At 43.3% G+C, this 144,179-nt stretch overlaps 3 protein-coding genes and 1 long non-coding RNA gene across 6 annotated transcripts; 2 read left to right on the top strand and 2 right to left on the bottom strand.

Moving 5' to 3' along the window:
- Positions 1 to 37,266: 37,266 nt before the first annotated feature.
- Positions 37,267 to 44,766, top strand: LOC106590814 (uncharacterized). The gene is made up of 4 exons (XR_006762623.1): positions 37,267 to 37,319; positions 39,383 to 39,487; positions 41,857 to 41,905; positions 44,511 to 44,766. It is a non-coding gene; the product is annotated as an uncharacterized lncRNA (long non-coding RNA).
- A 2,178-nt stretch (positions 44,767 to 46,944) lies between these two features.
- Positions 46,945 to 65,895, top strand: LOC106589989 (myosin-7). Of its 2 annotated transcripts, none has more exons than XM_014180467.2 (40): positions 46,945 to 47,131; positions 47,282 to 47,329; positions 49,129 to 49,337; positions 49,485 to 49,628; positions 49,720 to 49,876; positions 49,982 to 50,009; positions 50,102 to 50,207; positions 50,300 to 50,392; positions 50,494 to 50,557; positions 50,648 to 50,746; positions 52,341 to 52,444; positions 52,543 to 52,681; positions 52,903 to 53,021; positions 53,235 to 53,384; positions 53,763 to 53,933; positions 54,100 to 54,409; positions 54,805 to 54,875; positions 55,058 to 55,263; positions 56,140 to 56,263; positions 56,770 to 56,906; positions 56,998 to 57,253; positions 58,653 to 58,895; positions 58,985 to 59,161; positions 59,273 to 59,418; positions 59,539 to 59,629; positions 59,723 to 60,112; positions 60,256 to 60,382; positions 60,483 to 60,601; positions 60,691 to 60,887; positions 61,063 to 61,246; positions 61,345 to 61,510; positions 61,615 to 61,739; positions 61,842 to 62,150; positions 62,313 to 62,516; positions 62,616 to 62,912; positions 63,039 to 63,143; positions 63,234 to 63,329; positions 63,423 to 63,557; positions 64,825 to 64,872; positions 65,767 to 65,895. In XM_014180467.2, exons 3-39 carry the CDS (start codon positions 49,137 to 49,139, stop codon positions 64,843 to 64,845), a joined length of 5,811 nt encoding a protein of 1,936 aa, XP_014035942.1. In that variant the 5' UTR covers positions 46,945 to 47,131; positions 47,282 to 47,329; positions 49,129 to 49,136; the 3' UTR covers positions 64,846 to 64,872; positions 65,767 to 65,895. The 2 variants fall into 2 exon arrangements, with proteins under 2 accessions (XP_014035942.1, XP_014035943.1); XM_014180468.2 differs by having other exon boundaries at positions 47,078 to 47,131; positions 47,285 to 47,329.
- Positions 65,896 to 73,150: 7,255 nt separating this feature from the next.
- On the bottom strand, positions 73,151 to 100,376 carry LOC106589988 (cofilin-2). Of its 2 annotated transcripts, none has more exons than XM_045710279.1 (6): positions 100,358 to 100,376; positions 90,722 to 90,902; positions 81,159 to 81,317; positions 79,989 to 80,128; positions 79,544 to 79,620; positions 73,151 to 73,990 (listed from the first exon to the last, which is right to left on the bottom strand). In XM_045710279.1, exons 2-6 carry the CDS (start codon positions 90,722 to 90,724, stop codon positions 73,875 to 73,877), a joined length of 495 nt encoding a protein of 164 aa, XP_045566235.1. In that variant the 5' UTR covers positions 90,725 to 90,902; positions 100,358 to 100,376; the 3' UTR covers positions 73,151 to 73,874. The 2 variants fall into 2 exon arrangements, with proteins under 2 accessions (XP_045566235.1, XP_045566236.1); XM_045710280.1 differs by lacking the exon at positions 100,358 to 100,376 and adding an exon at positions 93,382 to 93,400.
- Positions 100,377 to 105,912: 5,536 nt separating this feature from the next.
- Positions 105,913 to 138,046, bottom strand: LOC106589985 (calpain-2 catalytic subunit). The gene is made up of 21 exons (XM_045710388.1): positions 137,665 to 138,046; positions 137,364 to 137,433; positions 133,837 to 133,955; positions 126,684 to 126,817; positions 125,887 to 126,055; positions 124,312 to 124,395; positions 124,147 to 124,232; positions 119,065 to 119,139; positions 118,742 to 118,902; positions 117,183 to 117,352; positions 116,523 to 116,534; positions 115,577 to 115,788; positions 114,914 to 114,950; positions 114,719 to 114,784; positions 114,457 to 114,514; positions 112,279 to 112,343; positions 112,123 to 112,191; positions 111,886 to 111,964; positions 107,268 to 107,384; positions 107,045 to 107,103; positions 105,913 to 106,020 (listed from the first exon to the last, which is right to left on the bottom strand). The coding sequence occupies exons 1-21, from the start codon at positions 137,899 to 137,901 to the stop codon at positions 105,997 to 105,999; spliced, it is 2,103 nt and encodes a 700-aa protein (XP_045566344.1). The 5' UTR covers positions 137,902 to 138,046; the 3' UTR covers positions 105,913 to 105,996.
- Between the last annotated feature and the right edge of the window lie 6,133 nt (positions 138,047 to 144,179).

Raw genomic sequence — 144,179 nt, 5'->3', positions numbered from 1 at the left:
TAACAACACAGAGGACATTTAATTCATTCACTAACAACACAGAGGACATTTAATACATTCACTAACAACACAGAGGACATTAATACATTCACTAACAACACAAAGGACATTAATACATTCACTAACAACACAGAGGACATTTAATGCATTCACTAACAACACAGAGGACATTAATACATTCATTAACAACACAGAGGACATTAATACATTCACTAACACAGAGGACATTAACATATTCACTAACAACACAGAGGACATTTAATACATTCACTAACAACACAGAGGACATTAATACATTCACTAACAACACAGAGGACATTAATACATTCACTAACAACACAGAGGACATTAATACATTCACTAACAACACAGAGGACATTAATACATTCACTAACAACACAGAGGACATTAATACATTCACTAACAACACAGAGGACATTAATACATTCACTAACAACACAGAGGACATTAATACATTCACTAACAACACAGAGGACATTAATACATTCACTAACAACACAGAGGACATTAATACATGCACTAACAACACAGAGGACATTAATACATTCACTAACAACACAGAGGACATGAATACATTCACTAACAACACAGAGGACATTAATACATTCACTAACAACACAGAGGACATTAATACATTCACTAACAACACAGAGGACATTAATACATTCACTAACAACACAGAGGACATTAATACATTCACTAACAACACAGAGGACATTAATACATTCACTAACAACACAGAGGACATTAATACATTCACAAACAACACAGAGGACATTAATACATTCACTAACAACACAGAGGACATTAATACATTCACTAACAACACAGAGGACATTAATACATTCACTAACAACACAGAGGACATTTAATACATTCACTATCAACACAGAGGACATTTAATACATTCACTAACAACACAGATGACATTAATACATTCACTAACAACACAGAGGACATTTAATACATTCACTAACAACACAGAGGACATTTAATACATTCACTAACAACACAGAGGACATTTAATACATTCACTATCAACACAGAGGACATTAATACATTCACTAACAACACAGAGGACATTAATACATTCACTAACAACACAGAGGACATTAATACATTCACTAACAACACAGAGGACATTAATACATTCACTAACAACACAGAGGACATTAATACATTCACTAACAACACAGAGGACATTTAATACATTCACTAACAACACAGAGGACATTAATACATTCACTAACAACACAGAGGACATTAATACATTCACTAACAACACAGAGGACATTAATACATTCACTAACAACACAGAGGACATTACTACATTCACTATCAACACAGAGGACATTAATACATTCACTATCAACACAGAGGACATTAATACATTCACTAACAACACAGAGGACATTAATACATTCACTAACAACACAGAGGACATTAATACATTCACTAACAACACAGAGGACATTAATACATTCACTAACAACACAGAGGACATTAATACATTCACTAACAACACAGAGGACATTAATACATTCACTAACAACACAGAGGACATTTAATACATTCACTATCAACACAGAGGACATTTAATACATTCACTAACAACACAGATGACATTAATACATTCACTAACAACACAGAGGACATTTAATACATTCACTAACAACACAGAGGACATTTAATACATTCACTAACAACACAGAGGACATTTAATACATTCACTATCAACACAGAGGACATGAATACATTCACTAACAACACAGAGGACATTAATACATTCACTAACAACACAGAGGACATTAATACATTCACTAACAACACAGAGGACATTAATACATTCACTAACAACACAGAGGACATTAATACATTCACTAACAACGACCACAGTCCCAACTACACTAGATAGATGAGTACATATACTGATACAATGTACTTCTCATTTAGTAGTCCAACAGCACAAGGAACGAATGAATGTTTGAACACGTTCTTCTTGGCCATGGTCATTCTGAAGCGCCGGGCCAGAGGAAAGCCTCTAACTGAGGGTGTAGAGGGTGAGAGGGGTCGCCAACGACAGCCAGTGCCTTCCTTTTTGGTTGCCTTGTGGAACAAAATGCTCAAATGTGCCTGTGGTCGACCGATTACTTTGCTGGCTGTGTTTACTATTCTGGTCTTAAATGTAAATGGTCCGTTTGCTTTTGCTCCTCACGCTCAGATTACCATACCAGACTGTCATATTGAACGTGAGGATCCTCTCCACCAAGCTGCTGTTTGGGGTCAGCCAGAACATCCTGGCTGACCCCAAAAACCCCTTTAATGTTGTCACAACGTCCACGGAAGGTGGCGCCTCTCCCCGGTCGGGCGGGGCTCGGAGGTCGTCGTCGCCGGCCTACTAGCTGCCACCGATCTATGTTTCTGTGTCTTTTGGTTATGTCTGTTTAGTCTACACCTGTTTTGTGTTAGTCATTAGTGGGGTATTTAGTTTGTTTCGTTTGAGGATTTGTGCGGGACAGTGTCATGCCTTTTGGGCACGTAGGGGTTCATTGTATTTTCTATTTGACGCTGCGTGTTTTAGGCATTAGGGTTGCCGGACTGCGTCCCGTCCTTTTGGAGCTGTTCTCCTACCTTATTATTTGTGCACCCTGCCTTGTTGCGGCATTTTTTCCGATACTATTAAACGTGTGTTTTCACGAACCTGTCTCCTGCGTCTGACTTCACCCCTCCTGCTATCCAAGTGTACTGTGACAAATGTCCTGAATTAAGAACAGGCGTTGGTTTGCTTTTAAAAATAAATAAAAAAATACAGTCTGCATTCTCTGTAAAACTCAGCTTCTTATCAATTTGTGTCCCTAGGTATTTAAAACACTGGTTGGGAGTGTGGTTGGGACGTTGGTAAGTTGTTGCCATTGATGATCAGCTCCTTCGTCTTTTCCACGTTGATGTGGAGGCCACTTGACCGACACCATTCTTGAAGGTTGTTGGTCTGTTTTAAAACAGCTGTCCCCATCTGACGTAGCAGCTTTAATAGAAGAGTCCCATCAGAGCCATGCCGTCCGCGTACTGAAAAAGGATCACATTGTTTCTTTGGATTTTCATCTCGTTAGTGTAGATAGAGAACAACAACGGTGAAAGGACACACCCCTGGGGCGCTCCTGTGTTCAGGGTCAGTTCATCAGAGAGGGACCCATTCATGAGGACCCAGTTCATCAGAGAGGGCCCCATTCATGAGGACCCAGTTCACCAGAGAGGGCCCCATTCATGAGGACCCAGTTCATCAGAGAGGGCCCCATTCATGAGGACCCAGTTCATCAGAGAGGGCCCCATTCATGAGGACCCAGTTCATCAGAGAGGGCCCCATTCATAAGGACCCTCTGTGTTCAGGGTCAGTTCATCAGAGAGGCCCCCCTGTGTTCAGGGTCAGTTCATCAGAGAGGGCCCCATTCATGACGACCCTCTGTGTTCAGGGTCAGTTCATCAGAGAGGGCCCCATTCATGGCGACCCACTGTGTTCAGGGTCAGTTCATCAGAGAGGGCCCCATTCATGACGACCCTCTGTGTTCAGGGTCAGTTCATCAGAGAGGGCCCCATTCTTGACGACCCTCTGTGTTCAGGGTCAGTTCATCAGAGAGGGCCCCATTCATGACGACCCTCTGTGTTAAGGGTCAGTTCATCAGAGAGGGCCCCATTCATGGCGACCCTCTGTGTTCAGGGTCAGTTCATCAGAGGGGGCCCCATTCATGACGACCCTCTGTGTTCAGGGTCAGTTCATCAGAGAGGGCCCCATTCATGACGACCCTCTGTGTTCAGGGTCAGTTCATCAGAGAGGGCCCCATTCATGGCGACCCTCTGTGTTCAGGGTCAGTTCATCAGAGAGGGCCCCATTCATGACGACCCTCTGTGTTCAGGGTCAGTTCATCAGAGAGGGCCCCATTCATGACGACCCTCTGTGTTCAGGGTCAGTTCATCAGAGAGGGCCCCATTCATGACGACCCTCTGTGTTCAGGGTCAGTTCATCAGAGAGGGCCCCATTCATGGCGACCCTCTGTGTTCAGGGTCAGTTCATCAGAGAGGGCCCCATTCATGGCGACCCTCTGTGTTCAGGGTCAGTTCATCAGAGAGGGCCCCATTCATGGCGACCCTCTGTGTTCAGGGTCAGTTCATCAGAGAGGGCCCCATTCATGGCGACCCTCTGTGTTCAGGGTCAGTTCATCAGAGAGGGCCCCATTCATGGCGACCCTCTGTGTTCAGGGTCAGTTCATCAGAGAGGGCCCCATTCATGGCGACCCTCTGTGTTCAGGGTCAGTTCATCAGAGGGGGCCCCATTCATGACGACCCTCTGTGTTCAGGGTCAGTTCATCAGAGAGGGCCCCATTCATGGCGACCCTCTGTGTTCAGGGTCAGTTCATCAGAGGGGGCCCCATTCATGACGACCCTCTGTGTTCAGGGTCAGTTCATCAGAGAGGGCCCCATTCATGACGACCCACTGTGTTCAGGGTCAGTTCATCAGAGGGGGCCCCATTCATGACGGTCAATTAAAAAGTCCTTGATCCAACCTAGGAAGGACGCCTGTATCTTTGTAGTGACTGGTTGTATTGATACACCATCCAAAGTGTAATTAATAACTTCACTATGCTCAAAGGGAGAGGTAATGTCACTTGCGAGTCATTGGAAAACCTCCCTGGTCTTTGTGGTTGAATCTGTGTTTGAAATTCACTGCTTGACAGAGGGACCTTACAGATAATTGTGTATGTGTGGGTACAGAGATGAGGTAGTCACTCAAACATCATGTTAAACTGTTATTGCACCCGGAATGAGTTCATACAACTTATGTGATTTGTTAAGCACATTTTTACTCCTGAACTTATTTAAGCTTGTCATAACTTAAAAAGGGGTTGAATACTTATTGACTCAATACATTTCAGCTTTTCATTTTTTATGAATTTGTTAACCTTTTGAAAAACATAATTCCACTTTGATATTATGGGGTGTTGTGTGTAGGAAATGGCCTTTGGGTAGGGTGACCACATGTCCCCGGATTGTGCGGGACAGTCCCGCATTTTATCCCTTTGTCCCACAACGAAACAATTATGTCCCACATTTTATCAACAAACACAAGTCATTTAGATTTTTTTTGTTGTTGTTGATTTGTCCCGTATTTCAGTCAGACATTCCAAGCCGTCACTTGCAGTCTCATTGTGCTTATGTAAAGATATATAGATAGATACATATAGATATATATAGATACAGATAGATACATATAGATACATATAGATACATATAGATATATATAGATACATATAGATACATATAGATACATATAGATACATATAGATATATATAGATATATATAGATACAGATAGATACAGATAGATACAGATAGATACATATAGATATATATAGATACAGATAGATACATATAGATACATATAGATACATATAGATATATATAGATACAGATAGATACAGATAGATACATATAGATACATATAGATATATATAGATACAGATAGATACATATAGATACATATAGATACAGATAGATACATATAGATACAGATAGATACAGATAGATACAGATAGATACAGATAGATACATATAGATATATATAGATACAGATAGATACAGATAGATACAGATAGATATATATAGATACAGATAGATACATATAGATACATATAGATACAGATAGATACATATAGATATATATAGATACAGATAGATACAGATAGATACAGATAGATACATATAGATATAGATACATATAGATATATATAGATACAGAAAGATACATATAGATATATATAGATACAGATAGATACATATAGATACAGATAGATACAGATAGATACAGATAGATACAGATAGATACATATAGATATATATAGATACATATAGATACATATAGATACAGATAGATACAGATAGATACATATAGATACATATAGATATATATAGATACAGATAGATACATATAGATACATATAGATACAGATAGATACATATAGATACAGATGTGGTAGCGGTGATGTTAAACACTTCTCCAATCGTTGCTGAGATCTGATATTCTACGTAGCGCAAGAGGAGATGTAGGCCAATGTCATAGACCTCTCTCCATCCAATCACATTTCTCAAATCCTTTCGGGCTAAATTCCAGCTAAACTTTTGAGAGGACAGTTGCCTATAACTATTTACAAAAAAGCGTGCTTCTGACGAAGAGCTATAAAAGTTACTAAATAGCCATATTAGACTGAAAGATATAAGGTAATTATTATATTAGTTGCTCATGAAACATATTTGCTGCTACTTCACTCAATTCCATTTGAAAACGTAAATTTTTTCTCTCTGCCGTCAAGAGAAGGGCTACAAATGTTTAGTCTCACTTAGGGCCCCCAAATGTCTAGAGCTGGCCCTGCTCCTTCCAGCCTCTCTACACACAACAAAGAACCATTTTAAGTAGGTGACAGGTTAAAAACAATGTAATTGTTAGAGCTAGTATACTAACTGTAAATGTAATTGTTAGAGCTAGTATACTAACTGTAAATGTAATTGTTTACAGCTAGTATACTAACTGTAAATGTAATTGTTGGAGCTAGTATACTAACTGCAAATGTAATTGTTAGAGCTAGTATACTAACTGTAAATGTAATTGTTGGAGCTAGTATACTAACTGTAAATGTAATTGTTGGAGCTAGTATACTAACTGTAAATGTAATTGTTGGAGCTAGTATACTAACTGTAAATGTAATTGTTGGAGCTAGTATACTAACTGTAAATGTAATTGTTGGAGCTAGTATACTAACTGTAAATGTAATTGTTGGAGCTAGTATACTAACTGTAAATGTAATTGTTGGAGCTAGTATACTAACTGTAAATGTAATTGTTGGAGCTAGTATACTAACTGTAAATGTAATTGTTAGAGCTAGTATACTAACTGCAAATGTAATTGTTGGAGCTAGTATACTAACTGCAAATGTAATTGTTGGAGCTAGTATACTAACTGTAAATGTAATTGATTTGGACAAAACGTTTAGAAGTTTCTATTGTAAAAGTTTCCCAATAGAACACAAAGTGAGTACTATGGTTCCACTAGAACACCAAGTGCGTTCCACTAGAACACCAAGTGCGTTCCACTAGAACACCAAGTGCGTTCCACTAGAACACCAAGTGCGTTCCACTAGAACACCAAGCGCGTTCCACTAGAACACCAAATTCGCTCCACTAGAACACCAAATTCGTTCCACTAGAACACCAAGCGCGTTCCACTAGAACACCAAGCGCGTTCCACTAGAACACCAAGTGCATTCTAGTGTTCTATGGTTCCTCCCTCCAGCTGTGTTCCTTGAGGAGTGTAGCGGAGGCCCAGGCCCAGTGATTCACCAATCACAACTCTCCTCCTCTACAGGACACATACCTCAGCCTCTCTGTCATCCCTCCCAGCTGGCCTCGCTCGACCAATCAGGACTTGGGGGGAGGAAATCAACCCCAGATGAGCTTCACTCCTCTTGTATAACACGAGGAGAAGTCTAAGCCAATCAGAAATACATCTCTTCCACGTCGACTGGTTTGAATTAAAAGCACCCCGGAGGTTAAAAGAGCTGGGGCAACCAGACAAATTACATTGATTCTGTATCTTCTGATCAGTTGTCGTTACCTTTGTTGGAAAAATGGTGTTTGACCAAATACAATGCTATTTCTCTGTAAGCAAATTAACAACAGACATTCAGCACGCTTATAGAGAAGGGCACTCAACATGTACTGCACGGACACAAATGACCGATGATCGGTTTAAAGAAATTGATATTAAGAAGATTGTGGGAGCTGTACTGTTAGATTTCAGTGCAGCCTTTGATATTATTGACCATAACCTGTTGTTGAGAAAACATATGTGTTATGGATTTTCAACCTCTGCCATATCGTGGATTCAGAGCTATCTATCTAATAGAACTCAGAGGGTTTTCTTTAATGGAAGCGTCTCTAATGTCAAATATGTAAAGTGTGGTGTACCACAGGGCAGCTCTCTAGGCCCTCTGCTCTTTTCTATTTTTACCAATGACCTGCCACTGGCGTTAAACAAAGCATGTGTGTCCATGTATGCTGATGATTCGACCATATACGCATCAGCAACCACAGCTAATGAAGTCACTGAAACCCTTAACAAAGAGTTGCAGTCTGTTTTGAAATGGGTGGCCAGTAATAAACTGGTCCTTGAACATCTCTAAAACTAAGAGCATTGTATTTGGTACAAATCATTCCTTAAGTGCTAGACCTCAGCTGAATCTGGTAATGAATGGTGTGGCTGTTGAGCAAGTTGAGGAGACTAAATTACTTGCCGTTATTTTAGATTGTGAACTGTCATGGTCAAAACATATAGATCCAATGGTTGTAAAGATGGGGAGAGGTCTGGCCGTAATAAAGAGACGCTCTGCTTTTTTGACACCACACTCCAAAAAGCAAGTTCTGCAGGCTCTAGTTTTGTCTAATCTTGATTATTGTCCAGTCGTGTGGTTCAGTGCTGCAAGGAAACACCTAGTTAAGCTGCAGCTGGCCCAGAACAGAGCAACACGTCTTTCCCTTCATTGTAATCAGAAAGAATGGAGATCAATGTGGTGATTGTGATCATGAAGAAACCACGCTGTAGATGTGAATAAAAAGCATATTTTCATGGTGCTTACCGACTGCTTGGTTTTGAATGTGGAACAGCTTCAGAACCACTCCATCGTGCTGTCAACATGTCTGCTCTGATGTTTAAACAGATGAGCAGACAGGAAGCAACACACATGTCTAAACAGATGAGCAAACAGGAAGCAACACACATGTCTAAACAGATGAGCAGACAGGAAGCAACGCACATGTTTAAACAGATGAGCATACAGGAAGCAACACATATGTTTAAACAGATGAGCAAACAGGAAGCAACACACATGTTTAAACAGATGAGCAAACAGGAAGCAACACACATGTTTAAACAGATGAGCAAACAGGAAGCAACACACATGTTTAAACAGATGAGCAAACAGGAAGCAACACACATGTTTAAACAGATGAGCAAACAGGAAGCAACACACACCGAATGTACCAAACTGACTAGTCCTTCCAAACATACGCTTTTTTATTTCACCTTTTATTTAACCAGGTAGGCTAGTTAAGAACAAGTTCTCATTTGCAACTGCGACCTGGCCAAGATAAAGCGTAGCAATTCGACACATACAACAACACAGAGTTACACATGGAATAAACAAAATATATAGTCAATATTACAGTAGAAAACAAAAAAGTCTATATACAGTGAGTGCAAATGAGGTAAGATAAGGGAGTTAAGGCAATAAACAGGCCATGGTGGCGAAGTAATTACAATATAGCAATTAAACACTGGAATGGTATGGGGATGAGGAAGATAGATGGGCTGTTTACAGATGGGCTATGTACAGGTGCAGTGATCTATGAGCTACTCTGACAGCTGGTGCTTAAAGCTAGTGAGGGAGTTATGAGTCTCCAGCTTCAGTGATTTTTGCAGTTCATTCCAGTCATTGGCAGCAGAGAACTGGAAGGAAAGGCGACCAAAGGAGGAATTGGCTTTGGGGTGACCAGTGAGATATACAGTGAGGGAAAAAAGTATTTGATCCCCTGCTGATTTTGTACGTTTGCCCACTGACAAATAAATTATCAGTCTATAATTTTAATGGTAGGTTTATTTGAACAGTGAGAGACAGAATAACAACCAAAATATCCAGAAAAACGCATGTCAAAAATGTTATAAATTGATTTGCATTTTAATGAGGGAAATAAGTATCACAGAGAACAGACGTTTCTTGTAGTTGGCCACCATGTTTGCACACATCTCAGGAGGGATTTTGTCCCACTCCTCTTTGCAGATCTTCTCCAAGTCATTAAGGTTTCGAGGCTGACGTTTGGCAACTCGAACCTTCAGCTCCCTCCACAGATTTTCTATGGGATTAAGGTCTGGAGACTGGCTAGGCCACTCCAGGACCTGAATGTGCTTCTTCTTGAGCCACTCCTTTGTTGCCTTGGCCATGTGTTTTGGGTCATTGTCATGCTGGAATACCCATACACGACCCATTTTCAATGCCCTGACTGAGGGAAGGAGGTTCTCACCCAAGATTTGACGGTACATGGCCCCATCCATCGTCCCTTTGATGCGGTGAAGTTGTCCTGTCCCCTTAGCAGAAAAACACCCCCAAAGCATAATGTTTCCACCTCCATGTTTGACGGTGGGGATGGTGTTCTTGGGGTCATAGGCAGCATTCCTCCTCCTCCAAACACGTCGAGTTGAGTTGATGCCAAAGAGCTCCATTTTGGTCTCATCTGACCACAACACTTTCACCCAGTTGTCCTCTGAATCATTCAGATGTTCATTGGCAAACTTCAGACGGGCATGTATATGTATTCTTGAGCAGGGGGACCTTGCGGGCGCTGCAGGATTTCAGTCCTTCACGGCGTAGTGTGTTACCAATTGTTTTCTTGGTGAATATGGTCCCAGCTGCCTTGAGATCATTGACAAGATCCTCCCGTGTAGTTCTGGGCTGATTCCTCACCGTTCTCATGATCATTGCAACTCCACGATGTGAGATCTTGCATGGAGCCCCAGGCCGAGGGAGATTGACAGTTCTTTTGTGTTTCTTCCATTTGCGAATAATCGCACCAACTGTTGTCACCTCACCAAGCTGCTTGGCGATGGTCTTGTAGCCCATTCCAGCCTTGTGTAGGTCTACAATCTTGTCCCTGACATCCTTGGAGAGCTCTTTGGTTTTGGCCATGGTGGAGAGTTTGGAATCTGATTGATTGATTGCTTCTGTGGACAGGTGTCTTTTATACAGGTAACAAGGTGAGATTAGGAGCACTCCCTTTAAGAGTGTGCTCCTAATCTCAGCTCGTTACCTGTATAAAAGACACCTGGGAGCCAGAAATCTTTCTGGTTGAGAGGGGGTCAAATACTTATTTCCCTCATTAAAATGCAAATCAATTTATAACATTTTTGACATGCGTTTTTCTGGATTTTTTTGTTGTTATTCTGTCTCTCACTGTTCAAATAAACCTACCATTAAAATTATAGACTGATCATTTCTTTGTCAGTGGGCAAACGTACAAAATCAGCAGGGGATCAAATACTTTTTTCCCTCACTGTACCTGCTGGAGCGCGTGCTACGAGTGGGTGCTGCTATGGTGACCAGTGAGCTGAGAGGCGGGGCTTTACCTAGCAGAGACTTGTAGATGACCTGGAGCCAGTGGGTTTGGCGACGAGTATGAAGCGAGGGCCAACCAACGGGAGCGTACAGGTCGCAGGGGTGGGTAGTATATGGGGCTTTGGTGACAAAACGGATGGCACTGTGATAGACTACATCCAATTTGTTGAGTAGAGTATTGGAGGCTATTTTGTAAATGACATCACTGAAGTCGAGGATCGGTAGGATGGTCAGTTTTACGAGGGTATGTTTGGCAGCATAGAGTGAAGGAGGCTTTGTTGCGATATATAGGAAGCCGATTTTAGATTTAATTTTGTATTGGAGATGCTTAATGTGAGTCTGGGAGGAGAGTTTACAGTCTAAGTGATGCTGGCAAGAGCAGTGAGCTGGGTCCTTTCTTTAAAGCATTGCCATGCACATTCCAAACAGATCTCAACTACAATTCCAAACTCCTTACTTACATTAGGACCCGAGGCATTTTCTCTCATTCTACATTACTAACAAAGTAGAACCAGATTTGCTTTCTAGATTATTCCAAGAAGACGGCAACTCTTCCAGATAGGCCAGGGTTGTGTACATTAGGGCAACGGAAAATGTTTTTAAATGTTTTACAGCAAAACACGACAACGGAAAACAAAAATTCTAATTTTTTTTTATTGGACCCTACATTTTTCTGTCGTTTTCTGCGGTTTGGTGCCTAATGAACCCTGGTGCCTAATGTCTCTCTCTCCCTCGCTCGCTCGCTCTCTCTGTCTGTCAATTCAATTCAAGGGGCTTTATTGGCATGGGAAACATGTTTACATTGCCAAAGCAAGTGAAATAGATAATAAAGAAAACTGAGAAGAAACAAATGTAAAAACGTCAACAAAAAATTATTAGAAATTAACAGTAAACATTGCACTCAAAAATATATTTCAAGTGTTATATTATAATTTATGTGTTTTAGCACTGTCTATGTCTCTCCTGGATCTCTCTCTCTCTCTCCTTCCTGGATCTCTCTCTCTCTCCTTCCTGGATCTCTCTCTCTCTCTCCTTCCTGGATCTCTCTCTCTCTCTCATTGGATACCATGTGGTCAATTACTCTAATAATAAACCCAGAGACCCTCCCTTCCCTTGTCTGCTATGTCCCAAATGGCACCCTATTCCCTTTGTAGTGCACTACTTTTGACCAACATCTATGGGGCTCTGGTCAAAAGTAGTGCACGATGTAGGGAATAGGTTGCAATTTGGGACACATATTCTGTGCTTTGTTTTCACTGTTATACCCCCCAACCTTACCGTGGAGCCCAGCTGTTACCAAAGGAAAGCACCAGGGGCTCTATTTCCGGCTGTGTCACACTCTTTTGGCAACTTTCAACTCTGAAAAACCAGCGCTCTGCTATTTCCTGTCGCCAGGGATGGTAGTTTCCCTCTCTTATATCAGCTGGCACTGAGGTGGAAGGGATGGACATATTTGAGTTGTGTCCTTTAAAAACATTCGCCAATGTGCCAATTTCAAACCGCAAGTGGTGTTGGAGGGCCAGTAGGAGGCACTCTTTCCTCTGGTCTAAAATAAAAATATCCCAATGCCCCAGGGTAGTGATAGGGGACATTGCCCTGTGTAGGGTGATGTCTTTCAGATGGGACGTTAAACGGGTGTCCTGACTCTCTGAGGTCATTAAAGATCCCATGGTACTTATCATAAGAGTAGGGGTGTTAACCCCAGTGTCCTGGCTAAATTCTCAATCTGGCCCTCATACCATCATGGTTCACCTAATCATCCCCAGCTTACAATTGGCTCATTCATCCACCCTCCTCTCCCCTGTAACTATTCCCCAGGTTGTTGCTGTAAATGAGAATGTGTTCTCAGTCAACTTACCTGGTTAAATAAAATTTAAGGTTTAAGACGAACCTAAGCCTGGTCTTAAGGGTAACGCAATTGGATATGTCATCGGTTTGGACAGCGGACGCCTATAGTAGCCTATAAGCAAGGTTTAAATTATAATATTTATCAAAACTGTCAGACATTTCTGTTTTGTCTTTATATTGGATATTATTGTCCATGCAGTTTCTGTGAAAGGTTTGGACTCATTAGGGCCTCTGTGCGTTGCCCATTTAAGGAAAGGTAACTACAACCCCCAATCTCACCGTGAAGCCCAGCTGTCAGTGACAGTAGGAAGACACTTTGTTTACCTTTCACGCGTTACTAACAAGCCACATGGAGACGGAAGACTGATCTTGTAACGTTTGGGTAATGTCCTAGTTTTCCATAGCTCGAACACGCAATGCTTTTTTCGAAATGCGAATGCAATGTGTATAGATGATTATTTCCATGTTGAAGCCCCCCCCCTAAAACACTAGCTTGTTTGTTGTAACTAGGCCTATATTCTAGGGTTAGTCTATACTATTTAATAGACTATATTCATGCGTCCTGCCGAAGAGCCTTAGGCCCTACGTGTGTGTGTACCACAGGAAGTTGAGGAGTCCCTTGACTGGGGAGGACAGGCTGGAGGAGAAATAAACGTGGAACGGTTTCCATGGTTTCCATGCATTCCATGCCGTTCCATTCGCTCCGTTTCAGCCATTTATTACGAGCCACCCTCCCCTCACCAGCCTCCTCTGGTGTAGACATATCGCCTTATGCTCATGGAGCGAGATATGTCATGTATGATATCATGGTTCTGGGCCACAGTATAACGGTCAGTGGACATTCCCCCTTTCTCTTTCTATTGCATAGGTCTATTTATCCAGCTTCCGTGAACAGTTTGGATGTGTGTAAAACCCTCTTTAGTCTAAATCCGTGGCTACAGGAGGACCTGTTGCACCCGTCTACAACTACTGTGATTATTATTATCTGACCATGCTGGTCGTCTATGAACGTTTGAACATCTTGGCCACGTTCTGTTATAATCTCCACCCGGCACAGCCAGAAGAGGACTGGCCACCCCTCATAGCCTGGTTCCTCTCTAGGTTTCTAATCTCCACCCGGCACAGCCAGAAGAGGACTGGCCACCCCTCATAGCCTGGTTCCTCTCTAGGTTTCTAATCTCCACCCAGCACAGCCAGAAGAGGACTGGCCACCCCTCATAGCCTGGTTCCTCTCTAGGTTTCTTCCTAGGTTCTGGCCTTTCTAGGGAGTTTTTCCTAGCCACCGTGCTTCTACACCTGCATTGCTTGCTGTTTGGGGGTTTTAGGCTGGGTTTCTGTACAGCACTTTGTGACATCGGCTGATGTAAGAAGGGGCTTTATAAATACATTTGATTGATTGATTGATCTGATCGCTATCTGATCGAGATTTGTTGCGTCTACACATGCTAATAAAATGTACACTCTTATCTGCCCACTTCGTCTGTATTGTGACCACATTTCCTGGTTCCTCTTTGTATGCAAATGAATCCAACCTGCCTTGGACCTCCCGTTATGACACAAGCTGTATAAAATCGGGCAGAAAACAAGCGGACTTCTATAGTCAAACGGTTTTAAGACTGGGCGTAATAGGTTACTGTCCCGATAACCTCCGACCTGTCCACAGCCTTACAAAAATAAATATTCAGAGAATCTGTCCCATCCCCGAGTCACCGCACAAACCAGCTGAGTATCTGGATGTGTGTACAAAATACAATCACTCTTAGCTCCTAATGTACCGTAGAAACAAAAACAGGTTCAGGAGCAGAGTAGGCCACAGAGTGGCGCAACGCATTATCCAAACGGGTCTGGACAGGGTTGTTCTGAACACATGGGATGTTTACATAGGCCCTATGACGTCTTTATATTGTTGTAATCTTGTATTGTAAATCACTTAGTAGGTTTGGTCTAAACGTTACTAAGGGGGAAAAGTGACAAGCCTGGCCCTGACCCTGACCCTGACCCTGACCCTGAGCCTGACGCCCTGACCCTGAGCCTGACCCTGACCCTGAGCCTGACCCTGACCCTGACCCTGACCCTGACCCTGACCCTGAGCCTGACCCTGAGCCTGACCCTGACCCTGCCCCTCTGCCTGCCCTCGACCTGCCCCTTTGCCTGCCCTCGACCTGCCCCTTTGCCTGCCCTCGACCTGCCCCTTTGCCTGCCCTCGACCTGCCCCTCTGCCTGCCCTCGACCTGCCCCTTTGCCTGCCCTCGACCTGCCCCTTTGCCTGCCCTCGACCTGCCCCTTTGCCTGCCCCTCGACCTGCCCCTCTGCCTGCCCCTCGACCTGCCCCTTTGCCTGCCCTCGACCTGCCCCTTTGCCTGCCCCTCGACCTGCCCCTTTGCCTGCCCTCGACCTGCCCCTTTGCCTGCCCTCGACCTGCCCCTTTGCCTGCCCTCGACCTGCCCCCTTTGCCTGCCCTCGACCTGCCCCTTTGCCTGCCCTCGACCTGCCCCTTTGCCTGCCCTCGACCTGCCCCTTTGCCTGCCCTCGACCTGCCCCTTTGCCTGCCCTCGACCTGCCCCTTTGCCTGCCCTCGACCTGCCCCTTTGCTATAATAAATATTCTGAGAACCGAACCATGTGCCTCCTGTGCATCTGGGTCTCATCCTGTGTCGTTGTATAGCGCCCTCTAAGTTCTCCACAAAGCTCACAGCCCTGGGACTAAACTCCTCCCTATGCAACTGGGTCCTGGACTTCCTGACTGGCCGCCCCTCCAGGGGGTGAAGGTAGGCAACATTACCTCCTCGACACTGATTATCAACACCGGGGCCCCACAAGGGTGCGTCCTCAGTCCCCTCCTGAATTCCCTGTATACCCACGACTACGTTGCCTCACACGGTTTCAACTACATCATTTTTTATTTATTTATTTTATTTAACCTTTATTTACCTGGGCAAGTCAGTTAAGAACAATTTCTTATTTACAATGACGGCCTACCAAAAGGCAAAAGGCCTCCTGCGGGGACTGGGGCTGGGATTAAAAATAATAATATAGGACAAAACACACATCACGACAAGAGAGACAACACAACACTACATAAAGAGAGACACCACAACACTACATAGAGAGAGACACCACAACACTACATAAAGAGAGACACCACAACACTACATAAAGAGAGACAACACAACACTACATAGAGAGAGAGACAACACTACATAAAGAGAGACACCACAACACTACATAAAGAGAGACCTAAGACAACAACACAGCAGGGCAGCAACACAACATGGTAGCAGCACAAAACATGGTACAAACATTATTGGGCACAGACAACAACACAAAGGGCAAGAAGGTAGAGACAAGTATACATCACACAAAGCAGCCACAACTGTCAGTAGTTCGCTGACGACATGACAGTAATAGGCCTTTACCAACAACAATGAGACGGTTTACAGGGGAGGAGGTAGGCACTCTGACAGCGTGATGCCAGGTAAACAACCTCTCCCTCAACGTCAGCAAAACAAAGGAGCTGATTTTGGACTTCGGGCGGAAGACACCCCAGGCTGGGCGTGGCCCCATCCTCATCAATTGGGTCGCCGTGGAGACGGTCCAAAACTTCAAGATCATCGCGTACACATCTCCCCGAGGAGCTGAAATGGTCAAACCACACGGACACCGTGGTGAAGAAGGCACGACACCGACTCTCAGGAGGTTGAAGAAATTCGGCCTGTCTCCGAAGGCCCTCACAGTGTTCTACAGGAGCACCATCGAGAGCATACTGTCGGGCTACATCACAGCCTGATACGGCAACTCCACCGCCACTACAGAGGGTGGTACACTCAGCCCAGCGCACCATTGGGATCACACTACCTGCCCTCCAGGACACCTACAACACCAGGTGTCACAGGAAGGCCAAAGAGATCATCAGGGACCTCACAGCCTGTTCTCCCCGCTTTCATCACTCAGACGCGGGCATTATAGGAGCATCATGGCTAAAACTAACAGACTGGCCAATAACCTCTACCACCAGACCATCGGGGGCTGGTGAGTGGCGCAGCGGTCTAAGGCACTGCATCTCAGTGCTGGAGGCGTCACTACAGACCCTGGTTCAGCGGTCTGAGGCACTGCATCTCAGTGCTAGGGGCATCAATACAGACACCCTGGTTCAGTGGTCTGAGGCACTGCATCTCAGTGCTAGGGGCATCAATACAGACCCTGGTTCAGCGGTCTAAGGCACTGCATCTCAGTGCTAGAGGCGTCACTACAGACCCTGGTTGAAATCCAGGCTGTATCACAACCGGCCGTGATTGAGGGCGGCGCACAATTGGCCCAGTGTTGTCCGGGTTTGGCCGTCATTGTAAATAAGAATTTGTTCTTAACCGACTTGCCTAGTTAAATAAAGGTTAACCAAAAAAGGCACACCAGGGATTGACTGTTATGCTCCCTCCATTCCCTCACTTTAGCTCTAAATGTTACATGGTCTGCAAACCTCCAAGGATGAACCTGTCTCCTTTCATTATGAGTACGGCTGTGTCCCAAACGGCACCCTATTCCCTATGGGCCTGGTAAAAAGTATTGCACTATATAAGGAATAGGGTACGATTTGGTACACATCGTGATTATAACCAACAGTTGGGGATCGTAGACTAACAGATGATTGCTCTTCTGTTTGCCTACATAGCTCTACAGATGGTTTAATAAGGTTTTTTATTCAGGTTGTAAAATAAATGACCAGGTGTATTGCTTTTTCAATCAGAGTAGGTTGAGAAGCAGTTATGTTTATCTCGGCTCCTGAGTGGCGCTGTGGTCTAAGGCACTGCATCTCAGTGTTAAGAGGCGTCACCATAGACACCCTGGTTCGAATCCAGGCTGTATCATAACTGGCCGTGATTGGGAGTCCCATAGGGCGGCGCGCAATTGTCTGGGTTTGGCTGGTGTAGGCCCTCATTGTAAATAAGAATTTGGTCTTAGTTAAATATAATTTTAAATTGTGATGATGCAGCATGTCCCTTGTTTCCATGGATACTATACTTCCTTCCTGAAAACATGGGTACTAGGAAACACAAGCATGGATTACTGGGTCCATGAAGGCAGCACTATCACATAGAGCTGTCTTTATGGATAGTCTATCACATAGAGCTGTCTTTATGGATAGTCTATCACATAGAGCTGTCTTTATGGATAGTCTATCACATAGACCTGTCTTTATGGATAGTCTATCACATAGAGCTGTCTTTATGGATAGTCTATCACATAGAGCTGTCTTTATGGATAGTCTATCACATAGAGCTGTCTTTATGGATAGTCTATCACATAGAGCTGTCTTTATGGATAGTCTATCACATAGAGCTGTCTTCATGGACCCAGGATAGTCTATCAAAGTGAATCAATGATAGCTATATCACACATCGCCTAACACAGAACCCAAACCGGCTGCGCACGTGCGCCATCCTGCGCCATTGTGCACCCCCCCACACCAAGTGCGATCAGGACACACAGCTTAAAATATTAAAACAAACTCTGAACCAATTACATTCATTTGGGGACAGGTCGAAAAGTATTAAACATTTATGGCAATTTAGCTAGCTAGCTTGCACTTGCTAGCTAATTTGTCCTATTTAGCTAGCTTGCTGTTGCTAGCTAATTTGTCCTGGGTGTCACGTCCTGACCAGTAAAAGGGGTTGTTTGTTTTTGTAGTTTGGTCAGGGCGTGGCAGGGGGTGTTTGTTTAGTGTGTTTCGGGGTTTGTTGGGCAATGTTCTATGTTAGTCTATTTCTATGTCTGTGTCTAGTTATTCTATTTCTATGCTTAGTTTATTGGGTTGACCTTCAATTGGAGGCAGCTGTTCCTCGTTGCCTCTAATTGAAGGTCCTATTTATTAGGGGTGTTTTTCTATGGGATTTGTGGGTAGTTGTTTCTCCATATAGTCATTTGTCCTTACGGGACTGTTCTTCGTCGTTGTTTTGTTCAAGTGTTTTGTTCCGTTTCTTTAATAAATAAGAAGATGAGCATACACATTCCCGCTGCGTTTTGGTCCACTTTGTACGACGAACGTGACACTGGGATATAAGCATTGAGTTATTTTACCTGAAATGCACAAGGTCCTCTACTCCGACAATTAATCCACGCATACAACGGTCAACCGAATCATTTCTAGTCATCTCTCCTCCTTCCGGGCCTTTTCTTTTCTTGACTTTATATTGTGATTGGCAACTTTCATAAATTAGGTGCATTACCGCCACCGACCTCATTCGTCTTTCAGTCACCCACGTGGGTATAACCAATGAGGAGATGGCATGTGGATACCTGCTTCTATAAACCAATGAGGAGATGGGAGAGACAGGACTTGCAGCGCGATCTGCGTCACAAATAGAACTGACTTCTATTTTAGCCCTTGGCAAAATATCAATTTCTAATTTTATTTTGCGACGCGAGCGACGATCCTGACCATGGTCAAGTTGATAACTTTTACAGCTGTGGGTTAGCATTACATTTCAGACTCGGTGAATGACAGGGGCAGGTGGGCTGGTGGGCTGGCGAGCAACACAAACTATCCCCATCTTCTTCAAAACATGGGAGAGTGAGTGAGATTCAAGCCTTGTTGGGGAACATTACTTTTTATAACTCGTTAGGTTACAATGTTACTACCATTAAAAGTACCTCGCTACATTACACCGTTACTTACTGTGGAAAGTAACTCGTTAGTCAATACATTAATTTTGCATTACCAAAAAACAGAAAACTCTCTGAAAATGCCTTGAGCGTTTTGGTCATTGGTCATCGCCCCGTAGAGGGCGCACACTAACTTAGAATGGCTTTGGTCATTGGTCACGCCCCGTAGAGGGCGCACACTAACTTAGAATGGCTTTGGTCATTGGTTACGCCCCGTAGAGGGCGCACACTAACTTAGAATGGCTTTGGTCATTGGTCACGCCCCGTAGAGGGCTCACACTAACTTAGAATGGCTTGCCTACTTAGTATTTGCAGGAAATTCAAAGCGGAACGTACCAATAAGCATCTAACGAGCACTAGCGGTTCTGGAGGGGGAGGGGGGCAGGGGGGAGGGGGGCAGGGGCAGTGCCCCTGTGACAACAATTTTGGACCCCCTGATGTGGAATATGAAATAATTTTGACATAACTCATTTTTGCTATCGTTCTTTTTTTACATCCGTTATTAGACAGTGGCAACGATGATGATTATGAACATGGTCTTTTGCCTGCTAATGGCAGTGGAGAAAACGATATGACAACAATAACGTCTAATGTAACTGGCCCCTCTAACAGTACAACTGGCCCCAGCTTGGCCGCCCCTCTAACAGAACAACTGGCCCCAGCTTGCCCCCCCCCCTCTAACAGTACAACTGGCCCCAGCTTGCCCCCCCTCCAGTTGAAATGGTCTAGAACCGCCACTGCTAACGAGTTGTCAATGCGGCACTGATGGCATCGGACACCATCGGAGAGCTCGAGACCGAGATCAAGGGTCAGATTTCCAAATAGTTGGTTCAGTTGTTTCAGTAAATTGAATCGTGTATTTTACAATAAACAATGTTTTCTTTTTTTTTTTAAATCACGTTATTATTTGTCCTTTGTAGTTCAGCAGCATATATTGAAATGTAACTGTTCCACAAAAAAACGGGTGATGGAGGATAAATGTATGCAGATTATGATAATGAAGAACGATGTCCAGGTGTTCTAACGAACAACAGGTGTTCTAACGAACAACAGGTGTTCTAACGAAATTCCATATTTAAACTATCGAAAATGTCTGATGAATGCAAAGTGTTGCATCACAACTACATTTTATCTTGATAAAGCCAATGCCTCAAAGGAACATTGTCCATAAATCAAAATCAAAAAACAACATTTAGGCAGCTTTATGAAACTAAATATACACATCAAAGCCACTAAATACAGCCTATTAAGTTAAAACAAGACCGACTTGAAATATCGACATGGAAATTAAAATAACTTGCGAATTAGACTGTCAGATAAATCCTATACATAATGCATTGAAATAAATAGGATGCAATCAAAGTAATTACTGATTAATGATGCATACATGTTCATTTAGTTCTGGTGGGGTGACAGGTTTAACCGAACAGAAATCTAGATTTTGCTGTGTTGGAACATCATCCTCTGCATCAACGGCCATTTGGCTGGCGTTGGTCTTTCTCCACCGGTCTTGTGGATCTGTGCTCGGCCTGAAGGTACTTCTTGATTTTTTTGGAAGTTTACATTCTCGTATTATGTTTTTTCTCCTTTTCTTCTACCAAAATAATGTGAAGGTTGTTGTCTCTGCCACCTTGCTAGGTAGCTTCCCACTACAATGTTCTTGAAGAAACAGGAAGAGTGTAAACGTAGGGGAAGGGATTTAAAAAAAAAAAATGGGGGGGAGGGAATTAAAAAGGGAAATAATATTTAAAAGTAACTATTTGCTTATTTGAAATAGTAACTGATTACTTAAATTGAAAAACAAACGTGTTAAATTACTCGTTACCACAAAAAAAAAGTAATCCTACACTGGATTTAACACAGAGTTATTAAAACGTTATGGTTGAAGCAAACAACACAAAGAAATGAAACAGACAAAAGAATTTAATACAAATATTTCATAACATGATAGAGTGAGTCAGATTCAAGACAGAACACACTCTTGTGGACTGGAGGAATCCTGGAGATCCTCAACGAACCATTGCTAGTGAATGTTAGTTCGGGAGTTCTTGGAGCAACAGGTTACAGAAGGAAAAGGCTGGGCTTAGTAGGGACGTGGCTTTTTTACAGTTGAAGTCGAAAGTATACATACACCTTAGCCAAATACATTTAAACTCAGTTTTTCACAATTCCTGACATTTTAATCCTAGTAAAAATTCCCTGTTTTAGGTCAGTTAGGATCACCACTTTATTTTAAGAATGTGAAATGTCAGAATAATAGTAGAGAGAATGATTTATTTCAGCTTGTATTTCTTTCATCACATTCCCAGTGGGTCAGAAGTTCACATACACTCAATTAGTATTTGATAGCATTGCCTTTAAATTGTTTAACTTGGGTCAAACGTTTCGGGTAGCCTTCCACAAGCTTCCCACAATAAGTTGGGTGAATTTTGGCCCATTCCTCCTGACAGAGCTGGTGTAACTGAGTCAGGTTTGTTGGCCTCCTTGCTCTCACACGCTTTTTCAGTTCTGCCCACACATTTTCTATAGAATTGAGGTCAGGGCTTTGTGATGGCCACTCCAATTCCTTGACTTTGTTGTCCTTAAGCCATTTTGCCACAACTTTGGAAGTATGCTTGGGGTCATTGTCCATTTGGAAGACCCATTTGCGACCAAACTTTAACTTCCTGACTGATGTCTTCAGATGTTGCTTCAATATAAACACATCATTTTCCTCCCTCATGATGCCATCTATTTTATGAAGTGCACCAGTCCCTCCTGCAGCAAAGCACCTCCACAACATGATGCTGCCACCCCCGTGCTTCACGGTTGGGATGGTGTTCTTCGGCTTGCAAGCCTCCCCCTTTTTCCTCCAAACGTAACGATGGTCATTATGGCCAAACAGTTCTATTTAGGTTTCATCAGACCAGAGTGTCACAGCTGTCTTCATGGAGAGAAGTGGACCAAAATGCAGCAGAGTTAGTGTTTGTCATCTTGAATTTAATAGAAAGAACACTATAACAAAAACAAACTGAGAAAACTGACAGCCAACAGTCCTGTCAGGTGCAACCACACTAAACAAGAAACAATTACCCATAACCCCAAAGAAAAACACACACTCCTATATAGGACTCCCAATCAAAGGCAACTCAACACACCTGCCTTCAATTGAGAATCCTAATCACCAACACAACCATTCACACACACAAAAACCCTGCCACATCCTGACCAAAACTAATCCAATTGCTCCCTCTGCTGGTCAGGATGTGACACAGAGGACATTTCTCCAAAAAGTACGATCTTTGTCCCCATGTGCAGTTGCAAACCGTAGTATGGCTTTTTTATGGCGGTTTTGGAGCAGTAGCTTCTTCCTTGCTGAGCGGCCTTTCAGGTTATGTCGATATAGGACTCGTTTTACTGTGGATATAGATACTTTTGTACCTGCATCTTCACAAGATCCTTTGCTGTTCTTCTGGGATTGAGTTGCACTTTTCGCACCGAAGTACGTTCATATCTAGGAGACAGAACGCGTCTCCTTTCTGAGCGGTATGACGGCTGCGTGGTCCCATGGTGTTTATACTTGCGTACTATTGTTTGTACAGATGAACGTGGTACCTTCAGGCGTTTGGAAATTGCTCCCAAGGATGAACCAGACTTGTGGAGGTCAAGCAAAGAGGCACTGAGTTTGAAGGTAGGCCTCGAAATACATCCACAGGTACACCTCCAATTGACTCAAATGATGTCAATTAGCCTATCAGAAGCTTCTAAAGCCATGACATCATTCTATGGAATTTTCCAAGCTGTTTAAAGGCACAGTCAACTTAGTGTATGTAAACTTCTGACCCACTGGAACTGTGATACAGTGAATTATCAGTGAAATAATCTGTCTGTAAACAATTGTTGGAAAAATGACTTGACAAATGACAAAGTAGATGTCCTAACCGACTTGCCACAACTATAGTTTGTTAACAAGAAATTTGTGGAGCGGCTGAAAAACGAGTTTTAACGACTCCAACCTAAGTGTATGTAAACTTCCTACTTCAACCGTACATGTACAATTTTGACTGTATTTTGTTGTAAATAATTTTTTTGATTTTTTTGCCCTTTTTCTCCCTAATTTCGTGGTTTCCAATTGGTAGTTACAGTCTTGTCTCATCGCTGCAACTTCCGCATGGACTCGGGAGAGGTGAAGGTCGAGAGCCGTGTATCCTGCGAAACACAACCCAGCCAAGCCGCACTGCTTCTTGACACAATGCCCTCTTAACCAGGAAGCCAGCCGCACCAATGTGTCGGAGGAAACATCGTACACCTGGCGACCGTGTCAGCGTGCACTGCGCCCGGGCCCGCCACAGGAGTTGCTAGTGCATGATGGGACAAGGACATCCCTGCCGACCAAACACTCCCCTAACCCGGACGACACTGGACCAAGTAGAGACTACCACTGAGATGGGACAGGAGGACCAGCAGAGACTACCACTGAGATGGGACAGGAGGACCAGCAGAGACTACCACTGAGATGGGACAGGAGGACCAGCAGAGACTACCACTGGACAGGAGGACCAGTAGAGACCACCACTGGACAGGAGGACCAGTAGAGACTACCACTGGACAGGAGGACCAGTAGAGACTACCACTGAGATGGGACAGGAGGACCAGCAGAGACTACCACTGAGATGGGACAGGAGGACCAGCAGAGACTACCACTGGACAGGAGGACCAGTAGAGACTACCACTGGACAGGAGGACCAGTAGAGACTACCACTGGACAGGAGGACCAGTAGAGACTACCACTGAGATGGGGACAGGAGGACCAGTAGAGACTACCACTGAGATGGGACAGGAGGACCAAGTAGAGACTACCACTGGACAGGATAACCAGTAGAGACTACCACTGATATGGGACAGGAGGACCAAGCAGAGACTACCACTGAGATGGGACAGGAGGACCAGTAGAGACTACCACTGGACAGGAGGACCAAGCAGAGACTACCACTGAGATGGGACAGGAGGACCAGCAGAGACTACCACTGGACAGGAGGACCAGTAGAGACTACCACTGGACAGGAGGACCAGTAGAGACTACCACTGAGATGGGACAGGAGGACCAGCAGAGACTACCACTGGACAGGAGGACCAGTAGAGACCACCACTGGACAGGAGGACCAGTAGAGACTACCACTGGACAGGAGGACCAGTAGAGACCACCACTGGACAGGAGGACCAGTAGAGACTACCACTGGACAGGAGGACCAGTAGAGACTACCACTGGACAGGAGGACCAGTAGAGACTACCACTGAGATGGGGACAGGAGGACCAGTAGAGACTACCACTGAGATGGGACAGGAGGACCAAGTAGAGACTACCACTGGACAGGATAACCAGTAGAGACTACCACTGATATGGGACAGGAGGACCAAGCAGAGACTACCACTGGACAGGAGGACCAAGCAGAGACTACCACTGAGATGGGGACAGGAGGACCAGCAGAGACTACCACTGGACAGGAGGACCAGTAGAGACTACCACTGGACAGGAGGACCAGTAGAGACTACCACTGAGATGGGACAGGAGGACCAGCAGAGACTACCACTGGACAGGAGGACCAGTAGAGACCACCACTGGACAGGAGGACCAGTAGAGACTACCACTGGACAGGAGGACCAGTAGAGACCACCACTGGACAGGAGGACCAGTAGAGACTACCACTGGACAGGAGGACCAGTAGAGACTACCACTGGACAGGAGGACCAGTAGAGACTACCACTGAGATGGGGACAGGAGGACCATTAGAGACTACCACTGAGATGGGACAGGAGGACCAAGTAGAGACTACCACTGGACAGGATAACCAGTAGAGACTACCACTGATATGGGACAGGAGGACCAAGCAGAGACTACCACTGGACAGGAGGACCAAGCAGAGACTACCACTGAGATGGGGACAGGAGGACCAAGCAGAGACTACCACTGGACAGGAGGACCAAGCAGAGACTACCACTGGACAGGAGGACCAGTAGAGACCACCACTGGACAGGAGGACCAGTAGAGACTACCACTGGACAGGAGGACCAGTAGAGACTACCACTGGACAGGAGGACCAGTAGAGACTACCACTGAGATGGGGACAGGAGGACCAGTAGAGACTACCACTGGACAGGAGGACCAGTAGAGACCACCACTGGACAGGAGGACCAGTAGAGACTACCACTGGACAGGAGGACCAGTAGAGACTACCACTGGACAGGAGGACCAGTAGAGACTACCACTGAGATGGGGACAGGAGGACCAGTAGAGACTACCACTGGACAGGAGGACCAAGCAGAGACTACCACTGAGATGGGAGGACCAAGCAGAGACTACCACTGGACAGGAGGACCAAGCAGAGACTACCACTGGACAGGAGGACCAAGTAGAGTCATACATTCTGAAACTATAATCTTTGAACATTATACAGTGAACATTCTACCGTATGTATTCCATGTGTGTGTGTGTGTGTGTGTGTGTGTGTGTGTGTGTGTGTGTGTGTGTGTGTGGTGTGTGTGGTGTGTGTGTGTGGTATGTGTGCGTGCGTGCGTGCGTGCGTGTGTGGATCTCAGAGATGTCTTAATGAACCCCACATTCCAGTGTCTCCTCTGTCTCTCTCAGCCCCCAGCTCTTTAACAGTTTTCCCAGCCAACAGCACCAGAACCCATCAGAACCCCCTAGTTACCACATTCATCATCAGTAACAACAGAGCCAACAGCACCAGAACCAGACACAATCAGCCCCCAGTGTTGCTTGACAATCCCCAGCTGCACATTCAACTGGGAATCTGATTGTTCTGTTGAAAGAAACACAGTCCAAATGCTGTTCCCATAAATAGTACCAGACCTCCTCTCTAACCCCAGTACCAGACCTCCTCTCTAACCCCAGTACCAGACCTCCTCTCTAACCCCAGTACCAGACCTCCTCTCTAACCCCAGTACCAGACCTCCTCTCTAATCTCCTCTCTAACCCCAGTACCAGACCTCCTCTCTAACCTCCTCTCTAACCCCAGTACCAGACCTCCTCTCTAACCTCCTCTCTAACCCCAGTACCAGACCTCCTCTCTAACCCCAGTACCAGACCTCCTCTCTAACCCCAGTACCAGACCTCCTCTCTAACCCCAGTACCAGACCTCCTCTCTAACCCCAATACCAGACCTCCTCTCTAACCCCAGTACCAGACCTCCTCTCTAACCTCCTCTCTAACCCCAGTACCAGACCTCCTCTCTAACCCCAGTACCAGACCTCCTCTCTAACCCCAGTACCAGACCTCCTCTCTAACCCCAGTACCAGACCTCCTCTCTAACCCCAGTACCAGACCTCCTCTCTAACCCCAGTACCAGACCTCCTCTCTAACCCCAGTACCAGACCTCCTCTCTAACCCCAGTACCAGACCTCCTCTCTAATCTCCTCTCTAACCCCAGTACCAGACCTCCTCTCTAACCTCCTCTCTAACCCCAGTACCAGACCTCCTCTCTAACCCCAGTACCAGACCTCCTCTCTAACCTCCTCTCTAACCCCAGTACCAGACCTCCTCTCTAACCCCAGTACCAGACCTCCTCTCTAACCTCCTCTCTAACCCCAGTACCAGACCTCCTCTCTAACCCTAGTAATTGTTCATGGTTCCAATTAAGCCTTTACATTTTTACCCGTATAGGGGTTGATTGCATATTTGGGCAATGATAAGCGCCTATAATTGGAACACAGTGGCTGTAGAGTAACATGCTATACATGACGTCAGAGCTCAGTTTCTCCACTTCACAGCTCTGTATTTGACTGACAGCTGTTCTGAACTAGAGCACTGTGCTGTGACAAGAAGATGCCGCCTCATCCCTCCAGCTGACTGGGAAACTGTTAGAACATTATGTTGTTGTCCGAGTGAAGGGGAATCGCTGTGAATCCAGAGGAGTCGATGTATTTAGAAAAAAATCTGACATTGTAATAAATACATGCCGAGTGAAGGGGAATCGCTGTGAATCCAGAGGAGTCGATGTATTTAGAAAAAAATCTGACATTGTAATAAATACAGCTTCGATGTCATACAAACACTTCAAACCACATCATAAAACTGACGTCGTTTACAGCGTCGACGTTTATGATCACTATGTTAGATGTTACCAGATGACACGCCGTCGTTGTTCTTCTGAACAGAACGTGCCCGTGTTTGTTTATTGTGAAGAAAGTTTGGCGCGTCACACACACCTGAATGCACTCATGACTCCTTCCTGTAGTTGAAGACTATTCTTTGAGTTATAAAAGTGCTTTGAAATGACTAAGGAATTGTGAACACAGTTTGGAGAGGTGTGTGTCCACTTGGAGACACCAGTTAGTCCTCTCACTCAAACCCTTGTCATTTTTTTAATTTATTTTTTGTCTTATGTTGCACCTACCCCAACATTTTACAGGAATATTCCTATCATGTTACTGAATGTATACAGAGTTTTTTTCAGATTTCATTATTTTAAGAAATGTTGTGAAAAGTACAGTACATCAAATCAACAGTTGTAATGTTTGGATTCAGTCTTGTGTCAGGTGAACTGTTGTCAAATCAAATCAAATCAAATTTATTTTTATATAGCCCTTCTTACATCAGCTGATATTCTCAAAGTGCTGTACAGAAACCCAGCCTAAAACCCCAAACAGCAAGCAAAGCATGTGAAAGAAGCACGGTGGCTAGGAAAAACTCCCTAGGAAAAACTCCCTAGAAAGGCCAAAAACCTAGGAAGAAACCTAGAGAGGAACCAGGCTATGAGGGGTGGCCAGTCCTCTTCTGGCTGTGCAGGGTGGAGATTAGAAACCTAGAGAGGAACCAGGCTATGAGGGGTGGCCAGTCCTCTTCTGGCTGTGCAGGGTGGATATTATAACAGAACATGGTCAAAATGTTAAAATGTTAAAATGTTCATAAATGACCAGCATGGTCAAATAATAATAATCATAGTAGTTGTCGAGGGTGCAACAAGCACGTCCGGTGAACAGGTCAGGGTTCCATAGCCGCAGGCAGAACAGTTGAAACTGGAGCAGCAGCACGGCCAGGTGGACTGGGGACAGCAAGGAGTCATCATACCATGGAGTCCTGAGGAATGGTCCTAGGGCTCAGGTCCTACGAGAGAAAGACAGAAAGAGAGAAAGAGAGAATTAGAGAGAGCATATTTAAATACACACAGGACACCGGATAAGACAAGAGAAACCCTCCCATGGACGGCATGGAAGAACACCAGTAGGCCAGTGACTCAGCCCCTGTAAAAGGGTTAGAGGCAGAGAATCCCAGTGGAAAGAGGGGAACCGGCAAGGCAGAGACAGCAAGGGCGGTTCGTTGCTCCAGCCTTTCCGTTCACCTTCACACTCCCGGGCCAGACTATACTTAATCATAGCACCTACTGAAGAGATAAGTCTTCAGTAAAGACTTAAAGGTTGAGACTGAGTCTGCGTCTCTCACATTGTTAGGCAGACCATTCCATAAAAATTGAGCTCTATAGGAGAAAGCCCTACCTCCAGCCGTTTGCTTAGAAATTCTAGGGACAATTAGGAGGCCTGCGTCTTGTGACCGTAGCGTACGTGTAGGTATGTACGGCAGGACCAAATCGGAAAGATAGGTAGGAGCAAGCCCATGTAATGCTTTGTAGGTTAGCAGTAAAACCTTGAAATCAGCCCTTGCCTTAACAGGAAGCCAGTGTAGGGAGGCTAGCACTGGGGTAATATGATCAAATTTTTTGGTTCTAGTCAGGATTCTAGCAGCCGTATTTAGCACTAACTGAAGTTTATTTAGTGCTTTATCCGGGTAGCCGGAAAGTAGAGCATTGCAGTAGTCCAGCCTAGAAGTAACAAAAGCATGGATTAATTTTTCTGCGTCATTTTTGGACAGAAAATGTCTGATTTTTGCAATGTTACGTAGATGGAAAAAAGCTGTCCTTGAAACAGTCTTGATATGTTCTTCAAAAGAGAGATCAGGGTCCAGAGTAACGCCGAGGTCCTTCACAGTTTTATTTGAGACGACTGTACAACCATCCAGATTAATTGTCAGATTCAACAGAAGATCTCTTTGTTTCTTGGGACCTAGAACAAGCATCTCTGTTTTGTCCGAGTTTAAAAGTAGAAAGTTTGCAGCCATCCACTTCTTTATGTCTGAAACACAGGCTTCTAGCGAGGGCAATTTTGGGGCTTCACCATGTTTCATTGAAATGTACAGCTGTGTGTCGTCCGCATAGCAGTGAAATTTAACATTATGTTTTCGAATGACATCCCCAAGAGGTAAAATATATAGTGAAAACAATAGTGGTCCTAAAACGGAACCTTGAGGAACACCGAAATTTACAATTGATTTGTCAGAGGACAAACCATTCACAGAGACAAACTGATATCTTTCCGACAGATAAGATCTAAACCAGGCCAGAACTTGTCCATGTAGACCAATTTGGGTTTCCAATCTCTCCAAAAGAATGTGGTGATCGATGGTATCAAAAGCGGCACTAAGATCTAGGAGCACGAGGACAGATGCAGAGCCTCGGTCTGACGTCATTAAAAGGTCATTTACCACCTTCACAAGTGCAGTCTCAGTGCTATGATGGGGTCTAAAACCAGACTGAAGCGTTTCGTATACATTGTTTGTCTTCAGGAAGGCAGTGAGTTGCTGTGCAACAGCTTTTTCTAAAATTTTTGAGAGGAATGGAAGATTCGATATAGGCCGATAGTTTTTTATAATTTCTGGATCAAGATTCGGCTTTTTCAAGAGAGGCTTTATTACTGCCACTTTTAGTGAGCTTGGTACACATCCGGTGGATAGAGAGCCGTTTATTATGTTCAACATAGGAGGGCCAAGCACAGGAAGCAGCTCTTTCAGTAGTTTAGTTGGAATAGGGTCCAGTATGCAGCTTGAGGGTTTGGAGGCCATGATTATTTTCATCATTGCGTCAAGAGATATAGTACTAAAACACTTTAGTATCTCCCTTGATCCTAGGTCCTGGCAGGGTTGTGCAGACTCAGGACAATGGAGCTTTGGAGGAATACCCAGATTTAAAGAGGAGTCCGTAATTTGCTTTCTAATGATCATGATCTTTTCCTCAAAGAAGTTCATAAATGTATTACTGCTGAAGTGAAAGCCATCCTCCATTTGCGAAGGCTGCTTTTTAGTTAGCTTTGCGACAGTATCAAAAAGAAATTTCGGATTGTTCTTATTTTCCTCAATTAAGTTGGAAAAATAGGATGATCGAGCAGCAGTGAGGGCTCTTCGATACTGCACGGTACTGTCTTTCCAAGCTAGTCGGAAGACTTCCAGTTTGGTGTGGCGCCATTTCCGTTCCAATTTTCTGGAAGCTTGCTTCAGAGCTCGTGTATTTTCTGTATACCAGGGAGCTAGTTTCTTATGACAGATGTTTTTAGTTTTTAGGGGTGCAACTGCATCTAGGGTATTGCGCAAGGTTAAATTGAGTTCCTCGGTTAGGTGGTTAACTGATTTTTGTCCTCTGACGTCCTTGGGTAGGCAGAGGCAGTCTGGAAGGGCATCAAGGAATCTTTGGGTTGTCTGAGAATTTATAGCACTAAAGGTGTGTCCTCACCTTTAGTCTAATGATGTTCCCATCATCTCCAAAACTGTTCCCTTTTAACTACTACCAGGCCATTTCCATAGAGGCCAGTTCCATAGAGGCCAGTTCCATAGAGGCCAGTTCCATAGAGGCCAGTTCCATAGAGGCCATTTCCATAGAGGCCATTTCCATAGAGGCCAGTTCCATAGAGGCCACTTCCATAGAGGCCATTTCCATAGAGGCCAGTTCCATAGAGGCCAGTTCCATAGAGGCCATTTCCATAGAGGCCATTTCCATAGAGGCCAGTTCCATAGAGGCCAGTTCCATAGAGGCCAGTTCCATAGAGGCCATTTCCATAGAGGCCAGTTCCATAGAGGCCAGTTCCATAGAGGCCAGTTCCATAGAGGCCAGTTCCATAGAGGCCTGTTCCATAGAGGCCTGTTCCATAGAGACCATTTCCATAGAGGCCAGTTCCATAGAGGCCTGTTCCATAGAGGCCAGTTCCATAGAGGCCAGTTCCATAGAGGCCAGTTCCATAGAGGCCAGTTCCATAGAGGCCAGTTCCATAGAGGCCTGTTCCATAGAGGCCAATTCCATAGAGGCCAGTTCCATAGAGGCCAGTTCCATAGAGGCCTGTTCCATAGAGCCCATTACCACAGTGATGACTAAATATCAGTCATGTTTTGGACACTTGGTAATTTCTGACTAATCATAGGCTTCGAAAAGACGTACATATCTCTGGCTTTCTCACAGAACGATGAGCTGATTTCATGACTTGATGACTACAGCAGAACTATAGAGCTGCAGCACACACACACACACACACACACACACACACACACACACACACACACACACACACACACACACACACACACACACACACAGACAGCATAAAGTGTTTCCAGACTGCAGCACATTAAAAGGGGCATGGCTCTGCTAGAAGAGAAGCATAACTCTCAGTATTCCCTGACATCTATACAGTCTCATGGGACGTGGCTGATGTATGTCCTCAGCATGTTGATCTGGCATCTACCACTCCAATGCTCCCATGGGACGTGGCTGATGTATGGGACGGTAAAGATGCCAGGGGATACTGGCTGATGTATGTCCTCAGCATGTTGATCTGGCATCTACCACTCCAATGAATAGGGTAGCATGGATTATATTTATTTAAGTCGTTGTAAACATTTTGACTGGCTGTAAAATTGATTCTTAGAAGTCGTGGGGTTTTCTGACAAGAATTTTTCCCCCAGATAATGACATTAGATGACATTTACCCTAGACACAGTAATGTTTACTTCATTTATTTGTCCTTTGACAGGAATTTGTCGCTGAGGTTAAAGACAACATGAAACCATTGACATACGAACATGGCAGTGACTGAGGGAAGAAAGCCAAGCATCCACTGACTAAACTGTAAAATCACGTTGTCGTTACTCAGGCTAGAGATTTTCTAAATGAATCTTGGGTCCCGCTTTAAATGACAGCTTATAAAGCATTCATAAAGCCTTCATAAACACTACATAAATGTGTTACTAATAATCTATAACCGTATATCATGTTCTATTAAAGGGTTCATAAATGTGGCATAACTGTGTGACAGAATCACCCATGTCAAATTTGACATAACCCACTAGGTCAAATAGGACATAAACCTGTGCTTTATAAAGTGTGGCATAAGCACTACTTAATAAAGGCTTTATAAATCATATTAAATTGAGGCTTCACAGAGCATTGATAGCGTTGTCATGCTAAATTGTGTATGTTATATTATTCTAAAACATTTATAGGATGGCCCAACCTCTTTTCCTCTTGGATGCATAGCCAATATTGGACCTGACCTCAGCTTTACCCAAAATGCCGTGCTGCAGGATGACACACTCTAAAGTGCAGTCATGCAGAGCAAAATAGTTTGTTAGGACCTTGTAAAATCTGATTTTAAAAAAAAAAAATTCTAGGTTTTGTTTTCCAGATTTCGGATTTCACCCATTTTTCTGGTTTTTCCCCCCTGTTTTTTTTCACACTTTTTTTTATTAAATAGAAAAACAACAACATTGGATTTGATGTGGTTTAAGTATTGTTGTGAACACATCAAGGGGAAGACTTTTGAGATCTGGGAAAAATCGAAGAAGCTTTCAGTTTTGAGTGTAGTTGTCCTTTAATTCAGTGTGCATGTCCTGCACTGTTGTTTGGTTAGCGCCGTTTCTGTAGCGCAGTAAGAGCACATGTACCAAGTTCACAAATCAAATGCCCGCCGGACAGCGACAAACAAGTACATTAACCTTAATTTACTGTAATTTAAATGAGTTTGTAGCAGTGAAGTGTTGCGTTAGAAATACATAGCTACCTCCAAATCGTTATTTCAAATAATTTCGACGACTTCATCGTTATTGCTAGCTAGCTAGCAAGCTAACGAAATGTATCAAGTTAGCAGTCTCAGTTAAATACAAATCCGTCTAGAAACAGACACGTCTCATAGTCACGTCATGAGATTTGTAAACGGAAAAAAAGGAATATAATAATATAATATAATAATACGAAGCGAACCCCATCTACCCATTTAGAGTATTTCTGTCCTTATCCAGGTGACAAAACATTCCCTAACACACCTGCTAACTTTATTTGTAATTCCCGTAAGCGTTAATACATTTGTGTTACCATCATTTAGCCTTTACTTGTGTTCCGATCAAATGGGTCTGACTTTAAAGTAAGTACAGGGTCATGTGATAAGAGTCTTTAAGGATGTGGTGTTATGAATGACCGAAGGTGTGTCATTTCAAATGAAGTATTACAGGACTATACATAAAGTGTCAGTAAATAGGTCATTAACGATCTGCTGATTTATGAAGAACAGCCACAAAGTCATAATTATGGCTATTTCCACAATTTCTCTTCTTAATAAAATTCGATTTTACACCTAACGATAACTATTGAAAGCCAAGTTTGATGTGTTTGTCCAGCAGACCTTCCGCGCACCCTACTAACCTCTACCCTGTTCGTCTCTCAACCTCGCTGTTCAAGTCAGTTGGCTCTTGGCGTTTCATGCTTTAGAGCTTTAGAGCTTTTTTGATTTTGTTTTTCAATGGCTGTTTATATCCCTCGTTCCTCTCCTATCACGGACCAGCAAGCTACTTGCTTTCACAACATTTCCTGGGCGGGAGGAGTATCTCTCCAGGAACAGGGTTGGAGTTAAAACCCTACAGGAGGGTATCTCTCCAGGAACAGGGTTGGAGAGCCCTGGTGTAAACCTACAGGAGGGTATCTCTCCAGGAACAGGGTTGGAGTTAAAACCTACAGGAGGGGTATCTCTCCAGGAACAGGGATGGGGAGCCCTGGTGTAAACCTACAGGAGGGTATCTCTCCAGGAACAGGGTTGGAGTTAAAACCCTACAGGAGGGGTATCTCTCCAGGAACAGGGATGGAGAGCCCTGGTGTAAACCTACAGGATTGGGAAAAAGTATTTTTCAGCTGTCTGGAAGCATCTCTAAATAACTCAGCTGCCAGGACTAAATTCAACAAGTAATTGGCTAGTTCAGCTATCTGTCAAGAAATGGGCGGGTTGTAACTTGATCCTACTGCTACAATTGGATAGAGCGAGGCTGTAACTCTGCTCCCTTTCACATCTCTCTCCATCGTTCATATAACTTGATGTTTACTGCTTCGTCGTGGCTGAGCGACGTCACTCTCATTCTTACATCCGCTCTGACATCATCAACACACAAAATCCTCATCTTTCAGAACCTGCATTAACTCAGGCACAGTCATCCAGTCCCTGCCACATTTCACAGACCCCATCTACCTCCCACACCGAATCGTACCCAACCCGCCAAATACAGGATTAGATCAACAGCTGAGCCTGGTTCCTCAAGGTTCATCCGGTCCATTCTCATTCCCCTCCTGAATCCTTCATCTGCAGCCCTCGGCTTCATCCGGTCCATTCTCATTCCCCTCCTGAATCCTTCATCTGCAGCCCTCGGCTTCATCCGGTCCATTCTCATTCCCCTTCTGAATCCTTCATCTGCAGCCCTCGGCTTCATCCGGTCCATTCTCATTCCCCTCCTGAATCCTTCATCTGCAGCCCTCGGCTTCATCCGGTCCATTCTCATTCCCCTCCTGAATCCTTCATCTGCAGCCCTCGGCTTCATCCGGTCCATTCTCATTCCCCTCCTGAATCCTTCATCTGCAGCCCTCGGCTTCATCCGGTCCATTCTCATTTCCCTCCTGAATCCTTCATCTGCAGCCCTCGGCTTCATCCTTCATCTGCAGACCATGTCGATGTGCAGGGGTACGAGGTAATTGAGGGAGATATGTACATATGCAGGTACATAGGGATAAAGTGACTAGGCAACAGGTTAAATAATGAACAGTAGCAGCAGCGTATGTGATGAGTCAAAAAGGGTCAATGCAGATAGTTAAATAGTTGGACTAACTACCCGGACTAACTATTTATCAGTCGTTTGGCTTGGGGGTAGAAGCTGTTCAGGGTCCTGTTGGTTCCAGACTTGGTGCATCGGTACCGCTTGCCGTGAGGTAGCAGAGAGAACAGTCTACCGCCTGGTATAGAGGTCCTGGATGCCAGGGAGCTCGGCCCCAGTGATGTACTGTACCCTACATACTACCCTCTGTAGCGCCTTGTGGTCGGAGGCCGAGCAGTTGCCATACCAGGCGGTGATGCAGCCAGCCGTACCAGGCGGTGATGCAGACGGCCGTACCAGGCGGCGATGCAGCCAGCTGTACCAGGCAGTGATGCAGCTAGTCAAGATGATCTCAATGGTGCAGCTGTAGAACGTTTTGGGGATCTGAGGGCCCATGCTGAATCTTTTCGTGCTCCTGAGGGGGAAGAGGCATTGTCGTGCCTTCTACAAGACTTGTGTTGGTGTGTGTGGACCATGTAGACACTGAGGAACTTGAAGCTCTCGACCTGCTCGACCTGTCAACATGCCTGTTCAACCCTAGCCTTAACTCTCAAACACAGAAACAGTATGTAGCCTACTGTAAATCAAATGAAAAATGGGGAAACATGCCGGCAGTTGGGGAAAGGTGGTACCTACTCAGTTGACCAACAAAGGGGATACCTATTCAGTTGCACAACTGAATGCATTCAACTGAAATGTGTCTTCCGCATTTAACCCAACGGCTCTGAATCAGAGGGGTGCGGGTGGCTGCCTTAATCGACGTCATCAGCGCCCAGGGAGCAGTTGTTGTTGGAGGTTAACTGCCTTGCTCAAAGTACTGTACTATTGTACGAGGTAGGTATGATGCAGTACGATGTGGTTATAATGCATTATGATGTGGTTATGATGAATTATGATGTGGTTATAATGCATTATGATGAATTATGATGTGGTTATAATGCATTTTGATGTGGTTATGATGTGGTTATAATGCATTATGATGTGTTTATAATGCGTTATGATGTGGTTATGATGAATTATGATGTGTTTATAATGCGTTATGATGTGGTTATGATGAATTATGATGTGGTTATAATGCATTATGATGTGGTTATAAAGCATTGTATTTCTAGTCATTGTAAAATAGTATTTGTTTATTGTATTTCTTGTCATTGTAATATAGTATTTGTTTATATGGGAAACCAGCGAGTTGAGATATGGCAACAGCTAGGCCTACACCTCATTATATTTTACATCCTGCTTTCTACCTTTAGCATTTATGTATCAGGAATGGATACAATTCTTTCAATATAATTTCTTTATAACTCAGGTCATTGATGGTGAAAACTGTGAACGAGTGTGAACTGCAAAAGTGGCCTTGACAAATTAGGATATTATCTAACAGATTTCTGATGAATAACCTGCATTTTTGAAAAGCCTTAATTAACATAATGGTCAACAGATAAGATTGTAGCAGGTCCGGCGTGTATTTACCATATTATGAGGAACTGTGGACTGTCATGGGAGTGTGATTGATGTCTTTGCTGGCAGACAGGTACTATTATTAGCAGGCTCCTCTACAGCAGATAGAAATACTTCTCCACAGCAATGTAGGCTACTCAGAACAGCTAGACTGCTCGCCTGACTGGGTCCTGAGCCTCTGGAGGTAAGGTGCTCATATTATATATTCAATTGCCTTTTAATATTTTAAAGATTCTGGCAATCATATATGTATTTTTTTTTTTCTCTCGGGTTTGATAATGTTTCTAAAATGTAGATGTATGTAGCCACTATTTTTTAGGCATTTCATTGAAAATGCTCTGGTGCTCTGATACAATACTAGGACACTTTTAATCCACGTTCTGCGTTATATGCTATTATACAATGTGTGGGTCTAATCCTGAATGCTGATTAAAATGCCCATTTACTCTGTTTCATATGGCTGCGCAATCCGCTGTCTCATCAGCCCAGCCAGGCAATTTATACACTTGATCTCCACTATAAATCTCCACTAAGACATCATCTCAAATTTCATTTAGACTAACATTTAGTTTTCAACAGCGGAGATTTGTATAAACCTTGCTGTCTGTCTATCTGACATTTGCAACATTATTTCAATTTTCAAATTCGATCTCCAACTGTCCCATAGTAATGAACGTGTCGGGAGTCGGGATAAGACAGACAGGCAGGCAGCGTTTCTCAGCCAATCAAAATCATGAATCAGTTTTTCATGGATATATACAAAGAAATGTCAATTGAAAAAAAGGTCAAATGAAATGAAGTGCAGCTAGTCTTTCCAGCTTCAGTTTGAAGTGATTGTGTTATCTGTGTTTGTTGGCTAGCTCCTCGGAACAACAGTGTCCTGACGAGAGAACACATTTTCTACGCCAGGCGAAATCGCGCCTCATTAGCACATTTTTATGGATGTGTCCAAATAAATGTCACTAATAACTACTTTTGTTAGCCGTAGTTGGCTACCTAGCAGGCAAGGGATAAGAACGTTGCCAGCCAGTATGGCAATGGAACATTTAGAACGTTGCCAGCCAGTAAGGCAAAGGAACATTTAGAACGTTGCCAGCCAGTATGGCAATGGAACATTTAGAACGTGCCAGCCAGTATGCAATGGAACATTAGAACGTTGCCAGCCAGTATGGCAATGGAACATTTAGAACGTTGCCAGCCAGTATGGCAATGGAACATTTAGAACGTTGCCAGCCAGTATGGCAATGGAACATTTAGAACGTTGCCAGCCAGTATGGCAATGGAACATTTAGAACGTTGCCAGCCAGTGGACATTTAGAACAAACGACTGGGTCGCATCCATAGATACAGAACAAAAAGATTGAACGACTGGGTCGCATCTCTGGTAACCGAACCGATAGAACGTGGCTCTCCAGAAAGTGGAGAGCAACACTTATGCAGCTCCACTACACAATACATTAAAAAACAGGATTAACAACACAGAGTGACGAGCTTCTATGGCAGACCAATCCGAACTCCTCTCTCGGCATGTCCAGCCCACTCATTATCTCAGCCAATCATGGCTAGTGGGAAGGTTTACATGTTCAAGAAGGCATTTCTGCCCCCCCCCCCTTACGTTCAAACGGCTCTCCTGTGAAGTCGTGACTTGCGACATACGCCTAAGATTCCTGAATCGGGTCACATATGCTGTATCTTGCCCTAACATCAGAGGGGGTCCCAGAAGTGCCGGAGGAGCACTTTCAAACGACATCTATTTCAACATAAAGGACAACTGTTGTCCATTGGGAGGGTTTAAGCTTGTCATTAGGAGTTTGTTGTTGTCTTAATAAGTCATAAATGATGGACAACTAATCTAATCACTACATATCTTACGGCATAAAGATGATATCTATTTTATTTTGTGGGTCACAAAGCAATGCACAATATTAATGAGACATTTAGGAAACAGTTTTATGTTGTGATCAATTTATTAAATGAATTACATTACTATATTGATCAACAAAATGTATTAAACAAAACATGAACTACATTACTGTACTAGTATTAACAAAATATTTATTCAACTAAACATTAACAACATTTATTAAACAAAACATTAATTACATGACTGTCAACAACAGATGGTAAATATAGTAACATCTATTTCCCACTAAGGGGTAAGATGTTTTTCTTACCTGTAATTGAAAAAAAATATATATATTAAAAAGGCTACTAGGAAACGAGATAACACTTCTTTTGTTTCCCCAGCCTACAGTAAGGGTGAAACGACTGTGTCACATTGTCCACTACGGGTTAAGTAGAAAACGGCCTGTACCATTCCCACCTCTTGACTGGCTTCCAATGCCACTACTGGTAAGTTATGAGAAGCATATAACATAGTCCCTACACTATTTTGAATATTAAATTTAAAAAAAAAAATACCTACACCAAAATCAGATATAACATTGAAGTGAGGTCCTTTAAAATCAAGGCCATTTTCTCAGTCTTTGAGATACAGACCATGACACCCACCGATTTCCTATGAATCCCTGGGAGTTCAATCTTGGTGCTGGACAATAAAGTATATCATATATCATATCTCATCTCTTCCACTCATTCCATTCTATGGAGACAAAGGATGCCAGGAAAAAAAAGGTTAAGGTGAGTCCATGTGTTCAAGTACATCAAGTAAGACTCAAATAAACCCTTAAAGGGATAGTTCACCCAATTGTCAAAAATACATATTGGTTTCCTAATATCTGGATATTGACTTGCATTGGTTTTGGGCCACAAATGCTAAAAAGTGGCAGTGGCCAGGTAAGCAAAACCAAAGCATGGATTGCTGTCTTAGCTTTGTCCATAGACCGCTTACAGGGTAAGGAAACCAATATGTAATTATATAATTTGGGTGAACTGTCCCTTTAACCCCTTCAATAAATAACATTGGTTCATCGAGCAAGATTCGAATGCACCTCTCCCCCCTCCACCTCACACACACACACACGCAAGACAGCTGGGAATGGGACCCTTAACATGTCATTGAGGGACACGGTCTGGTGTGTTCAGATCTAGAAGCTAATTACAGAGGCTCAAGGTTGAAGCTAGGCACAGGTGTGAAGTTGTAAGAGTCAAAAGGGCTCCAAGAGTTTACAGAAGAAAATACAGGGCATTAACCCCCCTGCACACACAGGTCTAGAAGAAGGTAACTTTCCTTACAGCTATGTCAACCCCTACATTACAACCTCGTAGACAGCATCACACTTTCACTGTCTCGAAGGAGGTAACTTTCTTTTCAGCTATGTCAACCCCCCACATTACAACCTCGTAGACAGCTTCACACTTTCACTGTCTCGAAGGAGGTAACTTTCTTTTCAGCTATGTCAACCCCCCACATTACAACCTCGTAGACAGCTTCACACTTTCACTAGTGTCTTCCCACAGCCGCTGTGTCTGGGACAAAATGAGTACATTTACATGCACACTAATAATTCGATATTAAACTGATTATGGCAATATTATGACAATAGTCATGTAAACACCTTACTCTGCTTAAATCGGTGTTCGTGCGGCGTATTTGATCTGAGCATGTGCCAGCGAGCGAATTAGGAAAAACTTAAATTCTGCATCCTAGAAATAGATTTCACAATCAAACTTTATACGTCCAAACTCAGAATAAAATAGGCTTTTCAACAACAACAAAAATCTACTTGTATTTTGATTTAGCATTTATCCGAGTGCCATCATGACTTCAGATATGTCCATGTAAACAGGATTATTAGGGAAATCGTTCTTGCAAAGCATGTAAACGTTTAAAACAAACTATTATATTAATCTATCCACAATAATCACATTATTTTGTGCATATAAACAGTTGCATATCAGTTCAACCATTTTATTAAATTAACCTGGCTTTTTCTGACATTATCCAGTGTTATTACATTATAAAATACGTTATTACATTATTCAGTTACAGGATAATGTTGACATTCGCGCAATTAAAATTATCTTAATGTCCAGATTAATGAATGTCCTGTTTGCCTGTCTGTCTCCCTGCCCGTCTGTCTCCCTGCCCGTCTGTCTGTCTCCCTGCCTGTCTGTCTCCCTGCCTGTCTGTCTCCCTGCCTGTCTGTCTCCCTGCCTGTCTGTCTCCCTGCCTGTCTGTCTCCCTGCCCGTCTGTCTGTCTCCCTGCCCGTCTGTCTGTCTCCCTGCCCGTCTGTCTGTCTCCCTGCCTGTCTGTCTCCCTGCCTGTCTGTCTGTCTGCCTGCCTGTCTGCCTGCCTGCCTGTCTGTCTGCCTGCCTGTCTCCCTGCCTGTCTGTCTCCCTGCCTGTCTGTCTCCCTGCCTGCCTGCCTGTCTGTCTCCCTGCCTGCCTGCCTGTCTCCCTGCCTGTCTCCCTGCCTGCCTGCCTGTCTGCCTGCCTGCCTGTCTGTCTGCCTGCCTGTCTGTCTGCCTGCCTGTCTGTCTGCCTGTCTGTCTGCCTGCCTCCTGCTTTTCTCACACTCTTTACCCTTTGTACTGTGTGAAACTACACAATGTCTTGCAGGAACCTGCCCAATGTTATTACAATACATTATTACAATACATTATTTTGATACATTGTCCATCCCAGACACCATCCAGAAAATCATTCTGGACTGCACTAATTTGGAGGGAAGGTGTGTTTTTGGAGAGAGATGGAAGGAGATGGACCAAACTCATTTACATGCATATTTTGAGGTTCTTATCCTTGCTGGTGTTTTCAGATCCAATGGGGGAATCGACAGAATCCCTGTGTGATGCAGAAACTGGCAGGTAACTTTTCAGTACAACAACGTCTCTGGAAAACTTCCATATTATTTCCATTGATTATCAGCTTCGATAACCGAGACACCAGACCAGCTCGGCGGCAGAGAGAAGCTAGCTGCAATCAGGTCAGTGTGGGACAAGTGGGTGGACTGCCTTCCCCTGTTTTACAACCCTGGGCCCAACGTTACTGTGCAGCTTATGCCATTTAGGGGCCGCTGCCCCTTCAGGCAATACATACCGTCTAAACCCGACAAATGTGGAATCAAGATCTGGGCTGCCTGTGATGTTACGTCATCATATTCGTGGAAATTGCACGTGTATACGGGGAAGCCAGATGGAGGAGCCCCTGAGAAGAACCAAAGGAAGCAGGTTGTCCTGGACGTGACACAGGGACTCCATGGCCACAACATCACATGCGATAACCTTTTCACTTCGCACAAGCTGGGACAGGAGCTCCTCAAGAGGAAGCTAACGATGGTAGGAACAGTACGGAAAAACAAGCCAGAGCTTCCACCTCAAGCTGTTGAATACACGGAACAGGCCTATCAATTCCTCTAAGTTTGTGTTCACCGCCGACACGTCCCTAGCGTCCTACGTGCCAAAGAAAGGCAACAATGTGGTACTCATGAGTTTGCTGCATAGGGATGAGAGAATCTGTGGCCAGGAACATCAAAAACCAGAAATAATAATTGACTACAATGCCACAAAAGGAGGGGTGAACAATTTAGACAAGCTGGTGACTGGCTACAGCTGCAAAAGAAGAACCCTACGCTGGCCACTTGTGATATTATCCAACATCTTGGACATCTCGGCGTACAACACGTTTGTCATTTGGACGGCGTTGAATCCAGATTGGAACAGAGGGAAGCTCCAGAGGAGACGGCTCTTTCTCGAGGAGCTGGGCGAGGCGTTGGTAAGATCTCAAATCCAGAGGAGGCAACATATCCCAAGGACCCCAGCTTCTGCAGCCATCGTGAGGAGGATTCAGGAGGAGGATGCTGGTGCCCCATCCACCCGACCCACAGAACCAACAACTCCAATACGGGAAGTAACTAAACTCAGCAAAAAAAGAAACATCCCCTTTTCAGGACGCTGTCTTTCAAAGATAATTAGTAAAAATCCAAATAACTTCACAGATATTCATTGTAAAGGGTTTAAACACCGTTTCCCCATGCTTGTTCAATGAACCATAAACAATTCATGAACATGCACCTGTGGAACTGTCGTTAAGACACTAACAGCTTACAGACGGTAGGCAATTAAGGTCACAGTTATAAAAACTTAGGACACTAAAGAGGCCTTTCTACTGACTCTGAAAAACACCAAAGGAAAGATGCCCAGGGTCCCTGCTCATCTGCGTGAACGTGCCTTGGGCATGCTGCAAGGAGGCATGAGGACTGAAGATGTGGCCAGGGCAATAAATTGCAATGTCCGTACTGTGAGATGCCTAAGACAGTGTTACAGGGAAACAAGACGGACAGCTTATCGTCCTCGCAGTGGCAGACCCCATGTAACAACACCTGCACAGGATCAGTACATCCGAACATCACACCTGCGGGACAGGTACAGGATGGCAACAACAACTGCCCGAGTTACACCAGGAACGCACAATCCCTCCATCAGTGCTCAGACTGTGCGCAATAGGCTGAGAGAGGCTGGACTGAGGGCTTGTAGGCCTGTTGTAAGGCAGGTCCTCACCAGACATCACCGGCAACAACGTCGCCTATGGGCACAAACCCACCGTCGCTGGACCAGACAGGACTGGCAGAAAGTGCTCTTCACTGACGAGTCGCAGTTTTGTCTCACCAGGGGTGATGGTCGGATTCGCGTTTATCGTCGAAGGAATGAGCGTTACACCGAGGCCTGTACTCTGGAGCGGGATCGATTTGGGGGTGGAGGGTCCGTCATGGTCTGGGGCGGTATGTCACAGCATCATCGGACTGAGCTTGATGTCATTGCAGGCAATCTCAACGCTGTGCGTTACAGGGAAGACATCCTCCTCCCTCATGTGGTACCCTTCCTGCAGGCTCATCCTGACATGACTCTCCAGCATGACAATGCCACCAGCCATACTGCTCGTTCTGTGCGTGATTTCCTGCAAAACAGGAATGTCAGTGTTCTGCCATGGCCAGCGAAGAGCCCGGATCTCAATCCCATTGAGCACATCTGGGACCTGTTGGATCGGAGGGTGAGGTCCATTCCCCCCAGAAATGTCTGGGAACTTGCAGGTGGCTTGGTGGAGAGTGGGGTAACATCTCACAGCAAGAACTGGCAAATCTGTTGCAGTCCATTAGGAGGAGATGCACAGCAGTACTTAATGCAGCAGGTGGCCACACCAGATACTGACTGTTACTTTAGATTTTGACCCCCCCCTTTGTTGAGGGACACATTATTCCATTTCTGTTAGTCACATGTCTGTGGAGCTTGTTCAGTTTATGTCTCAGTTGTTGAATCTTGTTATGTTCAAACAAATATTTACACATGTTAAGTTTGCTGAAAATAAACACAGTTGACAGTGAGAGGATGTTTCTTTTTTTGCTGAGTTTATATATGTGAGTGAGTGAATGAGGTGTTAGTAAAATGCCTGAACTAAGTGTTTTCATCATTCTAGATTGCAGCCGGTAGCAACAAGAAGCACTGAGATGTGTGTGGGCCCAAGAAGGACAGGAAGACACAGTACACATGTATCAAGTACAAGAAATACATTTGCAATACACACACAGTAAAAAAACTCTGTCCCTTATGTGGGGTGTAGACCGGCATTAATTTGTGTTCAATTTGTGCTCATTTTTCACTTCCGTAAAATATTGTACGTAAAATTTGTCCTTCAAATTTGTTCAGTTCAAAGTAATAAACATCAGTAGTGATGAAAATCTTGTTTCATTTATATTTGTTGAAGATAAAAAATGATTTATTCCACCCGTCTTGAGTATAATTCATTTGTTTACAAAAAAATCTAATTTCATCAACAACAAAAAAAACTAATAGCGCTTTTATTGATGTGATCTAGCAGGTAAATGGCAAATATTAACCATGTATGCCGTCTATGTTGCTTGTAACTGATTTAAGTCAACATATAAGTATGTAGTATTTTTATGTAAATTGTTATGGCTGTATTGTTTTAAAAAACCCAATAATGTTGTGGGTCCATCAGACCCGTGAACATTAGGTGAATAACAAAAACGTGAACACCACACAAGGGTTAAGGAAGGTGACAAGTGTTCTTTCATGTATGGCCTAGATGTATTTATGTGAGACCTTTGCAAACAGCCCCACAGCTATTAACAAGGTCAGATGGTGAGGCCCAGACAGTCAAGCACATTGAAGTGCCTCAGTTGGAATCCAAGAACAATTTCACAGGTTTATCTTTGTCCTCAAGGATAAAGGGAAGGGACAAAGACACGTAAACAAGATGGGGCCCAGGGTTATATTTACAGTAGCTGTTACTCTGTGACAATGGATAGGACGGTGACCTTGAAATAATCTGAAATTGTCAACATGAAACCATCTCATAGTGACAGTGCAAATTTGGAGGGTCCTTCTTGAATTGTGGTGGTATAATGCTGTGCCTGGACTTTAGCACCATGTGAAAAAAAAAAATTCAAATGTAAAAAGAATGACAATACTGTTATTTAATAAGAAAACATACATGTAAGTAATTTATACTTGGGGCGGCTGGTAGCCTAGTGGTTAGAGCGTTAGGCCAATAACCGAAAGGTTGCTGGATTTGAATCCCCGAGCTGACAAGGTCTTCCCCTGAACAAGGTACTTAACCCACTATTCCCTGGTAGGCTGTCAATTTAAATAAGAATGTGTTCTTAACTGACTTGCCTGGTTAAATAAATAAATACAATTATACTGCAAAAACTGTGGGGGTAACAAATTGGCTTATCCCGACGCTGATGTGTAGATAAGTAGTGACGCGATTTGAGTAGATACTTATTTAATTAATTAAACTAAAGCATTATATTTACGGAAAATATATCGAGAAAAAAAATCAGCAATTCCTACAAAATAGTTAAAATAATTTGTGTCAAGTCATTGGTGTTACATTTGTGTCAGTGGTGTTACAGCACAGGTTATTGGTGTTTTGGAGGGGCCACATTCTATGTTGCACAATACAACTTTACACATACTGTACCTGATTAAAGCTAAAATACATTTCCTAGTGGCTAAAATTCTAATAGTTCACATAATTTCAGTTTGTGACAAAAGCAATAATAGTGTTGAGAATCATTGCACCATCGAAACCACTGTGAAATATATTTTCCATAACCAAAAATATTGTATTTTTCAGCTGTTTGAAGCTGGTGGACAAAACTGAAAGTAAAATATGCAAAAACAAAACTTAAAAACGGGAAACGTAGAAATAGCGGCAATAGAACAGATCTACAACTTCTTAGACTTTCTTTCAATGAGAATGACAGCTCTATAACAGATATTTCTATGTGAATTTGGTCGGGTCGCCCAAAAAAGTTACGTACTGCAGCTTTAAGCTAGAGATATCTGGCATACTGCATCTGAGGTGGAAGGTGGCCGAGCAACAGGGAGACATCCCGAAAACCGGTCTTCTCACAAAAGGTTTTGTGCCCCCCCCCCCAAAAAAGGGTGAAATGTGTCAAAAAAAATAAAAAATAAAAAATCCTAAGCATTTTTATATATCTCCTAGAATTAGCACAGAGACTTCAAAACCATATTCCTTATTATTTATGATTTGACTGTCTTTTTGCCATTTATGAATGTGCTATTCAATGCGTTTCTATGTGCTATAGTAGTAAAGGCAAAATTCAATATTTGATCAAATACATTTTTATTATTATACCTACAGGGGTCCTACAATTCTAAATCAAATAGCTAAATGATCCATGGTATGAACATTTTAAAACAATTCCATATGTCAGCTTTATGAATTGGACTCATTCTAAAAAGCTATCATCTGTGTTGATTTAATAATGTTAAGAAGTTCAGTAATATTGTACAATAAGTTTCGATAAAGAAAAAGTTGAAATGCAAAGGGTTACACACCCCGGGGGTTTTGTCCCCTCCTCTGCCCTCATTGATAGCCTGCCTTACACACACACCTCTACTTCCAAATACAGATCTTTTAAAAATAATCAGAGTAACTTTTGCATGTCCCATCTCCATATAGGGCTGAACAACAGCCTTTATAAAGAGAGATGCAGGTCTGGAGAGAAACAGAGCAGCACAAAGCACCGGACCGTCATCCTAAAGGTAAGCACATAGAGGCAGCCTGATGAGGAAGATAATGATTAAAGGACCTAACAACTATGATTCCTACAGCATCACAAGGCACCAATCAGCAAATACATAGCTGTTCAGGTGATTGATGCTGGTCTTTGGATTTGTCTATTTCATTCTCAGTAGAGATCCTTTCTACCAAACCAAGAGGTGACCACTGACCAACAACAGGTAAGGAACGTAAACTTCCACACTAAGGTTGTAGAGTGTAGATACACTCTCTTGACTAAGGCACAGGCCTACATATATATATATATATATATATTTTTTTTTTTAAGTCATGGCATGCATTTTCTTGGTTGTTTAAGTTGTTGTTGTGAAATAGTTTTTATAGTTGTTTACAGCAGTATATTTTGCCTTAACTGTCTCTGCAATGAATTGAATTTAGGCCATCAAAAGTCTGAGTGAAATGAAGGTGATTTAATGTGTAATTCATTACACAAGAGCACGTGTTGAGGTTGAAGACAGCAGTCTCTCTAGCTTGAGATCAACTTGTTATTCAGGCCAGGACATCAATTGAGAATCCTAGCTAAGAGTAACATTTTATTGAAGCCATACAAATATTATCATGACACGATCATTAAGCATTATAAGACTTGACATAAGTGACTATGAACTGCTTATAATATGTAAGTATTGTTGCGAACAGCGGGGCAGGGAAGCGAATCCGGGTCGCTGGGGAGAAAGTCAAACACATCGCACTGATAGGGTTAACTCACTTAGGGGGAATTGTAACATGGCTCACATTAGTGAGGATCGCTACACTTCCCTCTCCGAACAGGAAAGAAGCATCCCAGTGCTTCGACCACATGAGCCCCCCTCACACGTCTGTCTGTGCCTCATGGCCACCATCCCACTTCTAACACCAATGTTGACCTACTTGGTGAGAATTGTAACGTGGCTCATATTAGCAAGGATCGGATACAGTATCCTCTTACAAGAAGCTAGAGTTATTATCAGTCATTTATAACCTATTGTAAATGGTATATGTTGAGTTATGAAACATTGTAAGGACTCATACTTATAATAGTAATAACATTATAACTGTACACCACAACCCATTTAACACAAAATAAACCATGTGACCATCTGTCAGCATCTCATTCGAAATGGAATTTGCTCACACGGCAGGGTAGCCTAGTGGTTAGAGTGCCCCCGAACAAGGCAGTTAACCCCACTGTTCCTAGGCCGTCATTGAAAGTAAGTATTTGTTCTTAACTGACTTGCCCAGTTAAATAAAGGAAAAATAAATACAGTATTAACAATTACCTAAGACTGAAGGTCCGATCCCTGTGATGAAAATAAACTGTCTTCTTTAAGCATGAACTCAACAAAACCACGTATTCAGTGTGAAACAAAACGAAAGGAACATAAAACAGCTTTTCAATTCAGACTGCACAGAATAAATACTATTTGAAACTATCCTGGAAAGATTATATATTTTTATTTAACACTTATCTTACCAGGTAAGTTGACTAAGATAACATTGTCATTTACAGCAACGACCTGAGGAATAGTTACAGAGGAGAGGAGAGGGGGGGGATGAATGAGCCAACTGTAAACTGGGAATGATTAGGCGGCCATGATGGTCAGATTGGGAATTTAGCCAGGACACCCGGGATAACACCCCTACTCTTACCAGTGCCACGGGATCTTGCCATGGGATCTTTAGTGACCACTAAGAGTCAGGACATCTGTTTAACGTCCCATCCGAAAGACAGCACCGTCCCCAATCACTGCCCTGGGGCATTGGGAGAAAAAACATTTTAGACCAGAGGAAAGGGTGCCTCCTACTGGCCATCCAACACCACTTCCATCCAGGGACCAAAACCCTGTTTAGCTTCAGAAGCAAGCCAGCAGTGGGATGCAGGGTGGTATGCTGCTGGCATTACAACTGCTAATGTCAGAATGGGATATTTTGAATGACACTGTGGACGGATGTAGATATTCTCTGTTTCCTCCCTGTACAGATTTCAGGATGGGGGACATGGTCATGGAGGAGTTTGGGGCAGCAGCTCCCTTTCTGCGTAAACCAGACAAGGAGAGGATGGAATGCCAGACTAGACCCTTTGACATAAAGAGGGAGTGCTATGTGCCTGACCCTGAGGTTGAGTACGTCAAGGGCACAATCACCACCAGAGATGGGGACAAAATCACAGTTGACACGGAGTTTGGGAAGGTGAATGGTTTTAATAAAAAAAAGGTTTTAACGTGGATAGACAACAGGAACAATTCTTTTTCCTTTACTGATATTAAATAGAATACCGCTGAACCTTGAAAATGAAATGAAACGAAACGGTGGAAATGTACTTTACTCTTCTTTCAGACTGTTGTCGTGAAGGAGATTGACTGCCACCCCCAGAACCCGCCAAAGTTTGATAAAATTGAGGACATGGCGATGTTTACCTTCCTGCACGAACCCGCTGTGCTGTTTAACCTCAAAGAGCGTTACGCAGCCTGGATGATCTACGTAAGTAATGACCTGCTGATATCTCCAATAAATCAAAAACATGGATTCAAATGAATATAACTTAAATCTGCACCGCTCTCGTCTTCCACAGACCTACTCAGGGCTGTTCTGTGTCACTGTCAACCCATACAAGTGGCTGCCAGTGTACGATCAGTCTGTTGTCAATGCTTACAGAGGCAAGAAGAGGACTGAAGCTCCTCCTCATGTATTCTCCGTCTCTGACAATGCCTACCAGTACATGCTATCAGGTAAAAATGCAACTGTTGTTTTTCTAAGTACATTCAAAACATCAAACTATATTTTGTAAAAAAATGACCTGTGCTATTTACTGATAATTCCTGTTCTTTCAACAGATAGGGAAAACCAGTCTGTCCTCATCACGTAAGTACCTCAACCAAAGGTTTTATCGATTCGAGGCTATTTCCAATTAGGACAAATGTTGAAACATCAACATTTTGTATTTCCATTCCCAGTGGAGAATCCGGTGCTGGAAAGACTGTGAACACCAAGAGAGTCATTCAGTACTTTGCCAGCATTGCTGCTGTTGCTGGAAAGAAAAGTGCAGCAGAAGAAAAAAAGGTCCATCCTAAATGAAACACATGAGCATGTTGACAAATTCATTGAGATATTCATGACAGAAATGTAACACTGTATGGATGTTGGTTTGTAAGGGGACCCTGGAGGATCAAATCATCCAGGCCAATCCTGCCCTGGAGGCTTTTGGTAATGCAAAGACCATCAGGAATGACAACTCCTCCCGATTCGTACGTTTTTTTACCCCTCTTGTTTGAGAACACGTCTGTATTATCAAATCCTATCACCGTATTATCTGGTGTACATAATATGTTGGTTAAAAACCTTACAGGGTAAATTCATCCGAATTCATTTTGGAGTCACTGGGAAACTTTCGTCTGCTGACATTGAGACTTGTAAGTAAAAGTTCAATTTGATCAGCTTTGAACAAATCTCTTTGATAACAGATTCATAAAATACACATGTACTTTTTCCATGCGTATCAGATCTTCTGGAAAAGTCACGCGTCACTTTCCAGCTCAAGGCTGAGAGAGACTACCACATCTTCTACCAGATCCTGTCCCAAAAGAAACCTGAACTGCTAGGTGAGTAATAGAACACTGAACACTATATCTCTCAATTAGAGGTTGACCGATTATGATTTTTCAACACCGATACCAATTATTGGAGGGCCAAAAAAAGACGATACCGATTAATCGGCCGATTTATATATTTATATATATATATAATAATGACAACTACAACAATACTTAATGAACACTTTTATTTGAACTACTTTAACAAATAAATAATGAAACATGTTCAATTTGGTTTAAATAATGCAAAAACAAAGTGTTGGAGAAGAAAGTAAAAGTGCAATATGTGCCATGTAAGAAAGCTAATGTTTAAGTTCGGAACATATAAAAGCTGGTGGTTCCTTTTAACATGAGTCTTCAATGTACCCAGGTAAGAACTTTTAGGTTGTAGTTATTATAAGAATTATTGGACTATTTCTCTCTATATCATTTTTATTTCATATACCTTTGACTATTGGATGTTCTTATAGGCACTATAGTATTGCCAGCCTAATCTCGGGAGTTGATAGGCTTGAAGGCATAAACAGCGTAATGCTTGAGGCACAGCGAAGAGCTGCTGGCAAATGCAGGAAAGTGCTGTTTGAATGAATGCTTACGAGCCTGCTGCTGCCTACCACCGCTCAGTCAGACTGCTCTATCAAATATCAAATCATAGACTTAATTATAATATAATAACACACAGAAACACGAGCCTTAGGTCATTAATATGGTCAAATCCGGAAACTATCATTTCGAAAACAAATGTTTATTCTTTCAGTGAAATACGGATCCATTCTGTATTTTATCTAATGGGTGGCATCCCTAAGTCTAAATATTGTTGTTACATTGCACAATCTTCAATGTTATGTCATAATTATGTAAAATTCTGACAAATGAATTACGGTCTTTGTTGAGAAGAAATAGTCTTCACAGTTCGCAACGAGCCAGGCAGCCCAAACTGCTGCATATACCCTGACTCTGTTCCACAGAACGCAAGAGAAGTGACAATTTCCCTAGTTAAAATAAATTCATGTTAGCAGGCAATATTAACTAAATATGCAGGTTTAGAAATATATACTTGTGTATTGATTTTAAGAAAGGCATTGATGTTTATGGTTAGGTAGGATGTGATTCGATGATAAATTAACAGGCACCGCATCAATTATATGCAACGCAGGACAAACTAGATAAACTAGTAATATCCTCAACCATGTATAGTTAACTAGTGATTATGTTAAGATTGATTGTTTTTATAAGATGCGTTTAATGTTAGCTAGCACCTTACATTGGGTCCTTGCTGCACTCGCATAACAGGTAGTCAGCCTGCCACGCAGTCTCCTCGTGGAGTGCAATGTAATCGGCCATAATCGGTGTCCCAAAAAAAATGCCGATTACCGATTGTTATAAAAACTTGAAATCGGCCTTAATTAATCGGCCATTCCGATTAATCGGTCGACCTCTACTCTCAACCTCGGGTCTGTGGACCAGCACCAGTCCTTGGAATGTAACTGATCGTTGTCAGTAAATTAGCTGCTACAGTTACAAAAAAGATTGAGAAACACTGTATAATAAACAGTACCATAGACATACTACACATTCAACTGTGCTGTTCAAATCTTTTCAGAGATGCTCCTCATCACCAGCAATCCCTATGACTACGCCTTCATCTCCCAAGGAGAGATTAAAGTAACTTCCATTGATGATTCTGATGAGCTAATGGCTACTGATGTAAGTCAATTTTCATGTCAATTTCCATTCATCTCTCCTTGCTCATCTGTCCAACTTTCTATCCAATGCAAAAAAAATTGTATTTTATTCTGAACTAGGATGCCTTTAATGTGCTGGGCTTCTCTCAAGAAGAGATTAATGGCATTTACAAGCTGACTGGGGCCATAATGCACTACGGCAACATGAAGTTTAAGAACAAGCAGAGGGAGGAGCAAGCAGAATCTGATGGCACTGAGGGTGAGGATTTAAAACCTCTCACTTTAATATATAGTAATCTATATATATATATACTTAATGATAGTATAATAGGTACTTATGATAGATATATAGTAATCTATATATATATATACTTAATGATAGTATAATAGGTACTTATGATAGATATATAGTAATCTTTTGAAAAATCTGACGGTCAGAATGCCGCCGCCTACATCCATAAAACCATAAATCCTTTCCAGATGTTGACAAAGTCGCATATCTGATGTGCCTGAACTCTGCGGACCTAGTCAAGGGGCTGTGTCACCCGAGGGTCAAAGTAGGAAATGAATGGGTCACCAAAGGTCAGAGTGTCGACCAAGTGAGTCTAAAAAAAAAAAAGTTGTACATTTCCAGGAGCTAATAATTGTGAGTATAAAACTTCTGTTTAGAGTTGCTAATATTTTAATGAGTGATTCCCCCATTGAGCAGGATGTTTAGTCCAGGACTAGGCCTAATCTGTGTCTGGGAAATTGTCCCAATTCGTTCATGTTGAACCTATGTTTCAGTCATTTTTTCCCTCAATATTTTGTAGGTGTACTACTCTATCGGTGCACTGTCAAAGAAAATTTACGAGAACATGTTCCTGTGGATGGTGATAAGAATCAACCTTACTCTGGACACTAAGAACGCTCGGCAGCACTACATTGGTGTGCTGGACATTGCTGGCTTTGAGATCTTTGATGTGAGTGTTTCACGGTCTAACGCACTGCGACGCAGTGCTTGAGGTGTCACTACAGACACGGGTTCGATCCCAGGCATGTGTCACAACCGTCCATGAACGGGAGTCCCGGGTTACGGGAGGGTTTGGCCGGGGGGGGGGGGACTTTACTTGGCTCATTGCGCTGAAGCGACTCCTTTTGGAGAATGCATGACTCGACCTTCACCTCTCCCAAGCCCCTCGGGGAATTGCAGCGATGAGACAAGATCGCAATTGGATATCACAAAATTGGGGAGAAAATGGGGGTAAATTACAACAACAACAACAAAAAGGGGAAAAAAAGAACACACATAAAATAATTTATCTAAAACAAAATAAAGTAACTGTGAACTTCTATTCCAGTTCAACACCTTTGAGCAGCTGTGCATCAACTTCACTAATGAGAAGCTGCAGCAGTTCTTCAACCACCACATGTTTGTGCTGGAGCAGGAAGAGTATAAGAAAGAGGGCATCGTCTGGGAGTTCATTGACTTTGGCATGGACTTGGCTGCCTGCATTGACCTCATTGAAAGGGTTGGTGTCTTCAGTTTTGTAGTAGTTTATATAAAGTGTCCCGAGTTATCTTTGAGATTTCAAACAAAATGAGCATCACAAGGGAAATCTTCATAGACAAATGATTCTGATATTAATTCACTATGCTTTTCTCTTAGTACTAATTGATTTTCATTCCTTCCACCAGCCCATGGGTATCATGTCCATCCTTGAAGAGGAGTGCATGTTCCCCAAGGCCAGTGATTCTACATTCAAGGCCAAGCTGTATGACACCCATCTGGGTAAAAATGCATGCTTCCAGAAGCCCAAGATTGTTAAGGGAAGACCGGAAGCCCATTTCTCCCTGGTTCACTATGCTGGCACTGTTGACTACAACATTGGTAACTGGCTGGTGAAGAACAAGGACCCGCTGAATGAGACTGTGGTCGGACTGTTCCAGAAGTCAAGTCTTAAGTTCTTGTCCAATCTCTTTGCAAGCTACGCTGGTGCAGAAGGAGGTACTATATGTTTCTATCTGCAAAGACAACAAACCACTTAAAGTGTATAACATTTGACATGACAGAACAGAGGAGCGGCAAGTAGCCTTGCAGTTAGAGTGTTGGGGCAGTTAAAGAAAGGTTACATGTTCGAATACCTGAACCGACATGGAGCAAGGCACTTAAAACTAATTTACTCCAAAACATTTCACTGCACCTATCTGGTGTATGTGACAATAACATGTATATTTTAATTGTTATGTGGTTATCAGGTGAAGACAATAACAACATGTATAATCTAATTGTTATGTGGTTATCAGGTGAAGACAATAACAACATGTATAATCTAATTGTTATGTGGTTATCAGGTGAAGACAATAACAACATGTATAATCTAATTGTTATGTGGTTATCAGGTGAAGACAAAGCAGCAGGAGGTAAGAAGAAGAAAGGCTCTTCCTTCCAGACTGTGTCTGCACTGCACAGGGTAGATCTGACATGAAATCAATCTAGCTTTTTACACACACACAGCACACGATATTACATTACGTTTGAGATGTCAGTGTGCTGTGGATTGGATTGTTAGCATTCAATGCCGTTGTGACTCCGTGAGGTACTCGTGAGACTCAATTCGCCAACGGAGATTTTCTACATGTGTTGTACTCACAGGAGAACCTGGGTAAACTCATGACCAACTTGAGGTCTACTCACCCCCACTTTGTGCGTTGCCTCATCCCCAACGAGACCAAGACTCCTGGGGCCATGGAGAATCCTCTGGTCATGCACCAGCTGCGCTGCAACGGTGTGCTGGAAGGCATCAGGATCTGCAGAAAGGGCTTCCCCAATAGGATCCTGTATGCTGATTTCAAACAAAGGTAAAACATTTTTTTTTTTGAAATAATGTTATACATTTTCTTTCTAACAGGAAAGGAGGGTCTTTTGAGTCCCTTTGACAATTTAAGTAGAAATTGTTTTAATATAGGACCACATGGAAAATTTTATAAATCAGCTTTGTAAAACAATTTCTGAAGCTGTGCATCCTATGCGACCTCTCGGAAGATTTTTAACCCACTTGATAGCAAAATGAATCCAAATTTTCACAAATCATTGTAAAGCCCTAGCTATTTTTTGTTGCTTTGACAAAGTAATATCTGAAGATTATTATTTATTTAATGTGATTAGGGATTCATAACAAAATGTATTTAAATATATATCCCTAATTTTAAAGGTCAACCCTGTTACGTGAAATGAACTGAAACTATTCCTTAAAAATGAAAAAAACAAAACGCGATCAATCCAATAGTCAAATCATAGTGTAAAAGTAGACGAGCTCTATGAGCTCTATGTTCGACTCTTTTTGGTCATTTTCTGATGTTTCGTGGTGCAAAACTGAGTGGGTGGAGCACATCATGTCAACACTGTTAGCCATAGATAGACAGGCTAGAAATGCCACTCCCTGTTGCACACAATAAGCTTGTGCATTCCAGGTGACTACGTCATGAAGCTGGTTGAGAGAATGCCAAGAGTGTGCAAAGCTGTCATCAAGACAAAGGGTTGCTACTATCTCAAACATAAAATATATTTTGATTTGTTTAACACTTTTTTGGTTACTACATGATTCCATGTTTTATTTCATAGTTTTGATGTAGAAAATAGTAAAAATAAAGAAAAACCCTAGAATGAGTAGGTGTGTCCAAACTTTTTGACTTGTAATATATATTGAAGATAATTGTTTGGCGATTTTAATTCAGGTATCGCATCCTCAATCCAAATGCTATCCCTGAGGGTCAGTTCATTGACAACGTGAAGGCGGCAGAAAAACTGCTGGGCTCTCTGGACATTGACCACACCCAGTACAGGTTAGGACACACTAAGGTAAGTTCTCTAAATAGATGGGAGGCAATATGGCCTGTTGAATCAGGAGGGAAAGATAGGAGCAAATAAAGGGTCCTCCACTATCACCAAAACCAGGGCCAAACTGAGAATTGCCCATAGAGTTGATCTAGACAACTGTTGCAATGGCCACTTTTATGACAGAATGGCCAGCGGCATTGAGCATTGATCTATTTTAAAGAAGTCAATTAAGTTTTCTTATATTTCCATGAGTGTGTTATTGGAAGTTGGTAAATAAACTGAAAAAGGTTCACACTAGCACCTACTGAGCTAGAATGCATAATCTAGAAGTATAAAAACAACATGGTTGGTGATTTACTGCCACCTGCTGCTCAGGAGGATAATTAATTGGCTGACCCCTCCAGCTGATCTGAATGGAATTCTGTTATCCGTCCTTTACCATATACACAGTAAAATCATTGATGTGTACTGCATATATACACACATCCACCCACCCACCTTTATATGTCTCTGTATATCTATATTAGGTGTTCTTCAAGGCTGGCCTCCTGGGTACCCTTGAGGAGATGAGAGATGACCGTCTCGCTCTCATCATCACTGGCATGCAGGCCCGATCACGTGGTCTACTTGCCAGGATCGAGTTCCAGAAAATTGTTGACCGCAGGTTGGAAAAACAATAGATAAGAACTTCTTGCAGACAATATGGTGGAGGTGGAAAGGGTTGTATAACAAGCTAACTTCATAACAATTCACAGGGATGCCTTGCTTGTGATCCAATGGAACATTCGTGCATTCATGGGTGTCAAGAATTGGCCCTGGATGAAGATGTTCTTTAAGATCAAACCTCTGCTGGTTTCAGCAGAGACTGAGAAAGAGATGGCCAACATGAAGGAAGAATTCCTGAAGCTTAAAGAGCTTTTTGCTAAAACGGACGCTCGTAGAAAGGAGCTGGAAGAGAAGATGGTCTCCCTTCTCCAAGAGAAGAATGACCTGCAAATGGCAGTCCTATCTGTGAGTAAAAGCCACATTGTACGCTACTTTGATGTAACTTTAACTGCACTAGTCCCTTTGCTGCAGTCCCATCCTTTGTAAAAATGGCCTTTCGAGTTCTTAGCATGACTGAGGCCCAATCCCAAACCAGCCTTAACTCATTTGAAGGTTAATTTGCTGCCACACTTATTAAAGGCAAAACTCAAAGGGGTGAATTCCAGAGCGGCGTGGATATCAATAAACCCGATCAACTACAGGACACATTCGTGACTTCAATGATGCAATTTAAGGAAAAAAGTACAATAATGAAAATGTATTTTATAAATTCTTTGAAGATATAACAAGATACAAGATTAACAAAATCAAAAACTCAATAACAGTTAAAAATGAGGTCTTCAATCTGCTGAACGTTAGACTGCTAAAAGTTTAAAAAAATTCATTTTGTTACATGTTTCACACCTCAAAGAAAAAGACAAACAAATGCATGTGTCATATCATTAGGCAAGACTTACTTCATACTTCATATGAAATACTTCATATGAAATTGGGCCAAGTCCAAACATATTCCGATGCATGTTGGGATAGCACTTTTCCCTGGAGCCTACAGAGGTGCTGGTCTCTAATTAGCCCCTACCCCCTTTGATAATTTTCACTCCCTCAGCTTTGTGACACCAGTGAATATGGCAGAAGCAAACCGAGGGTTGAGGGGAAGGGACTGGTTTGGGATTCTATGTGAATATGGCGGAGACACTTGTGAACGTGCAAATCAAGGGCTTACGGGAAGGGATTGGTTTGGGATTCAGGAAGAGACATGGAAAAACAAAAGAGAGGGATGAGACATGATTTGATAAATCGATGTCATACAATTAATTAATACAGAATATTTTACAACCAACCAAATTTCAGAAATTTGAAGGACTTGATATATACTAAACTATAGTTTGTTAACAAGATATTTGTGGAGTGGTTAAAAAACGAGTTTTAATGACTCCAGCCTAAGTGTATGTAAACTTCCGACTTTAACTGCATATATTAAAACCACACCTAGTAAACCCTAAATACATAACACACTAGAAACTGAGGAGCCATACAAACATGCCAGACTATCATAGATCGGCATAAGATATCAACAATAACTACTTTCATAAGATAATGTAGTGACCTTCACCCAACACCTAGCAACCTCGTCAACCTCTTGCCATAATGGCTAAAATGTTGTGTTACTAGTTACTGGCATTGTTGCTGTAATCCCGTTACCTTGCGTTTGTTGTCTATGGAGGTGGTGAGGTCCTGTCTCTGACACTCTGCCTCGGGCCCAGCTCAGAGCTGCCTCGAACACCACCTCCTCCTTGGCGTTGAGGGTCTCTGTATGTAAACTTCCGACTTTAACTGCACTTGCAATATTTTGACACGTTGACAGTCAGAAGACACTCTAGGTGACGCTGAAGAGAGATGCGAGGGGCTGATCAAGAATAAGATCCAGCTTGAGGCCAAAGCCAAAGAGCTGACAGAGAGACTGGAGGATGAGGAGGAGATGAATTCAGAGCTGACCGCTAAGAAAAGGAAGCTGGAGGATGAGTGCTCAGAACTCAAGAAGGACATTGATGACCTGGAGCTCACTCTGGCTAAAGTGGAGAAGGAGAAGCACGCCACAGAGAACAAGGTCAAAGTTTATTTTCATTCTTGGGTTGTTTAAAAACTCCAAATAATTGGTGTGGATGAAAGTGTAATGACACAAGAGTGTTTCTTTAGGTTAAAAACCTGACTGAGGAGATGGCAGCTCTGGACGAAATCATTGCCAAGCTGACCAAAGAGAAGAAGGCGCTGCAGGAGGCTCATCAGCAAACGTTGGATGACCTGCAGAGTGAGGAGGACAAAGTCAACACGCTGACCAAGGCCAAAGCCAAACTGGAACAGCAAGTTGATGACGTGAGTATCGAATTAGTATCGATAGATATTACAACATAATTAGTCATATCCTAAAAAATAGGATACAGTAAATGGTTTACGCCTAAAATTGTTTGATATATCCTTTATCAGCTTGAAGGGTCTCTGGAGCAAGAGAAGAAGGTGAGGATGGACCTTGAGAGAGCAAAGAGAAAGCTGGAGGGAGATTTGAAGTTGACCCAGGAGAGCCTAATGGACCTGGAGAACGACAAGCAGCAGATGGAGGAGAGGATGAAGAAGTAAGATCACAAATAAATTGAACTGTTTACATACTAATATTATTGTATAGCCGAAAAGTTCACAACTCCCAAAAATCATACAAATATTTCAAATAAGCCATTGTTTTTTTAACTCATCAGGAAGGACTTTGAAATGAGCCAACTCAACAGCAAGATTGAGGATGAGCAGGCCATGAGTGCCCAGCTTCAGAAGAAACTGAAGGAGTTGCAGGTATTTCAATATTATCGTTGAAAATATAATCTTTCTGTTAAACTTAATTAATGAACTGCTTTTACCAGAAAAGTTCAATTCTGACCATTTCAGGCCCGCATTGAAGAGCTGGAGGAAGAGCTGGAGGCTGAGAGAGCTGCCCGTGCCAAGGTGGAGAAACAGAGGGCAGACTTGTCCAGAGAGCTGGAAGAGATCAGCGAGAGGCTGGAGGAGGCTGGTGGAGCCACTGCTTCCCAGATTGAGATGAACAAGAAGAGGGAGGCTGAGTTCCAGAAGGTGCGCAGAGACCTTGAAGAGGCTACTCTGCAGCACGAGGCTACTGCTGCCACTCTGAGGAAGAAAAATGCTGACAGTGTAGCTGACCTGGGAGAGCAGATTGACAACCTTCAGAGAGTGAAGCAGAAGCTGGAGAAAGAGAAGAGTGAGCTCAGGCTGGAGCTGGATGATGTGGTCTCCAACATGGAGCAGATTGTCAAGACTAAGGTCAGTGGATTAATCATTATGAAATACAAGCCTTTTCTGAGATCAGATAGATATCGCACATGGCACTGCACATGCTCTTAGTTTCAGAAATATGATCTATGAAGGTTGTGCTGCATTATATTTTAAAAAAAACATGTTTTCAGACAAACTTGGAGAAAATGTGCCGCACTCTAGAGGACCAGATGAGTGAATACAGGACGAAAGCTGAGGAAGGACAGCGATCCATCAATGATTTCACCATGCAGAAAGCAAAGCTTCAAACTGAGAATGGTATAACAACTTAACATTAACATTCACATAAACAGCTACAATGAATACCCACATCCACAATAAGAATCTAATTGAAATAATCAAAAATCGATGAAAACAGGTGAACTTGCCAGACAACTGGAGGAGAAGGACTCTCTGGTCTCCCAACTGACCAGGGGTAAGCAGTCTAACGTTCAGCAGATTGAAGACCTCAAAAGACAACTGGAGGAGGAAGTCAAGGTATTTATACAATAAATGCAGAATCTGTTATCCAACTACATTCATCCTCCTGCATAACTGCATATTATTTTTTTAAATTTATTTTCCAGGCAAAGAACGCACTTGCCCATGCAGTGCAGTCTGCTCGCCATGACTCAGACCTGCTGAGGGAGCAGTATGAGGAGGAGCAGGAGGCCAAGGCTGAGCTGCAGCGTGGCATGTCCAAGGCCAACGCTGAGGTGGCTCAGTGGAGAACCAAGTATGAAACTGATGCCATCCAGAAGACCGAGGAGCTTGAAGAGGCAAAGTAAGGATGTTCTCTTACTTTCAAGGCCATTCAACCATGGCTGAATGAGCGATACACAAAAGTATATGATGAAAGATACATGAATTACCTGATATACAACCATTATATATATATATATATATAGAAAAATAAAGTCAGCTGTTCTGAAACGAGTTTCCCATTTATGTCAATCTAGGAAAAAGCTGGCTCAGCGTCTGCAGGATGCAGAGGAAGCTGTGGAAGCTGTTAACGCTAAATGCTCCTCCTTGGAGAAGACTAAACACAGACTCCAGAATGAGATTGAAGATCTCATGGTGGATGTGGAGAGATCCAATGCAGCTGCTGCCGCTCTGGACAAGAAGCAGAGGAATTTCGACAAGGTATTATTATGGGACAGTCTCCTTAACTTTCATTATAATACATGATAATCATATGCTGTTTATTCAAACCATTTACAATACCTGTATGATTATACTAGGTCCTGGCTGAATGGAAGCAGAAGTTTGAGGAGTCTCAGACTGAGCTGGAGAGCTCCCAGAAAGAAGCTAGATCTCTCAGCACTGAGCTCTTTAAACTCAAGAACTCTTATGAGGAGTCTCTGGATCATCTGGAGACCATGAAGAGAGAGAACAAGAACCTACAAGGTCAGAGCATCAGTATTATTGGCCTGCATTTCAGGCAATCATTTAAATATTATTAAAGAGATTTGTCATCACAAGATACTGACGTGTAATTCTTTTCCCCACAGAGGAAATTTCTGATCTGACTGAGCAACTTGGTGAGGGAGGAAAGAGCGTCCATGAGCTGGAGAAGATCCGTAAACAGCTGGAGCAGGAGAAGGCTGAGATACAGACTGCCTTAGAGGAAGCTGAGGTGAGACTGGAAGATATTTACTGATAGACACAATTTAGACACAATTTACTGAGGGTAAAGTATTAGAAGACTTTACATACAATGTGTGTTGTGTTGCCATAGGGCTCCCTGGAGCATGAGGAGGGCAAGATCCTGAGAGCACAGCTGGAGTACAACCAGGTCAAAGCTGACATTGAGCGCAAACTGGTGGAGAAGGATGAGGAGATGGAGATGAATAAGAGGAACCAGCAGAGAGTGGTGGATACCCTGCAGAGCTCCCTGGAGTCAGAGACTCGCAGCAGGAATGAAGCTCTCAGGCTGAAGAAGAAGATGGAGGGAGATCTCAATGAGATGGAGATCCAGCTCAGCCAGGCCAATAGGCAGGCAGGAGAGGCCCAGAAGCAACTTAAGGGTCTCCATGCCCATCTGAAGGTAACACTTCCCCAGCATTTAATCCAGGGTTGGGGTCAATTCCAATTGAATTAGAAATACATTTTTACAATAATGACGAATGATAAAAAAAAAAAAAATTGTTAAACAGATCTGGGGTATTTCAGGTACCTCTTTCTAACAAAACAAAAATTCTCTCCACAGGATTCTCAACTGCAGCTGGATGATGCTCTACGTGGTGGTGATGACCTGAAGGAGAACATTGCCATTGTGGAGAGACGCAACAACCTGATGCAGGCTGAACTGGATGAGCTGAGGTCCCTGGTAGAACAGACTGAGAGAGCCCGCAAACTGGCCGAGCAGGAACTGATGGATGTCAGTGAGAGAGTTCAGCTACTGCACTCTCAGGTAAGGCATTGATAGACAACAATAGATAGCCTTATTAAATATACACAACTTGAAAATGTTGAAGATAATATGAAAGTAATTCCTCAAACATATGTGTAGAACACCAGCCTGCTGAGCCAGAAGAAGAAGCTAGAGGGTGACACATCCCAGCTTTCGACTGAAGTGGAAGAGGCTGTGCAGGAATGCAGAAATGCTGAGGAGAAGGCCAAGAAAGCCATTACTGATGCTGCCATGATGGCAGAGGAGCTGAAGAAGGAGCAAGACACCAGTTCTCACCTGGAGCGCATGAAGAAGAACATGGAGCAGACCATTAAGGACCTGCAGCACCGCCTGGATGAAGCTGAACAAATCGCCATGAAGGGGGGCAAGAAGCAGATCCAGAAGCTGGAGGCCAGAGTAAGTGTTTGAGACAAACCTACCTTCTCTTCTATAAATGAACATAAAACATTTCTAGCTTCAATGTTGAATGTAGTAGTAACAACATAACTGGAAATAGTGTTAACATCCGTCATATCTTTCCAGGTGAGGGAGCTAGAGACTGAAGTGGAAATGGAGCAAAGGAGGGGTGGCGATTCTGTGAAAGGAGTCCGTAAATATGAGAGACGAATCAAGGAACTCACCTACCAGGTACATCAAAGTTGCACTATGAACATGCTCAGAATAAAATGAAGGTTAATATATATGACCCTATTTTTTCCCCCTTGTTTTCTGGTGCAGACTGAGGAAGACCGTAAAAATTTGAGCCGTCTGCAGGACCTGGTGGACAAACTGCAGCTGAAGGTCAAATCCTTCAAGAGAACTGCAGAGGAGGCTGTAAGTACAAAACCTTCCATCATCCAACTGATGCATCTGTCATTTATGAATTGTTACGTTTGCTAGAGACTAAATCATCCATATTTTTCACAGGAGGAACAAGCCAATTCCAATTTGGGCAAATTCCGCAAGATTCAGCATGAACTGGATGAGGCAGAGGAGAGGGCTGATATTGCTGAGTCTCAGGTCAATAAGATGAGAGCCAAGAGTCGGGATGTTGGTTCCAAGGTCAGTAGTTGCTGTTTCAATCTTCAATGAATTATAATTGAATGACTCCCCCATGTAATGTATGGCTGAAGCCTTAACGTTGAATACTTTTAAGGCGTATGATATCCAATAGCCATAATATCATTAACATATGAATATCTACATTTATATTATTAATTTGCGGGCATCCACTGTGTTCTAAAACTATACAAGACAGGATCAACTCTAAATGTAATAGCTTACTGCTAATGGTCCCAATGGTTTCATAGATACATTTCCTATAGAACAAAAAAGGCCACACTTCACATTTAAGATATTTCCATGGTAGTTTTATAAGTAGGTACAGTGTAATAACAGTCAAAGATTATACTTTATACCGGTTGCAGTTTTTTACATTCATTCATTTGATAAACAAATTAAAATTAAAAGACAACTTCAATATTAACTTTGATATTTCAACCTTGTGTCTACCATAGCCTCAAGTCATTTCCTCGATAGCAAATCACTGGAGATTATTATGTTATAGGGTAATTGCCCATAGCATTATAATTACTAGCAATTATACTGCATGTAATAACCACTCCGCAACATTGATATTCATTACATTCTTTGACTTACAGAATTTTGTCTTTAGTAAGAAAATGTACCTACACTGCAAATTCCACTGAAACACTGTACCTTCCTATGTAGCTAATATGGTAATACATGGGATTTAAAGAAACTGGGACCCCAAAAAAAAGAATGTTACATTGCATTTTTTAAAACACATTTTATGTAATACCTACAATTTAAGAATCAAATGAATCTACTGTTCATTTTACTTTAATTGTTCATTGGACAATATTGCAACTATAAAATGTTTTTGCAAACTTTGAATTGATTACATAGTAGATCTAAGGAGAATCAGGACCATTAACATTAACATAACAGGTTTGTTATCTGTATGGGGTCAACATGATGTTCATAGTTTATAAGTGTATACTACTTACCTGTTGAAGCTTATTGTAATTTTAACTAGAGCACGTCCTATATGGCAATATAAAGGTTTCCCAGTAGGATTACAATGTTCTTATAACCAAGGGCCAGTAACCCAAAGGTTGCTAGATCGAATCCCCGAGCTGACAAGGTAAACATTTGTCGTTCTGCCCCCTGAACAAGGCAGTTAACCCCACTGTTCCTAGGCAGTCATTGTAAATTAGAATTTCTTCTTAAAACTGACTTGCCTAGTTAAATAAAAGGTAAAAAAAAATGTAAAATATATATTAAAAAAAATCTTCTCTTGTCACAGAAAGGAAAGGATGAGGAGTGAGGCCAAGAGTTGTGACTCTGCTCCCAGGTCAGTTGCTTTGGTTATAATTTGCACACTTCCTGGTTTCAGTGGTCACTTACTACGCAATGGCAAGCAACACTGTTTTAATTGAAAATGTTTATTGTAATAATGACTAGTTGAAAAGCAATAGCCAAATGTATTTAATATTAATTTACTTATTTGATTTGACATCATTGCACCTTTAAAAGTGTTGTAAAATCTTTATTAATTTGGTAGTTGGTGTAATGTCAGGTCCATTACATTAGTGTTTTAGTACATGATATTTAGTGTATTCCATACCTTAATAAACACTCATTGGAGTTGCCCCATTGTGTAATTTACATTTGAAAACACGCAGTGTATATTGACGCACGGTGCGTCAATCTAAGTTACATAAACAACAAAAAATCCCCATCAAAAATCAGTCAGTTTAAACTAGAGATTCGTCTCAATCCACCGCATCCGCCAGTGTCACACTTCCACATCTGCGGTAGAAAGGTGGCAGAGCTAGAGCGGTGTTTGTCAGCCCATAAAACATCCTGAAAAATGTGCCTTTTCGCGAAAACGTCTGTAGCGTCCAGTTTGACCTACGAACTATTATGACCACTATATGGACAGGGGTGGTGTTCTCTGTTTTACTCTACGACCCTCAGAAGTGTCACGGGACTTGTCTGAAGGTATCCAGTTTTTTTTTTTTAACTAATGGAAGTATGAAAGTAGCTTTGTGCCTACACCAAAAATGTGTTTAAATATGTGTAAAAAAACAAAAATTATATATTTTTTTTATATCTCCTAGATTTAGGCTAAGCAACACCCCCCCCCCCCACCCCACCCCCACAACGTCTTACACTAAAGAAACACAAATGTTTTCAGAATATACAGTGGTTAATGTTTGTAACGTTTATCCATCTCCTGTCACAGAAAGGACATGATGAAGAGTGAAGCTCTCAGACGGACCTTTCTGATAATCTCCTGACTGTAGTGCTTTAGTTTCTCTCTATTCTCCATGTAACATGAGCCGAATAAAGAATAAAGTCATTTGTAATTGCATCTCTGTGTTTTGCTCTGTATGCTTGTAATCAACCATGTTAAAGAAGATGTGATGTGAACAAATATGTATCTATACATTGTCTTGAACACTCTTGTAACCCTTTCTGTGTGATTATAATTTAGCCTCCACATCTGCATCATCCTAAATGCACATACAATTTAGACTACTGTATTCAAGAAGTGTCTTATTGACAGCCTCGAATACAGATAACAACATATTTCTATGAATATATTCTGTTGAAATCCATTTCAGTAAAGCATCCAGTCACAGAACAAAAATATAAAACGCAACATGTAAAGTGTTGGTCCCGTGTTTCATGAGCTGAAATAAAAGATCCCAGAAATGTTCCATACACACAAAAAGCTTATTTCTTAAAATGTTGTGCACAAATTTGTTTCCATCCCTGTTAGTGAGCATTTCTCCTTTGCCAGGATAATCCATCCACCTGACAGGTGTGGCATTTCAAGAAGCTGATTAAACCACATGACCATTACACAGGTGCACCTTGTGCTGGGGGGACAATAAAAGGCCACTCTAAAATGTGCAGTTTTGTCACATAACACAATGCCACAGATGTCTCAAGTTTTGAGGGAGCGTACAATTGGCATGCTGACTGCAGGAACGTCCACGAGAGCTGTTATATGAACTGTAGCTCAGAAAAATATTTAATCCAGATTCATCTTATTTAAAGCTCGACCAGTACGTTTGAGTAACAGAATACAGTGACAATAGATGGAACAATTACAGAAAGAGGAACATATTACAGCAAATAGAAATGACCAAAGTAGTGCAGTGGCATGAACAGAGTACAGATCATGTACTGATCAAAACAAGATGAAGTGTTTTACATACTTAGAAAACTGTTAACGGGAGTCCAAAGATTAGAAGACACGTAGACAACAATCAGATCATTTGAAATCATCTGATGTACAGACGTAGTGGGAAGAAGGAAGTTGAAATCATCTGATGTACAGACGTAGTGGGAAGAAGGAAGTTGAAATCATCTGATGTACAGACGTAGTGGGAAGAAGGAAGTTGAAATCATCTGATGTACAGACGTAGTGGGAAGAAGGAAGTTGAAATCATCTGATGTACAGACGTAGTGGGAAGAAGGAAGTTGAAATCATCTGATGTACAGACGTAGTGGGAAGAAGGAAGTTGAAATCATCTGATGTACAGACGTAGTGGGAAGAAGGAAGTTGAAATCATCTGATGTACAGACGTAGTGGGAAGAAGGAAGTTGAAATCATCTGATGTACAGACGTAGTGGGAAGAAGGAAGTTGAAATCATCTGATGTACAGACGTAGTGGGAAGAAGGAAGTTGAAATCATCTGATGTACAGACGTAGTGGGAAGAAGGAAGTTGAAATCATCTGATGTACAGACGTAGTGGGAAGAAGGAAGTTGAAATCATCTGATGTACAGACGTAGTGGGAAGAAGGAAGTTGAAAGCAAAAGGAATCAGATGAAAGAGATGAAATGTAACATCAGATTGAAAAAACTAAAAAGCTCAGGGAATCGTACAGATACGCTGGTTTAAAAGTTACCTTTCAAATCCAATAAATATCTTACATTCTACGGTTAAATTCCAGATTAAAAACGTCAGATGAAAATAAAACGTGCAATTATGCTTCCTGCCACAATGCTCTTAACGCAGCATGATGCAAGCAACATTTTTTATTTTACCCAGCGCATCTGTACGTTCATGGTATCAAAAGACAGAAATGAAAGACATTTAGCAGAACAGCTTAATAGATAGAGATACATTTTAAAGCGTCATCAAATACCTTATTTGCTTTGGCTGTCAGTTACAGTCTCTTCAGGTATGTTGGGGTGGGTAAATCCTGAAGGCCAGTTGAGATGATGAGAGGCATCATTTTCATAACCTAAGCACAAATGATAACCGAGTTTGTCAACAGCATGACACACGTGGTGCATGCAAAGAAGATACAAGGGGCAGTATTCAGAACAGAACAGAATATACAGCCAGATGATCTGGAATATGTTTCCTGACTTCCTCCACCCACTGCAAGGCCAACAGTATGGCCGTCAGCTCCGCCGTATATATACAGCCAGAATGAATATTAATGAGTCTCAAATATTCATGAGTGTTCAAGGAGGGCTTGACCCTTTTCCAGAACGCAACACACTGACGTCACGCACGACTCTTGGTGGCAGTAAGAAAAAGACATCGTCATCTGCCGTCCATTCAACATAGCCTAGATTTAAGTTATTACTTCTAAACAAAATAACTTTTGGAGGTTTCTCATACGCTTACAATGATATTTTGATTCTTGCTTGTTAACAGTCGCTAAGATTATATTTGGTTGTGATCTTCGCAAAGTAACTATTTTGGATGCAGCAATTGTTAGCTAGAATGCTAACGCTCGCTGATATAGGTTGTAGACAAAGCTAGCCAAAAGAAGTTTAAGTGTTTTTTTTTTTTCAAGTATAATGCAGTTGATTTGCGATGATGACACAAACATTGTATTAAACATGGACCAGTGATATTAAGCGAAACGTTCATACGAGCTTTAAAATTCAATTAAAATCTAAAAGTAGTGTGAAATGCACTCATTAGAAACATGTAAATAGAGGCTTTATTTGCTGGCGTTCTATAAGAACTCCCCCTTGTTCTGCCAACAACTTGAGCACATCGCTCTCGTACGGTAATGTTTATAAACACAGAAAGGTGTCTATAGGGTTTGATTCAGAACCGGCCATTTTCTTTTAAACAGCTCAGCTAGTTAGCGAAATGCTAATTCGCAATGCTAGCTAGCTAACGTTAGCTAGACTCTGGAGCTCATGTGGACACATAGGCTTCAGGAGCCAGCGGGTTAGATATGATTCCCCGATGGGCAACAACAACTGGCTACTAGATCATTTTCAGCCAAATACTGTATGTTCAACTCATAGCTAGTTTATCCACTGACCACCGCATTTAGGAGGATGGCTAATTACTGAAATGCAGCTAGCTACATCACTGGCCAGGCAGTAGCCACTAACTAATCTTCGACAAAATGTCCTATTCTTTGATACATATGTGTTAACTTGCTCATATCAAGCAACACATCAGCAAACCGTTCGTGGAAAGATTAAAAATAACAATATGTGGGCTGAGATCATTTTTTTTGAATGATCAGACAGTGAAACTAAAATATACTGAATAAAAATATAAACACAACATGCAACAATTTCAAAGATTTTTCAGACTTAGAGTTCACATAAGGAAATCAGTCAATTGAAAAAACAATTCATTGGGCCCTAATCAGAAAACCAGTCAGTATCTGGTGTGACCACCGTTTGCCTCATGCAGCGCGACACATCTCCTTCACATAGAGTTGATCAGGCTGTTGATTGTGGCCTGTGGAAGGTTGTCCCACTCCTCTTCAATGGCTGTGTGAAGTTGTTGGATATTGGCTGGAACTGGAACATACTGTCGTACACATCGATCCAGAGCATCCCAAACATGCTCAATGGGTGACATGTCTGGTGAGTATGCAGGACATTTTCAGCTTCCAGGAATTCTGAACAGATCCTTGTGACATGGGGTCGTGCATTATCATACTGAAACATGAGGTGATGGAGGAGGATGAACGGCACGACAACGGGCCTCAGGATCTCATCACGGTATCTCTGTACATTCGAATTGCCGTAGATTAAATGCAATTGTGTTTGTTGTCCGTAGTTTAACCCCACCGCCACCATGGAGCACTCTGTCTACAACATTGACATCAGCAAACCGCTCGCCCACACGACGCCATACACGTGGTCTGCGGTTGTGAGGCCGGTTGGACGTACTGCCAAATTATCTAAAACGACGTTGGAGGCGGCTTATGGTAGAGAAATGAACATTTAATTCTCTGGCAACAGCTCTGGTGGACATTCCTGCAGTCAGCATGCCAATTGTACGCTCCCTCAAAACTTGAGACATCTGTGGCGTTGTGTTGTGTGACAAAACTGCACATTCTAGAGTGGCCTTTTATTGTCCCCCCGGCACAAGGTGCACCTGTGTAATGATCATGCTGTTTAACCAGCTTCTTGATATGCCACACCTGTCAGGTGGATGGATTATCTTGGCAAAGCAGAAATGCTCAATAACAGAGATGTTAACAAATTTGAGCACAATTTCAGAGAAATAAGCTTTTTGTGCGTATGGACATTTCTGGGGTTTATTTAATTTATTTCTGGACTTTCTTTTATTTCAATTCATGATACATGGGACCAACACTGTACACGTTGCGTTTATATTTTAGTTCAGGATAGCTATCTAGTGAGGCTTTTCATTTATTACCCAATTAATTTGGTAAAGCTGGGTTTTCCAACACGTGCAGTCGTTGATGTCTACTCATGCCGGCGCCACGAGTTAGCTTAACAGGCGGCTCTGTAGATGACCTGCTGATCCCATCGTTAACCTATGGTGCCTTCAAGACAACTGGGAACTCGGAAATAACTGAAGTCAAATCATGATCTTCAGATCTAAAAGTCGGAGCTCTAGAAAGAGTTGGATGACAGTTCAAGCCAATTTTTCCCAGTCGGAAGGTATCGAAGTTGGAGATTTCCCAGTTCCCATTTTGTTTTGAACACGGCACTCGTCTGTAGGGCATAATGTGTGAGGTGGCACACTCAAAAAGGCTCAACTAATCACCCGACGGGTTTCGATGTTAAGACTCGTGAATATTCATGAAATTATCCCCATCTCCTCGCCTTCCTACACAATGACATTAAGCTTCCAGGGACGACGAGCGTTTTAGCTTTCAGTTTATTCCAAGATCTATAGGACAAGTAGTGTAAATCTAACACAGTCATGAAGGCAGGACCCACTCGTTTCATTCATACTGACAAACAGGAAATGCCAACATAATGGAGACAGAGACACAACAGAGCCTCAGTCAGGATGTTCATTTTCGAGCTCACAAACTACATTCCTTTACTGTGATGATCATTCTTGTATTCATTCTTGTCTCTCACTTTTGTCTCACATGATCTATTCAGCTCTTCGTGTGTCCTGTTCCCAGAGATCAACCAAGCTGATTCGCTCTTCCTGTGAGGAGAGTTTAGAGTTAAAGAACACCCCACTACAGATACACGTGTATCTTTATTCATTGTCTCTCACAAAAGTCCTGCAGATTGAACTAGGCCTGTCGTCACTATTTAGACATTAAGATCACATACTGTATGCATTTATTTGCCTGTTGTCTTTGTGGGTTTTGTCTTACACAGTCTTGTCAGGGCGGCAGGTAGCCTAGCGGTTAAAAGCATTGGGCCAGTAACCAAACAGTTACTGGTTGAAATCCCAGAGCAGACCGGGTGAAAAGTTGGTCGATGTGCTCTTGAGCAAGGCACTTAATCGTAGTTCCTCCTGTAAATTGCTCTGGCTAATTGACTTAAATGTAATGTAAATGTCTTGCTACATCGGTGAACAGGGTGGGATCCTTTCGATGTAGCTATGGGTCCCGGGCACACAAATTCTCCTAGAGAGACGAGAGGTCTACATCAGAGGCCCAGGCTTTTGGCATAGATGGTAAAGCTTTCATTTCTGGACTGCAACATTGTAAGATTGTGCCCTCCACAGCACTTGATATACGTTGATTGGTAGGTTACATTATATTTAGATATTTCAAATATTACCTTAGACACCTTTGCTGTTTGTCACCGTACTCAATAAATGGTGAAACACTATTTGTGATGGTCTTTGCTTGTATCTACAGCGCCTTCTGAAAGTATTTAGACCCCTTGACTTTTTCCACATTTTATGTTATAGCCTTATTCTAAAATTGATTAAATCATTTTTTCCCCCTCATCAATCTACCCACAATACCCTATAATGTTACAGCAAAAACAGGTTTTGGGATATTTTTTGCTCCGTTCTTCTTTGCCTCAATCCTGACTAGTCTCCCAGTCCCTGCCGCTGAAAAACATCCCCACAGCCTGATGCTGCCACCACCATGCTTCACCGTAGAGATGGTGCCAGGTTTCCACAAGACGTGACGCTTGGAATTCAAGCCAAAGAATTTAATCTTGGTTTCATCAGACCAGAGAATCTTGTTTCTCATGGTCTGAGAGTCCTTTAGGTGCCTTTTGGCAAAATCCATGTGGGCTGTCATGTGCCTTTTACTGAGGAGTGGCTTCCGTCTGGCCAATCTACCATAAAGGCCTGGTTGGTGGAGTGCTGCAGAGATGGTTGTCCTTCTGGAAGGTTCTCCCATCTCCACAGAGGAACTCTGGAGCTCTGTCAGAGTGACCATCGGGTTCTTGGTCACCTCCCTGACAGTTTGCGCTGTTCTGTGAAGGGAGTAGTACACAGGCCTTTGTTTCTGGCCATTTTGAGCCTGTAATCGAACCCACAAATGCTGATGCTCCAGATAATCAACTAGTCTAAAGAAGGCCAGTTTTATTGCTTCTTTAATCAGAACAACAGTTTTCAGCTGTGCTAACATAATTGCAAAAGGGTTTTCTAATGATCAATTAGCCTTTTAAAATGATAAACTTGGATTAGCTAACACAACGTGCCATTGGAACACAGGAGTGATGGTTGCTGATAATGGGCCTCTGTACGCCTATGTAGATATTCCATTAGAAATCAGCCGTTTCCAGTTACAATAGTAATTTATACATTAAAGTCTACACTGTATTTGTGATCAATTTGATGTTATTTTAATGGACAAAAAATGTGCTTCTGTTTCAAAAATAAGGACATTTCTAAGTGACCCCAAAAGATTTTAACCCACTTGAACCCAACATTTCTCTGAGTTGTCGCCATCATTGTAAAGCCCTATTTATTTTTGTTGCTTTGACAAAGTCATTTCTGACGATCATTATTTATTTAAAGTGATTAGTGATTCATTTTAAGGTAAACATTTTTTTTTTTTAAATCCCTCATTTTAAAAGTCAACCCTGTTACTTGAACTGAACTATTTTAAAATTTTAATATTCCTTTTTTAAATATTTTTTTTCAAAAAGATTCATTGAACATCCGATAGTCAAATCATAGTGTAAAAGTAGATGAGCTGGGTCCTACTCTTTTTGGTCATGTTCTGATGTTTTGTGGTGGAAAACTGAGCAGGTCGTATTTGGCACTTAAAAATTGTCTATTTATTTAATTTAAATGAAAACATGTTGTTTTTTTTTGGGGGGATTAAGTTCAACATAAAGCTCTTTATGACAGAATGTTCAAATGAGGTGAAATCAAAATATTTTCTTCAATCTCTGTGGTAACAAACGGAATAATGATCAGACAGACAGACAGACCCATCCAGGGGAAATTCAGTTTCTCTTTATTATAATGTGGCGGACCTTCTGCCATCGACATTTTGTGGAGGCATCTTCCTTTTTTTAGCAATATATTTTGTGACATTTTCCAATTCAAACAAAACATCAGCAACCATGGAAGGTGTGATATCAATGGTATGCTTAAAAAAATAAAATCACATGATTGTGATCTGTAACAGAGTCAATAACACAAGATAACACAAATAAAAGCACATTCTAGGATGATACTAGGATCCCAAGTTACAGGAAATACATGTGAATTTGTGTAAAGTCGTGGAGCAGTGACATCTGGAAAAAAGTAAATGTATCAACTACATGGAGTAGCTATTTCATTGACCAAGGCATGTTTCTACAAAGACCAAATCAACCACTGTACTCTCGTCGTTGGACAGGTCAGTTGGAGACACCGACAGTGGGCTGCTTTTGTATCTGTGTTATGAACAGACCTGGGTTCAAGAACTATTCAAAATAATTCTAAATATTTTAGCTGTGCTTGATTGAGCTTGCCTGTTGCAATCAGTAGAAAATCCCTAAATGTTAAATTTAAAATAATAATAAAAATACAAAATAATAAAAAAACTGCCCACCTGGCACTCTTAAGCAGCCTTAAGCAAACGCTGAAAAGTATCTGAAGGATTTCGAATAGTATTCGAACCCAGGTCTGGTTTCGATTGCATGTTGCACGGCGGCATCAGTAGTCAGGACCTTAGACCGCTTTCCCCTCCAGTTTTTTAACGACTCCTCTCCCTCCCAGCTTATCGATGAAGACAGAGCTGTCTTTGGCGTCTGACATGTCGTTCACCTGCCACTCAAACTTCAGACCTGTGAAACACACGAGAACACAGCCAGTCAGTCATTTCAATTATTATTATTTTTTTTTAAAGAAATGGGGCAGTCCCAATCCTCACATATTTTAGTTAGTTTATTGGAGCTGAAAAAAAAAAAGAAAAGTAGATTGTGCTGAAATAGGCAGGTTTCAAACCCCATGCTGCAGTTCTGGAGGACCTGGCGTAGCATGCTAGACCACCCTAGGTCACTAGTCTACAATTTATGTCATTCATCAGGCTCATGAGCGCTAGAATCCGCAGTTGAAACAATAACAAAGTGGACAACCCTTCTCTGTTTTGGTAAAAAGCTGATGGATGGATGGGCCTGGAGAAATGGAACCACTCTAATTCATAGACAGCACTATGTATGCAAGGACTGACCATCCATGATATAAAAATGATAGTTTTATCCATGTTATGAGTCTATACAGTATCTGTTTACATTTATGTTGTTTACAAACATTGGAGTAAAACAATCTTATATTTTGGGTTCTGATGAGGTACGATCAGGGGCGTGTCCAGGGTGTGGCCCAGGGTGGCCAGTCCCTGTCCCCCTGAAATCTGATTGGCCACCCCAGTGCCCCCCCCCCCCTAGAAATTCTGAGATCTGATAGGTAGTCTCTGAATAGGCACGTATCGACAGCAAGACGCAATCTGGCCGGAGAAAGCACCCAAGCTAGCGCAACAGCACCTCTCTGTCTCAGTATGTGTAGACCATGTATCTGATGCTGTCTGGACAGTGAAACAGCACCTCTCTGTCTCAGTATGTGTAGACCATGTATCTGATGCTGTCTGGACAGTGAAACAGCACCTCTCTGTCTCAGTATGTGTAGACCATGTATCTGATGCTGTCTGGACAGTGAAACAGCATCTCTCTGATGCTGTCTGGACAGTGAAACAGCACCTCTCTGTCTCAGTATGTGTAGACCATGTATCTGATGCTGTCTGGACAGTGAAACAGCACCTCTCTGTTAGTATGAGACCATGATCTGATGCTGTCTGGACAGTGAAACAGCACCTCTCTGTCTCAGTATGTGTAGACCATGTATCTGATGCTGTCTGGACAGTGAAACAGCACCTCTCTGTCTCAGTATGTGTAGACCATGTATCTGATGCTGTCTGGACAGTGAAACAGCACCTCTCTGTCTCAGTATGTGTAGACCGTGTATCTGATGCTGTCTGGACAGTGAAACAGCTCCTCTCTGTCTCAGTATGTGTAGACCATGTATCTGATGCTGTCTGGACAGTGAAACAGCACCTCTCTGTCTCAGTATGTGTAGACCATGTATCTGATGCTGTCTGGACAGTGAAACAGCACTCTCTGTCTCAGTATGTGTAGACCATGTATCTGATGCTGTCTGGACAGTGAAACAGCACCTCTCTGTCTCAGTATGTGTAGACCATGTATCTGATGCTGTCTGGACAGTGAAACAGCACCTCTCTGTCTCAGTATGTGTAGACCATGTATCTGATGCTGTCTGGACAGTGAAACAGCACCTCTCTGTCTCAGTATGTGTAGACCATGTATCTGATGCTGTCTGGACAGTGAAACAGCACCTATCTGTCTCAGTATGTGTAGACCATGTATCTGATGCTGTCTGGTCAGTGAAACAGCTCCTCTCTGTCTCAGTATGTGTAGACCATGTATCTGATGCTGTCTGGACAGTGAAACAGCATCTCTCTGTCTCAGTATGTGTAGACCATGTATCTGATGCTGTCTGGACAGTGAAACAGCACCTCTCTGTCTCAGTATGTGTAGACCATGTATCTGATGCTGTCTGGACAGTGAAACAGCACCTCTCTGTCTCAGTATGTGTAGACCATGTATCTGATGCTGTCTGGACAGTGAAACAGCACCTCTCTGTCTCAGTATGTGTAGACCATGTATCTGATGCTCTCTGGACAGTGAAACAGCATCTCTCTGATGCTGTCTGGACAGTGAAACAGCTCCTCTCTGTCTCAGTATGTGTAGACCATGTATCTGATGCTGTCTGGACAGTGAAACAGCACCTCTCTGTCTCAGTATGTGTAGACCATGTATCTGATGCTGTCTGGACAGTGAAACAGCTCCTCTCTGTCTCAGTATGTGTAGACCATGTATCTGATGCTGTCTGGACAGTGAAACAGCACCTCTCGTTCAGAGAGACCATTATCTGATGCTGTCTGGACAGTGAAACAGCATCTCTCTGTCTCAGTATGTGTAGACAGCATGTATCTGATGCTGTCTGGACAGTGAAACAGCACCTCTCTCTCAGTATGTGTAGACCATGTATCTGATGCTGTCTGGACAGTGAAACAGACTCTCGCAGGGTATCTGATGCTGTCTGGACAGTGAAACAGCATCTCTCTGATGCTGTCTGGACAGTGAAACAGCTCCTCTCTGTCTCAGTATGTGTAGACCATGTATCTGATGCTGTCTGGACAGTGAAACAGCTCCTCTCTGTCTCAGTATGTGTAGACCATGTATCTGATGCTGTCTGGACAGTGAAACAGCACCTCTCTGTCTCAGTATGTGTAGACCATGTATCTGATGCTGTCTGGACAGTGAAACAGCATCTCTCTGTCTCAGTATGTGTAGACCATGTATCTGATGCTGTCTGGACAGTGAAACAGCTCCTCTCTGTCTCAGTATGTGTAGACCATGTATCTGATGCTGTCTGGACAGTGAAACAGCACCTCTCTGTCTCAGTATGTGTAGACCATGTATCTGATGCTGTCTGGACAGTGAAACAGCATCTCTGATGCTGTCTGGACAGTGAAACAGCATCTCTCTCTGTCTCAGTAGTGAGACAGCATGTATCTGATGCTGTCTGGACAGTGAAACAGCACCTCTCTGTCTCAGTATGTGTAGACCATGTATCTGATGCTGTCTGGACAGTGAAACAGCATCTCTCTGATGCTGTCTGGACAGTGAAACAGCATCCTCTTCTGTCTGGACAGTGGTAGACCATGTCTCTGATGCTGTCAGGACAGTGAAACAGCACCTCTCTGTCTCAGTATGTGTAGACCATGTATCTGATGCTGTCTGGACAGTGAAACAGCACCTCTCTGTCTCAGTATGTGTAGACCATGTATCTGATGCTGTCTGGACAGTGAAACAGCACCTCTGTCTCAGTATGTGTAGACCCTGTAACTGATGCTGTCAGGACAGTGAAACAGCACCTCTCTGTCTCAGTATGTGTAGACCATGTATCTGATGCTGTCTGGACAGTGAAACAGCATCTCTCTGTCTCAGTATGTGTAGACCATGTATCTGATGCTGTCTGGACAGTGAAACAGCACCTCTCTGTCTCAGTATGTGTAGACCATGTATCTGATGCTGTCTGGACAGTGAAACAGCACCTCTCTGTCTCAGTATGTGTAGATCATGTATCTGATGTTTACACATACTGAGACAGAGAGGAGCTGTTTGCCACGCTCGGATGCTTCTCTGGTGAAATGGATTCAGCCTCTAGTGAATTGAATGAAAATTATGAAACACGGATGAGAAATAATTGTATAAGTTAGTTTTTTTTTTTTATTGTAAAATATTTTTTGGGGAAGCCTGGTTTCCCTTGGCATCCATGAATACACACTACTTTGTAGACTGATGGTGTTTGAATAGATGTCCCTTTCTATTGAAATGGCAGGTGTTCGGAGGCTGGACTTATTTTGGAGTAGACGAACGTGCTCAGGTTACCTACTTAACCTGCTTTCTGAAGTGATTTGTTTGACAATCAGATGAAAACATCATGGGAGTTGTTTTTTGTTCATGACACAGTCAAAGATAATACAGTAAATTAGGCTAGATGTCCTTACCATAAAGCCCATCAAAATGGTGCAAGCGTGTGTAAAACTAGGACGTCCCGTTAAAACCGTAGAGACGTAAAATCCTGACCTTGAACGCAAACACTAATAATACTTTTGGAATTGATTTATGATTCATTTGGACAGGGAAACGTACCAAACCTTAAGTTGAAGCGTTTAATGCGTTGAACCATCATAATTATATTGAAACAAATCCACCTTGTATCGATTAAAATTCCTCATTTTATGGCCCCCCTAAACTGGGTCTGTGCCCCGATCGGGCCGCCTCATCCGCCCCCCCGAGCCGCCTCATCCGCCCCCCCGGGCCGCCTCATTCACCACACCACTGGGTACGACAGTTGAACTCAGCTCATTAGGCATTTCTAAGTTACATTGTTCAAGAGTCAATAGGTCTGACCTTGTACCACTGCACATGGACTCGGTACTGGTAACCCGTGTATATAGCCCGGTTATCATCGACTAGGTAACCCGTGTATATAGCCAGGTTATCATTATCTACTCGGTAACCCGTGTATATAGCCAGGTTATCATTATCTACTAGGTACTGGTAACCCGTGTATATAGCCAGGTTATCATCTACTAGGTACTGGTAACCCGTGTATATAGCCAGGTTATCATCTACTCGGTACCCCGTGTATATAGCCAGGTTATCATCTACTCGGTACCCCGTGTATATAGCCAGGTTATCATCTACCGTCGGTACTGGTAACCCGTGTATATAGCCAGGTTATCATCTACTCGGTAACCCGTGTATATAGCCAGGTTATCATCTACTCGGTACCCCGTGTATATAGCCAGGTTATCATCTACTCGGTACCCCGTGTATATAGCCAGGTTATCATCTACTCGGTACCCCGTGTATATAGCCAGGTTATATTACGGTACCCCGTGTATATAGCCAGGTTATCATCTACTCGGTACCCCGTGTATATAGCCAGGTTATTATCGACTAGGTACTGGTAACCCGTGTATATAGCCAGGTTATCATACCGGTACTGGAACCCGTGTATATAGCCAGGTTATCATCTACTCGGTACCCCGTGGATATAGCCAGGTTATTATCTACTCGGTACCCCGTGTATATAGCCAGGTTATCATTACTCATTGTGTATTAATTATTACTTTTATTATTACGTTTTACTTTTCTATTATTTCTCTATTTTCTTTCTCTCTGTATTGGAAACATTTCACTGTTAGTCCGAAGCATGTGATGAATAACATTTGATTTGAATAATGATTCATCTATAAATCCAACTGTGGATTAAAGCTTAAAGTCACGTAATAGAAGGCGTTTGAAAATTAGAGTATTTTATTGGACAAGCCAGTCTCCCTGTTTCAGTCCATTTTCTTCCATCTGATGCTGGAAAGGTTGAAGGTCGACGTCGCCGCCCTTCCAGCCATCACTGATCCACTTTTCATTTTCCATTTGTTTTGTCTTGTCTTCCTACCACACCTGGTTCCAATCCCATCAATTACATGTTGTGTATTTAACCCTCTGTTCCCCCCCATGTCCTTGTCAGAGATTATTTGATTGTATGTGATTGTGCGTGTATTATGTTGATGTGCGACGGGTTTTTGTACCCCACTTTTTTTTGTTATTTTGGACTTTTATATTTTTATTTTTCTTTCAGCATTTATTAAAACAGCATTTATTAAACAACTCCGTTTTATTTTATTTTTAACCAAGTTTGTTCTCCTGCACCTGACTTCCCTGCCACCAACACGCACCCATTACACTTACCTTGGAACTTTGCTTTAATGTATTGCTTTGAGCTGGCGTATTTCATTTTCTTTTTGATAGTTGAGTGTTCTGGAGCCCTGTAATTAATAAACAGAAGAATACTACATTTAGAAAGTGTTACAAACATTTTGCCTTGAGTCAATTAATAACAAATCCTCTCTCTACACACACACACACTCCATTCAATATGGCTGCCATGGTAACGTTATTCATGTAATTCTAACTCTATGGTCCAACCTACCTACTATGATCTATAGTCCACCTTCCTTGCTCTCCCAGGAACAAGTCGTACTGGGTTAATTATTGTAATCTATTTATTCAAACTCTTTTAACCTATATGTTATTCTCACTTTTTAGCCAACCTACCACATGAGGAAGACCAGGTCCTAAGGGTTAGTGTTAGTTATTACAAGTCTAGTTATTCTAACTCTACGGTCCAACCTACCACATGATGAAGACCAGGTCCTCTTTGGGGCTGTCCTTGCTCTCCCAGGAACAGTCATACAGGGCATAGCGGCAGTCATCCGTCGGCATCATGTTAACGATCTTCCTGAATACGTCCTCCTCCCCGTTCAGGTCCTTGACCTTAATTGATTGGTAATTGATTAATTGATAAATTATATAGAGCTTTTTTCCCCAGATGTTCACGTTACTAACCCTAACCCCAGTTATAATAGTAAGAAAGTTTGGACATTGCGGTTTCTGCATTTTGATACATTAACATGACACTACATAATTATATGGCAGTCACGTTAGCTCCCAATTACATTATACAGAATGTTCTGATTTTTAAACAACGCTACGTGTAACTGAATGTCTAGGATTAGAACAAAGTAGCTATTACTTGCCATCATTGGATAAAATTAATGCTTAAAAAAAAGGCAAGGCGCTAACATGGCGCCCATTCTACAAGTTGCCCGAACTCTCCGATTGCTTACAAAATGTCACCCTATTTCCTACGGGGGGGGGGCGGCAGGTAGCCTGGTGGGTAGGAGCGCTGGGCCAGTAACCCCAAGGTTGCTGGATCGAATCCCCCGAGCTGACAAGGTCAAAACCTGTCGTTCTGCCCCTGAGCAAGGCAGTTAACCCCCTGTTCCCCGGGCGCCGAAGACGTGGATGTGTTGATTAAGGCAGCCCTCTGCACCTCTCTGATTCAGAAGGGGTTGGGTTAAATGCGGAAGACACATTTCAGTTGAATGCATTTAGTTGTACAACTGACTAGGTCCCCCCCCCTTTCCTATATAGTTCACTACTTTTGACCGGAGATTTTTTTAATGAGATTTAGGATGTAGCCCCAAAATTCTTTCTGCGATTCCTCGCATCCTACCTCCTTGACTCCATCTCAGTAATATGAGGGTGGAGGGGAGGTCCCTCCCCTTGGACCTTGTTCTCCAATTCATTTTGAGAACGAAGCGAGGAGAGAGGATGCAAGGAATCGAGGAAATAGGAATTGAAAAAGGGCTTAAAAATGCCTAAATACTTGGTCCTCTGAATCTCAGTTGGTACAGAATGGCGCTTGCAACACCAGGATAAGAGGACTTTGGATAAAAGTGTCTGCTAAATGTCCTATATTATTAACTGATAATTATATACTATTATATATGCAGCTTCTGACCTTCAGGCATTTGTCCTCGTCCACGATGATACATTTCCCGTCGTCGCTGATCTTGAAGAGCACCAGCTTCAGCTGCTCCTGCTTGTCAGCCCCCTGGAGGCGAACTCTGATCTTGTCAAACGTGAGGACGACGTCATCATGAACCGCTATTCCAGAGGCCTGGTCACAAAGGAGAGAAGAAGAATACAATGGTCACAAAGGAGAGAAGAAGAATACAATGGTCACAAAGGAGAGAAGAAGAATTAGAAGAATACAATGGTCACAAAGGAGAGAAGAAGAATTAGAAGAATTCAACGGTCAAAAAGGAGAGAAGAAGAAGAATCCAACCTTGTGGTCAGACAGTTGTACTAAGCTCCTTAGAAATATATAATCTTGAAGAATCAATTAGAATATAAAGTAATTGAAATAACCATTGTTTGAACAGCAGGAAATCTTAATTTCCAAATTAGGACCTTGTAACCTTACAGATGTATTTACATGCAGGGATTGACATTAAAAAGGGTTGACCGGGGCAACTGAACTCAGCAGTCGGGCAAGTGAGCCTGCTATGTGGTTGCCCAATTGTGCGGGTGAAATGTATTCCTGAAAACAACCAAACTGCAAAGAATTCCATCCGCCGGATCTTTGTGCTTCCTTACCATTTACAGTAAGTGAACGACTGACAAGTTTGGCAATGTGTGTGTGTGTGTAATTAGCTATTTTCATATTTTTTTTGTGCAAGTGACCATAATCTTTGGAACACCCAAAAAAAACTCCTGACTATTGATGGGAAGTTCAGCTCTTTTAACTGACTCTGATCTTTGACTCATTTTGTTCATTTTGAGTCAGTAATGCCTAACGGTGAAAGATTAACTGAAAACTGGAGAGTCATGATTCTACAAGCCTCTTGTTTACATGGTCGTTTAGGAGGCTTATTGGAGCCGTCATTTGTGACTGAGACTTGTAAAAAATATGCTTTAAAAAAAAACAAATGTACATGTGTTGATCGCTAGGCATACAAATACGATTATTTCTTTAAACATTTTAAACGAGGTCTAGTTGTGGCCACAGCCGACTAGATTCTGAACGACTCTTTGCTCGACTGCCACGAGGGTGATAAGTACAGTCGTTTGAGGAACTACAGCCCCCCCCCCCCCTAAAAACGATTCGCTCTCGGGTTCAAGTTTGTTGAGCAGCGAGTCTGAGTTTCTGTTTTAGTTCTACAAAGCGGTGTCCATCATAACATTCAATAATCAATTCATTTCATTAATTTTTTTGCACCATGCGATGATCAATGAACAGTTCTAAACATGTTTCGTCTCTGTGCTCATGATCGATTTCCCTGTATGCAGTTGATGGTCGGAGGAGCCGCTGAGCCAGAGGATTAATGTATTAATCCTACTGTAGGACTCATTTGCGGCCAGCACTAGCAGGTCAAACTAACGACTAAAATGAACGGGTCACTCAGAAAATCATGACTCTCGAATCAGTAAAAAAAAAATAAAAGTCATTCAAAAAAGAACGAATCGTTCGCAAAACAGCATAAATGATATGTAAAGAAACGTCCTCTCACTGTCGACTGCGTTTATTTTCAGCAAACTTAACATGAGTAAATATTTGTATGAACAAGATTCAACAACTGAGACATAAACTGAACAAGTTCCACAGACATGTGACTGACAGAAATGGAATGTTGTGTCCCTGAACAAAGGGGGGGGTCAAAATCAAAAGTAACAGTCAGTATCTGGTGTGGCCACCAGCTGCATTAAGTACTGCAGTGCATCTCCTCCTAATGGACTGCAACAGATTTGCCAGTTCTTGCTCAGAGATGTTACCCCACTCTTCCACCAAGGCACCTGCAACCGTCTGGGGGGGGGGGGGGAAATGGCCCTCACCCTCCGATCAAACAGGTCCCAGACGTGCTCAATGGGATTGAGATCCGAGATCCGAGCTCTTCGCTGGTCATGGCAGAACACTGATATTCCTGTCTTGCAGGAAATCACGCACAGAACGAGCAGTATGGCTGGTGGCATTGTCATGCTGGAGGGTCACGTCAGGATGAGCCTGCAGGAAGGGTACCACATGAGGGAGGAGGATGTCTTCCCTGTAACGCACAGCGTTGAGATTGCCTGCAATGACAACAAGCTCAGTCCGATGATGCTGTGACACACCGCCCCAGACCATGACGGACCCTCCACCTCCAAATCGATCCCGCTCCAGAGTACAGGCCTCGGTGTAACGCTCATTCCTTCGACGATAAAAGCGAATCCGACCATCGCCCCTGGTGAGACAAAACCGCGACTCGTCAGTGAAGAGCACTTTTTGCCAGTCCTGGCTGGTCCAGCGACGTTGGGTTTGTGCCCATAGGTGACGTTGTTGCCGGTGATGTCTGGTGAGGACCTGCCTTACAACAGGCCTACAAGCCCTCAGTCCAGCCTCTCTCAGCCTATTGCGGACAGTCTGAGCACTGATGGAGGGATTGTGCGTTCCTGGTGTAACTCGGGCAGTTGTTGTTGCCATCCTGTACCTGTCCCGCAGGTGTGATGTTCAGATGTCTTAGGCGTCTCACAGTACGGACATTGCAATTTATTGCCCTGGCCACATCTGCAGTCCTCATGCCTCCTTGCAGCATGCCTAAGGCACGTTCACGCAGATGAGCAGGGACCCTGGGCATCTTTCTTTTGGTGTTTTTCAGAGTCAGTAGAAAGGCCTCTTTAGTGTCCTAAGTTTTCATAACTGTGACCTTAATTGCCTACCGTCTGTAAGCTGTTGGTGTCTTAACGGCCGTTCCACAGGTGCATGTTCATTAATTGTTTATAGTTCATTGAACAAGCATGGTAAACAGTGTTTAAACCCTTTACAATGAAGATATGTGAAGTTATTTTGATTTTTAGGAATTAACAAGCCACTGTTGTAGTCGAGTCACTAAACCTTGAGTCTGAGTCTAGTCCCAAGTCTCCTGTGCTCGAATCCGAGTCAAGTCCCTATGGCTGAAGTCCAAGTGCTCAAGTCTGAGTCACTGGGTCTGAGTTTAAACAAAATATACCACATTAATATTGGTTTATGTGCACAAAGCAAAAACAAATGATTCAGTTTTTTTGTTGTTAACATATTTGGTATTTTGGTTACTGCTGTTTTTTTGCTTTGCTTGTAGCTCATCTGTTAGATTCGTGCCAGGATTTGGTAGAAGAAATCTGCCCAGCAACAATGTCCTCCCGCTTGCTATTTTCCGCTTTCCCTATGCCCAAGGCTATAAATTCCTACCTGGCGGGTGAGCAGAGTTTGCCATTCAAGATGCGACTTGCATCTCTGGTGGGTAGCCTGAACTCATAGGACCGGTATAAGCCCTTGGCAGGCCATCTAGTCATGAGTTAATTTGAAAAGACAGTTGCAAGGAGTTTCTCTAATCTCAAAATCGGCATACCACTTCACAGCTAACCACAGCCAGCCAGAGGCTGTAAGCTGTTTTGTTGTCCCTTTATAGCAATAAATGCCACTCTCTAAATCGTCTCACCCACTTGAAGAAGTGTTGATCACTATGTACAGCGGCACCTCTTAAAAAAAAACACAGAAGAAGCCGAAAAGCCTCAACAGGGATGTTATCATTGTTCCCATCCACCAACTAGTCTTCAAACCTGTTTAATACTCGATAGGTTTTCCAGTAACTTCTGGAAAAGAAAACGTAACACCTAGACCAGTTTAATTGTTTGTATTTATCTTCATATATACAGTCATTGGAACAGTATTTATATTTATCACCACGGAACCTTTTGAAATACCGAACAATACACGGTACCCATTCAGTTGATATAGATAGATGGAGCACCAATTCACTAGCCTGGATTTTTGAATTATGCATGGAGAGACTAGGGTCCGTGCAATCCTGAATCCTTGGGATGTCCCTACTCCATAGCTTAGCTAGCTATTTTCTTTATTTTTTTCAAACCAATGCTTTTGAACATTTCTCGTTTTTTTTGTTCTCATCTGTTCATGCACCTGATTTGAATGTAAATGTTTGCTCAAGTAAGTAACATTAAGTAGTTTTAGTTGTGTAACGTGAACATCAACGAGGACAATAATGCAAGCTAACTAGTTAGCCTAGCTAGTTAATGTTACTTGGCTAGCTTGCTAATGGTTTGATGGTTTGCTAACGTTAGCTAGCTATCCAGCTAGAACTTGGCTATTGCTAGCTAGCTAGCTAGCTAGCTAAATGGTAAATGCTGTTAAGTTGGCTAGTTTGCTATCTGATTGTGACCTTGCTAGCCGAGTTACTTAGCTAGCTAGCTTATGTTTGATGCTAAAATTGGCTAGCTAGCAACATTGACTAACGTTATAGCTATTTACATACAGAGGAGAAAAAAAGCCCTGTCTTTATTCATGTGCTAATCTGGAGTCTTTCAATTATTTTATTTAACCTTTATTTAACTAGGCAAGTCATTTAAGAACAAATTCTTATTTACAATGGACGGCCAAACCCAAATCAGGATGACGCTGGGCCAACTGTGCGCCACCCAATGGGACTCCCAATCACGGGCAGTTATGATACAGCCCGGAATCAAACCAGGGTCTGTAGTGACACCTCTAGCACTGCAGATGGAGTGCCTTAGACTGCTGCAGTGCCACTCGGGAGCCCCTAATTAGGGCAATGGCCAGTCCCAGCCTTGTATTCACCACAGCACCATGTGGATGTATGTACCGTTATATTCACTTTGCCCAGATAAGACTATCCGCTCCAATAGATTAACCCTGGGCTCACTGCTCAACACTTACCAGTTTACCAGACCAATGCAATAGTTATGTTACCTTACTGCACTACCAATGTACAGTATATTAAAAATAAATAAAAAAAACTGTTAAGTGAGAAGTAGGCATTGGTCTGGACCCGAAGAATAAAGGAAATTCACATAAGTACCACAATGCCTATTCCACCCGCCAAGGTTGTCTAGCACACAGCTTTGACCTACTACAGTAACTATGTTGGTCTATTGCACTTCAAACAATGTGTAGGCAGGTTGCTTAGGATTCAAACCTTCTCAAAACTGCCTCATTTAAACTCTTAGAGGAGGTGCTTCCACAATGTGATTTTTCTTTGTTCTGCATACAAGATAAAGTATTGGATTCCTCACTCACAACACCGATCCCATCCCATTACCTTTTCCAGCTGTTTTTATTATTTGAAAATAAAGCTTTGCTTTTATACTTACAAGACCATGCTTGATGGAGCTGTTTAGTGTTGTTGTAATGTGGTGCCTGCCTGTAATCCAAGTCATTGAGAGCAAAATATATTTTTTTTTGGGGGGGGTCAGTAGGTGTCCATCACCAGGGGTGTCAACACAGCCACTCATGTATAGAGGTCTATAGAGCCTGTCTCCATCCCTGATTTCTAAAACCGTTAAACTTACCGGTGTAGTACTGACATAAGCTCAGAAACACTTGTTTTGAAAACATGGTCCCGTTTTATCAATTGCCGTGCTGATCAATATGGGCAGTTCATGACCTCTGTCAAATGAATGTCACTTAAAGTTCTGTCTATCGCCCCCCCACACACACACACACACACACACACACACACACACACACACACACACACACACACAATAATACTGACATTCTATGCTGCTACGGCACTGAACTTATTGCTCTGCAGATCACCATCTGACTGCTGAGGCAAGTCCTTCCCACTGCGAGCTAGTCAACAGAACCCTCACTGCTCTGCAAACCCAGTGCTGCTAATATTCTGCTTACCATAGTAGCCCATCCAGTCTAAGTGCAAATAGTCCAAGTCACCAATGACACAAGTTGTGGCGCAGCTCATCAATGTGGGAAGAGAACAGTTAGAGCCCGTTGGGTTCAAGATGAGAGTCGGCCAGCTGGGGTTAAGGGTCAGGTTATCACACAGGACTAGAATGAGTAGAACAGGCTTCCCTATTCAAGTCAATGATGCCATAATGGACTGGCAGCCATTTTGAGTGCACCAAAGCAAAGCGGGAAGTAAAAGCAGTTATAGTATTTATATGGGTGGTCTGGGTAAAGGCCGCAACGGCAGTTTCAGCTTAGTCACATCAAAAACACTCAGCGTTTGACGATCTCATCATTTATGTGATAGTTCATTCATTGCCAGGTGATTGATTAAAGTCAAATTGTTAAATTCAGATTACATTTTTTGCAGGCTTTAATATCACTCCATATCAAGGCATAGCCTTACGTAGCCCTATTAGCTCTACGTAGCCCTATTAGCTCTACGTAGCCCTATTAGCTCTACGTAGCCCTATTAGCTCTACGTAGCCCTATTAGCTCTACGTAGCCCTATTAGCTCTACGTAGCCCTAGAAAGACTCACCTGAACAGGACTGACCTGAAAACAGAGGCAGTCTCTCAATCCTGAACAGGACTGACCTGAAAACCAGAGGCCGTCTCTCTCACCTGGACAGGACTGACCTGAATGCATTTAGCTGAGGAAGCTGCACCCACATGGGGCAGACATAGCCTAGGGGGAAAAGATAAACATTTCCCAAACAAGTTTGTCAGCTGAAACTGTTGTATAAACAATTTTCCAGAATGAAGATGGTAAAAGCTCTAAAAAAGGTATAATGTTATAACGTTATAGATTTAAATTCATTTTTGTTTCATCAGACCAGAGGACATTTCTCCAAAAAGTCCAATCTTTGTCCCCATGTGCAGTTGCAAACCGTAGTCTGGCTTTTTTTTTTATGGCGGTTTTGGAGCAGTGGCTTCTTCCTTGCTGAGCGGCCTTTCAGGTTATGTCGATATAGGACTTGTTTTACTGTGGATGTAGATACTTTTGTACCCGTTTCCTCCAGCATCTTCACAAGGTCCTTTGCTGTTGATCTGGGATTGATTTGCACTTTTCGCACCAAAGTACATTCATCTCTAGGAGACAGAACGCGTCTCCTTCCTGAGCGGTATGACGGCTGCGTGGTCCCATGGTGTTTATACTTGCGTACTATTGTTTGTACAGATGAACGTGGTACCTTCAGGCGTTTGGAAATTGCTCCCAAGGATGAACCAGACTTGTGGAGGTCCACAATTTCTTTCTGAGGTCTTGGCTGATTTATTTTTATTTTCCCATGATGTCAAGCAAAGAGGCACTGAGTTTAAAGGTAGGCCTTGAAAAACATCCACAGGTACACCTCCAATTGACTCAAATGATGTCAATTTGCCTATCAGAAGCTTCTAAAGCCATGACATAATTATCTGGAACTTTCCAAGCTGTTTGAAAGGCTAGACGTCCTGCTAGCGGGACAACTTCCGGTGAAACTGGAGGGCGCGGCAATTCAAATAAATAATCATAAAAATGATGGATATTACACATTTAGGTACATATAAGTGTCTTATATCGGCTGAAAGCTTAAATTCTTGTTAATCTAACTGCACTGACCGATTTACAGTAGCTATTACAGCGAAAGCATGCCATGCGACTGTTTGAGGACGCCACACATCAAAATATTTTTCCACCTGCACAGGTTTCATAAATTCACAAAAAGCAATTAAACATTTACTTACTTTTTGAAAATATTCCTTTGTTTCGTCATCCAAAGGGTCCCAGCTATAACATGTAGTGTCGTTTTGTTAGATAAAGTCAGTTTAGTTGGCGCCATTGATTTGATTAATCCACTCGTTCAACTTGCAGAGAAAGGAATCCGAACATCTACCGCTAAACTTTGTTTCAACAAGTAAAAATACGTTTCTATTCACTCCTCAGACACCCTAAAATGTAATCAAACTATAATATTTCTTACAGAAAGAAATATGTTCAATAGAAAACTGATTTTAGCAGGTGCATCTTGTCTTCATCGCGTGCCCAAACACAAATTTCCAAGACTGTGTCCCTGTACAAAAACTCAGATTTCTAATTCGTTTTGGAAGTTACAAGCCTGAAACCTTGAACATAGACTGCTGACACCCTGTGGAAGCCATAGGAATTGCATCCTGGGAGCTAGAATTCAGAATGCCCCTATACTTTCCATTGTAAGAGCATGGCCTCTCAAAAAAGAAACATTTCTGGTTGCTTTTTCTTCTACCATATCTATTGTGTTATAGTCTCCTACATCATTTTAACATTTCTACAAACTTCTAAGTGTTTTCTATCCAATGGTACCAATTGTATGCATATCCTGGCTTCAGGGCCTGAACAACAGGCAGTCTACCCTGGGCACGTCAGTCAGGCGGAAATTGAGAAAAAAGGCGCCCTAAACTTCTGCCCCACTGGAATTGTGACACAGTGAATTATAAGTGAAATAATCTGTCTGTAAACAATTGTTGGAAAAATGACTTGTGTCATGCACAAAGTAGATGTCCTAACCGACTTGCCAAAACTATAGTTTGTTAACAAGAAATTTGTGGAGCGGTTGAAAAACAAGTTTTAATGACTCAAACCTAAGTGTACGTAAACTTCCGACTTCAACTGTACATGGAGTATAGTGAGAGAGAGAGAGAGATGATTGGAGTATAGAGAGAAATACATGGCGTATAGAGAGAGAAACTATTATTGGTCCCATGTTAACAAAGAGTCTCAGCGTAGGTGAGCTGATCTTGGATCGGGTCCCCGGGTCAACACATTGATGAACTAAAAGGCCAATCAGCACGCTTTGTGAATACAGGCCCTGATCTTTGTGAATACAGGCCCTGATCTTTGTGAATACAGGCCCTGATCTTTGTGAATACAGGCCCTGATCTTTGTGAATACAGGCCCTGATCTTTGTGAATACAGGCCCTGATCTTTCTCAGTAACTTTTCTTAGTCTCTCTCTTGGCATACATAGTTTCCTTGTGAGTGGTCTAGGCCTCTGTCGGCCACATTCCTGGAGACAGTAAGGAACAAGTCAGCACTAGTCGTAGAACCGCCCTGGTGATGCCAAAACACTCAGGAGGGCGCTGGTTGTATAACTAATGTCACCCTATTCCCTATGTAGTGCACTACTTTAGACCAGGGCACATAGAACCCTATTCCCTATATAGTGCACTACTTTAGCCCGAGGCACATAGAACCCTATTCCTTATGTCGTGCACTACTTTAGACCAGGGCACATAGAACCCTATTCCCTATGTAGTGCACTACTTTAGACCAGGTCACATAGAACCCTATTCCCTATATAGTGCACTACTTTAAACCAGGGCACATAGAACCCTATTCCCTATATAGTGCACTACTTTTTTGGCAGTTCGAATGCCCCCTAAACTTTTTATATTCCTTACTTACAGAAGAATCCAAAACATATTGTAAGACAAAAAAAACTTTCATCCGAATGGCAAGAGTACGCAACAAAAACGTTTGCTCTTTAATGAAGATGGCGAAAGTAACTGTGGACGTTGTGAATGCCAAAAGAGCCAAAGATTCAGGATATATTCCCACTGAGGTTTACAATTATCAGTGTGGTAAATATTGGACTGGAGAGAGAGAGTTATACTATCCATTTGATAAGTTATTTTTAAAACCGTTTCTCTCAGTTTCATAACATAAGACATATTTTCCTAACCTCTAACCCTACAATATATAGTAATACTGAGAATATGTTGGCTTAGGAAGCGCCATCGATGCAACAAAAAAAAAACATCCAGTACTCACCATTTTACACTGCTGTGAAGAAAGTAGACAGGAGAAGGACGAGGATAGGTGTATCCAGCGCTTTTTGGTCGGGAAAGAAAAAGCAGGTAGAAAAACAGGGAGGTTGGATTGCAGCGGTACACACCCGTCAGCTTCCTGTTTCCTTCTGACGGCAAACGTAGCCCGAGGCTAGGCCAGTTTCCTGTAAAAACAGGTATATTAAATTGGTAAGAACACTAGAAGGCTCAATGCAACACAATTTATAAACACTAACTTATCACAATGCTAATAAAGTCATACAAGTTACCTGACTATGTACACTGAACAAAAGAATATAAAAACACAACATGCAACATTTTCAAAAGGTTTTATAAAAGAGGAAATCAGTCAATTGAAAATATATTCTTTAGGCCCTAATCTATGAATATCATGACTGGGAATACAGATATGTATCTGTTGGTCACTGATACCTTAAATAAAAAGGTAGGGGACGTGGATCAGAAAACTAGTCAGTATCTGGTGTGACCACCATTTGCCTGATGCAGCGCGACACTTCTCCTTCACATAGAGTTGATCAGGCTGTTGGCTGTGGCCTGTGGAATGTTGTCCCACTCCACTTCAATGGCTGTGAGAAGTTGCTGGATATTGGAACTAGAACACACTGTTTTACACGTCGATCCAGAGCATCCCAAACATGCTCAATGGGTGACATGTCTGGTGAGTATGCAGGCCATTGAAGAACTGGGGCATTTTCAGCTTCCAGGAATTGTGTACAGATCCTTGTGACATGGGGCCGTGCATCGTCATGCTGAAACATGAGGTGATGGAGGAGGATGAAAGGCACGACAATGGGGCCTCAGGATCTCATCACAGTATCTCTGTGCATTCAAATTACCATCGATAACATGCAATTGTGTTTGTTGTCTGTAGCCCTGTCCAAACCATAACACCACCACCACGAGGCACTCTGTTCACAACATTGACATCAGCAAACCCCTCGCCCACACGACGCCTTACTTTACACCGTCAGTGTGCTGGCAGTGCGTTCATATTTCACCTGAAGCACCTGAAGTGGATGTGGATGGATTAAACAAATCAAAATAGATTTTAGATTTTTCAAAGTAGCCAGCTTTTGCCTTGATGACAGCTTTGCACACTTGTGGCATTCTCTCAACCAGCTTCACCTGGAATGCTTTTCCAACAGTCTTGAAGGAGTTCCCACATATGCTGAGCACTTGTTGGCTGCTTTTCCTTCAACTCTCTGCGGTCCAACTCATCCCAATTGGGTGGAGGTTGAGTGATTGTGGAGGCCAGGTCATCTGATGCAGCACTCCACTCTCCTTCTTGGTCAAATAGCCCTTACACAGCCTGGAGGGGTGTTGGGTCATTGTCCTGTTGAAAAACAAATGATAGTCCCACTAAGCGCAAACAAGATGGAATTGGGGCTGCAGAATGCTGTGGTAGCCATGCTGGTTAAGCGCGCCTTGAATTCTAAATAAATCACAGACAGTGTCACCAGCAAAGCACCATCACACCTCCTCCTCCATGCTTCACGGTGGGAACCACACATGCGGAGATCATCCGTTCATCTACTTAGCGACTCACAAAGACACGGCGGTTGGAACCAAAAATATCAAATTTGGAATCATCACACCAAAAGGACAGATTTACACCGGTCTAATGTCCACTGCTCGTGTTTCTTGGCCCAAGCAAGTCTCTTCTTCTTATTGATGTCCTTTAGTAGTGGTTTCTTTGCAGCAATTTGACCATGAAGGCCTGATTCATGCAGTCTCGTCTGAACAGTTGATGTTGAGATGTGTCTGTTACTTGAACTCTGTGAAGCATTTATTTGGGCTGCAATCTGAGGTGCAGTTAACTTTAATGAACTTATTCTCTGCAGCAGAGGTAACTCTGGGTCTTCCTTTCCTGTGGCGGTCCTCATGAGAGGCAGTTTCATCATAGCGCTTGAAGGTTCTTGTAACTGCACTTGTAGAAACTAAAAGTTTTTGAAATTTTCTGGGTTTCTCTTTGCTTATTGGAGCTGTTCTTGCCATAATATGGACTTGGTCTTTTACCAAATAGGGCTATCTTCTGTATACCACCCCTACCATGTCACAACACAACTGATTGGCTCAGACGCATTAAGAAGGAAAGAAATTCCACAAATTAACTTTTAACAAGGCACACCTGTTAATTGAAATGCATTCCAGGTGACTACCTCATGAAGCTGGTTGAGAGGATGCCAAGAGTGTGCAAAGCTGTCAAGGAAAAAAAAGGTGGCTACTTTGATGAATCTAAAATATATTTTGATTTGTTTAACACTTTTTTGGGGGTTACTACCTGATTCCATATTGTGTTATTTCATTTCATTGTTTAGATGTCTTCAATATTATTCAACAATGTAGAAAATAGTACAAATAAAAGAAAAACCCTGGAATGGGTAGGTGTGTCCAAACGTTTGACTGGTACTGCATCACCTACCAGAAATGGTGATATCTTTGAGTCTATAACATAAAGTGCATTCGGAAAGTATTCTACCCCCTTCACTTTTTCTACATTTTGTTACGTTACAGCATGATTCTAAAACGGATTTAAAAAAAATATATATATTCACTCATCAATCTACATTCAATACCCCATAATGACAAAGTGAAAACTTTGTACACATCTATATCACCTACCAGGAGTAATGTTATCTTCTGTGTCTGATTGGCTGCGTCCCAAATGGCACCCTATTTCCTACACCTATACACCCTATGGACCCTGGTCAACAGTAGTGCACTATATATAGAGCTAGTTTGCTGTAAACGGCGGGGGCGGAGCTAGTTTGCCGTAAACGGTGGGGGTGTAGTTAGTCTGATGACGAGGACGTGTTAGAACCTGTTCTGTCAGGAGGAATGTGAGCCTGTATGTACAGTCCTGGGGGAAGGTGAGAGAGAGCGAGGGGAAGGTGAGAGAGAGAGAGAGAGAGAGAGAGAGAGAGAGAGAGAGAGAGAGAGAGAGAGAGAGAGAGAGAGAGAGAGAGAGAGAGAGAGAGAGAGAGAGAGAGAGAGAGAGAGAGAGAGAGAGAGAGAGAGAGAGAGAGAGAAAGAAAGAAAGAAAGAAAGAGAGAAAGAAAGAAAGAGAGAAAGAAAGAGAGAAAGAAAGAAAGAGAGAAAGAAAGAGAGAGAGAGATGGCACAGAGAGAGATGTGGCCTGACCTGGTTAGAGAAGGGGGAGAGGGGAGACTGAGAAAAAGAGGGGTGGGGGATAGAGGAGGTGGGGGATAGAGGGGGTGGGGGATAGAGGAGGTGCTTAACGGCCCCTCTATCTACTTGTGTTGACTTTTTTATTAGACCACTCGCAGACCAGCTCCCCTCCTCCTAAAGGACACCAGCAGTATGATCTCAGAACAGCTCCCCTCCTCCTAAAGGACACCAGCAGTATGATCTCAGAACAGCTCCCCTCCTCCTAAAGGACACCAGCAGTATGGTCTCAGAACAGCTCCCCTCCTCCTAAAGGACACCAGCAGTATGATCTCAGAACAGCTCCCCTCCTCCTAAAGGACACCAGCAGTATGATCTCAGAACAGCTCCCCTCCTCCTAAAGGACACCAGCAGTATGATCTCAGAACAGCTCCCCTCCTCCTAAAGGACACCAGCAGTATGATCTCAGAACAGCTCCACTCCTCCTAAAGGACACCAGCAGTATGATCTCAGAACAGCTCCCCTCCTCCTAAAGGACACCAGCAGATATCTCAGAACAGCTCCCCTCCTCCTAAAGGACACCAGCAGTATGATCTCAGAACAGCTCCCCTCCTCCTAAAGGACACCAGCAGTATGATCTCAGAACAGCTCCCCTCCTCCTAAAGGACACCAGCAGTATGATCTCAGAACAGCTCCCCTCCTCCTAAAGGACACCAGCAGTATGATCTCAGAACAGCTCCCCTCCTCCTAAAGGACACCAGCAGTATGATCTCAGACCAGCTCCCCTCCTCCTAAAGGACACCAGCAGTATGATCTCAGAACAGCTCCCCTCCTCCTAAAGGACACCAGCAGTATGATCTCAGAACAGCTCCCCTCCTCCTAAAGGACACCAGCAGTATGATCTCAGACCAGCTCCCCTCCTCCTAAAGGACACCAGCAGTATGATCTCAGAACAGCTCCCCTCCTCCTAAAGGACACCAGCAGTATGATCTCAGACCAGCTCCCCTCCTCCTAAAGGACACCAGCAGTATGATCTCAGAACAGCTCCCCTCCTCCTAAAGGACACCAGCAGTTATCTCAGAACAGCTCCCCTCCTCCTAAATGACACCAGCAGTATGATCTCAGAACAGCTCCCCTCCTCCTAAAGGACACCAGCAGTATGATCTCAGAACAGCTCCCCTCCTCCTAAAGGACACCAGCAGTATGATCTCAGAACAGCTCCCCTCCTCCTAAAGGACACCAGCAGTATGGTCTCAGACCAGCTCCCCTCCTCCTAAAGGACACCAGCAGTATGATCTCAGACCAGCTCCACTCCTCCTAAAGGACACCAGCAGTATGATCTCAGAACAGCTCCCCTCCTCCTAAAGGACACCAGCAGTATGATCTCAGAACAGCTCCCCTCCTCCTAAAGGACACCAGCAGTATGATCTCAGAACAGCTCCCCTCCTCCTAAAGGACACAAGCAGTATGATCTCAGACCAGCTCCCCTCCTCCTAAAGGACACCAGCAGTATGATCTCAGAACAGCTCCCCTCCTCCTAAAGGACACCAGCAGTATGATCTCAGAACAGCTCCCCTCCTCCTAAAGGACACCAGCAGTATGATCTCAGAACAGCTCCCCTCCTCCTAAAGGACACCAGCAGTATGGTCTCAGACCAGCTCCCCTCCTCCTAAAGGACACCAGCAGTATGATCTCAGAACAGCTCCCCTCCTCCTAAAGGACACCAGCAGTATGATCTCAGAACAGCTCCCCTCCTCCTAAAGGACACCAGCAGTATGATCTCAGAACAGCTCCCCTCCTCCTAAAGGACACCAGCAGTATGATCTCAGAACAGCTCCCCTCCTCCTAAAGGACACCAGCAGTATGATCTCAGAACAGCTCCCCTCCTCCTAAAGGACACCAGCAGTATGATCTCAGAACAGCTCCACTCCTAAAGGACACCAGCAGTATGATCTCAGAACAGCTCCCCTCCTCCTAAAGGACACCAGCAGTATGATCTTAGAACAGCTCCTCCTCCTAAAGGACACCAGCAGTATGATCTCAGAACAGCTCCCCTCCTAAAGGACACCAGCAGTATGATCTCAGAACAGCTCCCCTCCTCCTAAAGGACACCAGCAGTATGATCTCAGAACAGCTCCCCTCCTCCTAAAGGACACCAGCAGTATGATCTCAGAACAGCTCCCCTCCTCCTAAAGGACACCAGCAGTATGATCTCAGAACAGCTCCCCTCCTCCTAAAGGACACCAGCAGTATGATCTCAGAACAGCTCCCCTCCTCCTAAAGGACACCAGCAGTATGATCTCAGAACAGCTCCCCTCCTCCTAAAGGACACCAGCAGTATGATCTCAGACCAGCTCCACTCCTCCTAAAGGACACCAGCAGTATGGTCTCAGAACAGCTCCCCTCCTCCTAAAGGACACCAGCAGTATGGTCTCAGAACAGCTCCCCTCCTCCTAAAGGACACCAGCAGTATGATCTCAGAACAGCTCCCCTCCTCCTAAAGGACACCAGCAGTATGATCTCAGAACAGCTCCCCTCCTAAAGGACACCAGCAGTATGGTCTCAGAACAGCTCCCCTCCTCCTAAAGGACACCAGCAGTATGATCTCAGAACAGCTCCCCTCCTCCTAAAGGACACCAGCAGTATGATCTCAGAACAGCTCCCCTCCTCCTAAAGGACACCAGCAGTATGATCTCAGAACAGCTCCCCTCCTCCTAAAGGACACCAGCAGTATGATCTCAGACCAGCTCCCCTCCTCCTAAAGGACACCAGCAGTATGATCTCAGAACAGCTCCCTTCCTCCTAAAGGACACCAGCAGTATGATCTCAGAACAGCTCCCCTCCTCCTAAAGGACACCAGCAGTATGATCTCAGAACAGCTCCCCTCCTCCTAAAGGACACCAGCAGTATGACCTCAGAACAGCTCCCCTCCTCCTAAAGGACACCAGCAGTATGATCTCAGAACAGCTCCCCTCCTAAAGGACACCAGCAGTATGATCTCAGAACAGCTCCCCTCCTCCTAAAGGACACCAGCAGTATGATCTCAGAACAGCTCCCCTCCTCCTAAAGGACACCAGCAGTATGACCTCAGAACAGCTCCCCTCCTCCTAAAGGACACCAGCAGTATGATCTCAGAACAGCTCCCCTCCTCCTAAAGGACACCAGCAGTATGATCTCAGACCAGCTCCCCTCCTCCTAAAGGACACCAGCAGTATGACCTCAGAACAGCTCCCCTCCTAAAGGACACCAGCAGTATGATCTCAGAACAGCTCCCCTCCTCCTAAAGGACACCAGCAGTATGATCTCAGAACAGCTCCCCTCCTCCTAAAGGACACCAGCAGTATGATCTCAGAACAGCTCCCCTCCTCCTAAAGGACACCAGCAGTATGATCTCAGAACAGTTCCCCCTCCTAAAGGACATCAGCAGTATGATCTCAGAACAGCTCCCCTCCTCCTAAAGGACACCAGCAGTATGATCTCAGAACAGCTCCCCTCCTCCTAAAGGACACCAGCAGTATGATCTCAGAACAGCTCCCCTCCTCCTAAAGGACACCAGCAGTATGACCTCAGAACAGCTCCCCTCCTCCTAAAGGACACCAGCAGTATGATCTCAGAACAGCTCCCCTCCTCCTAAAGGACACCAGCAGTATGATCTCAGACCAGCTCCCCTCCTCCTAAAGGACACCAGCAGTATGATCTCAGACCAGCTCCCCTCCTCCTAAAGGACACCAGCAGTATGATCTCAGAACAGCTCCCCTCCTCCTAAAGGACACCAGCAGTATGATCTCAGAACAGCTCCCCTCCTCCTAAAGGACACCAGCAGTATGATCTCAGACCAGCTCCCCTCCTCCTAAAGGACACCAGCAGTATGATCTCAGAACAGCTCCCCTCCTCCTAAAGGACACCAGCAGTATGATCTCAGAACAGCTCCCCTCCTCCTAAAGGACACCAGCAGTATGATCTCAGAACAGTTCCCCTCCTCCTAAAGGACACCAGCAGTATGATCTCAGAACAGCTCCCCTCCTCCTAAAGGACACCAGCAGTATGATCTCAGAACAGCTCCCCTCCTCCTAAAGGACACCAGCAGTATGATCTCAGAACAGCTCCCCTCCTCCTAAAGGACACCAGCAGTATGGTCTCAGACCAGCTCCCCTCCTCCTAAAGGACACCAGCAGTATGATCTCAGAACAGCTCCCCTCCTCCTAAAGGACACCAGCAGTATGGTCTCAGAACAGCTCCCCTCCTCCTAAAGGACACCAGCAGTATGGCCTCACTGAATCTCTCGATCGTCTCCCTGAGAACACCTTGTTAGTTACTTTTGATGTTTGGAGTCGTTATACACAAATATTCCACATGAGGGCGGTATTGAAGCCATGGGACATTTTCTTCTGCAACGTGACCCTAATGAACTACCTTCCAGTGCCTGCATTATAACATTGGCTGAAATAGTTCTCACACATAACTATTTCATGTTTGTACATGATTTCTTTATTCAGACGAAGGGTACTGCTGTGGGATCCCCCATGGCTCCCTAACTATGCTGATTTGTATGTGGGTTACATGGAGAAACAATCCATTTTCAATCCTCTCAACAATGTTTTCTTGCCTTACATCATGATTTGGAGACGGTATATTGATGATATTATTGTGGAGGGGTGATGCAGAACTGCTTCAGGCGTTCCATGCTTTTCTTAACTCCCGTTCTGAACATTTGAGATTTACTCTCTGATACACGTCAAATCAGTTTTCTGGATCTTCTGATCTTGTGTGAAGATAATGTTCTCTACACTGATCGTAACAGGAAACCCACTGATCGTAACAGGAAACCCACTGATCGTAACAGGAAACCCACTGATCGTAACAGGAAACCCACTGATCGTAACAGGAAACCCACTGATCGTAACAGGAAACCCACTGATCGTAACAGGAAACCCACTGATCGTAACAGGAAACCCACTGATCGTAACAGGAAACCCACTGATCGTAACAGGAAACCCACTGATCGTAACAGGAAACCCACTGATCGTAACAGTTTGTTGAGGGCTGATAGTTGTCACCCACTTGCCTTGAAAAATAGTTTGACCTACAGCCAATTCTGTCAAATCAAAAGAATTTGCAAAAAAAAACTAAAAGTCAGATTTTGACAGAAATATGGCTGAGACGCAGAGCAAGTTCAAGGAGAGGGGGGGGGGGTACAAAAATGATCAGATTAATATTGCCATTGATATAATTCAAAACATGACCTTTTTCCAAGGTCAGTCTCGCAAAAAAAAAGACGCATTCGTGCGTTTTAACCTCTCGCTATTCAAAGCGCTCTGAACAAGGGAATCGTTCACAAACATCGGCACATTCTAAGATCCGTTGATAGTCTCGGTAATGTGTTTTTCGGACCATCCCCTGGTCGTATTCTCGCGGGGCAGAAATCTCAGAGACCAATTGGTACACTCGGATTTATCACCCCCAAGATATTCCTGAACAACGAAGGTGAACGGAAAAAAAAAAATGTGGGTAAAACAAAGCGTGAATTAAAAGCATCTCGGAGCATCGTAGCACCATTAGGTGGTAAAACTCGACTTACCCAGTTGCGGCCCACTTTTTGGAAGCAAACCACTCGATTTCGTCTCTGCGTTATATTGGCATCGAACACGTCACCCTCCCATAGGAGAGGGGGTGACCTTGATAATTTATTGTTAAAACGAGAGGCTGCCTGGATCTTTAGTTTAAAGACCCTTGCTCCCTTCGGCCTCAACATAGACTTCGATCTGAAGCCGTTCTTGTGATAATTGTGACTTTGCCAATTGTAATTGTTTGTAAGCTTGTGTAGTCTAAAATGTATCTATGATCGCATGCTATCCATTCGTTTTTTTTTGTATGTTCTTTGTATGCCATTTTTTATATTTGAATTAACCAATGATATTAGGCCACACTTGGCCATGATTACAGTCTTTTGAGTTCAAGACAGGTGGGAACTCTGGGGGGGGGGAAGACTAAACTCACGAACTCAGGCCTCTTTCTAGAGCTCCGACCTGAAGATCAATGACGTCATGATTCAACCTCGTGTCCCGTCCCGTCCCCCCTGAGTTCCCAGTTGTCTTGAAAGCACCATAAATCCAGAGAATGCCAGACTTCGATGAAAAAAAGTTTGATGACAAAATTTGCCTACAAGGACTGCCGCACCACCATCCTGTTCAAGTGAGCACAAAAATGTCTTGTATCCTGCTTGTTACGAACCCCTTTGACCCTGCAAACTAGGGGGGGGGGACGGAAACGAGACCCATAACATATCTCATACAAATCAGGAACAGCTAGCTAACAAACCAATAAAATACAGCGGGTGGACCGCCCAGTTCTAACTAGGGTATTTAGACGCTGTTTTCCTACGGGTAATGTAGGGCCCAAGGGCAACTTGGCTTGGTATCCCCTTTTCCCACCAACAAACAAACAGCCATACACCACAACAATACATACTCACATGATAACGGAAAATGTGAGTCGTAGGCGCAAAAACAAAAAGAGTTATCTCCAGAGACAACTGATTGGGTTTCTTTTAAACCAAGGGAAAGGGGATGTGATTGGGTAAGGGAAAAGGTGTGTCTTCTGATTGGCGACTGATGACTGCCACCTGTGATTAGGGCAGAAGGAGAGAAAACAAATACACACAGGATACCTGTGTCCGTAACACTGCCGCATAAATGATGTAATATGCCAGGGAGGTACGTATAGTGTAGCTAAGAAAGAAATACTAAGTTTGTTGTGTAGTAAACTGTGAGTGGCTCACTAATAATTTGGTCCCTTTCCCCCCCTCATAACTTAGCCTACTGTTCTGACTTGGTGGTGCACATGTAGCCTTTAACCTGTTTTAGAGAAATGTCATCATTGAATATTGTAAGCTTACATGCCCCCTTTATCCTACGGTTCTGACTTGGGGTACAGGGAGAATACTGTACTAAACAGCCCATGTTCTGAACTCTGTCCCTGTACATTTTAAAAGTGCGGAACAAAGTTATATTGATTACGTCCGTCCTAGCTCGCTCATTAATGTCTTAATCGAAAATTACGGATTACCTCTTATCCGCTCGTCATTCCCTTATGCCACAGTATGTACATCTCAATTCTCAGTAGAAACCACATTTGTTTTAAGCAAGTCAGCCATATATTTTTTTTAAAAGGCAGTAAATGAGGCTGAATGAACTGTTTCGCTGCCAGACAAGCCTCTGTTGGTACCACTGCTACACCTGGCTAAGGATTCACTCCATGGTGCTGAAAAGAAAGCTCTGCTGTTGGGACATCTTTATGTACTGTAGACCCTGACCGTTTGTGGGCACCGCTTATCACCGTTATAATGCAGTACATGTATTATTTAGTGTTGTGGCTTTGCTGGCATGTATCTAAAACATTTTTTGGGGGCAAGTTTTCCCCACTATGATTTGCATGCAGGAAATCACCGCTGATGCCGTCTGCCATCTGCCCAGTTGAAACCAGGATTAATCCGAGAAGAGCACACTTCTCCAGCATGCCGGTAGCCATCGAAGGTGAGCTGCCGAACTGCAGTCAGGTCACGACCCTGGTGAGGACGACGATCACGCAGATGAGCTTCCCCGAGACGGTTTCTGACAGAAAGTATTTTTGTTTTTTAAACGTTTCTCACCAGGCAGGCCAGAACCCCACCCAAATCAAAACAGGCAGGAATTTCAGGCGATGTTTTCAAAACAGCTCTTACACTAAAAAGGGTATTATCATAATTTAGACCATTTTAAAAAGTATTATTCCAACCTCATATTTCCACACTATATAAAAACACATGAAAATCACCGGCATCATCTCATTTTCTTGTTTCATGATGGGAATATGGACCCCAATATGGAGTGGGTTTTATGCAGAATAATAACAGTATCTGGCTAAAATAATGTACAATACATCGATAAAAAGAGATGTTCGCTCACGGTAAAAAAAAAAAAACCCCACCTCTCTTGTCCCATAAGGCACTGCTTCACGGCTGGATAGCTTGCTCTTCCGCTCTCAAAATCCATTTATCAACAGGGTTACCGCTAAGAACTGCTTTTCCTTGGTTGTAAATATAGCTAGCCCTAACACCTCAGAGCAGGCAAGCTGTTAGACAGGTCATTTTCCTAACCTGGCATAAGGGGTGGGAAACGCCAGAGCACCTGTTTTTACATGCCGAAATTGCCGACTAATGTGCGTTATGACACAGCTGCCTTCGGGCCAGTCAAAAATAGATCCCAGAGGAAGGATAAAAAGGGAGAACAGGCTCAGGAGAGAGAGACCTGCAGTATAGAGAACAGGCCCAGGAGAGAGAGACCTACAGTATAGAGAACAGGCTCAGGAGAGAGACCTACAGTATAGAGAACAGGCTCAGGAGATAGACCTACAGTATAGAGAACAGGCTCAGGAGAGAGAGACCTACAGTATAGAGAACAGGCCCAGGAGAGAGAGACCTACAGTATAGAGAACAGGCTCAGGAGAGAGACCTACAGTATAGAGAACAGGCTCAGGAGAGAGAGACCTACAGTATAGAGAACAGGCCCAGGAGAGAGAGACCTACAGTATAGAGAACAGGCCCAGGAGAGAGAGACCTACAGTATAGAGAACAGGCTCAGGAGAGAGAGACCTACAGTATAGAGAACAGGCTCAGGAGAGAAAGACCTAAAGTATAGAGAACAGGCTCAGGAGAGAGAGACCTACAGTATAGAGAACAGGCTCAGGAGAGAGAGACCTACAGTATAGAGAACAGGCTCAGGAGAGAGAGACCTACAGTATAGAGAACAGGCTCAGGAGAGAGAGACCTACAGTATAGAGAACAGGCCCAGGAGAGAGAGACCTACAGTATAGAGAACAGGCCCAGGAGAGAGACCTACAGTATAGAGAACAGGCTCAGGAGAGAGAGACCTACAGTATAGAGAACAGGCTCAGGAGAGAGAGACCTACAGTATAGAGAACAGGCCCAGGAGAGAGAGACCTACAGTATAGAGAACAGGCCCAGGAGAGAGAGACCTACAGTATAGAGAACAGGCCCAGGAGAGAGAGACCTACAGTATAGAGAACAGGCTCAGGAGAGAGAGACCTACAGTATAGAGAACAGGCTCAGGAGAGAGAGACCTACAGTATAGAGAACAGGCCCAGGAGAGAGAGACCTACAGTATAGAGAACAGGCTCAGGAGAGAGAGACCTACAGTATAGAGAACAGGCTCAGGAGAGAGAGACCTACAGTATAGAGAACAGGCCCAGGAGAGAGAGACCTACAGTATAGAGAACAGGCTCAGGAGAGAGAGACCTACAGTATAGAGAACAGGCTCAGGAGAGAGACCTACAGTATAGAGAACAGGCTCAGGAGAGAGAGACCTACAGTATAGAGAACAGGCTCAGGAGAGAGACCTACAGTATAGAGAACAGGCTCAGGAGAGAGACCTACAGTATAGAGAACAGGCTCAGGAGAGAGACCTACAGTATAGAGAACAGGCTCAGGAGAGAGAGACCTACAGTATAGAGAGCAGGCCCAGGAGAGAGACCTACAGTATAGAGAACAGGCCCAGGAGAGAGAGACCTACAGTATAGAGAACAGGCTCAGGAGAGAGAGACCTACAGTATAGAGAACAGGCTCAGGAGAGAGAGACCTACAGTATAGAGAACAGGCTCAGGAGAGAGAGACCTACAGTATAGAGAACAGGCCCAGGAGAGAGAGACCTACAGTATAGAGAACAGGCCCAGGAGAGAGACCTACAGTATAGAGAACAGGCCCAGGAGAGAGACCTACAGTATAGAGAACAGGCTCAGGAGAGAGACCTACAGTATAGAGAACAGGCTCAGGAGAGAGAGACCTACAGTATAGAGAACAGGCCCAGGAGAGAGAGACCTACAGTATAGAGAACAGGCCCAGGAGAGAGAGACCTACAGTATAGAGAACAGGCTCAGGAGAGAGAGACCTACAGTATAGAGAACAGGCCCAGGAGAGAGAGACCTACAGTATAGAGAACAGGCTCAGGAGAGAGAGACCTACAGTATAGAGAACAGGCTCAGGAGAGAGACCTACAGTATAGAGAACAGGCCCAGGAGAGAGAGACCTACAGTATAGAGAACAGGCCCAGGAGAGAGAGACCTACAGTATAGAGAACAGGCCCAGGAGAGAGAGACCTACAGTATAGAGAACAGGCCCAGGAGAGAGAGACCTACAGTATAGAGAACAGGCCCAGGAGAGAGACCTACAGTATAGAGAACAGGCTCAGGAGAGAGAGACCTACAGTATAGAGAACAGGCTCAGGAGAGAGAGACCTACAGTATAGAGAACAGGCTCAGGAGAGAGAGACCTACAGTATAGAGAACAGGCCCAGGAGAGAGAGACCTACAGTATAGAGAACAGGCCCAGGAGAGAGAGACCTACAGTATAGAGAACAGGCCCAGGAGAGAGAGACCTACAGTATAGAGAACAGGCTCAGGAGAGAGACCTACAGTATAGAGAACAGGCTCAGGAGAGAGAGACCTACAGTATAGAGAACAGGCTCAGGAGAGAGAGACCTACAGTATAGAGAGCAGGCTCAGGAGAGAGAGACCTACAGTATAGAGAACAGGCCCAGGAGAGAGAGACCTACAGTATAGAGAACAGGCTCAGGAGAGAGACCTACAGTATAGAGAACAGGCTCAGGAGAGAGACCTACAGTATAGAGAACAGGCTCAGGAGAGAGAGACCTACAGTATAGAGAACAGGCCCAGGAGAGAGAGACCTACAGTATAGAGAACAGGCTCAGGAGAGAGAGACCTACAGTATAGAGAACAGGCCCAGGAGAGAGAGACCTGCAGTATAGAGAACAGGCTCACACGTTCATTTGGAGATAGGTTAAAAAGCAAAGTACAAAAAGAAGAAAAAGTGAATTTAATAAGGAAACGTGATTTTTAATGGAATATCTACATAGACGTACAGAGGCCCATTATCAGCAACCATCACTCCTGTGTTCCAATGGCATGTTGTGTTAGCTAATCCAAGTTTATCATTTTAAAAAGGCTAATTGATCATTAGAAAACCCTTTTGCAATTATGTTAGAACAGCTGAAACACTGTTGTACTGATTAAAGAAGCAATAAAACTGGCCTTCTTTAGACTAGTTGAGTATCTGGAGCATCAGCATTTGTGGGTTCGATTACAGGCTCAAAAGGGCCAGAAACAAAGAACTTTCTTCTGAAACTCATCAGTCTATTCTTGTTCTGAGAAATGAAGGCTATTCCATGCGAGAAATTGGCAAGAAACTGAAGATCTTGTACAACGCTGTGTACTACTCCCTTCACAGAACAGCGGAAACTGGCTCTAACCAGAATAGAAAGAGGAGTGGGAGGCCCCGGTGCACAACTGAGCAAGAGGACAAGTACGTTAGAGTGTCTAGTTTGAGAAAAAGACGCCTCAAAGACACGTCATTAAATAGTACCCGCAAAACACCAGTCTCAACGTCAACAGTGAAGAGGTGACTCCGGGATGCTGGCCTTCTAGGCAGAGTTGCAAAGAAAAAGCCATATCTCAGACTGGCCAATAAAAATAAAAGATTAAGATGGGCAAAAGAACACAGACTGGTCAGAGGAGCTCTGCCTAGAAGGCCAGCATCCCGGACTATGCCCCCTCTCTGTCTGAGTGTGACCCCCTCCCCATTGTTTAATGCAGATAGTGTTGCCAGCAATGCCACTGCCTGGGTGGGGGGGGCACCCCACAGGAATCCCCACCGGCTAGGTACAAGGTCGTCAAGGTTCTCATTAGCAGCTTTGAAGAATTTCCAACGCCAGGGTTGTTGGTTCGATTCCCACGGGGGACCAGTACAAAACAAATAAAGTATGAAAATGAATGCACTCACTACTGTAAGTCACTGTGGATAAGAGCGTCTGCTAAATGACTAACATGCAAAATGTAACCCAAGACCGTCAACGGACCGTTAAAGTCTTGTCCACAAACTAGACCTGTTTTCCATTAGCTTTAAAACTTCCCAAATGTCAGGGTTTTGCTGTTGCGGATCAAAATTAAACTGGAAATGAAAACATCACATATGTTTTTATTATCAAAGTGAATGTGTGAATGTGAATGTTCATTAGAATTTCCTCAACACGTAGAATCCTTCTTCTAGAGCAGAGACACATTCAGCCACTGTGGACGAAACAAGAGAACAAACCAGTCAGTGTTGGTCTCAGTCTCCCCGCCCCCCGTCTCAGTCCCCGCCCCCCCCGTCTCAGTCTCCCCGCCCCCCCCGTCTCAGTCTCCCCCCCCCCCGTCTCAGTCCCCCCCCGTCTCAGCTCCCCGCCCCCCGTTTCAGTCCCCCCCGTCTCAGTCTCCCCGCCCCGTCTCAGTCCCCCGCCCCCCGTCTCAGTCCCAACAACCCCCCACCCCCCGTCTCAGTCCCCGCCCCCGTCTCAGTCCCCCGCCCCGTCTCAGCCCCCGGCAGTACGCCCGTCTCAGTCCGCCCCCCGTATCCTTACAACCCCCCCGCATCGTCAGACAGACTATCGACGTCTCAGTGCGCACACCCCGTTCAGTCCCACCCCCGTCGGTCAGAAAGTAGTCATAGGAAGTAGGGTGCTCCGCACACGCCTCTTCCTTACCTCCAGCATGGTCAGACAGACTATAGACGTATGGCACACCCTGTATCCTTACCTCCAGCATGGTCAGACAGACTATAGACGTATGGCACACCCTGTATCCTTACCTCCAGCATGGTCAGACAGACTATAGACGTATGGCACACCCTGTATCCTTACCTCCAGCATGGTCAGACAGACTATAGACGTATGGCACACCCTGTATCCTTACCTCCAGCATGGTCAGACAGACTATAGACGTATGGCACACCCTGTATCCTTACCTCCAGCATGGTCAGACAGACTATAGACGTATGGCACACCCTGTATCCTTACCTCCAGCATGGTCAGACAGACTATAGACGTATGGCACACCCTGTATCCTTACCTCCAGCATGGTCAGACAGACTATAGACGTATGGCACACCCTGTATCCTTACCTCCAGCATGGTCAGACAGACTATAGACGTATGGCACACCCTGTATCCTTACCTCCAGCATGGTCAGACAGACTATAGACGTATGGCACACCCTGTATCCTTACCTCCAGCATGGTCAGACAGACTATAGACGTATGGCACACCCTGTATCCTTACCTCCAGCATGGTCAGCTCCACCTCTCCAGAGTCATCCATGTCCAGAGTTTTGAAGGTATCTGGGGAGAGAGCGAGAGAGAGAGATCAGAGACCGCAGCACCTTTCTGATGTCATATACACTGTGTTTCTGTGTAGAAAGAGGAAACGTATTAAACAGTCTCTATCCAGACCACTGTGTGTGTGTGTGTGTGTGTGTGTGTGTGTGTGTGTAGAGGTAACTCACTGAACAATGTCTCTAGGCGAATCAGGCAGCCCACAAAGTTGTCAAAGTCCACAGTCAGTCCAGGTTCACTGTAGCGGGCCACGATGATCTGGTGTAGAGAACTGTTCAGAGAGAAACCTACAGGAGGAAAAACAGAATGAGCAGAGAAAAATCTACAGTACTAGTTAACAGTAGTAACTATACCTATTATAACCACTACAGTACTAGTTAACAGTAGTAACTATACCTATTATAACCACTACAGTACTAGTTAACAGTAGTAACTATACCTATTATAACCACTACAGTACTAGTTAACAGTAGTAACTATACCTATTATAACCACTACAGTACTAGTTAACAGTAGTAACTATACCTATTATAACCACTACAGTACTAGTTAACAGTAGTAACTATACCTATTATAACCACTACAGTACTAGTTAACAGTAGTAACTATACCTATTATAACCACTACAGTACTAGTTAACAGTAGTAACTATACCTATTATAACCACTACAGTACTAGTTAACAGTAGTAACTATACCTATTATAACCACTACAGTACTAGTTAACAGTAGTAACTACACCTATTATAACCACTACAGTACTAGTTAACAGTAGTAACTATACCTATTATAACCACTACAGTACTAGTTAACAGTAGTAACTATACCTATTATAACCACTACAGTACTAGTTAACAGTAGTAACTATACCTATTATAACCACTACAGTACTAGTTAACAGTAGTAACTATACCTATTATAGCCACTACAGTACTAGTTAACAGTAGTAACTATACCTATTATAACCACTACAGTACTAGTTAACAGTAGTAACTATACCTATTATAACCACTACAGTACTAGTTAACAGTAGTAACTATACCTATTATAGCCACTACAGTACTAGTTAACAGTAGTAACTATACCTATTATAACCACTACAGTACTAGTTAACAGTAGTAACTATACCTATTATAACCACTACAGTACTAGTTAACAGTAGTAACTATACCTATTATAACCACTACAGTACTAGTTAACAGTAGTAACTATACCTATTATAACCACTACAGTACTAGTTAACAGTAGTAACTATACCTATTATAACCACTACAGTACTAGTTAACAGTAGTAACTATACCTATTATAACCACTACAGTACTAGTTAACAGTAGTAACTATACCTATTATAACCACTACAGTACTAGTTAACAGTAGTAACTATACCTATTATAACCACTACAGTACTAGTTAACAGTAGTAACTATACCTATTATAACCACTACAGTACTAGTTAACAGTAGTAACTATACCTATTATAACCACTACAGTACTAGTTAACAGTAGTAACTATACCTATTATAACCACTACAGTACTAGTTAACAGTAGTAACTATACCTATTATAACCACTACAGTACTAGTTAACAGTAGTAACTATACCTATTATAACCACTACAGTACTAGTTAACAGTAGTAACTATACCTATTATAACCACTACAGTACTAGTTAACAGTAGTAACTATACCTATTATAACCACTACAGTACTAGTTAACAGTAGTAACTATACCTATTATAACCACTACAGTACTAGTTAACAGTAGTAACTATACCTATTATAACCACTACAGTACTAGTTAACAGTAGTAACTATACCTATTATAACCACTACAGTACTAGTTAACAGTAGTAACTATACCTATTATAACCACTACAGTACTAGTTAACAGTAGTAACTATACCTATTATAACCACTACAGTACTAGTTAACAGTAGTAACTATACCTATTATAACCACTACAGTACTAGTTAACAGTAGTAACTATACCTATTATAACCACTACAGTACTAGTTAACAGTAGTAACTATACCTATTATAGCCACTACAGTACTAGTTAACAGTAGTAACTATACCTATTATAGCCACTACAGTACTAGTTAACAGTAGTAACTATACCTATTATAACCACTACAGTACTAGTTAACAGTAGTAACTATACCTATTATAACCACTACAGTACTAGTTAACAGTAGTAACTATACCTATTATAACCACTACAGTACTAGTTAACAGTAGTAACTATACCTATTATAACCACTACAGTACTAGTTAACAGTAGTAACTATACCTATTATAACCACTACAGTACTAGTTAACAGTAGTAACTATACCTATTATAACCACTACAGTACTAGTTAACAGTAGTAACTATACCTATTATAACCACTACAGTACTAGTTAACAGTAGTAACTATACCTATTATAACCACTACAGTACTAGTTAACAGTAGTAACTATACCTATTATAACCACTACAGTACTAGTTAACAGTAGTAACTATACCTATTATAACCACTACAGTACTAGTTAACAGTAGTAACTATACCTATTATAACCACTACAGTACTAGTTAACAGTAGTAACTATACCTATTATAACCACTACAGTACTAGTTAACAGTAGTAACTATACCTATTATAACCACTACAGTACTAGTTAACAGTAGTAACTATACCTATTATAACCACTACAGTACTAGTTAACAGTAGTAACTATACCTATTATAACCACTACAGTACTAGTTAACAGTAGTAACTATACCTATTATAACCACTACAGTACTAGTTAACAGTAGTAACTATACCTATTATAGCCACTACAGTACTAGTTAACAGTAGTAACTATACCTATTATAGCCACTACAGTACTAGTTAACAGTAGTAACTATACCTATTATAACCACTACAGTACTAGTTAACAGTAGTAACTATACCTATTATAACCACTACAGTACTAGTTAACAGTAGTAACTATACCTATTATAACCACTACAGTACTAGTTAACAGTAGTAACTATACCTATTATAACCACTACAGTATAGAGGTCGACCGATTCATCGGATTGGCCGATTTCAAGTTTTCATAACAATCGGAAATCGGTAATTTTGTACGTCGATTTAGCCGATTTTTTTCCCCCCCTTCCTTTTTCCCCTTTATTTAACTAGGAAAGTCAGTTAAGAACAAATTCTTATTTTCAATGATGCCCTAGGAACGGTGGGTTAACTGCCTTGTTCAGGGGCAGAACGACAGATTTTCACCTTGTCAGCTTGGGAATGCAACCTTACGGTTAAACTAGTCCAACGCTCTAACCACCTGCTTTACATTGCACTCCACGAGGAGCCTGCCTGTTACGCGAATGCAGTAAGAAGCTAAGGTAAGTTGCTAGCTAGCATTAAAACTTATCTTATAAAAAACAATCAATCATAATCACTAGTTAACTACACATGGTTGATGATATTACTAGTTTATATCTAGCTTGTCCTGCGTTGCATATAATCGCTTAGGTACACGTTGCTCCAACCATAAACATCAATGCCTTTCTTACAATCAATACACAAGTATATATTTTTAAACCTGCATATTTAGCTAAAATAATTCCATTGCACTGATATAATAAACGTTTTGTTTTCTAAATGATAGTTTCCGGATTATCGACCATATTAATGACCTAAGGCTCGTATTTCTGTGTGTTATTATATTATAATTAAGTCTATGATTTGATATTTGTTAGAGCAGTCTGACTGAGCGGTGGTAGGCAGCAGCAGGCTCGTAAGCATTCATTCAAAACAGCACTTTCCTGCATTTGCCAGCAGCTCTTCGCTGTGCCTCAAGCATTACGCTGTTTATGCCTTCAAGCCTATCAACTCCCGGGATTAGTGTGTTTTGCTAGCAGCCCTTCGCAATGCATTGCGCTGTTTGACTTCAAGCCTGTCAACTCCCGAGATTAGGCTGGTGTAACCGATATGAAATGGCTAGCTAGTTAGCAGGTGCACGCTAATAGCGTTTCAAACGTCACTCGCTCTGAGACTTGGAGTAGTTGTTTCCCCTTGCTCTGCATGGGTAACGCTGCTTCGAGGGTGGCTGTTGTCGATGTGTTCCTGGTTCGAGCCCAGGTAGGAGCGAGGAGAGGGACGGAAGCTATACTGTTACACTGGCAATACTAAAGTGCCTATAAGAACATCCAATAGTCAAAGGTATACGAAATACAAATCGTATAGAGAGAAATAGTCCAATAATTCCTATAATAACTACAACCTAAAACTTCTTAACTGGGAATATTGAAGACTCATGTTAAAAGGAACCACCAGCTTTCAGATGTTCTCATGTTCTGAGCAAGGAACTTAAACGTTAGCTTTCTTACATGGCACATATTGCACTTTTACTTTCTTCTCCAACACTTTGTTTTTGCATTATTTAAACCAAATTGAACATGTTTCATTATTTATTTGAGGCTAAATTGATTTTATTGATGTATTATATTAAGTTAAAATAAGTGTTCATTCAGTATTGTTGTAATTGTCATTATTACAAAAAAATATATATAATAACAAAAAAATTATAATAATAATAAAAAATAAAGAAAAAATATATATATAAAAAAAAATTAAAAATAATAAAAAAATAAATAAAAATAATAATAAAAAAATTCGGCCGATTAATCGGTATCGGCTTGTTAGGGCCTCCAATAATCGGTATCGGCGTTGAAAAACCATAATCGGCCGACCTCTACTACAGTACTAGTTAACAGTAGTAACTATACCTCTGTTATAGCGTTATCGTTTACTCACCAGCATCTTTCACAGCGATACGCATCTCAGCTGAGCTCATTTGACCAGAGTTATCCACATCCTTCTCCCTGTACAAGTCCTGAGAGAGAGAGACAGGAAAACGGAGGAGGGAGAGAGAACATCACATAAGACAGTCCCATAAACCACACGAGGTTGCTGGTGAGCACTTCAGATTTGTGAATCTGTTTTCTACAATATGAAGAAACTTAAAAGTGAGCTGTTAGAAGTTTAACGCACCAGATATTTCTCAATCTTAATCCACAGGATCTTAAACTCCACCAGACCCAACATGCCACTTCCATCTTTCTGTGAGAGGTAGGAGTCAAGGTAGATAAAAAAGCCAGGTATCACAACAGAACCCATCTGAAAAGAGATCTCGGAGTGAAAGGATACGTCCAACAGGTTGACCATGTTACGACACGTCACCAAGCTGAAGCCATCGGTAATGATGTCATCACCTGGAGACACACCATAGTGCATGAAAGGTATTCCAGCAACAACAGACTAGAGGTCGACCGATTTAATTAAGGCCGATTTCAAGTTTTCATAACAAAAATCGGTAATCGGCATTTTTGGACACCGATGATCATGGCCGATTACATTGCACTCCACGAGGAGACTGCGTGGCAGGCTTGACTACCTGTTATGCGAGTGCAGCAAGGAGCCAAGGTAAGGTGCTAGCTAGCATTAAACTTATCTTATAAAAACAATCAATCAATCTTAATCACTAGTTAACTACACATGGCTGATGATATTACTAGGTTAACTAGCTTGTCCTGCGTTGCATATAATCGATGCGGTGCCTGTTAATTTATCATCGAATCACAGCCTACTTCGCCAAACGGGTGATTTAACAAGCGCTTTCGCGAAAAAAAAGTGCCTTTCTTAAAATCAATACACAAGTATATAAACCTGCATATTTAGTTAATATTGCCTGCTAACATGAATTTCTTTTAACTAGGGAAATTGTGTCACTTCTCTTGCGTTCTGTGCAAGCAGAGTCAGGGTATATGCAGCAGTTTGGGCTGCCTGGCTCGTTGCGAACTGTGAAGACTATTTCTTCCTAACAAAGACAGCCGACTTCGCCAAACGGGGGATGATTTAACAAAAGCGCATTTGCGGAAAAAAAAGCATAATCGTTGCACGAATGTACCGAACCATAAACATCAACGCCTTTCTTAAAATCAATACACAAAAGTATATATTTTTAAACCTGCATATTTAGTTAAAATAAATTAATGTTAGCAGGCAATATAAAACTTGGGAAATTGTGTCACTTCTCTTGCGTTCATTGCACGCAGAGTCAGGGTATAAGCAACAGTTTGGGCCGCCTGGCTCGTTGCGAACTAATTTGCCAGAATTTTACATAATTATGACATAACATTGAAGGTTGTGCAATGTAACAACAATATTTAGACTTATGGATGACACACGTTAGATAAAATACAGAAACGGATCCGTATTTCACTGAAAGAATAAACATTTTATTTTCGAAATGATAGTTTCCAGATTTGACCATATTAATGACCAAAGGCTCGTATTTCTGTGTGTTATGTTATAATTAAGTCTATGATTTGATATTTGATAGAGCAGTCTGACTGAGCGGTGGAAGGCAGCAGCAGGCTCGTAAGCATTCATTCAAACAGCACTTTCATGCGTTTGCCAGCATCTCTTTGCAATGCTTCAAGCACAGCTCTGTTTATGACTTCAAGCCTATCAACTCCCGAGATTAGGCTGGTGTAACTGATGTAAAATGGCTAGCTAGTTAGCGGGGTGCGCGCTAATAGTGTTTCAAACGTCACTCGCTCTGAGACTTGGAGTAGTTGTTCCCCTTGCTCTGCAAGAGCCGCGGCTTTTGTGGAGCAATGTGTAACGCTGCTTCGAGGGTGGCTGTTGTTGATGTGTTCCTGGTTCAAGCCCAGGTAGGAGCGAGGAGAGGGACGGAAGCTATACTGTTACACTGGCAATACTAAAATGCCTATAAGAACATCCAATAGTCAAAGGTATATGAAATACAAAATGGAATAGAGAGAAATAGTCCTATAATTCCTATAATAACTACAACCTAAAACTTCTTACCTGGGAATATTTAAGACTCATGTTAAAAGGAACCACCAGCTTTCAGATGTTCCCATGTTCTGAGCAAGGAACTTAAACGTTAGGTTTTTTACATGGCACATATTGCACTTTTACTTTCTTCTCCAACACTTTGTTTTTGCATTACTTAAACCAAATTGAACATGTTTCATTATTTATTTGAGGCTAAATTGATTTGATTGATGTATTATATTAAGTTAAAATAAGTGTTCATTCAGTATTGTTGTAATATACATTTATATATATATATAAAAAATGTAATAAAAAAGACAAAAAAAATGAAGAAAAAAGAAGAAAAAAAAAGAGAGAAAAAAAAAAAAATGAAATCGGCCGATTAATCGGTATCGGCGTTGAAAAATCATAATCGGTCGACCTCTAGAACAGACATGAACACAGCAGTTTGAAAGGTATTCCAGCTCCAACAGACATGAACACAGCAGTTTGCAATACAAAAGAAAAGGAATAATGTCTTACGCTTGGTCACAACTTTGTTCAGAATCCTCCGCAGTTCAAATGCAGAGATCTCACAGTCCTACATGGGCAGATAAACGGAGATACAGGTTGGTAACTATTGCCAAGACCAGCCTTTGTGATTGTTGTTGAATTGAAGTTTGGTCTGTACTAAAATCTGTAAGTTAATGTGTAATGGATACACTGTAAATATTACTTTCGAGCACTGGCAATAAAAACGGTAAGAAATCTAGAAATATACATATTTCTATAACACAATACTCACGTGTCCAGCTAGCTGTCCAAATAGATTCCTAAACCTTTCATCGATATCACCCTTCTCCACCACGATCTGCAGAAGGGACATAAGATATAAGTGGTACTTATGGAACATCGATCTGCATTACAGTTTGATTCCAGACTACCAAAGATTACCAATAATTAATATACCAATAACCACAACCCATCATATGATTTTTACCTCCTCAACGTGGGACTCCACAGAATCATCAAGATCTCTGGTAGAAAAGGAGAGTAGTTAAAACAGAATAGAACAGAGTAGAATCAAATGGAATAGAATAGATCAGAGTAGAATAGAACAGAGTGGAATAGAACAGAGTAGAATCAAATGGAATAGAACAGAACAGAGTAGAATCAAATGGAATAGAACAGAACAGAGTAGAATCAAATGGAATAGAACAGAACAGAGTAGAATAGAACAGAGTAGAATAGAACAGAGTAGAATCAAATGGAATAGAACAGAACAGAGTAGAATAGAACAGAGTAGAATCAAATGAAATAGAACAGAGTAGAATAGAACAGAGTAGAATAGAACAGAGTAGAATCAAATGGAACAGAACAGAGTAGAATAGAACAGAGTAGAATCAAATGAAATAGAACAGAGTAGAATAGAACAGAGTAGAATAGAACAGAGTAGAATCAAATGGAATAGAACAGAACAGAGTAGAATAGAACAGAGTAGAATCAAATGAAATAGAACAGAGTAGAATAGAACAGAGTAGAATAGAACAGAGTAGAATCAAATGGAATAGAACAGAACAGAGTAGAATAGAACAGAGTAGAATCAAATGAAATAGAACAGAGTAGAATAGAAGAGAGCAGAATAGAACGGAATAGAACCTACTGGAACTCTGCCTGTTTCTCAGAGAACACCCTGACACAGAAGTCTCCATTGTTGTTAGGTTGGAACGTGGACGGGATGATGAGGTATTCTCCGGGGGGAAGACAAAAGCGGTTGCACACCTCCCTCAGGTTAATAAAGGTCTCGGAGCGAGCTGCTGACGCGTTACGCAGGAAGAAGTTCTTGTTCAGGTGGACCTGTCTCTGGCCTGAGTACTGGAACAAAACACACGTTTTATATATTTACACATTCTACCGTTTGGGGTCACTTAGAAATGTCCTTGTTTTTTTTAAGAAAAGCACATTTTTGGTCCATTAAAATAACATCAAATTGATCAGAAATACAGTGTAGATATTGTTAATGTTGTAAATGACTATTGTAGTTTTTATGGAATATCTACATAGGCGTACAGAGGCCCATTACCATCACTCCTGTGTTCCAATGGCACGTTGTGTCAGCTAATCCAAGTTTATCATTTTAAAAAGGCTAATTGATCATTAGAAAACCATTTTGTAATTATGTTAGCACAGCTGAAACACTGTTGTACTGATTAAAGAAGCAATAAAACTGGCCTTCTTTAGACTAGTTGATTATCTGGAGCATCAGCATTTGTGGGTTCGATTACAGGCTCAAAATGGCCAGAAATAAAGAACTTTCTTCTGAAACACAGGTGGTGGTGGTGGTGGTGGTGAGACCAGTGACTCCGTCTCATCTCAGACCTTCAGTACAACACACGTCAGTGATTCTAACTATATACTGTTCTGGGTTCTAACATTCATTCAGACTTAGTGATTATATCCCTGGGCCAGTGGAAAAGTTAATGCAGGGTTAATGACTACCTATCCCATAATAAGCTTTAAATGCTGATGGAGCAGAACCGGTTGCCCCTGTAATACCCCATTTCCATGGTTACCGATCACAAAAAGACCCGCCCCCCTTTCACACATACCTCCTCTGGCACCTGTGGAGAAAAGGAGAACAAAGAGTTTAGACCGGGCACGCTAGCTAGCCTGTTAGTGTGTTACAGACCGGGCATGCTAGCTAGCCTGTTAGTGAGACCGGGCACGCTAGCTAGTCTGTTAGCGTGTTACAGACCGGGCACGCTAGCTAGCCTGTTAGCGTGTTACAGACCGGGCACGCTAGCTAGCCTGTTAGCGTGTTACAGACCGGGCACGCTAGCTAGCCTGTTAGCGTGTTACAGACCGGGCACGCTAGCTAGCCTGTTAGCGTGTTACAGACCGGGCACGCTAGCTAGCCTGTTAGTGTGTTACAGACCGGGCACGCTAGCTAGCCTGTTAGTGTGTTACAGACCGGGCACGCTAGCTAGCCTGTTAGTGTGTTACAGACCGGGCACGCTAGCTAGCCTGTTAGTGAGACCGGGCATGCTAGCTAGCCTGTTAGTGAGACCGGGCATGCTAGCCTGTTAGTGTGTTACAGACCGGGCATGCTAGCTAGCCTGTTAGCGTGTTACAGACCGGGCACGCTAGCTAGCCTATTAGTCTGTGTGTGTTACAATAAGCAAATGGAACGTAACTTTATGCAGGTGATGACTGTGGTTGATCTAAAATGTTTCGGTAACTCCAGACTTTTAATCCCAAACATACTTAACCTCATAGATGGAGAATCCAATGGTCTGCATGTCCTCTCCGGTCTTCCTCATCCTGCGTCTGTTCTTCTGGATCAGTCCAACGAGGAAGGTACAGCCAGCCTCATCATCGTCAGGATCATCATCCTCTTCATCCAGCTTGATCAGAAACTGGGGGTTCTGCCAGAATGAATCTGGGGAGCGAAGCAGCAGGGGTCCAGCTATTAGTTGTATGTATGTTGTTTGGGGAAATATACAGATCACAAAAAAAATCTGTGAATGGTGTTACATTGGACAATGTGGAATTGACAACTGGTGTCCCCCAAGGCTCTATTCTGGGTCCTGTGCTTTTCACCATTTATAGGCCAGTTTAGAAGGGGGATGAAAGACTGTCTTTTTGTTAATAAGGGGGATACCATCCCCCATAATAGTTGAAACCCTGACCATATGGTCATATGGGGCGGAAGGTAGCCTAGTGGTTAGGTAGCCTAGTGGTTAGAGCAGGTAGCCTAGTGGTTAGGTAGCCTAGTGGTTAGGTAGCCTAGTGGTTAGAGCAGGTTGCCTAGTGGTTAGGTAGCCTAGTGGTTAGAGACAGGTAGCCTAGTGGTTAGAGACAGGTAGACTAGTGGTTAGAGGCAGGTAGCCTAGTGGTTAGAGACAGGTAGCCTAGTGGTTAGAGGCAGGTAGCCTAGTGGTTAGAGGCAGGTAGCCTAGTGGTTAGAGGCAGGTAGCCTAGTGGTTAGAGGCAGGTAGCCTAGTGGTTAGAGGCAGGTTGCCTAGTAGTTAGGTAGCCTAGTGGTTAGAGACAGGTAGCCTAGTGGTTAGAGGCAGGTAGCCTAGTGGTTAGAGGCAGGTAGCCTAGTGGTTAGAGGCAGGTAGCCTAGTGGTTAGAGGCAGGTAGCCTAGTGGTTAGAGGCAGGTAGCCTAGTGGTTAGAGGCAGGTAGCCTAGTGGTTAGAGACAGGTAGCCTAGTGGTTAGAGGCAGGTAGCCTAGTGGTTAGAGGCAGGTTGCCTAGTGGTTAGAGGCAGGTTGCCTAGTGGTTAGGTAGCCTAGTGGTTAGAGACAGGTAGCCTAGTGGTTAGAGACAGGTAGCCTAGTGGTTAGAGGCAGGTAGCCTAGTGGTTAGAGACAGGTAGCCTAGTGGTTAGAGGCAGGTAGCCTAGTGGTTAGAGGCAGGTAGCCTAGTGGTTAGAGACAGGTAGCCTAGTGGTTAGAGGCAGGTAGCCTAGTGGTTAGAGACAGGTAGCCTAGTGGTTAGAGCAGGGTAACCTAGTGGTTAGAGTGTTGGACTAGTAACCGAAAGGTTGCTAGCTCAAATCCCCCGACCTGACAAGGTACAAATCTGTCATTCTGCCCCTGAACAAGGCAGTTAACCCCACTGTTCCTAGGCCGTCATTGAAAATAAGAATTTGTTCTTAACTGACTTGCCTTTGGTAAATAAAATTAAAATGTTCTAACTCTCCCATCAGCATGGAGAGAGATCTCTCTGGTTTCAAAACCAATGTGTTAAGATATAAGCAGGAAGAGGATGATGGTATGGGTCAGTATGATGTAGGCAGAAGGTTATTGTTAGGCTCCATACTGGGGAAGTTGCGGCAGCCCCCAGCTGTGGAGCCTTTCCTCCAGGCGCCTTCAAACTTGCTAAGAGACCAATTCTGGTACTCATCCTCTGAGAGGGTATCCGGTGTAAGGTTACAGATCTCCAGACGCGAGTACTGACTGAGGAAGTCTGAGAACGACATCCTGGAACACAAAGATGCACGCACACACACACACCATTAAAAAAAAAAAAAAAACATGACTAAAATAGATAGAACCATTAAAACATGCAGGGGTCTCCTTATGGTAGTTCATGAAAAAAAAAAAAAAAGGTATAATCGGGAGTATAAATCGGTCCGTTTTTACCAGAACTCTCCATCTTCAGATTTGTTGATCAGTCTGGCCCGGTCTTCATCACTGACATGGTGCCACTCTGAGGAGCTTGGAGAAACACACAAACACATTTCATAAGGAAAAAAAAGAGCCCTCAACATTAATACCTTTAAAAAGTGGAACTGACAACATTTTAGCACCATTTAAATCTCATCAACACCCACAGGAAGAATGAACACTTGAAAATGACCATATCCAAGTGTTTATAAATTCACTGAATGTTTGTGAACGACGTATAGTAAGGTATTTGTGAAAACTATATATCAAAATAGAGTGGGAAAAGCGTTTGGACAATTAATAGACACTGCAGTACATAAAACATCCGTCTAGTCTAGAACCGGTGTCTATGCAGACCGGTGTGCCATAGCCAATCAGAGCTACAGTAGGCCTTTATGCAAATAAGCCATTTGCTACACGGACCTGTCAACATTCACTATGAACTGGACTGTGTGTTTACAGGAAATAGGACCTGTCATCATTCACTATGAACTGGACTGTGTGTTTTAAGGCAGTAGGACCTGTCATCATTCACTATGAACTGGACTGTGTGTTTTACAGGCAGTAGGACCTGTCATCATTCACTATGAACTGGACTGTGTGTTTTACAGGAAGTAGGACCTGTCATCATTCACTATGAACTGGACTGTGTTTTTTACAGGAAGTAGGACCTGTCATCATTCACTATGAACTGGACTGTGTGTTTTACAGGAAGTAGGACCTGCCATCATTCACTATGAACTGGACTGTGTTTTTTACAGGAAGTAGCAACAGCGTGACTTTAGATCATTAGAAACGATTCTCCAAAATAAACCTGAATGGATTTCTGCAAATATGTCAATACCAGGGAGTCTTTACAGTCGTGTTGATTAAACGACCACGAGCAGGTAGGCTCTCTCTCCCTCCTGAAGATCAACAACTAATGTTAGCCAGAGGGAGATGAGCTAAAATCTAAAAAAGGCAAGAGTCGATTTTTCAGCTTGTAGTTGGCTGTCAAAATTGCACTGATAAACAAATGGGGAAATAGTAGCCTGCCCGCCCCTTATGCAATCTGACTGCCAATACATGCTTGTCCCAACCCACGTTTTCACAACTGAATGGGAACCGCCCACCCACCTTTAATTAAAAATATTTGGCATCGATCAACAACTAAAAGAGATATGCATGCTAAGTGTGGATTATTATTTTTTTTAAACCTTTATTTAACTAGGCGAGTCAGTTAAGAACAAATTCTTATTTACAATGGACAGCCTACCACCGGCCAAACCAGGACGACGCTGTGCGCCGCCCTATGGGACTCCCAATCACGGCCGGTTGTGAAACAGCCTGGAATCGAACCAGGGTGTCTGTAGTGACACCTCTAGCACTGAGATGCAGTGCCTTAGACCGCTGCACCACACGGGAACACCACGAGTTGAATGATAACTGTGATTCGAGTTCATCATGGCTAGCTAGCGAAGCGATTCACATTTCTTTCTAGCTAAGCAAATGACACTTGCATCTCTTAAAAAAAAAGTCGGCCACCATTCCAATGACATCCTCCCAGCAGCTGCCTAGCTAGCTATCGTTAGGCTGCGTGTTTTTAGCTTGCTAAATAAATAGATACGCTAGCCTATTAGCCACGTGATGATTGACTTGTAATCATTGCCCTTGCTAATTTGATTGTATTGACCTTCCCAGCCTTTGTTAGACTCTTAATTGAAACTGAAGCAGTGCATCCCGAATGGCTGGAGGCAGCCAACAATGTACCAGGCCAGCTGGGATTTACAACCCGATAGCAATATTTTTGGGACTACCAAGAAAATGTATTGGTGAATAACATTAACCAGGCATAGAACTGCATCAATGTTTTTACCCTACATCATGGAATGTATGGTCAAATATAACCTATTTTTAAAACCTCTTATGAAGTTGGTTTTGTACCATAAACCAGTAAATTGATCTTTTTGACTGATACGATTGTCTGTTTCATATCTGCGAAGTAGTAAAAAACGCTGTCAGTTCTACTTTTTAAAAATGTCAATGGGTTGACTCAGTCTTCAAAAGGTCAGCAACACCCACTCTCTGCTGGCTCTGTGCCATGCCATGCACGCCAGAGAGACAAAGCCCACACCCACTCTCTGCTGGCTCTGTACCATGCCATGCACGCCAGAGAGACAAAGCCCACACCCACTCTCTGCTGGCTCTGTACCATGCCATGCACACCAGAGAGACAAAGCCCACACCCACTCTCTGCTGGCTCTGTACCATGCCATGCATGCCAGAGAGACAAAGCCCTCATTATTATGGAGCAATACAACCGAAGATTGACTAGTCTAGTCCTGCTAGAGTCTATGGCACAGACTTGAGTAATCTTTACAATAACACTATAGCATTACAACAACATGCTAGCAAGGGGATTAGAGGAGGCAGGTCCCCTCGTGGTTAGAGGGTTGGACTAGTAACTGAAAGGTTGCAAGATCGAATCCCCTGAGCTGACAAGGTATAAATCTGTCATTCTGCCCCTGAACAAGGCAGTTAACCCCACTGTTCCTAGGCGCATCATTGTAAATAAGAAATTGTTCTTTAACTGACTTGCCTAGTTAAATAAAGGTTAAATAAAAAATATTAAAAATAGCAGTAATACAAACAAGAAGCTACAGTCTGGACACAGAAATGATCATAGCAAGTATTTCTATGGCAAACCAAACATCACAGAGCAGAGCCATACTGCCCTACCAAGCAAAAAGGAAGTAATGCTCATTTGGTCAAAAATGAGTTGTCATTTTGGCTACATTAAATACATGCTTAATCATGTGGACAAGTATCCTGCCTCTATTGTACTGTGTTTTTGGGAAAATTAGGGTCATGTTAGCAGTAACTACATAAAGTTACTGTAAAACCAAGGTAAATTAAAAGCAATTTTTCTCAGTTCTACGCTATGAGCAGTCAGCAGAGCGGTGGTCCTCCGTAGCAGAGCGGTGGTCCTCCGTAGCTCAGTTAGCAGAGCGGTGGTCCTCCGTAGCTCAGTTAGCAGAGCGGTGGTCCTCAGCAGAGCGGTGGTCCGCTGTAGCTCAGTTAGCAGAGTGGTGGTCCTCCGTAGCTCAGTTAGCAGAGCGGTGGTCCTCAGTTAGCAGAGCGGTGGTCCTCAGTTAGCTCAGTTAGCAGAGCGGTGGTCCTCAGTTAGCAGAGCGGTGGTCCTCAGTTAGCAGAGCGGTGGTCCTCAGTTAGCAGAGCGGTGGTCCTCCGTAGCTCAGTTAGCAGAGCGGTGGTCCTCCGTAGCTCAGTTAGCAGAGCGGTGGTCCTCCGTAGCTCAGTTAGCAGAGCGGTGGTCCTCCGTAGCTCAGTTAGCAGAGCGGTGGTCCTCAGTAGCTCAGTTAGCAGAGCGGTGGTCCTCAGTTAGCAGAGCGGTGGTCCTCCGTAGCTCAGTTAGCAGAGCGGTGGTCCTCAGTAGCTCAGTTAGCAGAGCGGTGGTCCTCCGTAGCTCAGTTAGCAGAGCGGTGGTCCTCAGTAGCTCAGTTAGCAGAGCGGTGGTCCTCAGTAGCTCAGTTAGCAGACCGGTGGTCCTCAGTTAGCAGACCGGTGGTCCTCAGTAGCTCAGTTAGCAGAGCGGTGGTCCTCAGTAGCTCAGTTAGCAGAGCGGTGGTCCTCCGTAGCTCAGTTAGCAGAGCGGTGGTCCTCCGTAGCTCAGTTAGCAGAGCGGTGGTCCTCCGTAGCTCAGTTAGCAGAGCGGTGGTCCTCAGTAGCTCAGTTAGCAGAGCGGTGGTCCTCAGTTAGCAGAGCGGTGGTCCTCAGTTAGCAGAGCGGTGGTCCTCCGTAGCTCAGTTAGCAGACCGGTGGTCCTCAGTTAGCAGAGCGGTGGTCCTCAGTAGCTCAGTTAGCAGAGCGGTGGTCCTCCGTAGCTCAGTTAGCAGACCGGTGGTCCTCCGTAGCTCAGTTAGCAGAGCATTGCGTTTGCAATGCTAGCATTGTGGGTTAGATTTCCAAGACTACCCATACTTAAACATGTATGCACGCATGACGAAGTGGCTTTGGATAAAAGTTCTGCTCTATAGCGCGCACACACACACACACACACACACACACACACACACACACACACACACAAAAGTTTAGGGTCACTTAGAAATGTCCTTGTTTTTGAAAAGCACATTTTTGGTCCATTAAATTAACATCAAATAGATCAGAAATACAGTGTAGACATTGTTAATGTTGTAAATGACTATTGTAGCTGGAAACGGCTGATTTTTAATGGAATATCTACAGAGGCCCATTATCAGCAGCCATCACTCCTGTGTTCCAATGGCACGTTGTGTTAGCTAATCCAAGTTTATCATTTTAAAAAGGCTAATTGATCATTAGAAAACCCTTTTGCAAAGGATAGGGCTTTACCCTAACAGCATCCCAGCAGGCCTAGGATAGGGCTTTACCCTAACAGCATCCCAGCAGGCCTAGGATAGGGCTTTACCCTAACAGCATCCCAGCAGGCCTAGGATAGGGCTTTACCCTAACAGCATCCCAGCAGGCCTAGGATAGGGCTTTACCCTAACAGCATCCCAGCAGGCCTAGGATAGGGCTTTACCCTAACAGCATCCCAGCAGGCCTAGGATAGGGCTTTACCCTAACAGCATCCCAGCAGGCCTAGGATAGGGCTTTACCCTAACAGCATCCCAGCAGGCCTAGGATAGGGCTTTACCCTAACAGCATCCCAGCAGGCCTTGGATAGGGCTTTACCCTAACAGCATCCCAGCAGGCCTGGGATAGGGCTTTACCCTAACAGCATCCCATCAGGCCTAGGATAGGGCTTTACCCTAACAGCATCCCATCAGGCCTAGGATAGGGCTTTACCCTAACAGCATCCCAGCAGGCCTAGGATAGGGCTTTACCCTAACAGCATCCCAGCAGGCCTAGGATAGGGCTTTACCCTAACAGCATCCCAGCAGGCCTGGGATAGGGCTTTACCCTAACAGCATCCCAGCAGGCCTAGGATAGGGCTTTACCCTAACAGCATCCCATCAGGCCTAGGATAGGGCTTTATCATAACAGCATCCCAGCAGGCCTAGGATAGGGCTTACTCACTTGTCGCTCCAGGCTCCAGTCCACTCCACCTGTCCCCAGGGGTTACGCACCCTGACCAGCTGCAGTGAGTCTCCTCTGTACGACACCTAGACACGGGATCGGTTTGAGCGAGGCGAGGCAAAGAAACGAGAACCCTGAACATATAATGAAGTAGTTATATCTCACCAGTTCTGCTCCAGTCAGAGAGTAGGCGTGACCCCTCACCAGCTTACTAGACGTGATGGCCTCCGAGTCAGCTAGGTTACTGATCTGTAAAGAAGAACACAGAGTAACTCCTTTACACTGAAAGAGAGAACACAGACTAACTCCTTTACACTGAAAGAGAGAACACAGAGTAACTCCTTTACACTGAAAGAGAGAACACAGAGTAACTCCTTTACACTGAAAGGGAGAACACAGAGTAACTCCTTTACACTGAAAGAGAGAACACAGACTAACTCCTTTACACTGAAAGAGAGAACACAGAGTAACTCCTTTACACTGAAAGAGAGAACACAGAGTAACTCTGACCATGGCAGCCCCTGAAAGAGAGAAGACTTGTGATTATTGGTGAAAGTATCAGACCAGGAAGGAAGAGGACAAAACAGAGCACCTGACAAGATTGAATCCAAACATAACACGGTTGATTTTATGTGCATTTTACATGTACTTTTCACAGCATTTGTCAATAACGAAATCTGAAAATACTCTGGATACATTCAGTAACATAAAGAATGTTAATTGAAATGTTGGAGTAGTAGGTGCAAGATCGTTTTTTTTCCGATTACAATGGTTTTGAGTGAGAGGAAATAACTGGAGTCTCCAAGGTCACACACCTCTCCAAAGTGTTCACAGTTCCTTAGTCATTTCAATGCACTTTTATGCCTCAAGAAAAGAGCCTTCAACTATAAGGTACTTTTTGTTGATCTCTCCTAGCTGTGCCGTTGAGGAACTAGAGCAAGCAGACTTTTGTCGTTTTTGTTTGGAACACAGCCCACACAATTACTATTGCTGTTTACGCAATCCCCCCCCCCCAAAAAAAAGTTTCCATTATAATTCGCAATCTGGGTCATGTGGGCATCATTTGAAAGCTTATTCTATTGCCAACATGGCTAGCTAAGTTATAAACTATGATCTTACAGTGCTAGGCTTTTCACATCGCACTTCAGACAAACGGAGTCATGAGTGCATTCGATTGTGTGTTCCACTGCACATTTTCTTCACAATAGGACAAACATAGGCTCATTGTGTTCAGGACATGCCAGAGTATAAACACACGCCATCCTCGCATAGGGATGATAAACCATACTGTAAATGACACGAGTTTAAATATGGAAACGTGAAGTGAACATTTACTTGTATTTATTATAATCATCAATGTCAGATTTTTTTCTAAATACATCGACTCCTCTGGATTCACAGCGATTCCCCTTCACTCGGCATGTATTTATTACAATGTCTGATTTTTTTCTAAATACATCGACTCCTCTGGATTCACAGCGATTCCCCTTCACTCGGACAACAACATAATGTTCTAACAGTTTCCCAGTCAGCTGGAGGGATGAGGCGGCATCTTCTTGTCACAGCACAGTGCTCTAGTTCAGAACAGCTGTCAGTCAAATACAGAGCTGTGAAGTGGAGAAACTGAGCTCTGACGTCATGTATAGCATGTTACTCTACAGCCACTGTGTTCCAATTTACAGAATCTGCCATTTTCAACCAGTGTGTGTGTGTGTGTGTGTGTGTGTGTGTGTGTCGTACATCGATAGAGCAGCCTAGCAGGGAGCCTCTGCTCAGAGCTTTCCTGATGATCTTGAAGAGTTTTGGTCCAGCGTTCTTCAATTCATGGACCTCAGCGATGCCCCCGGTGAAGTCCTCAAAACCCTCAGTGGTAGAGCCTCCGGACAGAGCCTCATAGCATCCATTCAGCCTGGGGAAGAGGAGGGAGAGAGAGAGAGAGAGAGAGAGAGAGAGAGAGAGAGAGAGAGAGAGAGAGAGAGAGACAGAGAGAGACAGAGAGAGACAGAGAGAGACAGAGAGAGAGACAGAGAGAGACAGAGAGAGACAGAGAGAGACAGAGAGAGAGAGAGAGAGAGACAGAGAGAGAGAGAGAGAGAGAGAGAGAGAGAGAGAGAGAGAGAGAGAGAGAGAGACAGACACAGGGTCAGCAACAGTCCCTTGGAGCTGGTTTCAGGGTTAAGTGTCTTGCTTCAAGGGCACTACTGCAGGACATGTTATACCTGGGATGTGAAACCAGCTGCTCTCCAGTTACCAATTCGGACCCCACTTTTCAGCTCCCGGCACTAAATTCAAACCGGAAACCCTATAGGCTACTGAAGGGTTTTCCAAACTCGGTCCTGGGGCCCCCCCCCCCGCTACGTTTTGGTTTATGCCAGTCACTACACAGCTGATTCAAATAACCAACTCATTATCAAGCTTTGATTACTTGAATCATCTGGGGGGGGGGGCAGGACTGAGTTTGGGAAACCCTGGGCAACGGCACTGCAAGAATATCTGCCACCAGCTATCAATTCCACTTTTCAGATGATGTCCCTTACTTGGCGTAGGCCTTCTCCAGCAGGGCGCTCCAGAACTCAGAGTCCTCGGCTGAGTGGACGAACAGCAGCTCTCCAACTCTGGTGGGCAGCCGGTCATCAACCACCACGTCCACCCACTCGCCAAACTGCCAGAACTGAAGAGGAACCACAAGAAGAGCAAACACTGAACCCCCAGGGATCACACTCTGAACCCCCAGGGATCACACTCTGAACCCCCAGGGATCACACTCTGAACCCCCAGGGATCACACTCTGAACCCCCAGGGATCACACTCTGAACCCCCAGGGATCACACTCTGAACCCCCAGGGATCACACTCTGAACCCCCAGGGATCACACTCTGAACCCCCAGGGATCACACTCTGCACAGATGGTTTCTGAACCCCGAAGGTCTTCTTTTTCATACAGTGAACGTTACGATTGCAGAGACGTATCAGCATGTCAACCAGGGTTTGGCTCAACTCAGAATGCCTCAAATTCCAACTCAGAATGCCTCAAATTCCAACTCAGAATGCCTCAAATTCCAACTCAGAATGCCTCAAATTCCAACTCAGAATGCCTCAAATTCCAACTTAGAATTCAGAATGCCTCAAATTCCAATTCAGAATTTTTTTTATTTGAAATAAAGCAAATAGTATTGAATTCAGTGAAATTCAAATGCCTTTTCTATTCTACATTAGGTGTAGTCTAAACAAAATATACATATTGTATTAAAACATCAAACATGTTAAATCAAATGTTATTTGTCACATGCTTAGTAAACAACAGGTGTAAATTAACAAATGAAAACACTTACAGTACATCAACAACGCAGAGAGAATTTTTTGACGGGAAAATTTGAAAAATAACGAGGAATAAATACACAATGAGTAACGATAACTTGACTATATTACACACGGGGCTGTATACACGTGCTGCCAGGACCAAGTCAATGTGCAGGGGTACATGGTAATTGAGGTAGATATGTACATATAGGTAGGGCATAAAGTGACTAGGCAACAGGATAGATAACAAACAGTAGCAGCAGTGTATGTGATGAGTCAAAAAAGTGTCAATGCTGATGGTTAAACAGATAACCAATAGCTACTCACACTAACTATTTAGTAGACATATGGGTTGGGGTTAGAAGCTGTTCAGGGTCCTGTTGATTCCAGACTTGGTGAACTGGTACCGCTTGCCACGTGGTAGCAGAGAGAACAGTCTATGAGTTGGATGGCTGGAGCCTTTGACAATTTTTAGGGCTTTCCTCTGACACCGCCTGGTATAGAGGTCCTGGATGGCAGGGAGCTCGGCATCAGCATCAGTTATGTACTGGGCCGTACTCACGATCGTCTGTAGCGCCTTACGGTTGGATGCCGAGTAGTTATCATACCAGGCGGTGATGCAACCGGTCAGGATGCTCTCGATGTTGCAGCTGTAGAACCTTTTGAGGATCTGCCACGCGGTAGCAGACAGAACAGTCTATGACTTGGGTGGTTGGAGTCTTTTTTTTAAGGGCCTTCCTGTGACACCGCCTGGTATAGAGGTCCTGGATGGCAGGGAGCTCGGCTCCAGTGACGTACAGCGACGTATATACTACCCCCTGTAGCGCCTTACGGTCGGACGCCAAACAGTGATACAGCCAGTCAGGATGCTCTCGATGATGCAGCTGTAGAACTTTGAGGAATCTGAGGGCCAATGGGAAATCTTTTCAGCCTCTTGAGGGGGAAGAGAAGTTGTCATGCCCCCTTCACGAATGTGTGTAGACATTAGTTCCTTAGTGTTGTGGGCACCGAGGAAGCTCTCGACCGGTTCCACAACAGCATAGTCGATGAGGATGGGGGGGGGGGGGCATGCTCGGCCCTCCGTTTCCTGTAGTCCACGATCAGCTCCTTTGTCTTGCTGACGTTGAGGGAGAGGTTGTTGTCCTGGCACCGCATTGTCAGTTCTCTGACCTCCTCCCTGTAGGCTGTCACCACCATCGTGTCGTCTGCCATCTTCAGGGATGGTTGTGGATAAGTGCACGGCCACTCAGTTGTGGGAACAGGGAGTACAGGAGGGGACTAAGCAGGTATCCTTGAGGGGCCCCTGTGTTTAGGGTTAGCGTGGTGGATCTGTTGTTGCCTACCCTCACCACTTGTACGAGAACAATCCAACAATCTACACACAATAGCCCATAAGGACAAAGCAAAAACAGGTTGACATGTGTGCAAATGTATTAAAAATAAAAACCGGTAATATCACATCTACATAAGTATTCAGACCCTTTATTCAGTACTTTGTTGAAGAACCTTTGACAGCGATTACAGCCTCGAGTCTTCTTGGGTATGATGCTACAAGCTTGACACACCTGTATTTGGAGAGTTTCTCCCATTCATCTCTGCAGATCCTCTCAAGCTCTGTCACGTTAGATGGGAAGCGTCTCTGCACAGCTATTTTCAGGCCTCTCCAGAGATGTTTGATCGGGTTCAAGTCCGGTCTCTGGCTGGGCCACTCAAGGACATTCAGAGATTTGTCCCAAAGTCACTCCTGCGTTGTCTTGGCTGTGTGCTTAGGGTCGTTGCCCTGTTGGAAGGTGAACCTTCGTCCCAGTCTGAGGTCCTGAGCAGGTTTTCATCATGAATGAAAAACATCCCCACAGCATGATGCTGCCACCACCACGTGTCACTGTAGGGATAGTGCCAGGTTTCCTCCAGACGTGACGCTTGGCATTCAGGCTAAAGAATTTAATCTTGGTTTAATCAGACCAGATAATCTTGTTTCTCATGGTCTGAGAGTCCTTTAGGTGCCTTTTGGTAAACTCCAAGTGGGCTGTCATGTGCCTTTTACTGAGGAGTGGCTTCCGTCTGGCCATTCTACCATAAATGCCTGATTGGTGGAGCGCAGCAGAGATGGTTGTCCTTCTGGAAGGTTCTCCCATCTCCACAGAGGAACTCTGGAGATATATCAGAGTGACCATCAGGTTCTTGGACACCAATCTGAGCAAGGCCCTTCTCCCCCAATTGCTCAGTTTGGCCAGTTGGCCAGCTCTAGGAAGAGTCTTGGTGGTTCCAAACGTCTTCCATTTAAGAATTCAAATCAAATTTTATTGGTCACATAAACATGGTTAGCAGATGTTAATGCGAGTGTAGCAAAATGCTTGTGCTTCTAGTTCCGACCATGCAGTAATATCTAACAAGTAATATAACCAAAAAATTCACAAGAACTACCTTATACACACAAGTGTAAAGGAATGAATACGAATATGTACATAAAAATATATGGATGAGCGATGGCCGAACGGCATAGGCAAGATGCAGTAGATGGTATAGAGTACAGTATATACACATGAGATGAGTAATGTAGGATATGTAAACATTATATAAAGTGACTAGTGATACATTTATTACATACAATTATTAATAATTAAGTGGCTAGAGATTTGAGTCAGTATGTTGGCAGCGTCCTCTCTATGATAGTGATGGCTGTTTAACAGACTGATGGTCTTGAGATAGAAGCTGTTTTTCAGTCTCTCTGTCCCCGCTTTGATGCACCTGTACTGACCTCGCCTTCTGGATGTAAGCAGGGTGAACAGGCAGTGGCTCGGGTGGTTGTTGTCCTTGATGATCTTTTTGGCCTTCCTGTGACATCGGATGGTGTAGGTGTCCTGGAGGGCAGGTAGTTTGCACCCGGTGATGCGTTTTGCAGACCTCACTACCCTCTGGAGAGCCTTACGGTTGTGGGCGGAGCAGTTGCCGTACCAGGCGGTGATGCAGCCCGACAGGATGCTCTCGATTGTGTATCTGTAAAAGTTTGTGAGTGTTTTTGGTGACAAGCCAAATTTCTTCAGCCTCCTGAGGTTGAGGAGGCGCTGCTGCGCCTTCTTCACCACACTGTCTGTGTGGGTGGACCATTTCAGTTTGTCTATGATGTGTATGCCAAGGAACTTAAAACTTTCTACCTTCTCCACTACTGTCACGGCGATGTGGATAGGGGGTGCTCCCTCTGCTGTTTCCTGAAGTCCACAATCATCTCCTTTGTTTTGTTGACGTTGAGTGTGAGGGTATTTTCCTGACACCACACTCCGAGGGCCCTCACCTCCTCCCTGTAGGCCGTGTCGTCGTTGTTGGTAATCAAGCCTACCACTGTAGTGTCGTCTGCAAACTTGATGATTGAGTTGGAGGTGTGCATGGCCACGCAGTCATGGGTGAACAGGGAGTTCAGGAGAGGGCTGAGAACACACCCTTGTGGGGCCCCAGTGTTGAGGATCAGCGGGGTGGAGATGTTGCTTCCTACCCTCACCACCTGGGGGCGGCCTGTCAGGAAGTCCAGGACCCAGTTGCACAGGGCGGGGTCGAGACCCAGGGTCTTGAGACCCAGGGTCTCGAGCTTAATGACGAGTTTGGAGGGTACTATGGTGTTAAATGCTGAGCTGTAGTCGATGAACAGCATTCTTACATAGGTATTCCTCTTGTCCAGATGGGATAGGGCAGTGTGCAGTGTGATGGCGATTGCGTCGTCTGTGGACCTATTGGGGTGGTAAGCAAATTGGAGTGGGTCAAGGGTGTCAGGTAGGGTGGAGGTGATATGGTCCTTGACTCGTCTCTTAAAGCACTTCATGATGACGGAAGTGAGTGCTACGGGGCAATAATAATTTGGAACAGTTACCTTTGCCTTGGGTACAGGAACAATGGTGGCCATCTTGAAGCATGTGGGAACAGCAGACGGGCAGTAGTCATTTAGCTCAGTTACCTTAGCTTTCTTGGAAGCCACTGTGTTCTTGGGGATCTTCAATACTACAGACATTTTTTGGTACCCTTCCCCAGATCTGTGCCTCGACACAATCCTGTCTCGGAGCTCTACGGACAATTCCTTCAATGGCTTGGTTTTTGGAAAGGCACACACCTGTCTATATTAAGGTCCCACAGTCGACATGCACTGTCGACTGTGGGACCTTAACATAGACAGGTGTGTGCCTTTCCAAATCATGTCCAATCAATTGAATTTACCACAGGTGGACTCCGATCAAGTTGTAGAAACATCTCAAGGATGATCAATGGAAACAGGATGCACCTGAGCTCAATTTAGAGTCTCATAGCAAAGGCTCTGAATACTTATGTAATACATTTGCAAAAATTTCGAAAACCTGTTTTCGATTTGTCCTTATGGGTTATTGTGTGTAGATTGATGGGGGAAACGTTATTTAATCAATTTTAGAATAAAGGCTGTAACGTAACAAAATGTGGAAATGGTCAAGGAGTCTGAATAACTTCCAAAATGCACGGTAGGTGTTCCTTTTGTCCAGGTGGGGGCAGTGTGGAGCACAATAGAGATTGCGTCATCTGTGGATCTGTTGAGGCGATATGCAAATTGGAGTGGGTCCAGGGTGTCTGGGATGATGTGAGCCATGAGTGAATGCTACGGGGCGATAGTCATTTAGACAGGTTACCTTCGCTTCCTTGGGCACAGGGACTATGGTGGTCTACTTGAAACATGTAGGTTTTTACTGACTGAGTCAGGGAGAGGTTGAAAATGTCAGTGAAGACACTTGCCAGCTGGTCAGTGCATGCTCTGAGTACATGTCCTGGCAATCCGTCTGGCCCTCCGGCTTTGTGAATGTTAACCTGTTTAAAAAAGGTCTTACTCACATCGGCTATGGAGAGCGTGATCACCCAGTTGTTTGGAACAGCTGGTGCTCTAATGCATAGTTCAGTGTTGTTAGCCTAGACGCGCGCGCATAGAAGGTATTTAGCTCGTCTGGTCGCGTCACTGGACAGTTGGGTTACCCTTTGTAATCCGTGATAGTTTGCCACATCCGACGTTATATGCATGCATATAAAAATATTGCCAAAACAGATTCAGAACAAACTCTTAAAATTAATGATCAAGGAAAACAAAACCTGTACGCAAATATTTTATTATATTTCATTAATCACTTACATTTTGTTCAATATGGGGAAAATACTGCATTTCCCAGAATGCATTAATTTAACCCTCAAGTTGACCCTGAGGCCTTAAAAAAAAAAAAAAGAAGCCAAACAAATGAAATGATTGGTGGAAACATAATGGTCTATTCTAAGCAGGAAGGTAGAAAGATTAACGCTGTTTCCAAAGAAATTTGACAGAATCTTTGGTATCTGGAAGTGTGACCAGTTAGATTAAAAGAAACTCATGTTCTGTGACTGAGTGGAATTTTCTTTGAATTGCACCGAATACAATTCTACTTCCTGTCATTCAAACTCAAAATTCTACATCCAATTTGAATTGCAACTTGAGTTTAATGGGATTTAACACTACCCTGATGTCAACATGCCAATTTGTGTGTGTGCGTACATGTATATGCAGGGGCGCAGCGTTCACCCCATATTCTGAAATTGCATTTTTGTTCCCCCCCCCCCCAGTTTTATCATTGTATTGTGATACAAAAAGCGGCGTTGGTGTGCTTTAGGACCACGAGGACGCTTCAGAGAGGTCGGGTAGGCTGTTTGGTGGTTTCAGCCGGCTAGATTTAGAACCGCTCGGACACCACAGAGTGCGAACAGAGGCAGCTGTTTCTCTCTGAGTTGTAAAAGCAAGCAGAACATTAACTGGCTACTCTTTATTTAACTGATGTAGCTGGCAAGGTAACAGCGGTTTGATGTAACAGAGAAAAAAAAAGTATTTAGTCCTAGTGATGAGCTAGTCGTGTAAGTGACATGTAACGTTAGCTAATGTTTCATCCCCTTCTCGACTGAAGTTCTGTCTAAAGTGAATGAACGAGCTAGCTACCTGCTAGCTGTTGTGCGTATGGAAATGCTTTGTAGCCTTTGTTTTGTCCCGTTACAACAGAAGTAAATTACCTTGGCTCGTTTTTGTCAAATAATATATAAATTAGAGCTAGCCAAAAGTTGGCTAAAGTCAGATATTTATGCCCCAATCACAGTCAGTATAGATATTTGGTGGATCTATAAAACTCACTCATCATTATTCACAATTCATTCAGGAATATCCGTTGGCATGGCAGCATCCACATTCATGTAGAAGTGTTTAGAAACGTGTTCTATTCTTATTTACAATAAAAGTGTCCCCAAAATAGACCCCCAGACCCCCACCAGCTTATGTACCCCTCCCCTACTTCTAAAATCAAAGTTACGCCCGTTTGTGTGCGCGTGTGTGTGTGTGTGTGTGTGTGTGTGTGTGTGTGTGTGTGTGTGTACCTCAAAGTGAAAGATGCCAGCATAATCCTTGTCGAAGCTCTGTCCATTGGGAACCACCCGGGACAACACCCGTTTGTTGAGGGTCAAAGAAGCTATAGCTGCTAACAGCCAGCAGTCACCTGGGAAAGAACAGGGATTAATTAGTTAGACAGCTAAAACAAACCTGGTTCTGGCCTAGGTTAAAACAGGGATTAGTTAGACAGCTAAAATAAACCTGGTTCTGGCCTAGGTTAAAACAGGGATTAGTTAGACAGCTAAAATAAACCTGGTTCTGGCCTAGGTTAAAACAGGGATTAGTTAGACAGCTAAAACAAACCTGGTTCTGGCCTAGGTTAAAACAGGGATTAGTTAGATAGCTAAAACAAACCTGGTTCTGGCCCAGGTTAAAACAGGGATTAGTTAGACAGCTAAAACAAACCTGGTTCTGGCCTAGGTTAAAACAGGGATTAGTTAGACAGCTAAAACAAACCTGGTTCTGGCCCAGGTTAAAACAGGGATTAGTTAGACAGCTAAAACAAACCTGGTTCTGGCCCAGGTTAAAACAGGGATTAGTTAGACAGCTAAAATTAGTTTTGTTACACTAATTGTCCAGATGATCCCTGCTCTCCACCCCGAGTGGAATTGAACCTGGCGGGTTAGCTACCTGCAGATTCATGCAGGTTAGTAACATCATGAGTTGGGATTATGGTTCATTGTTTACCTAGCTAGCTACATGTCTTAACAAAAGACTCCACTATGCAAGTAACCATTTTGGGTGCGTTTGGAAATTCATTCTGGCCGTCTACTCCGATTTCAGAGCTCTCTCATCTGATTGTGCCAGAGCTCTGAAGAACTGGTGAATTTACAAAACGATCAAGCTTCATTGAATATGGACTGTGTCAGTAAACGTCGGCCAATTTTTTGTTTAAAGCGTAATTACAAATTGTTGCCAGCAGCACAGTTACAGTCACCAACTCGCTACCAATCGCTGTAGAATAGTTCTATGGTGGCGGCGACCCGTCATTCAGGGCAGGTTGGGGGATAACACACTCGAGATAACATGAAAACAGCCTAACCAGCTCTGCTAGTGCGAGTAATGAACAGTGAGCTGTTCTCTCATTATGTGTCTGGAAGTAACTAGCAGGTCAGATTGGGTGCTTGACTGCTGTTAGTACAGAATGTTCAGATCAACCCTTAAAAGAGATGGGTGGGGCTCAAGCTTCAGACGAGGTGAACGATGACGAAGAGCTCTCCAGTAGGTACCAAAACGTTCTAAAGGTCATTTTGTCAAAAGTGAGTTTACAAGTTTATCAACTTTCAAAGCAGAATTACTTCCCCCATTGTTTCCTCAACTGTAGTGAATGATATACCATTTTGTAGCTCTGAGTCTCTACTTCTATCCAATGTAGAAAAAAAAAAAAAAAAAAAAAAACACTATTTCAAATTTTGCTTCATAAGACCGGATCGAGCCGGTCGGTTACATATGTGACAAGTATTAATGCCAGAATAACAGGTCCAACCTGCCCTGAATGATGGGTCGCCACCACATAGAACTATTCTACAGTGATTGGTAGCGAGTCTCAGAACAGCACGTCGAGTCACATGACTGAACCAGGATTGGTTTTAGGTTTGATTTATTCACACCAACAAAAAAAAAATGGTAAAAACAGTGTGCAGCTGAGGATATGAAAACCACAACACTAATAAAAGTTTTTAAAAAATATATAAATATATATAATTGTTCAATCAGTTAAACAAAACATATTAATTATAATAGTACATGATACATTCAGTAAACAAGAAAAAAAAAATACATGTTTGATTATGTGTGAGCGTGAGAGTTCATCTTCAGGGAGGGGATTATTGGGTAGTACAGTTCATCAGACTGACCCCCCAAGTCTTCAGGGAGGGGATTATTGGGTAGTTCGGTTCATCAGACTGACCCCCCAAGTCTTCAGGGAGGGGATTATTGGGTAGTTTGGTTCATCAGACTGACCCCCAGTCTTCAGGGAGGGGATTATTGGGTAGTTTGGTTCATCAGACTGACCCCCAGTCTTCAGGGAGGGGATTATTGGGTAGTACGGTTCATCAGACTGACCCCCCCAGTCTTCAGGGAGGGGATTATTGGGTAGTTTGGTTCATCAGACTGACCCCCCCAGTCTTCAGGGAGGGGATTATTGGGTAGTTTGGTTCATCAGACTGACCCCCCCAGTCTTCATGGAGGGGATTATTGGGTAGTTTGGTTCATCAGACTGACCCCCAGTCTTCATGGAGGGGATTATTGGGTAGTTTGGTTCATCAGACTGACCCCCCAGTCTTCATGGAGGGGATTATTGGGTAGTTTGGTTCATCAGACTGACCCCCAGTCTTCATGGAGGTATGAGATGAGGTTTTGGCAATGTGAAGATAAGAATTCCATAGTCTGGTATGATATCTGATAGATAATTGACTATGTGAGGTGTGGGGAGGGTGAATGTTAGAACAGAAGGGTTTAGGTGAACTGTTTGGGAGGGATGAGCATTTCTACATGAAAGTGCATAAGGGGGCGAACATGTATGTCATAAATAGACAAGACGTTAAGTTTCCTAAACAAAGAACCAGGTAATTAGATGTATTTTCTATGATGAGTAATTGTTGTAGGTAGGAGGCATATGCAGGTAAGACTGGACATATTGAGACAGTTAAAGATTCTATTTCATTCCACAGAACTGTACTGGCCCGGACACAACAGTACAGTAAATGAGATATGGGTAAAGTAAGCTACAGTAAATGAGATATGGGTCAAGTAAGCTACAGTAAATGAGATATGGGTCAAGTAAGCTACAGTAAATGAGATATGGGTAAAGTAAGCTACAGTAAATGAGATATGGGTAAAGTAAGCTACAGTAAATGAGATATGGGTAAAGTAAGCTACAGTAAATGAGATATGGGTAAAGTAAGCTACAGTAAATGAGATATGGGTAAAGTAAGCTACAGTAAATGAGATATGGGTAAAGTAAGCTACAGTAAATGAGATATGGGTAAAGTAAGCTACAGTAAATGAGATATGGGTAAAGTAAGCTACAGTAAATGAGATATGGGTAAAGTAAGCTACAGTAAATGAGATATGGGTAAAGTAAGCTACAGTAAATGAGATATGGGTAAAGTAAGCTACAGTAAATGAGATATGGGTAAAGTAAGCTACAGTAAATGAGATATGGGTAAAGTAAGCTACAGTAAATGAGATATGGGTAAAGTAAGCTACAGTAAATGAGATATGGGTAAAGTAAGCTACAGTAAATGAGATATGGGTAAAGTAAGCTACAGTAAATGAGATATGGGTAAAGTAAGCTACAGTGAAAAGTTAGGAAACAAGCCTGATGAACCAACCCACTCATCTTTCTGATGATACCAACATATTTCATAACTTTGCTGCAGACAAATTGAATAGGATCTTACCCTGATAACTGATCATCAATTAAAACTCTGAGGAATCTAGTGGATGTGACTTGTTCCATTTCATTCCCAACAGGTTCATTCATGTGTGTGTGTGTGTGTGTGTATCTTACCCAGGGCCCCCTGGCAGATATCTGTCCTGGTGGCCCCTCCAGCTATAAACTGGGGATTGGAGGTCAACTCCTGGGAAAAGAACAAACAAATTTGAAATATCTCATTTACTCGCTAAGATATAAGCAATTATTTGACAAGAGACAATCGAGACTTTAAAAAAAAAAAAAAAGTCTGTTTATGATGTTCTCATTCCCAGAAAAGGAAGGAGAGGAACCAGGGCATCCAAACAACCACAATCATTTCATGTTTTAAATGTAATTTCGACAGGAATATACATGGTCCCAGGACCGAGCTACCTACCATCGGTCGCATCCACTTGATACCACGAACTTTACTGGAATTTGGTCCAAGATCTTTGAATCCAAGAGACGCGGGGATCGCATCGAAAAGGTCATCTTGAAAAAGCTGCCCGCGTTCAAGACAACTGGCTTTCAGCGCCTCGAAGTCCTGACCGAGATGTTGGACCGCCCGCGCGTTGGAACCGATGCCCTGCGCCTTCTCCCGGTCGTGCTGCAGTTTGGACGCTATCCCCGCCATCACTGAGGTAAAAACGATAGTTTTCTGTTTGGTCTATCAGATATAAAACGTGTCGTTTCGCCGCTTCAGGGTGTGACAGGGTGTGACCTCGTGTGAACTGGCAGTAAGGTGAGGGAGTCGAGTCAGAAAACTGAATGGATTTGGAGAAGTGATGTGCAGTTCGTAATCGATTCTTTTTGAACGAGTCTTTTTAATAACTCGAGAGTCATTTATTTTGTTTTTCTGCCTTTTTACTGGTTCGTTTGATCTGCTAGTTGCACCCGAGTGGCGCGGCGGTCTAAGGCATTGCATCTCAGTAGCCTAGAGGCGTCACTACAGACCCTGGTTCGATCCCGGGCTGTCTCATAACTGGCCGTGATCTGGGGTCACATAGGGCGGCGCATAACGTACTCTGGTTAGGCCGTCATTGTAAAATAAAAAATGTGTTCTTAACTGACTTGCCTAGTTAAATAAAGGTAAAATTTTAAAATACTGCTGGCTGCAATGGGACATACAGCATGATTAATACAGCATGATTAATACACGCTCCTCCTGATTAATACAGCATGATTAATACACGCTCCTCCTGATTAATACAGCATGATTAATACACGCTCCTCCTGATTAATACAGCATGATTAATACACGCTCCTCCTGATTAATACAGCATGATTAATACACGCTCCTCCTGATTAATACAGCATGATTAATACACGCTCCTCCTGATTAATACAGCATGATTAATACACGCTCCTCCTGATTAATACAGCATGATTAATACACGCTCCTCCTGATTAATACAGCATGATTAATACACGCTCCTCCTGATTAATACAGCATGATTAATACACGCTCCTCCTGATTAATACAGCATGCTTAATACACGCTCCTCCTGATTAATACAGCATGCTTAATACACGCTCCTCCTGATTAATACAGCATGCTTAATACACGCTCCTCCTGATTAATACAGCATGCTTAATACACGCTCCTCCTGATTAATACAGCATGATTAATACATGCTCCTCCAGGCAGGTTTGCTTAAAAAAAAAAAACTCAAGAGAGCTCACAAAGTGAGGAATTGTTGTATGTAGGTCAATGAGAGTGTCGAATTCGGTCAACAGATTTTTTTTTTAAATTGGTAATTTGCTACGTGGAGGTCATATTTGATCGAATATAATTTTCGTAATGGTTAGGTTGTTACGAATGCACTGATATGAAGTGGACTTCTGTGGCGTCTGGACAACTTTATATCGGAGTTGTAACCTGTTGTCATAGAGATAGATAGACGACTCATCATGGATATAACCCGTTTTAGCATGGACATTGCAATTGAGGGCTTCCATCATTTTAATGTAGTCAACTGGATGGAGATTCTTATGAGTTGGGAGCCAATGATGAAGAAAACTGACTACTTTAAAATGGAGATAGCCTCAATAGCGCTGCCCATGCTGTCACAGACGCTATAATGGCACAGATACAAAGATAAGGCCTCTATGTATCTCTATGGCCTGTTGTTCACACACATACAGTACATGCCCTCTCATTGGCTAGAAGCCTCGTAATGTTGATCATGAAGCCGATGATTCTAGTCCAGTAGAAGTTACATTTTTGGACAAAGTGGACCCCTGCCTTCTGGCTGATCCATATGTGGTGTCAGGTTGGATGGAGAAGAGGTTAGGGAAATTCCTGGTGTCTGTGACGCCCGCCGTTGGATGCGACCCAGACCCGATGGAGAGCATGGGGAAACAGAGAACGCACTGTCTGTCCTGCTGAGTTATGATGCAAAGTTTTATCCCATGAGAGCTTTTGTCCCAAACCCATTTAGGTGTTTTAGGTGCCAAGCTTATGGTCATGTCGCAGCAGTGTGTAGGAGGGAGATTTCTAGATGTGAGAAGTGTGCAGGAGGGCATGAGACGAACAAACTATCATGGTCCAAACACACCAAGACAGTCGTGAAGAGGGCACGACAACACCTATTCCTCCTCAGGAGACTGAAAAGATTTGGCGTGGGTCCTCAGATCCTCAAAAAAGTTCTACAGCTGCACCATCGAGAGCATCCTGACTGGTTGCATCACCGCCTGGTATGGTAACTACTCGGCATCCAACCGTAAGGCGCTACAGAGGGTAGTGCGTATGGCGCAGCACATCACTGGTGCCAAGCTTCCTGCCATCCAGGACCTCTATACCAGGCGGTGTCAGAGGAAGTCCCAAAAAATTGCCAAGGACTCCAGCCACCCTAGTCATAGACTGTTCTCTCTGCCACCGCACGGCAAGCGGTACCGGAGCGCCAAGTCTTGGTCCAAAAGGCTTCTTAACAGCTTCTACCCCAAAGCCATAAGACTGCTGAACAGTTAATCAAATGGCTACCCGGACTATTTGCATAGTCCCCACCCCACCCCCCATTTTTACGCTCCTGCTACTCTCTGATATTATCTATACATAGTCACTTTACCTCTAGTTACATGTACATATTACATCGACTAACTGGTTCCCCGGCACATTGACTCTGTACCGGTACCCCCCTGTATATAGCCTCCACATTGACTCTGTACCGGTACCCCCTGTATATAGCCTCCACATTGACTCTGTACCGGTACCCCCTGTATATAGCCTCCACATTGACTCTGTACCGGTACCCCCTGTATATAGCCTCCACATTGACACTGTAAGGTCTACCACACCTGTTGTATTCAGCATTTCACTGTGAGGTCTACTACACCTGTTGTATTCAGCATTTCACTGTAAGGTCTACTACACCTGTTGTATTCAGCATTTCACTGTGAGGTCTACTACACCTGTTGCATTCAGCATTTCACTGTAAGGTCTACTACACCTGTTGTATTCAGCATTTCACTGTAAGGTCTACTACACCTGTTGTATTCAGCATTTCACTGTGAGGTCTACTACACCTGTTGTATTCAGCATTTCACTGTGAGGTCTACACCTGTTGTATTCAGCATTTCCCTGTTAGGTCTACTACACCTGTTGTATTCAGCATTTCACTGTGAGGTCTACTACACCTGTTGTATTCAGCATTTCAGTGTGAGGTCTACACCTGTTGTATTCAGCATTTCACTGTAAGGTCTACTACACCTGTTGTATTCAGCATTTCACTGTAAGGTCTACTACACCTGTTGTATTCAGCATTTCACTGTAAGGTCTACTACACCTGTTGTATTCAGCATTTCACTGTAAGGTCTACTACACCTGTTGTATTCAGCATTTCACTGTGAGGTCTACCACACCTGTTGTATTCAGCATTTCACTGTGAGGTCTAATACACCTGTTGTATTCAGCATTTCACTGTGAGGTCTACTACACCTGTTGTACTCAGCATTTCACTGTAAGGTCTACTACACCTGTTGTATTCAGCATTTCACTGTGAGGTCTACTACACCTGTTGTACTCAGCATTTCACTGTGAGGTCTACTACACCTGTTGTATTCAGCATTTCACTGTGAGGTCTACTACACCTGTTGTACTCAGCATTTCACTGTAAGGTCTACTACACCTGTTCTATTCAGCATTTCACCGTGAGGTCTACTACACCTGTTGTATTCAGCATTTCACTGTAAGGTCTACTACACCTGTTGTATTCAGCATTTCACTGTAAGGTCTACTACACCTGTTGTATTCAGCATTTCACTGTAAGGTCTACTACACCTGTTGTATTCAGCATTTCACCGTGAGGTCTACTACACCTGTTGTATTCAGCATTTCACTTTAAGGTGCGTGTCACAAATAACATTTGATTTGAACGTGTAGTATCAGTGGAGAAAGTTGTGTGTGTTAACTGTAGGGTCTGGGAGAGGGATAGTCTACTGGTTTAAACAGGTGGTCTGGGAGAGGGATAGTCTATTGGTTTAAACAGGTGGTCTGGGAGAGGGATAGCCTACCGGTTTAAACAGGTGGTCTGGGAGAGGGATAGCCTACTGGTTTAAACAGGTGGTCTGGGAGAGGGATAGCCTACTGCTTTAAACAGGTGGTCTGGGAGAGGGATAGCCTACTGGTTTAAACAGGTGGTCTGGGAGAGGGATAGCCTACCGGTTTAAACAGGTGGTCTGGGAGAGGGATAGCCTACTGCTTTAAACAGGTGGTCTGGGAGAGGGATAGCCTACTGGTTTAAACAGGTGGTCTGGGAGAGGGATAGCCTACTGGTTTAAACAGGTGGTCTGGGAGAGGAATAGTCTACTGGTTTAAACAGGTGGTCTGGGAGAGGGATAGCCTACTGGTTTAAACAGGTGGTCTGGGAGAGGGATAGCCTACTGGTTTAAACAGGTGGTCTGGGAGAGGGATAGCTACTGGTTTAAACAGGTGGTCTGGGAGAGGGATAGCCTACTGGTTTAAACAGGTGGTCTGGGAGAGGGATAGTCTACTGGTTTAAACAGGTGGTCTGGGAGAGGGATAGCCTACTGGTTTAAACAGGTGGTCTGGGATAAACAGGTGGTCTGGGAGAGGGATAGCCTACTGGTTTAAACAGGTGGTCTGGGAGAGGGATAGCCTACTGGTTTAAACAGGTGGTCTGGGAGAGGGATAGCCTACTGGTTTAAACAGGTGGTCTGGGAGAGGGATAGTCTACACTATTTATTCTAAAATAAGTTGAAATAACTTTGGTGTTTTCATGTGTATTTGTTTGATTTACAACTGCAAAGGACCAAGAAAAATCTTGAGATTCAAATTAATTTGGTTGGAGGCAAGTGATTCTCGGCAAATGTAATTTATTTCGCTTGTGTTAAGTCGCGGGGGCCTAAAGGGTTAAAAAGCCATAGAACCAGTTGAAAACAGAACTCCATTGTAAAGTGCAAAGGTGCCAATGTATTTGACTGCATTTGTATATGAAGACCTCATCAGGACCACGTTCATTAAAGACAAAAGTAGTGGAACGTTGCAGATACATCAGAGAGGCATGTTTGTTCTACTTGATGTATTTCTATCTACCCTGAGGTTACGTGGGCAGGTGTGGGAAGCTGTGGGCAGGTGTGGGAAGCTGTGGGCAGGTGTGGGAAGCTGTGGGCAGGTGTGGGAAGCTGTGGGCAGGTGTGGGAAGCTGTGGGCAGGTGTGGGAAGCTGTGGGCAGGTGTGGGAAGCTGTGGCAGCTGTGGGCAGGTGTGGGAAGCTGTGGGCAGCTGTGGGAAGGTGTGGGAAGCTGTGGCAGCTGTGGGAAGGTGTGGGCAGGTGTGGGAAGCTGTGGGCAGGTGTGGGAAGCTGTGGGCAGGTGTGGGAAGCTGTGGCAGCTGTGGGAAGGTGTGGGAAGCTGTGGCAGCTGTGGGAAGGTGTGGGCAGGTGTGGGAAGCTGTGGGCAGGTGTGGGAAGCTGTGGGCAGGTGTGGGAAGCTGTGGCAGCTGTGGGCAGGTGTGGCAGCTGTGGGCAGGTGTGGGAAGCTGTGGCAGCTGTGGGAAGGTGTGGGAAGCTGTGGGCAGCTGTGGGAAGGTGTGGGAAGCTGTGGCAGCTGTGGGAAGGTGTGGGCAGGTGTGGGAAGCTGTGGGCAGGTGTGGGAAGCTGTGGGCAGGTGTGGGAAGCTGTGGCAGCTGTGGGAAGGTGTGGGAAGCTGTGGCAGCTGTGGGAAGGTGTGGGCAGGTGTGGGAAGCTGTGGGCAGGTGTGGGAAGCTGTGGGCAGGTGTGGGAAGCTGTGGCAGCTGTGGGCAGGTGTGGCAGCTGTGGGCAGGTGTGGGAAGCTGTGGCAGCTGTGGGAAGGTGTGGGAAGCTGTGGCAGCTGTGGGAAGGTGTGGGCAGGTGTGGGAAGCTGTGGGCAGGTGTGGGAAGCTGTATGATCATAGAGAATTGCGCAACTTATTTTGTGTGGATTTTATTTTCCCAACATGTGAACAATGTATAGTTGAAGTTGGAAGTTTACATACACTTAGGTTGGAGCCAGTAAAACTCGTTTTTCAACCACTCCACAAATTTCTTGTTAACAAACTATAGTTTTGGCAAGTCGGTTAGGACATCTACTTTGTGCATGACGCAAGTCATTTTTACAACAATTGTTTACAGACATAATTTCATTATAATTCACTGTATCACAATTCCAGTGGGTCAGAAGTTTACATACACTAAGTTGAATGTGCCTTTAAACAGCTTGGAAAATTCCAGAAAATGATGTCATGGCTTTAGAAACTTCTGATAGGCTAATTGACATCATTTGAGTCAATTGGAGGTGTACCTGTGGATGTATTTCAAGGCCTACCTTCAAACTCAGTGCCTCTTTGCTTGACATCATGGGAAAATCTAAAGAAATCAGCCAAGACCTCAGAAAAAAAATTTGTAGACCTCCACAAGTCTGGTTCATAATTGGG

The sequence above is a fragment of the Salmo salar genome, chromosome ssa28 (assembly GCF_905237065.1).
Source record: "Salmo salar chromosome ssa28, Ssal_v3.1, whole genome shotgun sequence".
NCBI lineage: Eukaryota > Metazoa > Chordata > Actinopteri > Salmoniformes > Salmonidae > Salmo > Salmo salar.
Note: the sequence above shows the minus strand (reverse complement) of the source record. Positions and strands in the feature narration are given on the sequence as shown.

What these genes read in the sequence shown, in the direction of transcription:
- LOC106589988 (XM_045710279.1), bottom strand. An exon ending in GACCTGGTCTTCATCATGTG is followed by an intron (nt 79,621 to 79,988) that starts GTAGGTTGGACC and finishes TATTAATTACAG; the next exon opens with GGCTCCAGAACACTCAACTA. An exon ending in CATTAAAGCAAAGTTCCAAG is followed by an intron (nt 73,991 to 79,543) that starts GTAAGTGTAATG and finishes TGTGTTTCACAG; the next exon opens with GTCTGAAGTTTGAGTGGCAG.
- LOC106589989 (XM_014180467.2), top strand. Translation starts at nt 49,137, where the DNA reads ATGGGGGACATGGTCATGGAGGAGTTTGGGGCAGCAGCTCCCTTTCTG. An exon ending in ACGCAGCCTGGATGATCTAC is followed by an intron (nt 49,629 to 49,719) that starts GTAAGTAATGAC and finishes CGTCTTCCACAG; the next exon opens with ACCTACTCAGGGCTGTTCTG. An exon ending in AAAGCTTCAAACTGAGAATG is followed by an intron (nt 60,383 to 60,482) that starts GTATAACAACTT and finishes CGATGAAAACAG; the next exon opens with GTGAACTTGCCAGACAACTG.
- LOC106589985 (XM_045710388.1), bottom strand. Translation starts at nt 137,901, where the DNA reads ATGGCGGGGATAGCGTCCAAACTGCAGCACGACCGGGAGAAGGCGCAG. An exon ending in TCAAGTGGATGCGACCGATG is followed by an intron (nt 137,434 to 137,664) that starts GTAGGTAGCTCG and finishes TTCTTTTCCCAG; the next exon opens with GAGTTGACCTCCAATCCCCA. An exon ending in TGGAGCTGACCATGCTGGAG is followed by an intron (nt 106,021 to 107,044) that starts GTAAGGATACAG and finishes TTTCGTCCACAG; the next exon opens with TGGCTGAATGTGTCTCTGCT.